Genomic DNA, 144,179 nt, shown 5'->3' on the forward strand with positions numbered 1-144,179 from the left:
ATCATGAACTTTTACTTTTCCTTGCGTTACCTTCTGCCTTCCAACAAATCAGCTGACCTATGTCCTACCTTCTTAACGTCTCTTGTATCCTTGCTCTCCTCCCCATACTTAATGTTGTTGTCCTTACTACTTTTTGCCAAAGGTTACATTCATCAGAAGCAAGCACTTTGGAGTTAGACACACCTGGGCTTGAATGCAGATCTTTGTCACTAATAACCTATGTGACCGTAAGCAACTATGATCAAGTTTTCTGTTAAATGGGAATGATCTCTTCAAGAATTATATCAGCTAACAAATGCAAAGTGCTTACTACATTGCCTGGCACATAGCAAAAGTTCAATGATGGCTATTATTAGCTCAGCTTGAGTCATATTACTAGTTCTGATGATTGGAAGCAAGCTTCCAATCTTGTTCCCCATCCTCATCATATTAATAGAATTCTCTCACTTATCCTTCCCTATTTCTTCAATAACTCTCCTTTGCTTATACAAAGCCAAATCCAATCTTTTAGTAAGTCATCTAACACTCTTTATTCTGATCCCCAGCCTCATTTCCCAGATTCTATTCACACTAGTTTACATGGTCCCTGAATACATGTTTCATGTATCTGTGCCTTTAGGTACATGCTACCTTCTGTCTGTCTAGGAAACTGGTTTTTCTCTTTCCAAACTCAAGTGAGCATTCTGTTAAACTTATCTTAGTCCATCCAAACAGAAATGTGTACCAACTCCTAGGAGGGTTATAAACCACTGCTGCACTCATTTCTTGATTTGTCTGTCTCCTTTACTAGCCCGTAAAAAATGTGATAGGCATTCATTAACTACCAGATGGATGGAAGGAAGGACACTGGGACTGGCCTAATATCACATCTCCTAAATAGCTTTAAACAGCAAGCATCAATCTGCCAACTTTGCTAACACTAGTAAAAGTCAAAATGATCATGGAGGATGGAGGTATTATAGGTGTTTTCTCTACTATGAGAAAAGGGAAAACAATGTAAAGTTCTCACAAGTGTAAAGTAAAATACTAGGGGAAAAAAAATTGAGCTGTTAGTACCTAGGAAAAGATGATCAACGATTTTCCTGTACTTTAGTCAACAAATAAGGATAACCAAGTTGAATATTGACAAACAGGAAAGAACATCCTTTTGCAAATGCTGGTATTTGTAATGATAATTTGTGGTAATCACTTTCTATACAGTATGTGCGTTACTTAATCCAACAACTATGAACTAAAAATTCTTATTAACTTTCCTCAGGCACCTGTCCTTGGGAAAAGCTTATGTTTTCAACTACATCACACTACTGTCGTTACCAAGCTACAATGGATTTATGCCAGAAATTTGGCACTTAGTCACAAGGGTCAGAGGAAAGTAACCATAAAGCATTAAGGCCAGGCTTCTGTGGAAAGAGGCTAAAACAATTTAGACTTCACAGTTTGCAAAGGTGAGGGAAGATCATCCATCTCTACGCAATCAAGAATGACAATGAACAGTATCAAAACAACCAGATTCATTTATCAAATCCTCTAACCAGCCAAGAACAAGCTAGACAGAACTGATGATTGTCTGTAAAACAATTCCTATTCTATTAAAGAAAAATACTGGATTAGAAAGATTTGGGATATCTACACAGATGTTATTTCAGATCTCACAGAGCAAGTTTTGGTTTTACACAGGATTGTGTAATATGTAAATCTCCTTTCCAGGTTCTACACTAACAGGCCAACATTTAGCTTTGAATTCTGTCTGTCCTAGAATCATGGCTCCTTTTACATCTGAGATATGTAATTCACTTGTTTATGTAAAATTAGGGAGAAAAAAAAAAACATATGTATTTGATTGCAGGGTAGGCATGTGTGGCTTTCCAGGGAGTAATACCTCGCACCCATTCTTATTTAAAACCCTGCCAAGTCCATGCTTTGCTTTGGTACTCATACACTCAAAAACTCAAGCATCTATCTATCCATGGCAATTATATTTTAAAAGTTGCTTCAGTGGAGACAAGTTACCATGACATCCAATAAAACCATGACTTTTTTCTCTTTGAATACCAGCATCTCAGGCAGTAGAACAGCAGCATGATTTAAGCAAAGAATGGACTTTGAAAACAATCAGAAAGCTCTGGACAGAAAGTTCAAGGAAGTTTTCTCCTTAATGTAAGATGGGGAAAAGTTCATCTTTTTGCACTTACATAGTTGCTTCCCTCTTCAATTTGAGGAAAAAACTCAACACTATAAAATGCTTTAAATTTCATCAAGGACAGTGGGCCTCAACTTTGGATGCACCTGGGGATGGGGGGTGGTCGGAAGAGAAGCCGACCAGACCATCAGCACCTGGCCCGACACCAGGTCATTCAAATCCGAATGGCCCCGCCATTGAGAAGGTTGTCTTTCAAATAGCTCTCCTGGGATTCTAATGAACAGGGTTAAATTTATGTCTTGAAAGGATTCCATTGCCTATCCTAAATAAAGATCAACTGTGGACCACAGCTGTTGGCTGTGAACACTGGCTGTAGGTCATGTGTCTAAAAATAATCATTGCAGATCCTAACCCAGTGTCTCCTTAGTTGTAAGGATTAAAAGTGGAGATACTAGGCTGTAGACAACAGAGCCTTGTAGGTAGGTGGTTGGTGTGTGTGTCATCTGTCTCCTCATACTATTTGAAAGATGAAAAGCAACTACTGAATGACAATCTCTGTAGTGACTTAATTCCACTGATGTGATGTTTAGGTGGGTGGCTGGTTGCTAAAGACACGAAGGATGTGAGTAGATTTACTCGCAACTTATGCAACCATGACCAGGCAACTGAAAAAGTTAGAGAATGGTCCCACTCATCTTGCTTCCTACAAGGCCAGTCACAACCATTCCACTGACAAACTATAGGAAAAAAGCAAAAATTAGATGTGAGAGATGTATTCAACCGAAGTAAAAACATAATGGATCTGTGGTATTTTGAGGAAATTCCTGAGACCAACAGAGAGGCACAGGGGGAAGGATGAATGAGAATACTCTTAAGTCACAGGTACGGGATAAAAAATTTGTGAGCCTTTGTAGGTGACCTGAAAGTTAACAGTACTTTATTGCTGTTTTCTACAATCTGTAGGGCAATATTAATATTCACAGCAAATTTAACAAGGATTTGAATACCTACTATGTACTGTCCTAGTTATTATACCCCCATACTAAAATGTACCCAGTGTAAATCCTTAAGATTTCATACATTAGAAATGGATTTACAGGAGTCTGAACAAAGCATTGGTCATTTAACTTCATACTGTATTTAGACATTTCTCTCAAGTAAAAAGCATCCTAGCAGGTGAATGAAAAATGCTAAGTGCAATGGAATGCTTGAAGTAACAAGCAGGCTCTTGAAATAAAACTTTTAAGTTCTAAACAAAAATCACAAATTAAACAGGTGGCTTCTGAGGTCCTCCTCAGTGAACATCTAAACAAATTATGCTAACAGTAAACAATGCTAGCTGAATACAGGTTTCTAAATACTTCTATTACTGTTATTAATATACAGTAAATTTTTTTATTAAGTTAATGAAAGGAAGAATTAGTATTTCACATTCCAGAGTTCAGAACTTAAAGGATCTGGGAGGTATTTACTATTTACTTCTTAAATGGCTCCATTCTCATTTTTAAAGATATCAACCAGCAGTCTGACTACTGGAAAACAAGTAGTTTGAAAGAAAGATGAAAAGTGGTGGCCAATTTATTCATCATTAACGAAGAAAACACCAATGTTTTGGAAGAGCACTTTAGAAAACCTAGTGCCTATCTCAAGTGTGATGAAGCATCAAGCACCGGTATATGGACCCGATAAACCTACAGATGAAAGTAAACAAGGGCAAGTTCATGATACCCCTTCAGGAAACTATAGTAGACTGGAAAGATATCACAGAACGGTATGGCGAAAGGCTTCTTGTTTGTTAAGACAACACACAAGTAACTAGATATAGAAGGGAAATGTAATTATCAGCTGAAAGCAAGCTATGGACCCAAATCATATTCCAGAAATCCCTTTGCTCCTATGTTGTTTCCAAACAAGAGGATCATTTGTACTTCTTGAGGCCAAGCTGATTTAGCAAAAGCAGAATCTTTACAGGAAACTTTTCATCACATATTCATCAAGGTCAATTATTTCAGTTAAGAACTGTACCACTTGTGTGAAATAATAGACTGTTAAAATATACACAAAGGTCTAATATAAAAGCTGTAACAACTACTTTCCAGTCTTGTCGGATTGCCAAGTATCAACTCCACTTTCACTAAAGCCACCTCGAAACCAAGTCTATACTGTTTTTGGCGTATAGAACTCTATAAAGAGCACTGAACATTTAAGATACTAAGCTTGTCTATAGTTGACAATTTCATACAAGTTCTAATTTAAACTACCATTTTTTTTCTTCTGGCTTCAATCCCAAGATGGTGTCCTTTCAAAGACAACTGGATAAACGGAGAGGCTGGAAACTTTAAGACCTGCTTTCCTACCGCATACTGCTCCCTTTCCTCCTGCCCATCTTTATGTTATCATAAAAGAAGCAGGTCTTGAGGGGAGGTAGCAATGTTACATCAGCTGTACAACCTACAGTACACGACAAATAATCTCCTCCTTTACTGAAATGTGAACATTTTCTCCAGAATCTCCTGCACGCTACCAATCCTTTTGACATCCACCCTGTAGGTTGCATACTAAAAGGTAAAAAAAAAAGTACACTTCAATAAATAACCTTTTGCAAAAATGTCTTATTGCTATAAATAGTGAGATTTCTAATCTTCCAAATTGGAACAAAACAAGGTTTCAGCTCCCTGTGGGGCAACACAGCCATTTCATGCGACTGTTTTTAATGTAGGTTTGGCAGTGGATTGAATGGCATCAAGAAACCTTGCCTGTAACTTAAAGGAGTGTAGCATGAGCTGAACAGGAAGCCTACCTTCCACTGGACAGGTTGGTCTTTCTTTCCATTCTCTTAGTAAGAGTTATTTCAAAATTTAAGGCTAGTAATTAGTAAGACGTGTGTGTGTGTGTGTGTGTGTGTGTGTGTGTGTGTGTGTCTTGTAGGAAAATTCAACACTTCACTTTTTTACCTGTCCCAAACAGATGCTACACATGGCAACTGAAATATTCCTACAAACTGTGCAGGACAGAGACTTCCCTGAATTTATTGTCACCTACCTGAAACTAGACCATGCTTGTCTGGCCTCTTACAATCATAGCCTTCGTCTCACAGCCCTAACAGCAGCACACCGTGGAGTACAAACACCCCTGAAAGACAAAGGCCTCATAAAACCCACAGAAAAGCTATTCACTAATACTGGGACTACTTTTAGCCATGCTAGTAGAGATCACGCTTTATTTTTGTGCATCGTAAATACAGAAAAATGTTGAAAACGTAGGACTCAACTATCTAATTAAAGCTGAGTAAACTAACCTGGTCAGATCTTAATTTTTAAATGAGAAATGACAAGAGTAGTAAATATAAAGAAAAACAAAAATAACTTTACTTTCCTATGTTAATACAGGTCAAGGGACCCTTTCTTCTGAAAAGGGTTGTTAACACCAGTTCTCAGCAATAAACATAAGGCACTTGTTTAGAATACAACATCACTGCATTTTTTTCCCACTTGTTTTTCTAACCCTGTTTCCCCCCACAGTATCATTTGGAATTAATAGAGTGAATGAGGCAAATGTGGGATGATCCAGTCGATACTACTCAGAGCAAGACAGTACAGTACAATGTTTCGGGGGTGCTGTCTGGACATAAAACGAACCCTGTCAAGGTCCTCTGACACCAGACAATGTATCCACTATCAAGTAAACCTGAAAGAAAATAAAATATTTATTCAATAGTTCCAGTAAAATTGGGTCGGAGTACAATATACATGTTAGGAATTTTAGCTCCTCACGGGTGGAATCTGCATCAAGAGTTCTGAGTATTTACGAATTTTCATTCTAAGACAGTCTACATCAGTTGAACATTGTCAAGACAAATATATGAACTTCATTTCAATATACAGTAGAGTTGAAACAGAATTCACACATAAACACCCCCTATCGTATGGCTGGTGCCTCCTCCCAACACCTCAGTAGTGGCAGAGGTAGCACTAGTGTTCTTTCCCAACAATGAGAACTTCGGTTGCCACTCATAGGAGAAGTTGAAAAAAAGTTTGTGGTGGTGGTGGGGTTTTTTTTGTTTGTTGTTTGCCATCTGTGAAGATGTTCCTGAGACAGGGCCAGTTAATAAAACGGAACAAAGCACTGGAGTTCGGCTTGTACTTCTCTTTACATCACTAAATCGTTAGACCGGGACGCAGAATGCAGGCCACGTACTATGAAAGGTTGAGTTTAGCACAACTGTTCAATCAGTAGAAGGATCAGGTCTCCTGAAAATTCCCTTTAGAATATATGCCCTAGAAACTAAAAGTACCACAAAAAGATCAATCATATATACAATTGATTCATTTTACTTAATCTTATTTGCTCAGATCTTGCAAACGCAACGAGGATATTGAGCCTGAGGCCAGTTCTCAGTATACAGGTTTATCATCGTAAGGCTCAGTCTCTCCATCAAAATCGCAGTTCTCAGTTTCCTTTCAAATTAGGAAATTAGGAATTACATTCATAGTACCTGCCACCATCCTCGCCCTCAAGGAAAGCTTCATGCAGGAGCAGCACTACACCTGCATTACGGAGTCCCCTGACACCGGCACTCAGCCCGCAGCAAACGCAACCATCTGCGCTCATTTTACAGCACGTTACATTGCCTCTGGCTTGCACCTCTGTTTCCACCTGTGTATTTTCGCAGAAGCCCAACACAGATTAGTTGAAATATTCACACAACTGTTTTTCAAAACAATTTATTGCATCATATTTGGTACCTTATGTTTGACAACAAAAAGGAAATTACATCTGTAACTGCAGGAAAAAGAAGCTGGTCTGTTATTGAAAAAAAAAAAATCTTGGGCCCTTTAAAAATTACAAAGTCTTGGGCTTGCCTGAAACAACTGAGCAAGAAATATATTCTTAGAAATGTAGGGCTTCAAGTATTACAAACCTGTGACACTGTGGAAAAATTCCAGAGGTATCTAAACTGCAGCACTTTTTTTCTGCATATCGTGAACAAGGCCTGCTGAGGTTTTTAACTATTAGTCTCTTGATCAGTCATAGAATGGTAGTCAGGAGTTCTGCTCTTTAACTTCAAGCCATGGTAGATTTTCTTTTTTCACTCTTGGGTGAAAAAATTCATGCGTGCTAATTAGTTGGTGCCACATCACAGTGCATTTGGTTCTTGCATTACAGTTTTAACAAGTTTGGCCAAAACAATGCTGAAAGGTTTGCATTGCTATTTTAGTTCTTCAAGTTTTAGTTAAAATTGAGATTGTTCCAACTGGTTCCTTCAGTTAAAAACTGTGGTACAAGAACACCAAACTGATCATGTACAGTGAATTTTGGAAACACAACAAGCATATTGAACACCCTCTAGGTTTCTTAGAAATTCTGCTTGGTATCTATATGTCCCAGCTTCTACAACATCAAGCATCTGTTGTAGGTTTCTCTGTAAATAGTGATTCACATTGCATACTTCCTATGGTCAGAATCAACCCCGTAACAAAATCAGTCAGATGCTAAAGCCCCAACAACTCTTTGTGCTCAGTGAAAGAATCCAGTGCTAAAACAGCATTTATGCTGTCTGAGATATAGTAAAATCTCACAAGACAAATTTTAAAGTAATATTTCTGCCACACACCTGCTTTGTTAGCTGTAACAGCCTCCAGATTTTATATAAATTAGTTAAAAAACATGGGTGGGTAGGTAGGAATAGAATAAGGTATCTTTTTTTTTAATCCCTCAATTTTAGCAGCTTTTAATTTTTTAAGAAACTGAACCTATATCCTGTAATACGTTAGATATTTTATATATACTTTTTCAGCAGGATAAAAAACGTAAAACACTATTTGAAGGCAAGAACATTTACTCTTCTCATTCTGTGTAAGTTAGAGCAATGCAGCAGGTGCGTGACAAAAATATTATACACTAGATATGGTCCAAAGTCATTCCATTTGCTTGTTTAATGATGTTCAGATTTCATTGGCCAGTTCTTCAGTTTCTGCAGAACTATCTCCATTAACTGTGATCTTCATATCCTCTTCATATCCAGGAGGCATGAAAGCCAAAGCATAAGGGAAAAGCTTATGACAATTTGCTCTATAAACTTCAGCAGCTTCTTTACAGTCTCCTAGGCTACCATCACACAAGGCTTCTAATACCTCCATACATGTCTAAAGAAAGAGAAAAGGTAATATTATAACTTGTCCAAAAACAAAGTTTTTTACTCTGAATTTATTAGACATTTCATTATCAACACATTTTCTAAGCAAAAGGCAAATGTACATATTGAAGACACAGAAAGCATTCTATCCCCGCATATTCAATCCCTAAGAAATAGTTTCTTCAGAATCGCAGGGCTTATACAAAGGACGAATTTATAAACAGGGCCAGGACTAATGTGGGGCAAGCAAGATATGCAGCGGCTACATTTAAAGACACACTCACTCTCAGCAAGTGCTTGACCCCAGGTGGCAACTATGCTTCAACCCAGGCAGGCTCTGTGTATAAATGTCAACTTTTCCACGCTAATGTCAGGTATTGAGCTTAAGCTCTTTAGTTTTTTTTTTTCTTTAAGAGGCTTAGAGACAGCTGGTGGTATCAAACATTGCTTTTCAGCTCTGTACTAATTAAAGGTTTGTCCACTGAGAGGAAAGGGAGGGTCTCAAACCAAATTTCTCTTGCACATATGCAAGAAAAATTTGTTCATGAAAATTGGTAACTGTTTGAACCAAACCCCTTGGGAGATATTCTTAGATTTTAAAATGATGCATGTTAACTTACATTCCTCATGTTTTCTTTATCTTTTCACTTGGAAAACATGTAGTTTGCAGATATATAGTATCCAACAAACTTTGCCAGTCTAGAAATGTTATAATCTAAATGATGTATTAATTAGCAATCAATAAGTCAAATGTTTCTTTCTTAAAAGTGTTCCTTCATTTGCTATTAAAGGACTATATCAAATGCTTTATCTGGCCAATTATCATAGGAAGTAGCGCTATGTCCTTTGTTTTTAGGCTAAACTAAAATCAGTATCTTGCAAAACATATCCATGTATCTTTTATATTTCAAGGTACATTACAAGTTATAAAATGAGTGTTTTGATTTGATCCCTGGTATGTACATCTTAAATATGTCAGAATGTTCACTGAGACTACTGCTTGGTCAGAAATGTAGAGACAGGAATGAACCAAAATCTAAAATTAACTATGGAATATATATATATATAATTTTACTAAAACAGATTCCTAGAAAAAGTATTTTAAATAAAGATGTGGAACTAGTTCTTGAAGGCCAAGTAGCCTACTGTGCATGTGCACACACAGACAATCCTAAATAAATTTAAGATAGGGTTAGTTTCTGATGTGGATTCATAATGGCTTGGTGAATAATATGCATAATTAACAAAAAAACAATTATTTGGTAAATGTATTCTCTTTGTGAAAAGAGAAACAGAAAGTAGTGAGGTATTCTTCAGAGAGATTATGAAAAACTTTACCTGGAGGTTTCTGTTAGTGAGGGATTCATCAAGTGTTGTTGCCAACTCTATAGCTCGCTTCTGACTAGAAGGATCTAAATAATATACCATTTTGGCAGCTAAATGAGAAGAAAAAAGAAAAATTTTTTTATTTTAAAGTACAACCAGCATCTTATCCTCTATTCATTCAAATATCAAATATAACATATATGCGCACACAGAGTGTGGCACTTTATTAGAAAAGTGGGAAAAGCCATTTGAAATAAACCAAAAAAATCATGAGAGGATAGATCAGAAATAGCTTAACCGTCTAAACTAGGAGAATGATTAAGGTAAAAAACTATGAAGAAATACAAATATTCTAATGATAGTTGTTTTTGTGTAGTGGGAACATGGATTTTTCTTCTTTCTAAACTGAACAGGGGTGCCTGGGTGGCTCAGTTGTTTGAGTGTCCCACTTTTTTTTTTTTTTTTGAGAGAGAGACAGAGAAATGTGGGAGAGGCAGAGAGATAGGGAGCCTGAAGCAGGTTCCAGGTTCTGAGCTGTCAGCACAGAGTCTGACATGGGGCTTAAACCCACGGACAGCGAGATCGTGACCTGAGCCAAAGCTGGACACTTAAGTGACTGAGCCACTCAGGTGCCCCAAGTGTCCCACTCTTATTTCGGCTCAGGTCATGATCCCAGAGTTGTGGGATTGAGCCTTGTGTCGGGCTCTGCACTAAGCCTGGAGACTCTCAGGATTCTCTCTCTTGCTCTCTCTCCCTCTGCCCCTCTCCTCACTTGCACTCTCTCGAAACAAACAAACAAACAAACAAACAAACAAACAAACAAACAAACCCCATAATTTGGGGCTGTAGGGAATACTCCATTTAATGTGTGTAGGAGTGGAGGGCCTGGGGGGTTGGGGTTGTGGAAACATGGGAGGAGAGAGATACTCAAACTTGATGGCATGAGCCAAAAATCTGAATTCAGAATTCTACAAAGGCATAGAAAGCTGCTGGCCTTCTTAGCCAGGTATTCTAAAAGCATCCTACTAAAGCACTACCCATACGATCCCATCAAGTCCAGATTTTGGACTGCTAGCACAGACCTTTGCCTATGAAATGATTTTAGGTGTTTTGCACTGTCCAATTTAATATCTTATAAGCATGAAAAATAGAAGCTGATGGTCACATCCAAGTGAATCTTAAGAGCATGTTGGAGGAGAAAGAAAAAACAAAGAAAGCCCCTCCTTCCTTATATGTAATATATAGTTAAATGAAGTTATATTGCTTCTTTGTAAAAAGCCTATGCTGAACCAGAAGAAACTACTGACCTTGATTCACAGTAATAATTTTAAGAAATTTAAAAATTTATAGGAAGCATATTTAAGCTGCCTGTGTTCTTACGATTAAAATGTGACATACACACAATGCCTCTTCCATGTGAGAAATGTGTAACCTTGTCATGAATCCATTAAAATAAAAACTAAAATTATTTTAGAAGGCTAAGATAAAAAGAAAATGAAGTGATTACCTGATAGTCTGTGTGGCAATGAATCAGAATTCCTTTTCAGAAAAGTTTCATTAAAATTCTTTGGATTTGTTGCTCCAAAAAGACGATTCATTTCTTGTTTTAATACTGTCCTAACTGTATCAGGTAAATCTTTACTTTCACACACTGCTGAACAAATTAAAAACAAAATTCTATTAGCAGTCAGATACTCTGATATGATTTGCAGAAGTAAAGAAATTACTTGATGAGGCCAATGAAACAAAGCAATTACATGTAAAGATTAAATGAACCTACTTATAATTCAACATGTAAAGAGCTTACCATATAAATGTAAAAAAAATGTGTATCAGGAAAATAATAATTTTTCTAACAGCATTCAAAGACATTTCACTGATAAATGATTCATTTCCAGAAAAACAAAACAAAACAAAACAAAATGCAAAACAAATAACAAAAGATGTAGTTCCATAGTCTTCTAAGCTCTTAGGGGCTGGCCCCCTCAACGTTAAAACAAATTTATAAAGTAGGGCTCTGATGGCACCCACCTGATAAATAATGTCACAGCAATTATGCAGTGCGGAAGACAAGAGGATTTTCTTCACCTTCTCCATATTCTATACCCAAGTAAGGCATTACAAAATTTATTAATTTTAAAAGAAAACATGACTGACTTCATTGACCTTTATTTGCAAGGGCTACATAAATTTAGTTATCACTATATAATAAACTCCAAAGGACCACCAAAGTATTTTCCTATAATGAATACACTCTGATAAGCATATTCCCAGGCCTTGGGATTCAGAGATGGAAAAGCTGAACCCCTAACCTCTCTGACTGAATGTTAGTATGCTTTTTTCATTACTATTTTGGTATAGACAGACAGTTTAAAGCTTTGAGCCAGAAAGACCTGGGTATGGATCTAGGCTTGAACAAGTCACAACCTCTCTGAACTTATTTCTTGAACCGTAAAACTGAGGAGCTATCTAACCTAAAAGGATCACAGTAAGGAAAAGTTACATTTTTAAAAAAAAATTGTTTTAACGTTTATTTATTATTGAGAGACAGACAGACACAGAGCGTGAGCAGGGGAGGGGCAGACACAGAATCTGAAGCAGGCTCCAGGCTCTCAGCTGTCATTACAGAGCACAACGCGGGGCTAGAACTCACAAATTGCAAGATGATGACCTGAGCCGAAGTCTGTCACCTAACCAACTGAGCCACCCAGGTGCCCCAGAAAAGTTACATTTTTTAAAGTTAATTATATAATAGCTAAATATATAATTCAATAAAGTACAGTTATTATTTTTGTTATAGATTGAAAATATATTTTCCTCATGGTTAGGAACTATGGTGGTCGCTTAAAATGTGGACAACAACCATTTGTACTGCTGAATATGTATCCTATATACATAAATTACTATGTGAAGCAAAAGTTTCATGGAATACTAACCTTAATTTTGTGCCATGCATTCTGGTATTTTCTACTCTATTCTTTTTTTTTTAAGAGTGAGAGAGTGAGAGAGCGTTGAGTGGGCGGGGGGGAAAGGGGCAGAAGGGGAGAGGGAGGGAGGGAGGGAGGGAAGGGGAGAGAGAGAAAGAAAGAGAGAAAGAGAGAGAGAGAGAGAGAGAGAGAGAGGGAGGGAGGGAGGGAGGGAGGGAGGGAGGGAGAATCTCAGGCAGGCTGCACCCTCAGTGCAGAACCCAACTGGGGGCTTGATCCCAAGACCCTGGGATCATGATCTGAGCTGAAATCAAAAGTCCAACACTCAACCAACTGAGCCACCCAGGTGCCCCTCTGCTCTATAGTATATTTCTATATTAGGCTTTCAAATGGTAGTAATGGCCCACTTATTGTCTAATGGATCACTACACCATGTTTAAACACACTGAATTCTTGAGTGGTTAACATCTCTGAAATAGTCTACACATAATTAGTAACTGAATAACTGATCGTTGTGTCCTTTGTTAGTTAAATAGCATTTCTTCTATCATTCTATTGAATTGGGTGGTTCGAATAAATGAGTTATTAAGGAATTTTGCTTAATCTCCATTATGGCTGTACTTGTAACTTGATTTTGGCAACTTATCAACAGATTTCAAGGAGCGCGCGAGTGCAAACAGAAAGAAAAGTTGGTAAAGCAGATTATAGCCAATCACAATGACTATTGTATCAAAAAAACACAGGTCTTCTAAAAAAAATGTTATATCCATGGGCCTTACTGGTTTGAATGAAGTGCTTTCGGGACACTATATGCAGATGGGAAAGTAACTGTATAGTTACATTATAGTTGGTTGTAAGTGGACGCTATGCTTTTCATGTTTTTTATTACCTTCATTAATTTGTTTTCCTCAGATTAAAATAATCCCCCAGAAAAATCGAAACTGCTTTAAGAAAAAAGAAAAAAGCCCACACAATTAAAAACAAATATATATATTCAGGATGTATAAAGAAGAAATATTTATATAACTCCGAACTTCCACTAATAGCTATTTCCAAAAACATTTCCTCCCCAAGTCACAAAATGTTTGAGGCTGATTGTTAGCTCCCCTACACTATGTAGATTGGCACTATAATTTCCAGGAAGATACTAATTTAAAAAAAAAAAAATTCAACTGCAGTAAGACTCAGAAAGTTGTATGAATTCTGTGTAATGCAATATTACCTATGTCTTTCAGGAAAGGGGCAACCTCACGCATCACAGGTCTACTACGTAAGCTTTTATTACTAAAGATTAGTAGGGGATGAACCAATCTAAAAGTCCTTTGAAAGTGACTAAAATGAACAAAAAAATATTGAGGTCTCAGGAAAATAAAACATCTGAGACTACTGAATTAGCTTCCTTGTTACCTTATGATACAATAGTAAGTCTTGTGAATCAAGGAAAAATAATAATTGAGGGAAGGGGAGTAAAACTTTTTATGAGAGGCTTCTGAATCCTCTGACATCCTAAAATTAAAATAATGTTTGGTTCATGCTCTGAGCTTATTAGCAGACTGGATTAATTTAGTAATTGTCAATGGTTAAAAGTCGCACTGAAAAAGGGGTAGATTCTTAGCCAAAAGAATTTCTCTGGGTTCCTAGGCTAGCTCCCTGTTTTGTTAATAATTTGGGTAGAAAATGCTCATATTCTGTGCAAGATAATGACTACTCACTACTAGGCTCTAAAGCACAACCTACTAAGTGATTACCATTCAAAAGGGTAAAATAGTTTAAATAAGAGGATCAACAAAGCTTTTAGGGGAGAAATACATAAGCACAGAAGAAAAATAATCTGCAGATAAATGGAAGAAATGGGTTTGTACAAATGAGAGAAGAAAAGATGTAAGATTCACTGTAGATCAAGGGGACCAAACAGTGATTTTTTTTAAAAGTATGTAAGGGAATAATAAACAACTGAATCCCTAAATGTACCAAGCAGAAATGTAGTACCAAGCAGAAATGTAGTTTAAATTGCTTTAAATCCTACAACTTTAAGAAAAAGTGAAAAACTTGAAAAGGGCACATACCAAATCATCCTCATAATTAAAAAGCAGAGAGGAAGATTGACGTATATGGTAAATTAGTTTAGGCAGCAGATACTAATTACACTGGTAGTATAACAACATTCTGAAGATTTGGAAGGGTATTCATAACCAGGCTAAAATGAATATTTACTTAGAGAAGTTTCTATAATAAAATAGGTGTCAAGGCACCGTTTTTTTCCCATATTCCCCAAGAAGAACTGTTGTAAGGGTTTCTTTGTAAAGAAGCAGTTAGTAAAATATAACTTGACATGACAAATGTGTTCTTGAAAAATTACTTCAAAGTTAAATCTTATTTTAAAACTACCAAAGCTATCAGTTTTATTAAAGGAAACTTGTGGGGTATATCAAAGATGCCCCTACTCTGGGTGTCTGTGGTTGCACAAATACTTTTACATACTACACAACTGTACCCAAATTCTTGAAGGCCTTTTAAAGACAGTGCATCTTTATCACTCCAAATTATCACTGCTTTAATGCCTAAATTTAGTCAAAATAAGGATTACTTTGTTACTCTTCCAGACAATGTCTGGAAGCTACGGATACAGCTCACAGCTAACTAAATAATTCTAACTCTTACATCAGGACCATTCTGCCTTTCTTTGTTCTTCTGAAGCATTTTTGTTCCTAATATAACTGTTCTAAGACAACAGTCATATGTTCATCAATCCACATACTTACTATAAGCAAATACATTTAAATATGCCACTTTTAATTCATATTTCAGAGGGAAGTCTCCAAATCCATAAGACTTCTATATATTATTTTACTACTACCTTTTAGGAAAGAGTTGATTATACAAGAACAAAGTGTTCATGTTAATTTTGAGAACAATTTAAGTGCACTCCATCCTAAGCAAGAATGGATTTAAGACCATTATTCCTGGCCTTAATTTTCGGACTCATGACTTCAAACAAATTTTAATATGAAAACACTAGAAAGAAATTTCTCTATTTTCTCTAAGAATAGCAATTCCTTCTTCTATTTTATGAGGTGGTTATGTTATTTTTTACTTTCAGAATTAAAAACACTAAAAAACAGTTCAGTGTCTATAACAGGAATCATTTTTTTTGACAGGCATAAATATACTTTAAATAAGGATTTACTTTTTCTTAGAAGTCAACACAAGGTTTGTTTGTGTTTTTCTTTTTTTAATGTTTATTAATTTTTGAGAGGGAGAGAGACAGAGAACGAGCAGAGGAGGGGCAGAGAAAGAGGGAGAGACAGACTCCGAAGCAGGCTCCAGGCTCTGAGCTGTCAGCAGAGTCTGACGTGTGGCTCAAACCCATGGACCACAAGATTATGACCTGAGCCAAAGTTGGACTCTTAACTGACTGAGCCACCCAGGCACCCCCAAAACAACTTTCTTCATCGGGAGGACAATTAAACATTTTTCAAAAGACTGACTGGGATGTCTGGTTTAATCTCATTATTTCCAGGTATGTATGGATTCATATGTGGCTGAGTATTTAGCAATGAGACAGGTAACTTAATAGTATTTGCAGACTGTTCTATTAAAAATTCAATTTCCCTTCTCTATTCACTTAAAACTCAAACCACCACCACCACTTGACTACAGGAGTACTTTACTCTAAATTTCAAGCTCTTGTGGTAGTAGAAAGAACAATATGAAAACCTGAGCTCTCATCCCTGCTTCATTACTAATTATTTATGTTACCTTGAATAAGTCATTTAATCTTTTAGGGTCCCATATTTCTCAACTATTATTAAAATGAAAAACAATTAGCATAACATTCTACCTTTTACTCTCTAAAATTCTATAGTTCTACTTTATGTTAGAAGTAATATTGGATCTTATTGTGAAAATATCTGAAAAGTACAATGATTGTCTTAAAGTTCTTTTAAACCTGTATTTATTAACAAAAATTTTATGACAAAGAATTCTGAAGACAGATAAATAAGGAGACAGCTAGTCAATTTCAAAGAGATTCTTCAATTTTAGAACAATTTACTAAAAGCTTTACATAACGAATATGATTCACAATTTCAACTTACGTGTTAACTTTTTAGAAACAGAAACAAAGGTGATTCTCAAATATCTGGACTAAACAATTCTATTATCAAAATCAAGTAACATTTCTAGCCTTAAAATAAATACCTTCATCACAAAGAAAAGAACCCTGCTTTTCCCCTTAGCTAATTTAATACCCAACAGCTTTAAAATGATTAAGTTTATGACAAGCTTATATAGATCACTTATACAGTCACTATCAACTACTATAACCAAATACTTAAGTAATGGAAAACAAAAACATACCAGTACTAAAGAGTCGAATCATACACTCATGAAGCCAGGGATGACTAGAATCAATAGCAAATGCCCTCTTTACTGATTGTAGCATCAAAAGAAATTTTTCTATAAAAAGAAAAAGTAAGATATATTTTGATCATTTGATAAAATAAGATGCCCTCCTTTGGAAGATTAAGATCTTACAAATAGAGAAACTAATTTAGAGTCAATCACATTTGAACTGCAACGTAAGTGAAGCAAATGATTTCCTCAGATTAGCAACATTAGCTAATGATTTCCACACAATATTCTTTTAAGAAAAAAGGTTTTATGAAGTACAAAAAAAATTAGATAGCATTCAATATTTGGACTAATGCCATAGGAACAAAATTTGAAGCCATCTCACTTCTTAACCTCCTTTAATCAGAATAAAGGGATCTTCTGCACTACTTATAAATCTTGATTGTTTATACTTGAATCTCCTTTCTTGGGTTTTGTGACATGTGAAATGGTTTCCCTCCTATCTGACTGTCCTCTCCTATCAATCCTTGGCTCCTGTTTCTCCTCAAAAAGTACAGTATTTACCAAGGTTATTATTTTCAGTGATTTCTAAGCTCTCTCTATACTATCCCCATACTCACACCCCCATGTTTCCCCAGCTTTAGTAGTGTTTCCACCTGTTCCATGGAAATTTCACCTGAATACTTACTGAACTTCCAAGTCTCATCTATAACTACCTCCTCTTTGTTACGACTTCCCTAATTTGGTACCGTTCTCCAAATAACAAAATTGAAACCTCCAGGCTCCTCTGACATTTTTCTCTTACCCAACACTCAAAAAGCTAAAAACACTGCCATACCCTTTACTACCCATTTCACACAACAATGAAATCCAACAGCTGAAGAGCCCTTCAGAGGTCTTTAGAACACAACCAAGAAGCCAACTGAATGGAATTTAGATTCCCCTTCCTCACTTCAAGCAGAACAACTTTTTTATACTTCGGTATTCCATTTAAGAATATTTGTTAAAAAGGAAGTTATAATTAACTGTTCTTTAAAAGTTTCTAAATTACTTGACTATTTACTAAAGTTTATTTTCTAAATTTTGGAAAACAGAATTATAACAAAACACTGTAATCACTCAATCCATCAAGAGACCTTCTGTTATTTTTTTTATCTATTTCTTCCTGGCCTTTTTTCTATAATACATATTCATGTAAATATCTTAATAAAAATTAAAATCAAACTATAGCTTTTTGTCCTATTTTCAAGCAATGCTATATGAGAACCTTTCCCCATTATTAATTACCTTTGATAAACATGATTTTTAAATGGAAACTCTATAGGGGCACCATTTTCCATCTCCTTAAGTAGAACGTAAGTTACACTGCTTGGAACAACAACCTTCTGTCAGAGCTTATTAACCAAGTTCTGTTCCCTTCCCTTAATGATATACTTAGTTTTTTTTCAATGAACCACTTGGATTACAGCAATTCAATTCCACAAAATCAGTATCTATATGTAGTTTAGGCATTCTAAACAAGACAACCAAGACCCTTCATTTATTTTCTATCTGGTTTGGGCAATACAGAAACCTCTACATTATTTACACATACTTGTGTTTTCTTAAAGCATCCTCTTCCTTTCTATCCAGCTCTTCTTTTAGAAATGATTCATCCTTCAAGATTACACCTTAAGCGCCACATCTTGTAACAATAGCTAATAAAAACCAACATTTATTCAATGCTTACTGTGTATCAGGCACTAATCTAAGCTTTATGTCATTAACTTTATTCACACAAGTACACGGCAATTACTACATATGACCTTAATCCTAGTTATGGATGTTCATCTATTGTTGATTTTAATGTCCTAGAAGAGATAATAGTATCATTATACCTCCCCACAACATCTTGCACATGTAGCACGCATTTCTGTGAGGAAGCTGCATTGGCAAAAAATCCTACACTGGTAAAGCTACTGGACTTGGGTGACTATATCTAAGAAATACAGTGATCAATTTTATCAGGGCCACTATCCCCTAATTGCCTACCTTTCCTAAAGTAAATCTCAAAGGCAAAAAGATGCGTTTCTATCTTGTTCTTCACCAAGTTCTTCAACGGTGTTAAAAATTTAATAGCTTCTTCCAATGGAGTTTCAACCTAACAAAAATAAAAGATATTATACAAATGGAAGCAAGATGGAGGGGTATGATGTTATTCTCTCCATTAAAAACACTTTCTGGTTTTTTATTGTTGTTGTTGTTTTGGTAAAAATCACTTACCCATTACCCAGAAATACTGTCATATTTTAACCCCCCACAGTCTAAAGGAAGGGGATTTTGAACTCTAGAACTCTTCGCTGGTTTTTAACCACAGATATTACATTATCTCTAAATAGAAACTATCCAACAAGTGAAGATGAAGATAAAACAGAACCAGGGAAAGAAAGACAGTGAGATAAACAGGTAAGATAATTGGGGTGGGGTTGGGGGGATGGGAACCGAGGAGAGATGTTAAATAGGATGAAGAGGGGTAAGAATGAGAGGTGGAGAATATTACAGGATGAGTCAACGTTCTTTTTAAACTCAAAGTGAAGTACAATCAAGCTATTAAAAAAAAAAAACATTCCATCTTGCATTGTTCTAATAATACAAATTCTATAGAATTCATATTTATTCTAATGCCATGCTAATGGTGTGATGGCATGTGAAAATATTTATACTTATAGAACTCTGTCTCTACCACCCTTTAGTAATTATATAAATGTCATATTAATTACATACTTGTAATCATTACTGGGCAGGTATAATGTTTACTACATAATTGTGCTATTGTTACACTTCTAGACTGAGTATTTAGACAAGATTCTTCTCTGTAGACTGAGGTGTGGGTGGGGAACAATACCATATTTATCAGAAAGGCACTGAATATCTGTGCCTGTTTGTCTTGTCTCATGACAGAGGCAGTGACAATTTATCCTTGATGGAATCTGGATTTGCTATACCTGTCTAACATGCCTCTTCTAATTTGGTAATTGTGTTTCACCAACACAGTTTCTGGCTAAGGAAACGATTTCACAGTATTAAAAAGGAAAAAAAAGTTGAACAAAAAATTGATGTCTATGAGATTTGCTGTATACTACTAGCATGTAAAGCAGCTGGCATTATTCTGAAAGATATGTGCTCTGAACAAGAAATCAATATATGGCACTGTCACTCTAATAGCTGTAGATACCAGGAGACAGAGGGGGAAAGAGGGGCCCTCAGAAGTATGTCTTTCTCACACATTTTTAATATTTTGCTTATCTTATTCCCATGATTCTATGTCCTATTGAGTTGGAATTTGTGATATACAGGGAAGAAATGTCTACCAAGGAAGGTAAAAAAACTGGAAACTGAAATTGTAATGGAGCTGTATCAAGCTTGAAATGAAGACTGCTGTACTGATCAGGGTAATTTATCACCAGGGAGATATGGCTGCTGTTAACAAAATGGATACAAGGAATATAGGGCAGCTGAGTCATACAAACATTATACTTACTGAAATCAAGTTTTTGAACTTGGAAAAATAAAAGGGAAATTCTGCCTGCATTTCTAGTAAGTGAGAATACATGCCTCCACAGGAGATCTGGATCTGAAATTTCTACATGTTTCCTTGTGCCTTACTTGCATAGGGAAGATTTTGTTAGGCTAAATCTGAGTGCTTAAACATATGTCCATAACCACAATAAAGCTAACTACATTCTACATTCATATATACAAAATGAAGTATAGGGTTATATACACAAAAGCCTATCAACAGGGATGAATTCTAAAATCAGTGCTTAAGATCAGGAGAAAAAAAAAAAAATCAACAGAACTACCCTTGAAAATTCCTAAAGTTGTAAAGACATATATATATATATATCATTAATTTGCATTATATGTATGAAAACCATATATTAGGTATCAAAATCCTAATCCCTGTAGCAAAATGTTCTCACTAGGAGAAGATGCACACAGAAACTGACAGGGACTAAACAAATGGTAGTTATACTTCTATCATACTTAGTTAGGGTTCTATGTTCACTGAGTGGAATACTGGATGAAACTGCTAGAATTATGCATACTCGTTTGTTTCTCCAAAAAAATTACATCCAGTACCTGCTCTGGCAGCACATATATTAAAAAAAACTACAACGAGTCATGAAGATTTGAATTTACTTAAGTTAAAGAAATGTACACTGGGATTGCATTGTGTTGATGGGCAATATAAGAGATCTGCAAGGGTGGTTTGATCACATGCAATTTTTAAATTTATAAACTGATGTGAAGTCTAATCCACGTTACACTATGTTATATAGGAGTACGTCTCCCTATGCTCCCAGCATAGCAACAAAAAGCTTGAAACTATTATACCTTATACAGCCAGAATATTAAGGACACACTGATAAAGAACATGTGTGTATACAGAAGGAAAAAATAGTCCAGCTGAGGTAAGTACTGACTGAAGGTGAGGAGGGACACAAGATGGGTGGCACATGAGGGAACTCAAAAATAACAATTTATTGCCTCATGATACACTGGAGAAACTTCAGGTTTATACTCAGTTAACTAAATATTAAACTCACTCACTAAACCTTTTCCTATTTTCCTTTTTTCCTTACCTGGAATTACCGCTAACTTAACGATGCTTCTACTTCATATTATATATATAAAATCCTGAATGACACTAAATATACCACTTATCACATGAAGAATGATAAAATATAGGATCACAAAAAATCACAATCTATAGACTGTAGATCCAAACTTGGCAGGCAGCATTTAAAAGAGCCTACAATGCCATACCTTATTATGATGGCTTGGTATAATCTGGTGCTGCCACCACACTGGGGATATACGTAAGTATGGATGCTATTAGAAGGGGGCATCCTGGCGGCAGTTATCCTAGGAAGAGAAGGGTGTTATGTGCCCAACAAGCAAGAGAAGTATATATTAAACAGCACCCCAGATCAGGGTGCCTTCCACTGGGCTCCTTGCAAATAAAGCACTTTCTGTAGGAATTATTTTCTTCTGAGACTCTACAACCCTATATAGGTATTAATAATTAGACTATAACTTGACATCTGGTCCAAAAGCAGCCATGATAAGCTAGACACAAGAAAAACTCAAGTCAAAAATAAAAGGAAAACCCAGTAAGGAGGCCTGGTATGCTAGCATAAGAATTCTGCTCTGTGGGATTACCCTTTATTAGACAAGGACTGAACAAGCCAGACAGATCCTCTCTTTAAAAAGTATAATGTGAGATATGAAGTGTTACAAAGAAAAAAGTCATTAAGGAAAAGTCAAGGGAAAGAATGGTGCTGGCAGACAAGTTAGTGGTGGTAGTAATAAAGACAGCTGAGGTATAAAGACGGAGGGCCCTTAAAATTGATATTATCCCTGAATAACTGAAATTCTCCATGAGGCCTAAAAGGTCCATTTTCTGTGCTTCCTCCCTATTCTGTATATTTTTCCAATAAGCACCCAACAATAAAATGTAGTATCTTTGTTCCTAAAACAGTTACACAATTATTTGTGAAAAGATGTCAATATATCCTTTGAAATCCAAGCCAGATTTCTCTATGGTTCTTAAATAGCAACACTGCTATGAGACATACTGTCCATCTGCTCTGGTATAATCCTAAAACTATTTTCCAACTCTATTTACTAAGTATTATAATTTTTCTTCATTATAGAGCAGTTGATTTTGGTTTTTTAGTTACTAGCGAGGCTAATACTGAACTCTAGGGCAATGTGCTCACTGCCTTATTATGCCTTATTATGTGCTTTAACATAATAAATTATGCAATTATTTTCACATGGAGTAGGTGAATGTCAAGAGCCAGGAGTACACAGGTACGTTACTAATCAAAATGGTTTGTGTGACAGTGAATACCTTGGTTTCAGCTTAATGATTAAAAATGGCACATGTGATTTTGGCCTGGGGGAAAATATTTAGGAACTTTAAAGACATTAGGTTCGAATAGCAAAATTAATAAATAAGGACTGTAAACCAACACATGGATGAGAAATATACATATACACTCACTTTTTAACAAGCTCAATTTGGTCTCTAGATATAAAAAGTTGCATGTTACCACTTGTAACAGATGCTACATTCTTTACACATATAGTTCCTTTCTTTAATCCTAACATCTCTGCCTAGTAGGGATTTTTACTAGTCCCATTTTATAGATGAGAAAATCATCAGAGAGGTTAGACAAAGTGTCCAAACACACAATGAAGTGTACATGCTGATATGTGGACCCAGATCAGAATGACTCAAAAGCCAAAACTTTCCACTATACCATACTGGATTACTCTGGATCATGATCATTACTACAAGTTTTAAATGGGAAGTATGATCAGAGACAGAGAGAGAGAGAGAGAGAGAGAGACAGACAGACAGACAGAGGAGACTAAAAATTAAAAATTTTCACTCAAATAATAATCAAATTGGTTGAATAAGACCATATTAAATGATAATAGCTGTCATGAAATTTCACTAAATTGTGCTAAACCCTTTATTAAGTACCTTGGCCAGTTTCTCAGGGATAAGTTCTTCTTTGGGACCTCCAATTTCTTCATCATCATCATCCTTTTTCTTTTTCTGATTTCTCTGCTGCTTTTCTTTTTCTGCATTTTTTTTCTCTTCTTCTATCTGGGCTTTCTTTTGAGCTCTTCTTTGTTTATTACGTAGCTTCTTTAGCTCTTTGTCAGACATGTTTGCTGTAGGCAATAAGTGTTAATTAATTAAAAGCATATAAATCAGGTTAGTAATGATCAATCACTAATTTAATATTCTCACTAAAACTCTCATAAAAAATATTACATGTTAGGGGGGCCTGGGTGGCTCAGTCGGTTAAGCCTCTGACTTCAGCTCAGGTCATGATCTCACGGATCATGAGTTCGAGCCCTGTATCAGGCTCTGTGCTGACAGCTCAGAGCCTGGAGCTTGCTTCAGATTCTGAGTCCCTCTCTCTTTGCCCCTCCCCCACTCTGTCTCGCTCTCAAAAATAAATATTAAAAATTTTTAAAAAATATTAAATGTTATATGTGTTCATATGCCTCTGTGTATCTAGGCCCTTTAACAGTTCCACACACGTAGAGAATACTGTAACCTCTTTAAAACTTTGTTTTGAAAACAGGTGGAGACCTGGTGCTGCAACCATGGCAAAACATAAAAAAGTATACAAGTTCATCCAACAATATTAAACTAGTTGCAATTCTAGAAATGTTCATATTTCTATGGCTTTGGACTATGCTTTTTCTTAGTTATGCCCCTCTAACCTTGTCAGTTATTCATTCTCTACTCTGTGCTGCCACTATGACATATATTTTGCTTGTAACAATACTTTGTTTATACAGGTGTTTCTCTTTTAGACTGTGAACTCCTTGGTGGAAGAGACTTTGTCTTCCTCATAATCTTTGTATTCTCAGGGCCTAGCAGAATATACAGAAAATACTCAAGTATTTGTTGACGGAACAATGAATAACTATAAGATAAATTAAAAATTTGACACTGAAAATTAACAATAGCTCTTGAGTATAAAATAAACAATAGCTCTTGTCTCAAAAGACAGCCTGGAAATCACTGATAAATATGTAATAATGAAGTAAAAACTCTATACTATTTAGTCTTCAAGCAGTAAATCTGAATGCTACATGTACAATTGGTATTTATTTGGTAATACTTGTTGATACCAAGAAATGAAAAAAGTCATTCTAAAATATACCACCACTGTGGTGACTTTAAAATATGCCCATAAATTGGAGCGCCTGGGTGGCTCAGTCGGTTAAGCGGCCGACTTCGGCTCAGGTCGTGATCTTGTGGTCCGTAAGTTCGAGCCCCGCCTCGGGCTCTGTGCTGACAGCTCAGAGCCTGGAGCCTGTTTTGGATTCTGTGTCTCCCTCTCTCTGACCCTCCCCCGTTCATGCTCTGTCTCTCTCTGTCTCAAAAATAAATAAATGTTAAAAAAAATTTTTTTTTAAATATGCCCATAAATTCTTTCCTTCAAAAGGCAGAACCTATTTCCCTGCTTCCCTTAATTGTGGGCTATACTTACTGACTCACTTCTAACACATGGAATGTGCTAGAAATCAAAGTATATGACATCCAAGATCAGAACATAAAAGCACTGTGGATTGCTCCTTGCTTTCTCTTGGACAACTCAGAAGAAACCAACTGCCATGTTGTGAAGATAGCCAAACAACTTTATGGAAAGACCCATGTGGCCAAAAAACGGCTTCTGGGTATGAGACGAAGCCATCTTGGAAGCAGATTCTCCAACTCAAGTCAACCTCTCAGATGCCCTGGCTGTCTTGACTTCAACCTCCTGAAAGACCCCTACATCTTTCAAAATCATACAGCTAAGTGACTTCTGAATTCCTGAGCCACAGTAACTCTGATATAATAAATGTTTGTTATTTGAAGCTATGTGTAAGCAATAGCAGCAACAGATAACCAAGACAGATTTTGGTACCTGGAAGCGGGATGCTGCTGCAATAAAAACCTAAAATGTAGAACTGGTTTTGGTTCCAGAGAGTGGCAAAAGGTGGAAAGACTTGGAGAAAAGCATTAATGGAAGCTCAAAGAACCCTACCTAGACTATTAACAGAGTCAATTTTGAAGAGACATGTTATAGTCATGTAGAGGCAGAAAGTTAAGTAACATTTATAAAATCTATCAAATGAACTGGGTGATCTAGTTAGGGGTATTTCCAGACCCCCCCCCCCAAAAAAAAAGGTAGTTAAGGGGGCATCTGATTCCTCTTTCAGCTTGTAATAAAAATGCAAGAAAAAGAAACAAATGGAAGAAGGATTTAACGGCTCTGAAAATTCTCAGCCTCTCCAGAAATGGCTGCTGAGCAAAGATCAAATTCAGAGAACTGCCAAGAAAGCATGTCAAGAAAGCATGTCAACAGGGAAAGTTGAGTTTGGCTTTAAAATCTTTTAAGACTCAGGGGTGCCTAGGTGGCTCAGTTGGTTAAGCATCCAACTATTAATCTTGGTTCAGGTCCTATGTTGGGCTCCATGCTGGGTATGGAGCCTACTAAAGACAAGGAAGGGAGGGAGATTCCTTTAGGCTTAGAACTCAGAAAGATGGTGCCTCAGTTACTAGTCACCCCAAAATTTTAAGGGTATGAGTCACAGATCCTCTCAAACAACAGAGCTTCTAAGAAACTTAAGGGTGGTGTCCTCTCAGTGCTCAAGGTAGACAAAGATATTTGTACATGTGGATTCTAATAAGACTCACAAAAGATCCCTAAAAGTTTTAAGAGAATTAGATGGGTAGAAACAGCAAATCTGGACTGAAAGGAATGGAGATAGTATAAAATGAAAAGACCTCCCAAATTTTGGAAGCAGACTGAAAAACTACTAAGGTGCAAACAAATGTTAACTATCAATTAATTAATTAATTTTTAAAAAGTAATCTATACACCCAACATGGGGCTTGAACCCATGACTCCAAGATCAAGAGTCACAAGCTTTTCCAACTGAGCCAACCAGGCATCCTGCAAATGCTATCTTTTAAGAACAAGAAAAGATGATACAGAAGGTGGAACCAAGAACCCAGAACATAGAACCAAGAGCCATAAGAGAATTATTCCTACACTGTGAGTCCTAATCCTGTACCCAACTGGACTTGAGAACTGCCATGAACCAGTCACTCTTGTGTACCTCTCATTCCTCCCTCATCACCCCTTTCTGAATAAGAATATCAACAGTGGGTACCCTATGCCTCTGCCATCAATTTATACTGAATATGTGGTTGATACAGGATTTCATATCAAGAACTATACTTGAAGAGCTATACTTTTTTTTTTTATTTTTATTTTTTAACGTTTATTTATTTTTGAGACAGAGCATGAACGGGGAGGGTCAGAGAGAGGGAGACACAGAATCCGAAGCAGGCTCCAGGCTCTGAGCTGTCAGCACAGAGCCTGACGCAGGGCTCGAACTCACGAACCGCGAGATCATGACCTGAGCCGAAGTCGGCCGCTTAACCGACTGAGCCACCCAGGCGCCCCTTGAAGAGCTATACTAACTATACTAAAGAACCATATTCAAGAACCCTTATCAGCACCTGCGCCTCATTTATATGTAACATTCTGGACTCTGAGCCAATGCTGTAATGGAATGAGACTTTTGAAGGCCTTGGGAGGGGCAAGTGTATTTTGCATTTAAGAATAATATAAATAATTTGTGTCCTGATTGTAGAACATGGCAGTTAAAAATATATCTACAAATTGTTTCATTCTTCTCCCACTCAAATATAGTTTATACTCGGTAATTCACTGCTACCAATTAGAATGTGAAGGAAGTAATGGAATGTTGTGTCAAGAGAACAGAACATTAAAAATGTTGTGGCTTCTTCCTTGCTCTCTCATGGCTAGCTTTATGAACTCAAGAAATCTAGAGAGACTAACATATTATGGCCACCTGCCAAAAGCCATGCAAGTGAGCCATCTAGGAAATGAATCTTCTAGTCTTAGTTAAGCTTTTGGATGACTGTAGCCCCAGCCAACATCTCAACTACAACTTTATAAGAGACCCTAAGCTGGGCCCACCTAGAGGCTACTACATTCCTAAACTATAGAAATAATTATTTTAAGCTGCTAAATTTCGGAATATTATGTGGCAATAGATAACCACCATCAGAACAAATACAGACTTGTTTCTCTTTTCCCTAGTAAAGAAGCCCTTACTACTGAAAAAGAAAATTTCAAACAAGGATGAAAACTTACATTCTGGAAACAAAAGACTATAAATGAGTAGCCACAAAAATGCTGACCTTTTAATGACTGTACAATAATTGCTACCACTTGCATCCTTACTACACACTAGATACCATCCCTACGTTATTTTGTTTAATGTCCTTAATAATCTCATGGATTAGAGTATATTATTTTATGTATGAGAAAACTGAGGTTTCAGAGGAAAAACAATCACTCAAGTAATAATAAAAGACACAGCAAGGATTTAAATCCACTTCACTCTCATTCCAAATTCTGGGCTGTTTCTTTCTATTATGCTATACTGGGGGTCAGCAATCATTTTCTATAATGAGCCAGATACTAAATATTTTCAGATCTCTGGTGCAACTAAACTCAGCTCTTGTAGCACAAAATTAGCCATAGATAATATATAAATGAACAGGCTCAGCTGTGTCCCAATAAAACTTCATTTACCAAATCAAACTGCAGTACGGATCTGCCCATTGGCTAGTTTGTGACCTTATTCTATATTATCTGCCACTGCCTTGAAAGGACCCATGTAGTTAATAATAATAGAGTTGCCATACAAAAATAGGAAAGGAATAACTACATAAGAAATTAATATAGAAATTAATTCAAATCCTATTTCACTTAATGTAGCACTAACTTATCTGGATAAGCACTGTCTAAATTTTGCAAGAATTACCTATGACTTATGTTAACATAAAAGAGGCTCAGAATTTCAGCTCAAGAGAAACCAGAGAAGAATTCTCCTGTGCTAGAATATTGCACTATCTCTTAAATAAAACTGTGTGTAGGGGCACCTCGGTGGCTCAGTGAGTTAAGCATCATGGTCTGTGAGTTCGAGCCCCATGTCGGGCTCTGTGCTGATAGCTCGGAGCCTGGAGCCAGCTTCAGATTCTATATTTCCCTTTCTCTTTGCCCCTCCCCTGCTCTCTGTCCCACTGCCTCTCTCTCTCTCAAAAATAAACATTAAAAAAAAAACTATTTAAAAAATTGTGTGCACGTATGTGTGTGCACACACACACATGAATGCATAGCAAATAACATCTGAACCTAGAGTATCCAGCCAAATCAACATTCACACAAGAAAGCAAAATAAAAGAAATCTGGCCACATAAAGACTGTAGGTTTACTGAAAAGATAAAACATAAAAAGTGAAAAATAACTTCTCAACCAAATAAAGGGTTACTACCACATATTTGTTACAAATAGCAAGCTTTACGGTGGATGGACCATGAGAAACATTATGTCTAAAGATAAGGAAGGCAGCAAGCACACTACTGTTTCTGTTAGCAGTTTCTGCCACCCTCACCAGCGCAGTAAAGCATGGAAAAGAGAGGAATAAATTCTGAAAGAAACCAAGCTACTAATGTTTACAGATTAACATAATAGCTTACATAGAAAATTTTTTTAAAACCAACTGAAAAAAACAACTAAACCTAATATCAGAGTTCAATAAGGATACCAACTTGACAAAAATTATAATAATATTCATTTAGAATACTGTTAAAAGATGGGGTGCCTGGGTGGCTCAGTTGGTTGAGCTTCCAACTTCGGCTCAGGTCATGATCTTGTGGTTCATGACTTCGAGCCCCACATTGGGTTCACTGTTCTCAGTGTGGAACCCGTTTCAGATCCTCTCTCCCCCTTTCTCTGCCCCTACCCTGCTTGTACTCTCAAAAATAAATAAACATTAAAAAAATTTTCAGAATACTGTAATGGAAAACAAGACATGTAGAGATAATGCTAGTAACAAATTCACCAAAGTCATCAGACAATAGAAGATACAATGCATTCTAGTATGCAAAGACTTAATAGTAATTGTTTAAGATATCCCCACTCCGAACAGTAATCTAGATCTTAAATGCAATTCAAATTAAAAATTCCAAAAGAAACTTTCTGGCATCAAGCTAATCATACAGTTCATATATAAGCAAAAATTTGCATGTAAAGGCAAGAAAATTCTAAAGACATAGTATTAGATTAAGAGACAGATAAGAACAGAAAACTGAATACTGATGTCAATATCATAATCTTAACATCTGTATAGTAAGTTTTGATGTTGTGTTAGAACCAGACAACATATCCACAATTCACTACATCACAGTTTAGTATTTTGTTTGTTTGTTTATTTATTTATTTATTTGAAGGAGAGGTTGGGGGTGGGGGGAAGAGGGAAAGAGGGGTAGGGAGGGAGGGAGGGAGAGAGAGACAATCTTAAGCAGGTTCCATGCTCAGCACAGAGACATCGCAGGTGGGCCTCGATCCCATGACTCTGATATCATGACCTGAGGTGAAATCAAGAGCCAGACGCTGAACTCACTGAGCCACCTATGCGCCACTTTATTTAGTTTCAAAGATTTTATTTTTAAGTAATCTCTACACCCAACGTGGGGCTCGAACTCACAACCCCAAGATCAAGAGTCGCATGCTCCACAAACTGAGCAGCCAGGGTCACCTAAAGATGGCATTTTAAATAAGCAGGGAATATGACAAGTTATCAATAAATATTGTTGAGGAATCAGCAGTCTACTTGCAGGTAATAAGCTACCTTCTACCTCACATCAGTATATAAAAATTAACTCCAGGTGATTAACAAATTGTAAACATAACAGAACAATTGTTATAAGGAAACACAGAAGATATTTATGAATATATTTTAAATTCTGAGGTATAAAAGCCTTTTTATGCAAGACCTAGAAGTCACAAAAGATTAAAGAAATCTTATCTCATAAAAACTAACACTTTTACATAATAAGATACCCACCATAAAGACCTAAATAAAACAGGAAGAAAATTTCTGCAATATATAAATAAGAATTAAAGTCCTGACTATGTAGAAAACTCCTATAAGCCAAGAAGTTGAAAACTAAAATGGGAAAAGATAATCCAAAAACCAAATAATCCAATGAAGAAATGGGCAAAAGACATGTATAGACACTTCTCCAAAGAAGACATCCAGATGACTAACAGACACATGAAAAAATGCTCAACATCACTCATCATCAGGGAAATACAAATCAAAACCACAATGAGATACCACCTCACACCAGTCAGAATGGCTAAAATTAACTCAGGCAACAACAGATGTTCGCAAGGATGCAGAGAAAGAGAATCTCTTTAGCACTGTTGGTAGGAATGCAAACTGGTGCAGTCACTCTGGAAAATAGTATGGAGGTTCCTCAAAAAACTAAAAAATAGAACTACCCTATGACCCAGCTATTGCACTACTAGGCATTTATCAATGGGATACAGCTGTGCTGTTTCGAAGAGACACATGCACCCCCATGTTTATAGCAGGACTATCAACAACAGCCAAAGTATGGAAAGAGCCCAAATGTCTATTGATGGATGAATGGATAAAGAAGAGGTGGTGTGTGTGTGTGTATGTGTGTGTATATATATATGTACATATATATGTACATATACACATATATATATACACACATACACACACAATGGAGTATTACTCAGTAATCAAAAAGAATGAAATCTTGCCATTTGCAACTACGTGGATGGAACTAGAGGGTATTATGCTAAGCAAAATTAGAGAAAGACATGTATCATATGACTTCACTCATATGAGGATTTTAAGATATAAAAACAGGGAGGGGGACAAAACATAAGAGACTCTTAAATATAGAGAACAGAGTGTTACTGGAGGGATTGTGTGGCAGGGGGGCGGCTAAATGGGTAAAGGGCATTAAAGAAGACACTTGTGATGAGCACTGGGTGTTATACATAGGGGATCAATCACTGAAATCACTGTTGCACTATATGCTAACTTGGATGTAAATTAAAAAATAAATTTAAAAAAAGGGAAAAAGATATGAACAGGCAATTCATACAAGAAACCCAAAGGCCACATGAAAACATAGACAGCTGTTCCTCTCTTAAAAATTTAGGAATTATAAAGCAGGTATTTTCCCAAAAATAACAAAACTGTAAAGAATGGATAATTTTCTGTGTTAGCAATAAAATAAAAGATAATCTCACAATACAGTGTTTATGGCAATAAAAACTGACGAACCTCTTAAGAAAGGCAATTTGACACTATTTCAAATTTTCATACTCTTTAACCGAGTAATTTCCACTTCTAACAATCCATGCTAAACAAACATGTGCAAAATGATGTACAAGGATTTACTATAGCACTGTAATAGTGGGGGGAAAAACACACAAAGGTTCCCACATAGCCCTTAAATGACTGATAATTGTAGTAAGTTTATGCCCAGACATGGAGCAACACTATGAAAAATAAAGTCTAAGTTGCAGAATACCAGGGATAATATGACTCATTTGTGAAGCTAATAAAACAAATGAAACCAAACAATCTCAAAGAACTGCTCTGAAACGTGTGTGTAGAGTTTACGTACACATAAATGTAATTGTGCACAAAGGAAACTGAATGTTTTATACGGATAATCTTTAAAAGAAGATGACCTACAGGTAAGAGAACAGTGAAAGGAAATTTTCGTATTTGTTAGTACATTTCTGAACTGTTTTAACTTTGTATAATTAGAGTTAATTGTATATTATTTGTATAATTTGAAGAGAAAGGCAGGAGGAGTGAACAGAAAGAAGTCAGTGAACAAAAGAAGTCAGAGGACAGTAACTCTCAGATTCAACAGTAAACTGTTCCATAGATTCTTACTGGCATTTTCTAGTTGAAGCAACAAGTAGAGAGAGAGTCAAGTGAAATCTGTACGAGGGTTTCAATGTGTGATTTTAGAAAGTTCTTAAGGGTTCCTAGGCAATAGGAAGTAAAATTTAACAACAAATTAACAAAATGATTCTCCTTAGCAGGAAGAAGGATACAGAAAACAACCAACCATAACTTCAGAAGAATAAACTCAGGACTGAATAATAACATGGTGACACACTTCTTACACCCCATCTCCTGTAACATTTTTGCCACAAATTAAGTCACAAAATATCTGGATGTACAATTAATTTATATCCTTTTACATGCCTCTTTCATTTTTATTGAAATTCTTCCCCAAATAATTATCTAAGGAATACTATACATCTGACATCATGGTAGAAAAATAGCACTTTAAAAACTGGCCAAATGATAAATCACTAGGCAATTTTACTAGTTTAATTCCAAGCTGGCTTTTAATATTGTTTTTGTTTGTTTGTTTGTTTGTTTGTTTGTTTGTTTGTTTGTTTTGAGAGACAGCAAGCAAGCATGCACATGCACTCACAAGTGCACAAGCGGGGAAGGGGGTAGAGAGGAAGAGAGAATCTTAAGCAGGCTCCAAGCCTGCACAGAGCCCAATGCAGGGCTCTATCCTATGACCATGAGATCATGACCCAAGCAGAAATCAAGGGATGCTTAACTGACTGAGCCACCTGGGTGCCCCATCCAAGCTGGCTTTTAATGTTCAAGCAATATTTGCCTCTCAGTAGGTTAATTATAAATAACTATTAAAAAGAAGAACTAGATATACTGACAGGCAACACTAATGATACAGTTAGCAATTTATAGTGTCATAGTTAGCAATTTACAGTACTGGCTAAACCAGTTATTAAATGTTAAACTCATGAGATTCAACTTCTTAAAAGCTAATGACCAGTTACAAATTAAATTCTTGCTTTTCAAAGTATAAACAGTATTTTTCTTTCGTTGCTTAGAGAAATTCACAAACATCCACCATCATTTTCTAAGCATGTATAACATCTTCCCACAGGTGCTTAATAAAAAGCTCAAGAAAAATCTAAACTACACAAAAATATAAATATACATACACATATCATAGCAAACAATAAGAAATCTTTGAATATTATACCTGTATCAGCTTCATGTTCTTTATTCTCATCTGTTAGGGGGTTGTCATGAAGCTTCAAATAGATCTCTATAGCAATTCTTGCTGCTTTGAAGTAAAATGGATGCTGTCGAAGTACATCTTCTAGTTTTAATAAGTCCACATATGATCTAAGGGTAATCTTCCTCATACAGTAAGTATGAAAGTCAAACTGGTCGTCAGTGATTTCTATAAAATGCTAACAAAATCATCTTTTTTATTATACTGAAGTATAACAATGTTAAAAAAGCTATAGAAATCAAACTTTTAGATTTACTGGTTTCCTATGCATGAAAAAATTAATAAATTAAAAAATATTACATATTACAATCATCCAGTATAAATACTTTCCATATCAAATAAGCAAATACAAGTGACCATCCCCTAGCACATTATATGGCAAACACCGGGCAATGAATTATTTAAATGAAAAGGAAGCACAATCATTTGAAACATATATACTTATTCCTTCTTTAACCATACTTAAATAAAGCTAGCATGACAAATCAAACATTATTAGTATACATAATGATACAATAGATTTACACACTAAACATTGTTTTTATATTCAGAATGATCTGCAAAGATTATAGTATACAGTATTTGGTAATTTTTCTGAAAATACAAATCTGAGTCCTACGCAATGTTATGTTGGTATGCGAGAGAGAAATCAATTAGTGAGGTAAGTCGAGCAACCACAACCTAGCTCATTTCAACTAAGTTCTGGGGTTCTCGACTTGGTAAGAGAAAAAGCATGAAATTATACAAATTATCTTTATCTGTGAAAAACAGAAAAAAGGAAAGCCAACCACTAGTGATACAAATGAATCAGAAGTGAAGAGGACTAAGAAAACAATGAATTTATCAAAAAAAATGAGGAATTACATAGGGTACAAAAATACCGTAAAAAGACTTCAAAACTTGTACGAGTATCAAGAGTATATTGCATCACCAATCAACCCCCAGTTTCTAGGATACCTTAATGAGCTTTGTATTACTGAAGATACAGCAGCAATTTGAAAGAAACATTCAAAAATCAATAAGAACATAACAAGATGCAAACTCTCCAAATTTTTTACATGAATTCTTGCAGGCAGAGTAGACAATGGGGAAGTCTGTTCATAATATAGTCAACAACATTTTTATTGAAAAACTGTGAACACTGATATTTAGAATTCACAAGCTGTGAATTATAAAGAGGAAGAAAAGAAAAAAGTTGCCCCAAACCTTCATCATATAACAGAATAAAATAAGAAACTCACATATAGAGGGTACTTACTCTTTCAATCTCATGACATTTCTTAAGTGCTTCACCAAATTTATTCATTGCCTTATAAGCCTGGGCACATTCTGTCTGGAACCACATGCACTGCATTTCATTCAAATTCTCTACTGCTGATGTTCCTTCCTATATAAAAATTATATGCATTCAAGACCATGTCTTACCAAATACAGTATTTCACCATAGAATTTAAGAAGGAAAGTATGGTCTATTGACTTTAATTCTTTCAAAATCACTTTCTATATTAACCATTTTCAGAATGAGGGAACACTTATTATAAGAAATTGAAATTATATTTCTAATCACTGGGGAAAAAATGTACCTTTGTAAATAATCAAAAGATCTACATAACTGGGGTTGGAGAGTAACATAAGATACAGAACACTAGTACACAGCAGGTATTCAACTAATATTAGTTCCTTTTACTCCTAAAAAATTTCATCTGAACACATCTCAATGTAAATCAGAGTTTAAAAACACACTGTACAATAAATAAATAAAAAATAAAAAAGCATTGCACAACCACCTAAAAAGAAAAATGTTTTATACTATTACTGATGTCAGTATTAGTATCAAAGGGAATTTAATTAAAATCCTATTTTGATATTAACAATATTAGAAAAAAATTTTGAAAAATAAGCAAGGTATACAAGTATAGACTGTTTATTCATAAGAACAGTAGCTGTACAAACCCTTGTAAACTTTGAGCACATTTCTTCAGCCTCTTTTATCAGATTGGCTTTTAGCATGTACTTTGCACACTTCGAATTGATAAATCTGTCTGCTGTGTCCAAGGCCTGGGCTTCATCCATCCACCTTGCAGCTTCTCTAATATTTCCAGCATGCTTATAGGGTAGAAAAGCAAAATAAACCAATCAGTATGCTAATTTTACTAGGCACGTAATTAGTTACCTATTGACAGGTAACTAAAACACAAGTGAAAAAAAAGGTATTCTTCTGACTGATCTTAGAACCTTAACCAATATACATGCATATATTTTGATACTTTTCTGGCTACACAGAATATAGGCTCCCTGCTAGTAAAAACTTGTTTTATTGTTTACTGTTATACCTCATTGCTTACAACAGTGCCTGGCACATAATGAATACTCAACAATGTTTAAATTTAAGAATAAATAATAGTCAAAATCTTTAAGTCAGAACAATATAAAGGTCAAAAAAGGCATCATGGTTGAGTATCAGAGAAATTCAGTTAACATACAAGAATACTTATTTAAAAAAATTATTCATCAACACTGAAAAGTAAAAGAAAAAAAAAAAAGAAGAAGAAAAAATAGGCAAAGGTGTGGCCAAATTTCTACCCTAAAGGAAACATGGACACATTACTGACTATTACTGGGCATTCCCAGATGCATTCTAATTCACGTAACTAGTCCATTTGTCAAAGACACAAAACTAAAGAGGATAATAACCTGGCTTTGAGAAGTGCTTTTAAAACATCACTTAATTTCATTATTTTTTGGTAAATAAATTGTGAGTTTATAATCTCTTCCCTAAGAGATTTTATTACTAATTTGTATTTGTATCAAGAAAGAGAAGAGCCAATTTTATTTTAAGATGATGCTAAAACAGAGGACCGGAGATTCTCAAGAAGGACCAAGAAGTTAAGAAAACATGTAAAACTATAAAATTTTCAGTTTCATTTCAGATACTGATCATGATCATACTCAAATGTTAATAGAAACAAACATTTCACAGCAAATTAATAACGTTTGAGTATCTATACTCTTACAACTTAAAACCAACAAAATAATTAGATATGCATATGTGTGAATACATGAAAATATATAATATGAATAACCACATATCTGAATAACCATATGCATGTATGTATATCTGTGTGTATATATAGACATAAATAAAGTAGCATGACCATGACAAATCTAAAAGTAATCAGACTGAGGAATGCACTATATTCATTCCAGGTTTTACAAGCCATCAAATATATCATTTTTGTTATATCTTTTAGAATTTACAAACTATAGAAAAAATTCTTTCTAAGACACATTACCTTATAAAAAAGGGGGGGGAGATTTTTACCTTATAGATTTTAGCTTTCACAAGAAAGAGTTCTATCAATGTAGGTGTACTTTCAATAGCGGTATTTATGTATTCCAAAGCAATCGATGGCTGACCAATTTTGTCATAATGTTGTGCCAAGTAGTACTGGACCCAAAGTAATGTAGTTGGTGGTTCCTCTTTTCCATCATCTTTAAAAAGTGGGGAAGTGGGTGGGAGAGGAAATAAACCAAGATTAGTCATTAACGTATAGTAAGCGAGTACCCACCTCCAAATGGCTTTATCTTTGTTAATAAGGAAAAATACCTTGAACCATTTAGTTACGTATCTAGCTATAAAACTATCCTTAAATTTGTAAGATCTTTGAAAGGGACCATGCTTTCTATTCTGTATCATTTCAGCCCCTAGCACAATGCCTTGAATTTAGTAAGAATTTTATATCATAAATATAGCAGATAAACAAGATCAAAGATACAAAAAAAGTTACCTAAAAAAAGAAACTAAAAGGAGTCAGGGGAGACAATCAGGGCTAGAACTATGAATGTGTATGGACCAGGAAGTTATTTATGAGAGATGGGAAAAAGGTATCAAAAGAAATTTTTCATTAATGTGAGGCTAAAAAAAAACGGGCCTGACTGCTTAGTATTTCTAGCTAATATACTAAACTCTACATAAGTATACCTATGATGTGGTTGAGTTTTGGTGATTATGATATTTTTAATATATGTTAATATTATGCTGATATGCAACGATGCATAATTTAGGTTGAATAAAAACTATACCCAAAAGATGAGGTAAGAAAAAATGCTTACTCTACATTTTAGTTCGTAATTCGACTTCTATATATTGACAAGAAAATGTGTAAGTTAAATATAAAACCCACACATTAAAAAATGCTTATTTCATACCAATATCTAAAATCTAAGAACTGTTATTTGCTTTCAAAGAAAGCAACAGATTGCTTATTTTTATCCTAGTAAAAGCAGGATGGCTCAGTGGACAAACAATAGGAGTGGAACTCACCAACTCCCGATCTGATAGATCTGCAACTAAAGTGCTGCATATTCTTGGGCATGTCATTGAACCTCTTCCACATTTGTAAAATATGTAGGAAAATGCTGATAATCAAAGGAACATCATGATGATTAACCAATGAAACCATGGTAACGCCTTTTAAAAAGTATTATTAAAATTAATCTGAGACCTAGAAACAATAATCAACCCAATAGCAACAAGCATCCCAGGTCCTATACTGGGCTTTCCCACTGTTAAGAACCAGGGTTCCTTTGGAAAAACTATTGATTCCAGGTCTGCTATGGACAGTGTGCCAGATGAACTGGAATATCTTGTCACACTAAACTGCAAAAAAGCTATCAACTACTACCATGGTATGTGAAGGCTGGAACCATTTGAAACTGCAATGACCTAAAACATCAAGTATATTTAAACCCATGAATTCATCATACTTTTAAAATGTGCACTGGCATCTTTGAAGGATGCTACTAAATGAATTCATTATTTTGAAAACTGGGAAACAATAACAAAAAGTAGGAGAGGTAGGGGGGAAAAGCAGAATTCATCTTGATTTTCCTACATAAACTCAAATACTAGATAAATAGGTAACAGATGAAGGGAAATTTCTCTTGTAAGATAATAGAAAATGAATGACAGAATATCACCAGTTTGTAATTCCTGACAATTGCTAACATACAAAATAAACACTAAATGCTTCCTGATGGAAGAACATTCCACCACCCATGAAATAATCTTGTTCACCCTTTAAATTTAAAAGGAAATAGGTGCCTGGGTGGCTCAGTCAGTTAAGTGTCTGGCTTTGGCTCAGGTCATGAGCTCATGGCTTCTGAGTTCAAGCCCCACTTGGGGCTCTCTGCTCTGTCAGCAGAGAGCCTGCTTTGAATCCTCTGTCCCCCTCTCTCTCTGCACCCCCCACCGTTCTCTCACGAGCATGCTCTCTCTCAAATAAACATTAAAAAAAAAAAAAAAAGAAACTTGGGGCGCCTGTGTGGCTCAGTTGGTTGAACGTCCAGCTCCGGCTCAGGTCACGATCTCACGGTTTGTGAGTTCGAGCCCCATGTTGGGTTCTGTGCTGACAGCTCAGAGCCTGGAGCCTGTTTCCGATTCTGTGTCTCCCTCTCTCTCTCAAAAATAAACAAACACTAAAAAAAATTTTTTTTTAAACTTAAATGAAAGGAAACAAAAAACAACGAACCAAAAAAATAAATAAATAAAAGAAAGAAAAACATGACACACACACACCCCCCAAAAACCTAAATCTCATTAAGCCTGTCTGTTAGAAGCTTCTGCAATGATGGAAATGTTCTGTATTTTCCCTGGGCAATATGGTAGTAGGCACTGGTTTTACATGGTACTGAGCAGCACCTGAAATGTGGCTAGTGCAACTAAGGAACTGAATTTTTAATTTTACTGAATTAAAAAAATTTTAATAGTCAAGAACTATCATACTAGACAGTACAGCTCTACATCCAACTACCAATTTACAACAAATTCAGAGGACAGAGGAATAACATATTAAGTAACACCATGGGAGTTCAGTCAGCAAAATATGGACTGTAGAAAAACTTGAGAAAATATCAAACTTGAAGTATAGATTTCATATGGATCCTCATTCAAACAAACTCCAAAACCAAAAAGGAAAAAAAAAATTTCTAAGATAACTAGAAATGTAAGCATGGACTTTTTTGGTATTAAAAAAGTATTAATGTTCAAGTGTGGTGACGATATTATGGTTATGATCATTAGAATGCTGAAATATTCATCCATAAAATGATGTGATGTTCGGGATTTGCTTCAGAATAATACAGGAATACAGAGAGGGAAGTAGGTTAAGAATATAGATGAAATATGTTTTCCCAGGAGTTAAAAGTTATTGAAACAGGATGGCTAATAAATGATGGAGGATCATTATATGACCAGGACTAGTTTTGTAGAAGTTTGAAATTTTACATTTTTTTCAGTAAGATAATTAACCAAATATTTTCACATAATGTGCAAATTAATGCATCTCTATCTTAAAAAGGAAAAAGTTTAAAATATTAAGATTACTGTCTAAATTATGAATACTGACCTTCTGATTAAGAATTTCACAATACCTTAAATTTTTTAAGATGTTTGTAAAATATAAAAGCTGAGCACTTACCATTAGGGTTAAATAACCGGCAGCTTTTTAAAGAGGTTTCATAACCTACTACTAATTCTTCTATGATCGCCACCTAGAGTACAAACACACAAGCACACTTTAATAAAATACCTAAGTGCAGTTACTATTCTTGTACAAAACACGTTATTTACTATTAAAGGGCTAAATCAACATTCCAAATTATGCACACACACCTATGTACACACCCTTTTACAAATCTCTTAACTTTTGGATAAAAATTTAAAAGCAAGTAAACTGTACATTTTTGAAGGTGTTATTTTTTTGAAGGTATTAAGATGTAACTTTCTAAAAACTTAATGGCAACTCCTTTCCCTGCTAGAAAATAATGCATCAAGCTGAGTTAGAAATCAAGAAAAGGTTGGACAAAAAGAGGTAATATTGTAGATGACTTATCTTGGTTCATTTTTATCTCAATTCACATAAGTAACACTCAAAATTAACATTTGCCCTTCAGGAATCAAGAATTAAAAACTACATGAAAAGAGAAATTCCAAAAGTTTATGATAGCATCAACTCTCAATTTTATAATCTAAGGGAAAGTATCAATAAAAGTGAAACATGGAACAATAGGTGAGATTCTGAAATCCAGGAGAATGAGTGGCTGTCCAGGTCTGGTTTCTCCTGAGTCATGACTATACCACTTGCTCCTGGCTTTGTAACAGATCTGTGAATACTTTTAATTTATTCATTCCCTCCTTCGCTTAATCCATCTATAATGGATTTCTGTTACTACAGAAGCTGTCCTAAGTGACCTCAATTTAACCGACTCAACAGATTAACACCAGCTCTCTCCATTACCTCAGAAAATTTTGAGGACTGAATGGTCACAGCTAGGTTATTCTGGCGTGCCTATGTTCTTCTGCTCCCACAAGGTGAGCTATATGCTAAGAGTTCTGTTCTCCCAAACCTGTTTGAATCAGTTTCATTTATTATCATTACAGAATTTAATTCAATATTATGTAAATTTAAGAAACAAGAACAAAAAAAAAAAACTGTTTCAAGCTGAATGGAAAGATTCAAGGATAAATTAGATACTTTTAACCAATTTAAAAGGTTTAAATGACGCAACCATAATGGGGAAAATCATCAAAATATATAGGTTTCTACAATTAAGACTGCTTCACAAGCATCAAGTTTTCACTCTAATGAAACTGAAGACAGCAGGCCACATGTTATTAATGTGATTTATGCCATTTTTTTTAAAAAGTGGAAGTCATCAAAAAAGCCCATACCTTGGGCCTCTCAATAAAAGACTGGAAAATACGGACACCTTCCATGCTTTAAGATTAAAGTGTTTAAAAAAAAAAAAAAATTTAAAGTGTTTAGCATGTTTAATTTGTCCCATCTTTCTGATTCTTCAACTGTAACTGATTTCTTTTTATCCAACCAACATGTCTTGATGCCACTGTACTTGCAAGCAATATAATCTAAATGAAGATTAAAACATCCTCTTAACAAGCAATTTGAATATTATTATACATAGCTAAAAAAGTAAGCTAACGTACTGGGACAGCAAACTCTCCTGACAGATTTTTCTACCAAATAAAAAAGGAGAAAGACTACGAAGCTAAACCCTAGTTTAAAAAACCATTTCTGACTTTTACCGTGAAGAGGGATTACAGAAAATACTGAAGAAATCACTACCTTACCAACTTTTCATACTTATGCTGACTCAAAGTATATAGCAGAAATAAAAGCCAAAATAAGCAAACAGTAAATCACTTGACTAAGAAAAGGATGAAAAGAGGCACAGCAGCATTTAAACTGGATAGGAAAACAGACACCAGATTAACAAAATGTGGACGATTGTCCACAGATAATCAAGAATCAACTATTCCAAATACTGAGCAAAGAAATGATAGTGAAAAGAAAATGGTATTTTGCTTTACCTTCTCTTTATCTTTGTATAATGACCTCAAAGTATTGAAGACTGGTGGACAACCCTTGCTGAAATTCATCCTTAGAAATTTATCCAAACATTCTTTAAACTTCTCACCTTGAAAGAAAAAAATTCTGTTGACTTGCATTTACCCAGACAACTCTAAAATGCATACTTTAATTTTAATATGCATACTCATGTATCTAAAACCAAAGAAATTGTAATTCCTAACATCGTTTTCATTCCTTTGCAATTATTCTCACCAGATAAAAAGTTTAATGGCAGTCTTCTTGGCACCAGTCCCCTAGGGTATTTAGTCCAGGCCTCCTCATAAATTTTTAGTCGTTCTAACATATTAGCTGCAAATTAAAAAAAAATTATTTTTATAGAAGATTTTAACTGGTTATATTTTTTCTAGTAAATTATAAATTTCTTAAAGTATAAATTCTTACTAAGCAGAAAATTTGAAGGTGAAAAGGAAATTATTTATAATCTAACCACCTAAATATACCGAAAATAATTTTAGAATATTTCTACTATTTTCATATTTTAAATCCCTATAATCATCTAAAACATAGTTTTCTTTATCCTGTTCTGCTTTAGGTACCTTTCAAAATCTGAGGACTTCTTTACTTTAGTTCTGAGAAAGGCTTCATTATTGTGTTTCCATGGCTTCTCCACTATTCTCTTCAGGTTCTCCTTTATTTTGGAACTTTGGGATCTATCCCCTAATCTTCCATTTCTCCATATTTCTTTTTTTTTGTTTTTAAGGTTTTTCTTTCTTTTTTTAAGTAGGCTCCATGCCCAAAGCGGGGCTTGAACTCACAACCCTGAGATGAAGAGTCAGATGCTCCACTGACAGTCAGCCAGGAGCCCCTCTATATTTCTTTCATTCTGAGAGTTCTCCTCTGTTCAAATCTTCCAGTTCACTAATTTCTCCTCAGCTGTGGCCTCTCTTCCATTCAATCTACTAAGATTTTTTATGTCAATTCCCTCTTTTCATCTTAGATTCTTCCATTACTACCTTTTGCTGGCACGAGTGATAACCATTCCTGTGATGGTTTTCCGGAGTAGTACAATATTCTTTGTTTTAAGGTTCCTTGCATATATCAATGTATCAGTAATGACTCACTACTGGTCTTAAGGGAAACGGCCTCAAATCAGATTATCTTGGCTAAAGACCCCATTTGTAGAGGACATGTTTCTAGGCTTATCGTCACAAGTGGGTCCCATTTGAGAGAGGCTGATGGGAGTGTTGTGGGGAGAGTCTCTGGATCCAAGTTCATTTTTAATGATGGAAATTTAGTCCCTCTTCCCACACAGGAAACAGTGCTGCTCTTTCAGCATGGCTACATTCATGTGCCCTTGGGAGGCCATGGTGCTGTGACCACAGAAGTTATGCATGCTTCTTCCCTTTAGGGTGACATCTCTAAGTAAGGAGATGTTTCTGTCAGTAGAAATTTCCCTTTCAATTTCTTGATGCTGCCATGCCATTTATGAATTTTTAAGTTGTTTCTGAATTTTTCTCAACTACTTCTATAAATCTGTAGAAGAGAGGTTTCAGAAAATGCTCAGTCTGCCATATTAAGTCAAAGTGTGCAACTGTAATTTTGTATTTAAATTCTGAATCAATTCATAACCACTATTTTTCTAGTTATGCTTTTCAATGAGTTAATATTTATCAACAAAGGAAGCAATTAAAACAAAAAGGAAGTTTTAGGGGCGCCTGAGTGGCTTAGTCGGTTGAGTGACTTTGGCTCGGGTCATGATCTCACGCTTCATGGGTTCCAGTCCCATGTTGAGCTTTGTGCTGACAGTGTGGAGGCTGCTTCAGATTCTCTGTCTCCCTCTCTCTCTCTGCTCTTTCCCTGCTTGTGCTCTCTCTCCCTCAAAAATAAATAAACGTCACAAAAAAAAATTTTTTTTAAAGAAAAATAAAAGGAAGCTTTTTTGAACAATAGTACCTGGTTTGAGTGCCTTTTCCAGGCCCTTGTAATAGGCCCAGTTTTCAGGATTTCTCTCCTGTAATCCTCTATAAACATCGGCTGCATCTTCCAAACGACCTAACTGCAACAGAAGTTCCCCTGATGAAAAACAAATTAAATTAACTAAATGTCTTCGGATTATAACTTTAATCTTCCCTTAAACTTTCTCTTAAAACCTCCTCAATGTTGGGAAATGGATTTGGTGTCCTAAGTTTCCAATTTCCTTCAACAAGACTACCATGTTATTTTGTCTCTTTTTCTGAAGTTCATACTTAGAAATGCCATCCTGTCCACATCCTCAATTTATTCAGGTATTCATCTAACTCCAAGCTACTTCCCCAAATTCACTGAACACAATCACCAAGACACCATCTACTACTTAATTATTCCTGACATTATACAGACAATTTCAACATCTGAACTCATTAGTTCAATCCAAAACTCTAACCTTATGCCCCCTAATCAATTATAAAAGGATTCTGCTCTATCAGCCCAGTCATGGCCACATTCAAAACCCACTTTTTTTTCATCTCCTCCAACTACCAGACAGGGTACCTATCCTGCTCTAAGCTGAACGGTCTTGTCGGGTTTAGTCTTGCCTCACTAATCCTAGCCTTCAATCTTAAAGAAAAGCCATTCCTTTTTCTTTAGACCTTTCAATGACTCATAGACACATTGCTTGTTTTCTCTGGGCTGCATAGCAATCTCATCCCTAAATGACACTAGCAGCCCCAAGTATCAAAATCAGTCTCAAAACTAAGGCTCCCTTATTTACCAATGAAGTCCTGGATCATCCCAAATGTTTGTTTGCTGCACACCTTCTCACAAAAGGAAGCAGGTCATTAGATGAAGGGACACAGCACTGGTTTCACTAGAAATCTATGAACCCTGAAATTCTTATCATTAATGGGCTTCCATCCACCAAAGGTTATTATTTTCAAATCACAACTTCACCCTTGCATTCTCTGCTCTCATCAGACAATAAAAATGAACACTTAGTGTTCACTGTGTGCCAGTGACTTAAATGTTTCACTCAATTGGATAATTCAATTCTCAAAACTCTATGAAATAGGTTAGTATTATTTTCACTATTTTAAAGCAGAAAGAAGTAAATTTGTTTATGGTCTTTCAGATAGTTAATTGTTGGAATCAGGATTTGAATCCAAGTAATTTGGCTAAAAGAGCCCATATTCTTTACATCTGTATCAGTGGCTCTCAGCCAAGGGCACTTTTGCCACCCAGAAGACATTTGGTAATATCTGTAGATATTTTTTGGTTACCACAATTAAGTGGTGCTACTGGTATTCTGGTAAGTAGAAGCTAGGGATGCTGCTAAACTTTCTGCAACATACAGGATGTCGGTCTCGCTATAGTGCCAAGGTTGACAACTGCTCTACACTAACCAAAAACCTACTTCACTAAGAACAACAACAAAAAATCCTGCAACTTTTCTTCCCTACACAATACCCATCCAACATTTCCTTTCCTTAATTTTCTCCCACTTTTTCTTTGCACAGGAACTGGTGGTGTAAGAATTAACAAGGAGACCTTCTGCATAACTATGCCCACTCATCCAATGCAGGAAGTTCCCAAATTATCCACACCACTAACACAATGTTTTTGTTACTGGAATTTCCAAAAATTAATGTTCTACTCTCGGTTCCTTTCTATTCTCTTTATATACCCTGTCCCCAACATTTGACTCACTGTAAGTATTCAATACATACTTTCCTGGAATGAAATAATGGCTGTTTCCTATTTCACTTAGGAAAATGGAAACAATTAGAGGAGAACTCCCAAATGTCCACTATATCTGTATACCTACTTCCCTATATACTCTGTCTTTTCTTGTTACTGTGAACTATTCATGTTGTTATCTAAAGCTAATCCTTCAGTTTACCCACTAGATCGCTCCTCTCTGCTGTATCAAATATTCTGCCTCTACTGGATTATTCTCCAGTGAGCACAAGCACATGCTATAAAAACAAACAAACAAACAAAAACTTCCTTTGATCCTGTATTCCATTTCATCTAGCACCACCCCACTTTTGTTTCCCTAGAAAACAAAACTCCTTTTATGAGTCATCAATGCATGCTATCTTTAATTTCTTGACTTTCCAATGTCATTTAATTCTACTTGATTTGTGTGGGGTTTTACCACTCTCCTTCCAAATGTTCAGAGAGTGCTTTTGTTAAGATCACCAATGACTTCCAAATTCCTAAAATCCATTGATCAATTCCGAGTCCTCATCTAACTTGATCTGTCAGTCATTCTTTCCCACTACCACAGTTATCAAAAGGATCAAAATTAAATAATGTACTTAAGAGTATTTTGAAAACTATCCTGTATTTCAATGATGAAACAAAGGGCCAAGCCTTGCACTTACTTGGTCATATAGCTAGTTAGAAGCCAACGAAGGAACCCAAACTAGTTTTTTCCAATCTTGTGATCTTTCCAGAAATCAGAAATCCCCTCTTTTTATAACTAATAGATGGCTAAGGGATGATCAACTCAAATGAAAGATGGCTGTCCTGGATCTGTAGTTCACAAATGAGCTCCAGCAACCTTAGACTTCCATTTTTTCTTGCCAATAGCATTATCCTCTGTTGAAAGTTCATCTGGCAAATAATGGTTATATCTACTATACACAAAAGTATCACTTTTTTAGTGTTCAACTTCAAAAGGAGCCAAAGGAATGTGAAAACAGCACACATCAAGGGCAAAGTGACATTTCAGATGGTAATTCTTAGAAAAGTACTTCTATTTTCAGTTACTTGTTATTCTTTCATTTTCCATAATCTTCCTCAACTTTTAAAACTCTGAGACTCCTTTTGCTCAGTCCTCTAATAAAAGGCAGCGTTGGAGATCTTTACTTGGGGATGCCCCCTCCAATCACAATCCAGACATATAAAGTTAAACCTCTGGTTTCAATTCATACTCTATGTCCAGAAAGACATTCAGATAAACCATGAAGACTCCGTGACTGCCCCATATGTACTTTAGTAAAGACTGACTTGCCAATAAATATTACAGTCAATAACACATTCAGTTTTGCTAATAAGCTGTTCCTAAGAAACTTATTTCTCTGTCTTACAAAATTAAGCAATTACCTGTGTTTTGAGCAAGACCTATTAATATTTTCAAGTAAAAAACATTTTATTTAAAGAAAAATATTGAGCCATTTCATGTAATCATTGTTTTTCACAATTATTTTTTCCAATATCAAGAATATCTACTGTTTAAATGTGTATTTTCCCACATTACAAATTACTCAAAGTTCTGAGTAAGACATAGATTTTCCATCAAAAAGTTGAATTATATGCAATTATCAGCAGCAACTAGATTTTTAGCCTTGCTCTTTGTTGTAATTAAATACTAGAATAAGTGTATTCTTTAAAAAAAAAAAAATACCTTTGGTTTCTTCTACAGCAAGTTTATCACAAATCTGCTTTTCATAGGTACAAAGATGTTCCAGGGCTTCTCTATATAGACCTGCTTCCCGAAGAACTTGGTTCTGATATAAAAGGAGTTCACTATATTCATAATCCACTTTATCAGGGGATGTCTATATATGGATATAAGCAATACTAACAGTAAGAATTTTGTTTGCATATTAGAAAATAGTTTATACACTCAAAATACATATAAGAAGTCAAAGGATAATATCTGATTGCTAAAATTCATTTTTTAAAAATCACTAAGTATCTGTCTAGAGAGCAACTAAGTAAATAATGAAATATTAACTTACAACCCACTGAATAAAGAATCCCTAAGTCCTTATGTATAATAAAAAACAAAAACAAAAACAGGGGAGACAGGAAGGCTCTTACTTAACAGTACAACGTCAACTATTTAATAAATCTAGAAAAAATAAGAGAATCACCACTTTGCAACTATCATAAAACAGTTGATTCAGGCAAGAATCAATGAATGTTATAACTACTGGTGAAAGTTTGATGAGGAACAGGCTATTTATAAAATCTCAAACTGTTTACTAAATACAAAGAGGAAAAAAAATAATTTTTTATAGGTGGCAGACACCATCTTAACAAAGTAATTAAATGGAACAACAGGGGCGCCTGGGTGGCTCTGGCGGTTAGGCATCCGACTTTGGCTCAGGTCATGATCTCGCGGTTTGTGGGTTCAAGCCCCGTGTTGAGCTCTGTGCTGACAGCTTAGAACGTGGAGCCTGCTTTGGATTCTGTGTCTCCCTCTCTGCCCCTCTGCCCCCACTCACATTCTGTCTCTCTCTCTTTCAAAAATAAATAAACATTAAAAAAAAATAAACATTAAAAAAATAATAATAAATAAATGGAACAAATAGACATTATGCGCCTCTCAATGTGATGAACTGAGAAGGGCTAAACATCACTTCTGTGGTTTCCTGCCAAAAATGCTTAAATATAAACTATAATGAGGAAACATCAAACAAATCCAAGTTGATAGACATTCTACAAAAGCACCTGCTCTACTTCTTCAAAAATATCAAGGTCATGAAATACAAAGAAAGTCTTCAAAACTTCCAGATTAAATCAGACTAAAGAGAAATGACAACTAAGTGATTCAAGTAATGGGGAGAGAAAATCTTAGGATCTAAAAAGGACAATTAATATATTTTGAATATGGGCTGTGGATTAGATAATAATAGTCTATGTTAAATTTCCTAATTTTTTGGAAATCTATATAGTAGTATGTATACAGTTGGTAACTACAGACTTATTCTTAGGAAATATCACAGTGACGGATTTATGAGTAAAGATCATGGTGTCTGCATTACTCTCAAATGTTTCAGGAAAAAAATTTAAATAGTTAAGTAAATATGGAGATTGTAAACGTGTCAAATATTAACAATCAGATAATGTGAGTGAACTCCCATATGGAGTTCTTTGTACTATTGTTGTAACTTTTCTGTAACTTTGAAACTATTTCAAAATAAAAAGTCAGCAAGTCTACGTACACTTCTTTTTATAATTAGAATCAGACCCAGTTTACTAGGTCTGGCTTCTGGTTGTTACCTGTTGAGTTTTCCTAAATTCTTCTAAAATCTTTGCTGCCATTTCATAATCTTCTAATAAATGGTAAGCAATAGCATAACCAATCCATGATGCTCTCTGTGCAGGACGCAGCTGAAGTAACTGATATCTCGTTTCCTTTAAGGGGGAAAAGAAACACCACTTTTTCTTAAGTTTACACTGAAAACAAATTCTTCTTAAAAGGTCATATTAATTTACCTGACAATGCAGAGCGATTTGCAACACAATACTGGAAATAATCATGGAAAATTGCTTTAGACATTCATATTGTGTAGCTTTATAGCTGTAAAAAAATATTTGGTAAGCGGTACAATGAAGCCTCCAAGACAATCTTGTAACTTTTAAAAGTCAAGACCAGATATGTTTTATTATTTCCTGAATTACTTTAAAAGAAAGGGACAGAATGGAAAAGCTAGTACAAAAGAAAAACTTTTTAAAAACTACAGGCCCCACCTACTGAGATCCACAGAAAACAACTGAGCAGGTACTACAAAGACTAAACAGATCTGAATTAATAGACTGATTTAAGGGTTAAAATATAGGTACAAAGACAGAATACTCCTCTCAATGGAGGTAGAAGAAACAAATAAATACACTTTCCAGACAAATGTGAGAACTAAAGGTTGTAGTTACATGTTAATAGGAGACAAAGGCATTGCCTACTTGAGGAACATCAATGTTAATTTTCACTGAATTAACTCCATTCTACACAGTAATCCAACTCTGCCTCAGAGTAAAATAATTTATTGTAAAAATCTGATTAGTCCAATCAGAACATACACACAATCACTACTGGGAGGAGATGGGTACGACTCAATTAAATTGTTTAAGAACAGAAAATTTTGTTTTCAGGGAAGTACTCAAAAGTTTTAAATATTTTTAACACCACTTTCCCTTTAAAAGAAAAAAAAATTCCTACTTTACTTACCCTGTAACCCTCAAGATCTCTCATTTGAATCTGTAGTAAAGAAAGGTCCCTTAAGATTTGAAGATTGTCTTTATCCCATTTTAATGCATTTCTGTAACACTTAATAGCTTCATCATATTTCTTGTCTGACCTCTGGAGAAGGCCATATACATGCCAACCTAAAGGATTTAGTTAAGGATACATCCCACAAGTCAAGAAGTAATATTAGTCCAATAATATTCCTCAAGAAACTCAGAAAACTATGGCTATTTATAAAATTACAAGCTTTAAAAACAGGAGAGAATATAAAGATAGTAGTTTAATAGAATGGAAAACAACATAGCTTTTTGAGCCAGAGAAAACATTGGCTGTGATCTTGAACAAGTTTAGTCTTGTTATGTTTCTTCAATTATAAAATGTAAATAGAAAGTCTATACAGCATAGTTTTGCAACTAAATGGAAAAGACTGGTACAAAATAAACGCTCAATATACGCTAGGGATTATCTTTATTTTTAAAAGAAAAAAGAGGAAATGGGTATACACATAATTATTTTACATCATGTATATTTTCTTTAGCTAACAAGATCCTTAGTACAGAATGCTTAGTGGAGTACAAAGTTCCTAAAAGTCAACACATAGAAGATAAAAGCCACATATAAGTTAAAATTCATTTAGCAAGTAATTATTAAAATATCTTAATAAGTAGGGTGTGGGTGACCAAAATAGACTGTCCCCTGCATTCAAAACATGTAAAGTCTAGGGGCGCCTGGGTGATTCAGTCAGTTAAGCATCTGACTCTTGATTTTTGCTCGGGTCACTATCTCACAGTTTGTGGGTTTGAGCCCTGCATCAGCCTCTGTGCGCAAACAGTGCAGAACCTGCTTCAGAGCTTCCATCCACCTCGCTCTCTGCCCCTTCCCCACTTGCTCTCACTTGCTCTCTCTCAAAATAAACAAACATTAAAAAAAAAAAAAAGAATAAATTTTAAAAATTTAAAGTCTAATAAGGGCACAGATAAGTAAACGGAGTTACAATAGGTTGTAAAAAAAATGCCATAGGGGCGCCTGGGTGGCGCAGTCGGTTAAGCGTCCGACTTCAGCCAGGTCACGATCTCGCGGTACGTGGGTTCGAGCCCCGCGTCAGGCTCTGGGCTGATGGCTCAGAGCCTGGAGCCTGTTTCCGATTCTGTGTCTCCCTCTCTCTCTGCCCCTCCCCCGTTCATGTTCTCTCTCTGTCCCAAAAATAAATAAACGTTGAAAAAAAAATTAAAAAAAAAAAAATGCCATAAAAGGGGGAAAATACATAAATAATTCCATTCCCCTCATACAGGTCTTTTTCACTTTAGATTTTGATTACTGCAGTCACCCATCCTACCTTCAGTCTCTCTGTTTTTATTCTCTATCAGAGTAACCTTTCTAAAAGCCATATAATCCAAAGAGAAGAATTCACTTCCCTTTCCAGAAACTTGTAATGTTTCCTTCCCAAATGAAATTCAAATTTTTCAATCGAACAACTTTAATGCCAGGGATCCTCAACAGAGTCAGTAAAATACATAATGTCTAGGATGGCACAAGTAACTGAAAATACATATTTAATATCATAAATTTTATTTGCAAAATCCTTGCTTTCATAATATAAATGACAAAGTAAAGCTTAACACAATCTTCTCAGTTGGTTGGAACATGTTTGTAAAAGCCTAAGACACACCCCTTCATAATCTGGCCCCTATTACCTATTATTTCAGGACTTGATCACCTCTCTTAAGCATTATAGCAATCTCTTAACTGCCTCTAAACCTCACCCCCTAAAAATTTATACCTAAGGAGTTTAATGTTATTAAAAATTTAAAGAAACGTATGGCTGTCAAGAGGAACACAAATAAGGGGCACCTGGGTGGCTCAGTTGGTTAAGCGTCCAACTCCTGATACTGGCTCAGGTAGTGATCTCATGGTAGGTAGTGAGATCAAGGCCTAGGTCGATGGAGCCTGCTTGGGATTCTCTCTCTCTCTCCCTTGCTCTCTGCCCCTCCTTTGCTTGCTTTCTCTCAAAATAAATAAACTTAAAAAAAAAAAAAGAGGAACACAAATAAATCATAAGTAAATACATACAGAACACTATGTAATCATTAAAAATGATGAAAAGAGATATATGACAGTTATTAACTAATCCTTTGATTACCCTTTAAGTTTCTGCTTACTCCTGCTTTACTCGATTACTGATAATTTTTGAACAAGCTGTAACGCTTTATGTAATACTCGAACATGTTTCTGTATATGCTGCTAATAAGTTCCTTTCTTCACTGGACTATAAATTCCTTGAGCAAAACCTCTATCTTTTCTTCATCTGTAGTATGCCAGAGGCCTAGTAACACTTGGGATTTTGTTAAGTGTCTCAGCACTTAAAATTATGTCAGCTTATAAAGAGATAAAGAAATATCTATTAAAAAACTATTTTAAAAAAGAGCAACCCACAGTTTTTTCTCTATCTTCTCTCAGACAATTGTACTTGCTCCTAACTTCACACTTCTCTTAAATTTATCTGGTATAGTATCTTAGCATTATCAGGGACTATGTTAAACATAGAATATATCTCATCATGAAATCTTTACAACACCACAATGAGGTAGGTATGGTTATCCTCATTTTACACAAGAGAAAACTAAGCCCTAAGATCACAGAAAGAAACTGAGGTGAAATTCAAATCCAAGAGAAGCATACTCCAAAGCCTGTGCTATTAATCAGTATACTACAGTGCCTCTATTTTCTCTTAATTTATAATGATGATGAAATCTGCAGGGTACTTCTTTATTTGTAGGTATGGGAAGAGCTTTCATAAAAACAGCCTCCCCTTATCTGTGGGGGATATGTTTTAAGAACCCCAGTAAATGCCTAAAACAAGATAGTACTGAAACCTATCTATACTATGTTTTTGCCTATACACAAATACCTACAATACAGCTTAATTTACAAATTAGGCATGGTAAGAGATTAACAAGAGTAACTAATAACAAAATAGAACAGAGCTAAAACAATATACCATAATAAAAGTTATGTGAGTGTGGTCTCTCTTGCAAATATTTTACTGTACCATACTTATCCTTTTTCTTGTGATGTAAGATGGTAAAATGCCTACATGAGATGAAGTGAGGTGAATGACGCAGGCATTGTGATGCCACTACTGACCTGATAGTGCATCAGAACGATAGTGTGCTTCCAGACCACAGCTGACCTCGGGTAACTGAAACTGCAGAAAGGAAAAATGACCATGGCGGGGGGCGGGGGGGGGGGGGGGCACTATAGTATTTTAAAAGGCAAGTCCAATCTACCTGAACAGAACTAATGTTAGAAAAAAGGTAGGTACATAAAAATGTTCCATGAAGACAACTGTGGTTATTCAATGTGAAAAAGAAATCATCTCCTCCGTAGTTACACAGTGAGAGGAATCTAAAATTTCTGATTCCCAAATTGCTATCTTAACTCATGATACCCCAATCCAATTCTTAAACTTATCTCAAAAAGGATACACACATGACTCCTCAAGTCATTTCTCAAACCTCTACGAACCAATTCATAAGCTTCTTCTTTTTTCCCCAAACAGTTCAATGTTAATCCTTTCATAGCCAGGGTTTCTATTGAAGGAAGGAAGGAGAAAAGAAAGAATAATTAAACACGAAGAATAATTAACAAAAAAAGTAATCATAATCTCAAAAACAAATGTTACATTACCCTGAGAATTTAAACCTTCAAGGAGATTGTTTACAAACTTTCCAGATTTGTACATAATTAAAATATTTAAAAAATTGACAAACCAAGTAAACACATTTCTATTGTCGAGGCATCCCTAGAATTTTTTTTAGACTAAAAGATACACAAATGCAGGAACATGTGGAAATTCGTGTGCTAACAAGATACCATGACTCTACTGTTCTTCAAGGGAATTCCATGGGGTCACCTCACATAATCATTCAAGCACAGAAAACTTTACCTTAAAACAGACTTTATTTCTGTGAACCCAAGTTACATTAAGATTAAATTCACTGTCCAATGATTAAAACATACACACAAACTGTCTACATTTCTCATTTTCATAAATTTATTTTTAATTGACTCTGGAACACATAAGAAAAATGTCAGACATCTGTCACTCACTATCAAAAAGATTAACAGAGAGTTGAGGGAAATAACTAAGTTTTCAGAAAAAGAAAAGAAAAAAAGATACCTAATTTTATAATGTCTGTGTCATGAAGCATACAGGAATAAAAAATATTCGTTATAATTTACCAAACATTTAGGACTGAAATTTGTAACTTACAGAAAAATTAATTAGAAATAAAATGTAAAAATTAAAAGTATTACCCCAAGAAAAAGTCAACATTTATAGAAAAATAAAGATAAAAAAATAGAAGAGGGGGGGAAACTATGTACAAATCATTATAAATCATGTATAACTTTCAAGGAAAAGGAAGCAAACAAAATATATTTGGCAAGTAGCCAATTAACAAGGTACTGCATAAGAAATTCTTTGTTGTCAAATATGTAAAGTCTGTTCATACAAGTTTACCAAACATCTTAAAGTGCCTTAATTAATGAAACTCTGGGCTGCCATTAAGTCTTAGACAAACCATCATTTTATGTACCGTTAAAACACTTTCAATTAAATTATGACACCTTATATGCTATCTGATTTCAGATTCATTAACATACAAGGGGAAACTGCATTTTAGAAACAATAAAATTTGGCATTCTCCTGTGTTGAAACTCTATCATGACTATAGTACTGAAAGTTACTTTACCAGTATGCATACTTTAGGAAGGTATATGAAACAATGTACTATCCATCTAACAAAAAAAACATTTATTTTTTAACAAGGACAAAGAGATATATTAGGTACTTTTATTTCTACTGCTTTCCACCTCCAAACAATTTTATTATAGTAAAAGTATGCAGGAGTAAAGAGAGCCAACTGTACAAATCTGGCCAATGAAAGCTTAGTTTTCTTTTGCATCTTCACAAGTTAAGCCATGTACTTTTCTCTTACCCTACAAACACCTCACTGTCCAATCTTCTATCCTCCCATAGGCAAAAGCTATGTAAATTTTCAGAACGTTCCAATATACAAATATGTCATAATACAAGACAGTTTTGAAAAATTAACATACAATGCTAAATAAAAAGATGCTGGCTCATGAGCAATGGACAAAATGGGCACTTTCTGAATAAGCTTACTGTAAGAAATCAAATTTTCCCAACTCAAAAGTTCTAAAGCAAATTTTTTCTTTTTTTTTTTTTTTAATTTTTTTTTTTTCAACGTTTATTTATTTTTGGGACAGAGAGAGACAGAGCATGAACGGGGGAGGGGCAGAGAGAGAGGGAGACACAGAATTGGAAACAGGCTCCAGGCTCCGAGCCATCAGCCCAGAGCCTGACGCGGGGCTCGAACTCACGGACCGCGAGATCGTGGCCTGGCTGAAGTCGGACGCTTAACCGACTGCGCCACCCAGGCGCCCCTAAAGCAAATTTTTTTTAATAACATTTTAAATAAACTTATTTATTAAACTTACGCATATTTTTCCTACTAATTTCCTCAGCCTTTTCTACAGCACTAATCTTCAAAACAGGAATAAACCAGAAATCAAGTAGACTATGTTAATTTTTATGACATTAAATTCAAACTATGGTATTAAACATCTGACAAAAGTCAAGGATAAGGTCCATTCTCTCCAAAAACTAGTTAAGGCAGCTGAGTAATAGAACCCAAAAACATGAAGCCACACAAGTTAGCAAAGCCCTATTTACTTACACTTACAAACACAGGGTATTTATACTTACCCCCATGCTCTGCAAATTTGGGATTAGAGAGGATTTGTTTACAGAACTTCAACCCATTTCGATACTGTTTATGTTCATAACATCTCTGTCAAAACAAAAAAGAAAAATTTGAATTTAGCAAGAAGTGCAAACAATTTTAAACTCAATCCTAAAATTCTGATTGCTAAATACAACAGAATCATCAAATGTTACTTCCATATTCTCCTAAATCCCACTAAAATGCCAGTTAAAACAAAAACAAAAAAAACCCTGAAGATTCAAATAAATAAAGTAAAACCAAGACAAGGAGACACCATATAGATTAGGAAAAATAAGAAATCATCAGCTCACAAAGGCACCTGGGTGGCTCAGCTGGCTAAGCATCTGACTCCTAATTTTGGTTCAGTCATGATTTCAGGGTTCATGGGATTGAGCCCCGTGTCAGTTCTGTGCTGGGTGTGAAGCCTGCTTAAGATTCTCTCTCTCCCTCTCTCTCTCTGTCCCTCCCCCCAAAATAAATAAACATTTTTTAAAAATTTATTAAAAAACCATCAACTCACTCTAAAAAGCCCAAATGTTACAGAAAATGAAAACTGAAAAAAAAAATAAAGGTATGGAAATTATATTTTAAGCAATATTTTCATTTTACTGAAGGAAAGAAGTTTCTCAAGCCACAAGGGATGAACAAATGCATGCAAAATATAAAGAAGACCTACACCATTATAATAAAATCATCATAATAAAATTTCAAAGCCTTGAAAACAAAGAGAAGGTCCTTAAAAACTTCCAGAGTGGGGAAAAAATATCACATAAAAGGATCTGTAATTAGAACGGCACTGAGCTTTTATTCCAAAATAATAATGGAATACTGCTAAAAGCTAGAAAACATCTATACAGTCTTCAAAATCCAGAGTGAAATCCAGTTCCAGTCTAGAATTCTATGCCCAACCAAATTATCAATCAAGTAAAATGACATTTAAAGGCTTCTCAGAAAACTAAAATTTTACCTCTACACACTCTTCCTTAGGAAGCCATTAAGAGGAATCAAAACAAACAAAAGACAACATGGTACTAGTAAATAAATCTAATGCGGGGGAAAAAAAAAAATTAGAGAACGACCACTCCAAAATAAAATAGGAAGCCAAAGTCCACCATGGACTAGGCTTCCAGTAAGGGCAAAAATGGAACCTGTATACTTCATAATATGGAAATTATGATTTATTAGCACATGACAAAAATTCAGGCACATTTGGGGAAAATGAGCAATACATCCACAGAAAACCAGGCAACTGAATAAATCAGACAGGTTTAATTCTAGGAGAAATAAAGGCTTGTCTAAAAGAGAAAGTATGATCTTATTGTAATATTTGGCTTAACAGTAAATAATACATACGTAATTATAAAAACATATTCAGTACTAGTTTATCAAAATACTATGATACAACTATGATGGGGTAATGAGAAAAAGTGGACAAATGTGTGAATGATGAAGTTCTAAGTCCTTCTTTCTATAACCAGAAGTCAACAAATGTCTAAAGGTCATGCAACTATAAACAGTGGTGTATTATAAAGCAACAAGAAAGCAAATATCAGAGAAAATGGCTAGGAGGGTGCTTGATTCAGAAGTGGGAAGGCGGGGTGGGGGGGGTGGGGAGAGGACATTTTTTTCACCATAAATGTTTTAGTATTTTAGTGTTATTTGACTTTCAGGTGTATCAATACGTGGTTTCACTAATAATTTTTTAAACCACTGTATTGCTGCAGGAAAAAAACTGCATGTAAAAGGTCAGGTAATATATGCCAGAATTCATGGTTATACATTTAAGCAAATTTTACTCACAACTTTTGAAACCGTATTTACAAAATATGGGAGAAAGACTTAATGCAAATGATGACAAAATCACAGCAGAAAAAATGTGTAAAAACAATGAAAATGTAAAACTTTACATTTGGCATCAAAGATATCAATTACTCACTTCTCCAAAGATGACATCCAGATGGCCAACCAACACATGAAAAAATGCTCAACATCACTCACCATCAGGGAAATATGAATCAAAACCACAATGAGATACCACCTCACACCTGTCAGAATGGCTAAAATTAACAACTCAGGCAACAACAGATGTTGGCGAGGATGCGGAGAAAGAGGATCTCCTTTGCATTGCTGGTGGGAATGCAAGCTGGTGCAGCCACTCTGAAAACAGTATGGAGGTTCCTCAAAAAATTAAAAATAGAACTACCCTACAACCCAGGAGTTGCACTACGAGGTATTTATCCAAGGGATACGGGTATGCTGTTTTGAAGGGGCACATGCACCCCCATGTTTAGGGCAGCACTATCCACAATAGCCAAAGTATGGCAAGAGCCCAAATGTCCATTGATGGATGAATGGATAAAGAAGATGTGGTGTATATATATACAATGGAGTATCACTCGGCAATCAAAAAGAATGAAATCTTGCCATTGGCAACTCGTGGATGGAACTAGAGGGTATTAATAGCTAAGCAAAATTAGTCAGAGAAAGACAATCATATGACTTCATTCATATGAGGAATTTAAGATACAAGACAGATGAACATAAGGGAAAGGAAGCAAAAATAATATAAAAACAGGGAGGGGGACAAAAACATAAGAGATTCTTAACTATGGAGAACAAACAAGAGTGCTGCTGGAGGGGTTGTGGGAGGGGGGATGGGCTAAATGGGCAAGGAAATTACTCCTGAAATCACTGTTACACTGTATACTAACTTGGATATATATTTTAAAAATTAATTAAGTAGGGGTGCCTGGGTGGCTTAGTCAGTTAAGCGTCCGACTTCAGCTCGGGTCATGATCTTGCAGCTCGTGAGTCCAAGCCCCACGTCCAGCTCTGTGCTAACAAGCTCAGAGCCTTCAGCCTCCTTCTGATTCTGTGTCTTTCTCTCTCTCTGCCCCTCCTCCACTCACACTGTCTCTGTCTCTCAAAAAATGAATGTCAAAAAAAATTTTTTTAAATAAAAAAATAAAAATTAAGAAAAAAACAATTAAGCTCGATTACAGAATTACTCTATAACTATGTATTCACCATCCCTGCTTTGCTGCTTTTCATCTCAAACCTAATCCATCCAAAACACAACTAAATTTTTCCCCCAGAATCAGTTCTGCATCAAGTCTTCATCATCTCAGTAGATGCTTTCCCCTCAACTCACCCAACCAGATATGAAGCAAAACAAAACAAAACAAAACCCTATTTATCTTTGGTGCTTTCTTTTTCTCATACCTCCAACCTGCAGTAGGTACCATTAGTTCCAATTTCTCTGCAATATCTTCCTAACTGTCTGGCCCTCCCCACAATCAACTATACACTCAGCAGACAGTGATCTGGGGGGATAAGAAGGAGAGGAAAGCAGAAGCAGTAACTTAAGGCTATCATTAACCTTAAGTAGTCAAAGAAACATAACTAAGAAAATAAATTTAGCGTTCCTATTTATCCTGCAGAAAGCCTAAAAGTAGTTTGGTTTTCTTACAATAATTACAGTTACAGTAAAAAGCTTTAAAGTAAGCTATGATATAAAGACTAGTTAAAAGGGACACTCCTGACTTGTCAACGTTTTCCAGGAACCACATACGTACAAAGAACAGTTTAAAGTGCATTGTTCTTAACCCTCAATTAGCTTTCTGAAAATTTATTTCTGTAAAAATACAGTAACTACTTTTGGCCATGATGGAATAAGTGAGGATGAACTTGCCCTTCTACTAAAAACAAGAAAAGTGGACAGAACATATGAAATAACTTGTCAGACACTGGACAACAGGCAGTGCAGCGTTGTGAACCACAAGAGGGGGGGAGAAAACATGACAAACGTAGAAACGCCACTGCTTTATAGATCACAGTACATGGAGAAACGATCCCAAGCAGAGCACAACAGTCCACACAGAGCTGAAGACAACGAATGAAATTCAATGAGGCCAAGCAGATAGTAAAGCAAACACTGATGGAACTATTCAGAGAAACAGATTAAAAACGTGCATGGGATCCCTATGCATTGGTTGCTGAAAATTATTAAGTGCTAAGTCTTGAATATGTAGAGTGAAACTTCATGAGGTAAATAATGACTAGGAAGTAGAAAGTTCAAGAATTTTCAGGCCTCACATGGTACTGAAAATTCCAAGTCACCAGAATGGAGTCTCCTTCAATGAACAAGCTGCACAATTCAGTAAACACTGCAAAAAATCTACTCAGCAGGAGACAAAAACTAGCCCTAGAGTAAGTGTTCTATAGACCCACCCAACAAAGCCCTAGACTTATATACAAGCACCTACACTGCCTGCTATTAACAAAGTCCTACACTCTGTAAAGACAATTAATTCCAATAAAACAATGTAAAATTCATAATACCCAACACCCAATAAAATATTATTAGATAAACTAAGAAGCAGGAAAACGTGACCTGTAACCTGGAGAAATAAAAGAGAGAAATGATGAAATTATGAGGTAAAGATATCAAGACAATGATCACAAATAGGATCAAGAATTTTTAAAAAATGTAAACATGTGAAAACAGAAACAACACATTAAAAAAAGAACCAAACAGCACTTCTAGATGTGAAAAATACATACAATGAACACTTACATTAAAGCAATTATGACAATGCAGAAGAAAATAATCAGTGAAATAGAAGACACAGCAATAGAACTACCTAAACTGAAGGATAAATAAGATTAAAAAATAAATTAGTAGAGCCGCCATGCATCTGTTCCTAAAAATTGTTGAGTACTAAGTCTTAAGTATGTAGGGTGAAACTTCATGAGGCCAATGACCCTTCTGTACAAAAGAAAAATAAACTGTGAAAACATCACAAATCTAAACGAAAAAGGTGTAACAATAAAACTTCTAAAAAAAAAATATTATATGTTCAGTTAGCAATCTCCCTTATTCCTCAAACAGGAAAGATTAAATGTTTGAAGCAGCATTAAAAAAACAGAAACAACAACAACAACAAAAAAAAAAACACAGGCCAAAGACATATGCAATGCACAGCAAAGATCTTACACTCAGAAAATATAAAGACTGTAACTCAGTATCAGTAAGAGATAGCTCATTAAAAAATTGGGCAAGGATCCTGAAGAAAATGCTCTCAAAAGAGGTCATCCTAACAGCCAATAAACACTTGAGATTCTTAATTACATCAAAAACATGTGCCATGCCTTTAAGTTAAATGTGATTAAAATGTTAGATGATATTAACTGATGAATGTAGGGAGCAACTGGAACTCTCATAGATTTCTGGTAAGAGAGAAAACTGATTAATTGGTTCAACTGTTTGGCAGAAGGAGTTTTATGGTATAAAAATTATATCTCAATAAAACCAGATTTTAAAAAACACTGGCAACATCTAATCATACAATCACACAACAATTCCAATTTGAGATTCATACTTAACAGAAATAAAAACATGATACTCACCAAAAGAGAGGAAAAATATGAACAGAACTTATTAGTAGCTGAGATTACAAAAATATATGTGAGAGCAACAAAAAATAATGACCTATCTGAAATAATGGCAAAAAAAATAATAGTCTCTTTTAATTTACTTTGTATTAAAAACTGCTTTTACACCTAAGGTTTATATGTACCAAAGCCAACTTAATAAATATGGTACAAAAAGAGGCTAGGTCTTCTCTGCTAAAGTAAACAAATCATAAAGTGTCACCGTGTCATAATCCTAGCATTATTTATATTCATAGGTAACTTTTACATACTAGTTACAATGTGAATGGAAAATTTTACATCAAGGAATTAGTCAAATAATGAAAAGAGCAGTCTTTGGAATCAAGTAGTTCTGGTTTTAAACACTGACTTCAGGGATGCCTGGGTGGTTTGGTCGCTTAAGAGTCTGACTCTTGATTTTGGCTCAGGTCATGGTCTCATAGTTTGTGAGTTCGAGTCTGAGTTGGGCTCTGAGCTGGCAGCAAGAAGCCTGCTTGGGATTCTCTCTCTCTCCCCCTCCCTCTTCTCTCTGCTCCTGCCACTTGAACATGTGTACTCTGTCTCAAAATAAACATTAAAAAAAATTAAAATATAATTAAAAAAATAAACACTGACTTCAGACAATAAAGCTACTTACTGCAATGAGTGCTTAAATCATGGAGATAACTTGTCAGAAAAAGACACATAAAACAAATAGTACTATAGCTAACATTTACTGAGCATTTGCTGTGTGCCAGGCACTGTGCTAAATGCTTTACAGGGAAAACTCATTTAATCTTAACAATGGTATGAAGTAGGTATTCTTTTTAACCTCATTTTAGATGAGATATCTGAGATCCAGAGAGATTACATAATTTGACTAAGGTCACACGACTACTAAGTGATGGAAAAAAAAGATTTAAACCCAGACAATCTGGATTCAGAGCCATTACACCTAGCCATTACAACTACTTTTCTAGGGGCACTTGGGTGGCTCAGTTGGTTAAGCATCTGACTTTGGCTTGGGTCATTATCTCACCATTCTTGAGTTCAAGGCCCATATTGGGATCCACACTGACAGTGTGGAGCCTGCTTGGGACTCTCTCTCTCTCCCTCTCTCTGCCTTATCCTCTCACTCTCTCAAAATAAATTTAAAAAAATAAAAATAAAAAAATATACATATATATATCTACCTTTCTACTACCCTTCAATAGTGTAGAACAGAAAAAAAAAAAAAAGAAGAAAAAAGAGGGGCACCTGGGTGGCTCAATCGGTTAAGCTTCGGCCTTCTGCTCAGGTCATGGTCTTGTGGTTTGTGGGTTTGAACCCTGCAAACCCCACGTCAGGCTCTGTGCTGACAGTGGAGAGCCTGGACCCTGCTTCAGATTCTGTGTCTCCCCCTCTCTCTGCCCCTCCCCCTGCTTGCACTCTATCTCTCTCTCAAAAAATAAACATTAAAAACAATTTAAAAAAAGAAAAGGTTTTTTTAAAAAGGAAACCACTAACACAAGTAATACAAAGCCATTATAGAGAGCAGTCAGAGGAGAGGAAAAAAAAGAAAAAATTAAGCTATATTTCCCATTACAGAGGAAATTGCTAGAAACATTCTGATTTTTTTTAAATGATTATTCTGGCACCTGGGTGGCTCAGTCAGTTAAGCGTCCGACTTTGGCTCAGGTCATGATCTCACTGCTCATGGGTGAGCCTACTTCAGATTCTGTGTCTCCCTCTCTCTCTGCCCCCTCCCCCACTTGCACTCTCTTTCTCTCAAAAATAAACAAACATTAATAACATTTTATTATTTTAATTTTTTTAACGTTTATTTATTTTTTTTTTTGAGACAGAGAGAGAGCATGAACGGGAGAGGGTCAGAGAGACAGAGAGACACAGAATCCAAAACAGGCTCCAGGCTCTGAGCTGCCGGCACAGAGCCCGATGTGGGGCTCAAACTCACTAACCATGAGATCATGACCTGAGCCAAAGTTGGACGCTCAACCGACGGAGCCACCGAGGCGCCCCAATAACATTTTAAATGATTATTTATTTTTGAGAAAGAGAGAGAGAGAGTGCATGAGGGGAGGGGCAGAGAGGAGGGAGAGAGAGAATCCCAAGTAGGCTCCCCCACATGGGGCCTGATCTCATGAACTGTGAGCTGAAATCAAGAGTCAGCTGCTTAACTGACTGAGCCACCTAGGTGCCCCAAAATTCTGATTTTTTAATGAGAAGTTTTAATCCAAAACTACAGAACATTCTACTATCCCACAGTATAAATGGGAAGTGTATAAACAATTCATAACAAGCATATAAAAATCACAGAAGTTTATATATATTCTTACTTGACATGTACAGTGTGACTTTTTTTTAAATTTTCTTAAAGTTTATTTATTTCGAGACAGACAGAGACAGTATGACGGGAGGGGCATAGAGAAAGAGGGGAGAGAATCCCAAACAGGCTCTGTGCTGTGCGCACAGAGCCTGATAAGTGGCTCAAACCCACGAAACCATGAGATCATGACCTGAGCCAAAACCAAGAGTTGGACGCTTAACCGAATGAGCCACCCAGGGGCCCCCAATGTGACTTTACTTTGTATAGCTGAACTTAAAATACTCAGAATTAGAGGTTTTTTCCCCTTGGTCTTACTGGAAATACCTTACATTGTTTACAGCACCACATTTTTCAAAGGGATTTCACACTAACGTATAATTTTCATGATACTCCTGCAAACTAAGCATAAAAGGTTCAATCCTTATTTTACAAGTAAGATTAAGAAAACAAGCAATTTCGAGGTGCCTGGGTAGCTCAGTCAGTTAAGTGTTTGACTCCTGATCTGGGCTCAGGTCATGATCTCACGGTTCATGAGTTTGAGCCCTGCATCAGGCTCCGTGCTGACAGCTGGGAGCCTACTTGAGATTCTCTCTCCTCTCTCTGCCCTTCCCTCACTCATGGAAGGAAACACACGCACATGCATGCTCCCTCTCAAATTAAATCAACTTTAAAAAGAGAACAAGCAATTTACCTAGTTAGTGGCAAAATTTAGACTACATCCTAGACCCTCTAAAGCTCTGAGAGCTCTTTCCATCATACACAGTAACTTTATTAAATTTTATTAACATAAATGTTATCAAAGCCTATATTTTTAATCTTTTACACATCTTTTTAATAAGTTCATTTATTTATTTTGAGAGAGACAGAGAGTGCATGCACATGCACAAGCAGGGGAGGGACAGAGAAAGGGAGAGAAAGAGAATCCCAATAAGGCTCTACACTGTCAGTGCAGGCAGGGCTCGGCTTGAACTCACAAACTGTGTGAGACAATAACCTGAGCTGAAATCAAGGGACACTCAACTGACTGTGCCAACCAGGCACCCCAAATCTTTTAACAGATCTTCTAATCAACAAATTCAAATGTTACCTCACCTTTTGTTTCTTTGCTTATTATTATAGTCAAATGGGCAATAAAAATGCCAAAAATAGGTAAGAAAAATGAATGCAACACAGAATAATTAACTAATTGGAGAATTCCCCCAAATAATGGAGTTTACCAATGAAAATTAAAAACCAAACTCCACGGGTGCCTGAGTGGTTCAGTAGGTTTAGCGTCCAACTTCAGTTCAGGTCATGACCTCGTGGTCTGTGAGTTCAAGCCCCAAGTCAGGTTCTGTGCTAACAGCTCAGACCCTGGAGCCTGCTTCTGATTCTGTGTCTCCCTCTCTCTGCCCCTCCCTCCCCAAATAAACAAACATTAGAAAGAAAGAAAAAAAACAATAACCAAACTCTACTTTCTTTACATGTGATAATACTATACTAGTTTTTTTTATTTTATCACATTTCAGGCCAGTAATTAAGTTTCAACTAATTCTCGATTAATGAAATTTGGCAGTCTTCCATCTTAAAATTATACTCAATGTCATTAAATCAATTTTCTCCTGTCAATGTGACCTGTAAAAATAATTAGAATGGCATACTCTTCCAAAAAACTAAGAATTCATTTCTTCCCACTCAAGAATCAGTGTGTGTTTAAGGAAATGGATCCCAAACTCTTTTTTTCCTAACAGCCCTACTTCTCCAACAGATCACTCATTACAAATGAGAACAGTATTCCTAGTCTAAGGGAAAAAGTAACAACAAATATTCAATTTAGTTTATACCATAAATTTTCTGCTCTTGCCCAAAGATAAACTGTAGTGACAAACAGTTTTAATAAGAAAAATAGGAAATAGTGTATATTTCATTGAACAATTTCCCTCCAAACATATAAGGCCAAATACATATATAACTCAGCTTTAACACACATTTTTGTCTAGTTAAGATGGGGGCACCTGGGTGGCTCAGTCAGTTAAACATCCGATTGCGGTTCAGGTCATGATCTTACGGTTCCTGAGTTTGAGCCCCACACTGGGCTCTCTGCTGTCAGCACACAGAGCCTGCTTCAGATCCTCTGTTCCCACCCCTCTCTCTTCCTCCCCCACTTGTTTTCTCTCTCTGTCTCAAAAATAAATTAACATTTAAAAAAATTCAGGGGCGCCTGGGTGGCTCAGATGGATAAGCATCCAACTTTGGCTCAAGTCATGATCTTGCGGTTTGTGGGTTCGAGCCCCCACACAGGGCTCTGGGCTGACAGCTCAGAGCCTGAAGCCTGCTTCGGATTCTGTGTCTCCTTCTTTCTCTGCCCTTACCCCGCTAGTGTTCTGTCTCTGTCTCTCAAAATTGAATAAAAATGTAAAAAAAAAAAAAATATATATATATATATATGAAAGATGATACTTCTGCCAAGCATAAAGCTAATAAGTAAATATGAAGTAACTATTTTCAGCTGTTGGATGAGAGCCAACAGAGGACTAAGATCTCAGAAGGGAAACAAGGTAAACCCCCCAAAAATCCTCTTCTCTGCCTAGAGGCATTTTCCAGACTGTAGAATAGGGAAGGGGAAGCCAAACAGAACATGGCAGTCTCACTGATTTAAGCAAAAATTTGAGTTAGAAACTGCTCAAACAGATGGAATTTATGGGGTTGAGTCCCACAGAGAACTGTACAAAGATGAAGCTTCAGAAATCTGCACAAATATCTTTAGTCAAATATTAAGCCCAATGAGTGGGCTCATTGCAAGATTCTACTGAAGTTAAGCAAAAGACAACTATCGAGTATCATGAGCTGAACAACTACTGGTACTCATACATGGGTGGGAGTAGGTATTAAAGCTCCTAACATCAATTTAGAAACTTTATTAAATACTCAAAGATTCAGTAGAGACCCAGAAAGACCACACCTTAGGAATAGGCTAATCTAGACCCACTTTTATCAAAGCCTCAAAACAAGCCCTGGAGAAAAGCTGATGCACAAGCAAATTAATGGTCTATCTAAACAAAACTCTTCAGAAGGACAATAGGATCCAGACATTTAATATCCTAGTGTCTATAATTTCCAGTATTATGAGAAACAAAAATTATTAGAAATGTAAAGCTGAAAATTATGATCCATGACCTATAGGAAATAAAAAATCAACAACTACTCAAAAATAATGACGATGTAGTAGCAAACACATTAAAACACTATTAGCTATTAGGTAATATTAAGGGATTGAAAGGAAAACATGGACACAATCAAAAAACAAAAACTGGAAAATGGAAACTTAAAGGAAGGCACATGGCTGGCTCAGCTAGTATACCATATGACTTTTTAAAAAAAATTTGTTAATGTTTATTTATTTATGAGAGAATGTGCATCTGAGCAGGGGGAGGGGCAGAGAGAGAGGGAGAGAGAGAGAATCCCAAGCAGGCTCTGCACTGTCAGCACAGAGCCTTACACTTAACCAACTGAACCACCCAGGCACCCCAAGCATGCAACTCATGATCTCAGGGCTGTGAGTTCAAACCCCACGGTGGGGGAAGAATTTACTTAAAAAAAAAAAAATGGGGTGTCTGGGTGGCTCAGTTTGGTAAGCATTCAACTCTTGATTTCAGCTCAGGTCATGCTGTCAGGATTCATGAAAACAAGCCCCAACCTGGGCTCTGCACTCAGTGTGGAGCCTGCTTGGGATTCTCTTTCCCTCTCTCTCTTCTCCTTCCCTCCCCTGCTCTTACTCATTCAAAATAAATTAACTTTTTAAAAAATTAAATAAAAAAGAAAGAAAGAAAAGAGAGGCATCTGGCTAGCACAGCTGGCAGAGCATGCAACTCGTGCTCTTGGGGTTGTGGGTTCAAGCCCTATGTTGGATATGGAGATTACGAAGATAAAAAAGCTAAAAATATACATATATTAAAAAAGAAAAGAAAAATGGACACTTAAAAAATATGGACATTGTATGGGCACTTGGGTGTCTCAGTTGGTTAAGCATCTAACCCGTGATTTCAGCTAGGGTCATGAGAGCTCAGGTTCATGAGAATGAGCCTTGTCTTGGGCTCTGTGCTGGGCATGCAGCCTACTCAAGATTCTCCTCCCTCTGCCTCACCTGCACAGGCACGAGTGCTCTCTCTCTTAAAAGGGGGAGGGGGAGCACTGTTGAATAAAAATACCAAAAAATTAAAAGTTAATCATATGAGCTTAAAATATTAGACAATACAGTGAATTTCAAAGCCAGTGCAGTGAACATAAAACCACTGAGAGAACTTAAAGTGACTGCAATGAACCTGAACATCTGTAACACAAATGGTCCAAAATGGAAAATGATGGGGTGGGGGGAGCAGGGAGAGAAAAAAGAGAAACTCAATGACCTGTAGTCTAATAGTCTAACACATACATGTAACAGGAGTTTCAAAAGGGGATAAAAAGAGTAAAGGGGGGAAAATATAAAAAACTACAAATTAGATGAAAACTCTAAATCCACAGATCCAAGAATCTCAACAAACCCAAGTAAGATAAGCTGAAAAAAAGATGGGAGGAGGGGAACAGAGAGGCATATCACCATCCAACTGCTGAGAAGTATCAACCAAAGAGAAAGTTATACAACTAGTTAGAAAAAAGTCTGCATTATAAAAGGTCTCCAATTATCTCAGCTTCTACCTTAAGAAATTAGAAAAATAAGAGCAAATTAAACTCAAAGTAAACAAAAAGGAAGTAAAAAAGGTTAAGAGAAGAATGAAACAGAAAAAACAAAAAATAGACAAAATAAGTGAGACCAAAAGCTAGTTCTTTGAGATCAATGAACTTGATAAAGCTCTAGCCAATCAAAGGCATAATCACAAAAGTGCATAGTACAATGAAACAACTAGAACCCCAGCTTTCTAGCCAGAAGGTGAAAAGGGGAGGCTCAGGGAAATAAAATATCAAGAATATCACAGAGGAGGAACTGGGAGAAGGCAACTCCATAAAGTTAGTTATGAACTCCATGGTTCATAACCCCTAAACTGCACATGCATGGGTCTGATCCTATTCACAATACCAATTCTGAGAACTGAATTAATAGATACACTGTCCAGGACCCAGACTAGTTACGGGGTGAAACATCAGCAAGACAGATCCAAAAATGACTACAAAGATTTTAAAATCTGAACTCATATTAGAACCCCAGCTGAAACAGTTGGGACTTGCAGCCTGAACCTAACCAGATTTGCTAAAATAAAATTAACATTCTCCATAGGATTTAAGCAAGACCCACAGCCTGACAAGCTGATATTCAAAACGTTGAGGATAAAATCCAAACTTATGTGGCATGTGAAGAAACAGGAAAAATCTCAACTTGCAAGGATAAAGACAATCTGCAGATACCAATGTAGAAAGGAGACATTTAAGATTTTAAATTAGCTACTATAAAAATACCAGAGGTAGGGCACCTGGGTGGCTCAGTAGGTTGAATGACCGACTTGATTTCAGCTCAGGTTTATCCCAGGGTCATGGGATCGAGCCCAGCACTGAGCTCCATGCTCAGCATGGAGCCTGCTAAGACTGTCTCTCTAAAAATAATAATAAAGAATAATAAATAAGTATACCAGAGGAAGCAATTACTGAACACCATACAACACATTTTTTGGTAGGAAGAAAAAAACTCATCATGGGAGCTCAATAACAGAATGGAGACAACAGGAAAGATTCAGTGTACTGGTAAACCAATCAATAAAATTTATCCCATCTCAAGAACAGAGAGAAGAAATTTAAAAAAAAACGAACACAGCCTTAGGCAACTGTGCCAGAGGAATCCCAGAAGTGGATCCTCTCTGGCCCAGCACAGTTGATCAGCACCATGCCTGAGGTGAGGCATATGGTACCATGACATCATAGAAATGAAACCGACAATGTTAAGAAACAGAACTTTTGTTCTAATACTGAAAATTATTCCATTACTCTGCCTAGAAAAATGATCTCTAACTTCACTGATAAGAATATGAAGGAGGTTAAGAAATCTCCGAAAGAGCTGGCTGTTTATATAACTATGTAAGGTTATCTACTGCAGAAAGAAACTTCATCTTTTTCCAAATCCTTGTTACAGAAAAAAACAGTTCCTTAGAAGTGGGAACTACAACAGAGCAAATTAAGAAACTAGGCAAATACTGTACATACAATTTAGATTTGGCATTAAGATTACATGATGTTCTGGGGCACCTGGGTGGCGCAGTCGGTTAAGCGTCCGACTTCAGCCAGGTCACGATCTCGCGGTCCGTGAGTTCGAGCCCCGCGTCGGGCTCTGGGCTGATGGCTCAGAGCCTGGAGCCTGTTTCTGATTCTGTGTCTCCCTCTCTCTCTGCCCCTCCCCCGTTCATGCTCTGTCTGTTTCTGTCCCAAAAATAAATAAACGTTGAAAAAAAAAAATTTAAAAAAAAAGATTACATGACGTTCTTTGGTACTCTCTCTCTCTCTCTCTCTCTATATCCTTCCATTACTTTCCTTCAGCTAATCCAAGAAACCTTTCATTCTTTGAAATTGATTAAAAAGAATGAATCCTCAAATTAAGCTAATTGATAAAAGCCAAATCTGGCTTTAAAAGTCAACCATGTTGAAATGATGCCTGGTATTTTTTCAGAATAATCCAGGGGATGGGGGTCACAGATGAAAAAGAATGAACCAAAAGTTGGTAACTGTCAAAATTAGGACATAGGTTATTATATTTTATTTTCGTATGTGTGAAATTTTTCACAATTAAAAAGTTAAAAAGAAAATGAGTCTTATGTATGCCAAAATCAAATCAAGAAGCATTTATTAACTTACCAGGAGGCTGACCAGCACTTAGTACCAGTGTACTGGAGCTACTTTAGAAGTTCGACTTCCGTCGAGCAGAAAGGTATAGAGAAAGAGCACATAAAGCCTTAAGAGTCAGAGGTTAAAGTTGTAGCCATTTAACCTTTCAGTTAATCAATACTAAATAAAAATTAAAATTCTTCAGTAAAGCTCCTCAGTCACAATATCAACACCTCAAGTGTTCCAACAGCCACATGTGAATAGTGGAACATCCTGGAAACTCAGATACAGAACATTTCCATCATCACCAAAAATTCTATTGGACAACACTGGTTTAGAGTTCAAATCTTAGCAACCACTTAATAAACAGCTTTGTATCACTGGCCTAACTATAGCCTCAATGAAATCATCAACCATCCTGCAGGGTGCAGGTGAGAGTTAAACGCAAACACATGGGGCAACTGTGTGGCTCAGTCAGTTAAGCCTCCGACTGCAGTTCAGGTCATGATCTCGTAGTCCATGGGCTCAAGCCCCACTTGGTGCTCTGTAATGACAGCTCAGAACCTGGAGCCTGCTTCAGATTCTACGTCTCCCTCGCTCTCTGCCCCTCCCCCACTCACACACTCTCTCTCAAAAATAAACATTAAAAAAAATTTTAATGCAAATATATATAAAGAACCTGAGTAAGCATTCAATAAAAATATTTAAAAAGGGGCACCTAGCTGGCTCAGTCAGTGGAGCATGTGACCCTTGTTCTTGGGGTTGTGGGTTCAAGCCCCATGGTGGGGGTAGAATTGACTTAAAAAAAAAAATTGGGGCTGGGAGCACCTGGGTGGCTCAGTAAGTTAAGCATCTGACTTGATTTCACCTCAGGTCACGATCTCATGGTTCCTGGGATCAAGCCCCTGCATCTGCTGTCAGCGCAGAGCCTGCCTGTGATCCACTCTCCCTCTCTCTCTCTGCCCCTCCTCCACTTGCTCGCATTCTCTCTCTCTCAAAACAAATAAACTTAAAAAACAGATTTTCTTTTAAAGTTAAATAAAGCACTATGATATCAGTTACAGCTTACAATATTTAGACCCAACCCAGCTTCACTGAATGCAGAGAAATATGAAAGCAGAAACTGAATTAAACTATTTAATCAAGGGGATCAAAGGGTCTTTCTGAGATGATGGAAATGTTCTACATCTTGAAAGGGGCTTGGGTTTCAAGGGTATATGCAGAAAAGTACCCTCAAGACACCTAAAAGAACAGTACACTCAAGACCTGGGCATTTTACTGCAAATTATATTTTAATTAAAAAAAAATTTTTTTAGGGGTGCCTGGTTCGTGAGTTCGAGCCCCACATTGGGCTCTATGCTGACAGCTCAGAGCCTGGAACCTGCTTCAGATTCTAGGTCTCCCTCTCTCTCTCTGCCCCTCCCCTGCTCACCATCTGTCTGTCTGTCTGTCTCTCTCTCTCTCAAAAATAAACATTAAAAAAATTAAAAAGAAAATATTTTTTAAAAAATTTTTAAAGGAAACACAGAATCTCTACTTTTATCCTCCATTTCCTAAAATTATTTTAGTTGGAACTTCAATTTGTAGACAATATGTCGTCCTTTATATATCATATAATTTCTGGACAACTACAACAACCATGAAAACAAATTCTAAGGATAACCTTTCTCCTCCTAGTTTTATACTGTTTTTTTAAAAATGTTTCTCTTACTTATACAAAAAAACAAAAACAAGATCCACTGAGATAAGACTCAACAAGTCAAGGCTATTTTATAGTCTCTTAGTTGGAAGAGACCTTAAACATCATCTGGTGTGAATGGTCACACAGCTCATGTCTACTACCAGCTCATTCTTTATTAAAATGTTTTTAGATATACCAAGGCAAACACTAGCTCCTTCTAACTTCTGTTTATTCATTTTAGGTCTGTAAGAATTCAGTTTTCCCTTTCAAGCTAAACATCTTTGTTCTTTTAGCTGTTCCTTACCTGAAAGTTTTAAGTACTTTAACAATCAGGGCCACTCTGTGAGGTTGATAAAATACCATTTCCATACTTATATATTTTTTCAAAACCAGCAAAATTTCAGAAACAAAAATTGGATAATTTAAATGAGGTTGCTAAATTTTATTTTTTCTCAGTAAACCATTTTTAAAAATCTGTCTCTAATATTTCACCAAACAAAAGGTATTTCAGTATTTTAAAAGTAACAAGTACATAGTCTCAAAATAAAACAAAGAAAGGTCTGTGGGAGTTTTATACCAATATTCTTATGGCATATCAACCTGAGGGAGTCACTGGTCCGTATCTTTTGGACCCAGAATTTAAATTAGATATGGTCTTACTAGCAGAATTCAATGTGACCATCACCATCTGCTTTCTGGACACTACACCACTGTTAATGCACTGTAAAATGTGTTTTTATCTTTTTTTTTTTTTTTTGAGCATTAAATAATGTCACTTGAGGAAAAAAAAAGTTGAAGGAAGACTAAGGATTCCTGCTTAATATGAGGACCTCTGATAAAGAAATGCTATAAGCTATGAACTCTAATGCTAAGGATAGAAAAAAATTTAATAAAACTTAAGATATACATGCACATATATATGATAATCTCTTGTAATTACTTCAATGATAAATACTCCCAGAAGAGTTTGAAAAAAACAATGGAGTGGCTATGAGAACACAGAAACAAATATAACCAATTATTCAATTATAAAACACAAGTTGCAAATTTTTTTAAAGCACCATTATCAAGCATAGCACGTAAAACCAAAAATTAACTCTTTATAGAATGTCTGCTCCCTAATTTCTAAACATTCCAAAAATCCTCATAAAAACCATACAGGCGAACAAACAGCAAACAAAATCACCCAAAGCCAGCACTATAAGATGAAACAACTAAAAAATTCCAATTTACATATAAGTGCATAAACATCCGATACAAGAAGTTCCAATGGGAACTGTCCAAAAGATTAATACCACAGGGTCTAAGTGGTGACTGAATATCTGTAATATTAACTAGGATTCACCCTCAGAAGGTGGCCCCATCCTGAAAGGAAGTATTTAGAGACATGATGAATGAAGAGCAATGGCTACTGGGAGTCAAAAGAAGAGACTTAAGAGAGTCTGTTAAGACCATCTCTTTGACTATGGTGTTGGGAAAAATGGAGAGCAACATGCAAAAGCTTCTGCACAGCAAAGGAAACTCAACAAAACTAAAAGGCAAACTACTGAGTGGGAGAAGATATTTGGAAATGACATAATCCGATAAAGGGTTAGTACTTATCTAAAGAACTTACAAAATATATAAAGAACTTACAAAACTCAACACCCAAAACACAAATAATCCAATTAAAAAATGGGCAGAAGACATGAACAGACATTTTTCCAAAGAAGATATACATATGGCCAGCAGACACATAAAAAGATGCTCATCATCACTTACCATCAGGGAAATGCAAATCAAAACTACAATGAGGTATCACCTTACAACAGTCAGATCAGCTAAAACCAACAACACAACACAAGAAACAACAGGTGTTGGCAAGGATGTGGAGAAAGGGAAACCCTTTTGCACTTACGGTAGGAATGCAAACTGGTACAGCCACTGTGGAACACAATCTGGAGCTTCCTCAAAAAGTTAAAAATAGGGGTGGCCTGGCTAGCTCAGTTGGTAAAGCATGCGACTCTTGATCTCAGGGTTGTGGGGTCGAGCCCCACACCGGGTATAAAATTATTTAAAAATAAAATCTTCAAAAAAAAAAAAGTTACAAATAGAATTACCTTACAACCCAGCAATTGCATGACTAGGTATTTATCCAAAGAATACAAAAATACTAATTCAAAGGGATACATGCACCCTGATGCAGTGTATCTATGATAGCCAAATTATGAAAACAGCCCAAGTGCCCATCAATTGATGAGTGGATAAAGGATATGTGATATATACACACAATGGGATATTGCTCAGCCATAAAAAAGAATCAATCTTGCCATTTGCAATGACATGGATGGAGCTAGAGAGGTTTTTTGTTTTTGTTTTGTTTTGTTTTTGAGAGAGAAGCAGGGGGCACAAGTAAGCAAGTGGCAGAGAGAGAGAAGGAGAATCCCACGGGGGGGGGTGGGGGGGTGGGCAGAGACAGAGAAGGAGGGCTCATACTAACGCAAAGCCGGGCACAAGCTCACCTGAAGCAGGGCTCGAACTCACAAACTGTGAGATCATGACCGGAGCCAAAGTCAGTCAGTGTACTGACTGAGCCATCCTGAGCCATCCAGGAGCCCCTGAGAGCTAGCTAGAGTATTATTATGCTAAGCAAAAAAAGTCAGTAAGAAAAAGACAAATACTATATGATTTCACTCATATGTGGACTTTAAGAAACAAAACAGAGGGGAAAAAGAGAAGAGAGAGGCAAACCAAGAAACAGAATCTTAACTATAGAGAACAAACTGATGGCTATCAGAAGGAAGGTGAGTAGGGAGATGGGATAAACAGCTGGTGAGGATTAAGGAGTGCACTTGCTGTGATGAGCACTGACTGGGTGATATATCCAAGTGTTTAATCATTATACTGTACAACCAAAACTAATTTACATTGTATTAAAAAAATTTTTTTGGGGGTGCCTGGGTGGCGCAGTCGTTTGAGCGTCCGACTTCAGCCAGGTCACGATCTCGCGGTCCCTGAGTTCGAGCCCCGCATCAGGCTCTGGGCTGATGGCTCAGAGCCTGGAGCCTGTTTCCGATTCTGTGTCTCCCTCTTTCTCAGCCCCTCCCCCGTTCATGCTCTGTCTCTCTCTGTCCCAAAAATAAATAAACGTTGAAAAAAAAAAATTAAAAAAAAAATTTTTTAATGTTTATTTAACGTTCAGAGACAGAGAGAGACAGAACATGAGTGGGAGAGGAGCAGAGAGAGAGGGACACACAGAATCCAAAGCAGGCTCCTGGCTCTGAGCTGTCAGCACAGAGCCCGACACGGTGCTCGAACCCACGAACCATGAGATCATGACCTGAGCCGAAGTCGGACACCTAACCAACTGAGCCACCCAGGCGCCTCTTACATTGTATTTTAACTAACAGGAATTTAAATAAAAACTTAAAAAACAAAAAAGACCAAAGTAGCAGTTTAAGCAAGGCATGGCTTTCAAGGAGAAGGAGCCACCTTAGAAGGAATTGACATTTGAAGGTCTGATAGAGAAAGAAGCCACTGAAGATGAGGACCCTACTAAAATATTGATAGAACAACTGGAAAGGGCAGGGGAGAGACATATTTATTTAAAAAACAATTCACTGTAGCAACAAGAGGGTGCTCTCTTGAACTAAGAGATTGACCTCACTCCAAAAGTAAAACTATGTATACTATTGGCCTAGTAAAATCCATCACAAATAACCTGAACAGAAAAAAGAACCCAGCACTTATACCAAGTTATGTATACAGAATAAAAAAAGTAAAAAACCCTGTGGCAGATGAAAACACACAAAAAGCCTAGTGATTAAAAAAAAGGAAACATGTAATATAAGATTCCATGGCAAATTAAAAATAAGTAATACTGTACATCTTACAGCATAATTAAATATGCCAGATGAAAATATAAAAGAACACCTCAAATCAGATGTTCAAATTTTTAAATAATGGACAAACAGGAAAATATAAAACAGGTACAGACTGATCTAAAGAAACAGGAAAAACACAACCACATCTCAGAAATGAAGACTAAACTTCAAGATATATGATCTAGGGGTACCTGGGTGGCTCAGTCGGTTAAGTGTCTGACTTTAGCTCAAGTCATGATCTCGCAGTTCTTGAGTTTGAACCCCACATCCGTCCCATTGCTGTCAGCCTGTCAGCACAGAACCTACTTCGAATCCTCTGGCCTTCTCTCTCTGCCCCTCTCTTGCTTGTGCTCTCCCAACCTGAAACCATGTACCAGGGAAAATATATCCAGAAGAGTCAACACAGGGACATAATCCAAGTAAAATGATTCAATTTTACAGATAAAGAAAAACCACTCAGGTCTCTAAAAAGAAAGGCTAAATCATCTACAAAGAAATTATGGTGGTACCAGCAACATACAAGTAAGATAAGAGCAGGGCGATATTTTCAAAAAACCAAAGATGATGTGTGCCAAAGAATTTAAATCCAGCCAAACTGCCCTTCAAATATCAAGGCTAGAGAAAAAGTTTAACCATGTAAGAACTTAAGAGATTTCCACAAGCACTGCTCAGGAATTTCTAGTGTATGTAAGCTTCATCCAATCAATAGATGATTGAGAAAACTTCAACTAAAGGTCTGCTGGTGAATATAAACTATATTTAATCATATAACTAAATCTAAAACAAAGGTATTGATGAGGGTGAAAGAACAGTACATAAAATGACATACTCTCACCAAGCAAAAATAACTTTAAAATGTCAAAGGAAAAAGAGACATGAAAAAAAAAACAGTAAAGTAGAATAAGCTCATTCACTGTCTCACACATAAGAAAATAAGACTCAACGGATACATTTTTTTTCAAGTCCTATTACTTTTTTTTTTTTAAGATTTTACTTTTAAGTCATCTCTACACCCAACGTGGGGCTTGAACTTACAACCCTGAGATCAAGAATCACACACTTTACTGAATTAGCCAGCTAGACTCCCCTCAATGGATTTAATTTAAAGCTAACAAAACAGGGGCTCCTGGGTGGCTCAGTGGGTTGAGCATCCAACTGGCTCAGGTCATGATCTCACAGTTTGAGAGTTTGAGCCCCACATCAGGCTTGCTGCTGTCAGTGTAGAGCCTGCTTTAAATCTCTCTGTCCCTCCCCTGCTCATGCTCGCTCTCTCAAAAATACATAAACGTTAAAAAAAAATAATGAAAATAAAAATAAAGCTAACAAATCAAATAGTAGAAGCCTAATAAGTAAGACAAAAAGAAAAAAGAGGACAAGGGGAATCTTCAAAGGTATAAATATAAAGTTAACTGACCAGAACAAAAATATAAAACTTCCTAAATACCAAAAAAATATACAAAATAAAAACATCAGTTTATAAGACACATGATAAGGACAACATAAAACAAAGATGAAATAAATGAAAAAACAGAAGTTCTTAGTAGACTAAACCTACAACAAAGCAAGAACTAATTCACATGCTTTACTGTCTGCCAGGTACTTTTATATGTATCTCACTACCTGACCAGTGAGGTATGTCAGAAAAGTACTGTTCTATCTTTTTACTCAGATTTGCAAACTGAGTCTTAAAAAGGGTAAGGGATAAAACAGAGCCAGGATTCAAACCCAGAATCTTTCTATTGTTTTTTCCACACCAGGCTCCCTCCACTGAATATCAAAATTGTTTCAAAACACAAGTTGAAGGGGCGCCTGGGTGGCTCAGTCTGTTGAGCATCCCACTTTGGCTCAGGTCACGGGTTCGAGCCCTGTGTTGGGCTCTGTGCTGACAGCTCAGAGCCTGGAGCCTGTTTCAGATTCTGTGTCTCCCTCTCTCTCTGCCCCTTCCTGCTCATGCTGTCCCCCTCTCTCTCAAAAATAAACATGTTTAAAAAATTTAAAAAACACACACAAATTGAAAAAATGTGTAATATTTTATTTCCTGTTTTTAAAATATTGGGATATTTAAAAATCCCTGGGTGCCTCGGTTGAGCTTCTGACTTCAGCTCAGGTCATGATTTTGCAGTTCCCAAGTTCAAGCCCCACACAGAGGTCTGCTGACATCTTCAGAGCCTGGAGCCTGCTTTGGATTCTGTCTCCCTCTCTACCTGCCCCTCCCTCGCTCAAGCTTTTTCTCTCTCTCTCAAAAATAAATAAACATAGGGGCGCCTGGGTGGCTCAGTCGGCTAAGCGTCCAACCTCAGCCCAGGTCACGATCTCACAGTTCCTGAGTTCAAGCCTCAAGTCAGGCTCTGTGCTGTCAGTTCGGAGCCTGGAGGCTGCTTCGGATTCTGTGTCTCCCTCTCTCTCTGCCCCTCCCCCCCTTAAAAAATGAACAAACTTTAAAAAATTTTTTGAATAAACATAAAAAAATTTTAATAAATAAAATATCATCTCCCCCCAAAAAACCTTGAAAATGAATTAGCCTGGGGTGCCTGGTTGGTTCAGTCAGTTAAGCATACGACTCTTGATTTCAACTCAGGTCACGATCTCACGGTTAGTGAGACGGAACCCCTCGTCCAGCTGGGCGCTGACAGCAGAACCTGCTTGGGATTCTCCCTCTCTCTTCCTCTGCCTCTCCCCCACTCATGCTTGCAAGCTCACTCTCTCCAATTAAATAAATACAGTAAAACCTTGGATTAAGAGTAACTTGTTCTGCGAGTGTTCTGCAAGACAAGCAAACATTTCTAATAAATTTTAACTTGATAAATGAGCGATGTCTTGCAATATGAGTACGGGATGCCAAATGTCACATGATCACAACTGAACCAACAGTCCCCTCCCTCCCTCTCCCTTTCATTGCAGGATTGTGGGTGATCGTCTCCCATGCTTGGATACTTGGTCTCAGGCCAAGATGTTCAGCAGAAATCAATGATTTTTCAGAATGTTGGAAGGTGCCCACAACAGGCACTAGTGTAGTTTTTGTCACTTCACCTACGGACAGTCCTTTGCTTTCCCATAAAAGAATAAGCTTGGGAGTGCTTTGCTTCATTCTAGGTCAGGCTGTCGGCAGATATAGACCCTTTCCTCTGGTGCCTTATTGCCAGTTACATTAAACACAGTATAACAGTATATGACGAGAGTTTATTAAAACTATACCATAGTCAACATGTGTGCAAGCATATACAATGGCCCCTATCAAAAAAGATTCCACTGACCCAAGAGATAGCAGTGATTCCATTAGTGATGGCAGTGAAAGTTGTTCTACACAACAGCCCTCCTGTTTCGTGTCTCCCTCACACTAGTTACATAGGTTTTCAAAGGTTAAGTGCAGGTTAATTTATTTTTCTTTGTATTTTGCGTTTTATTATTTTGTATTATATTACAGTATTGTAATAATTTTTATAGGAATATTTTGGGGTTGTGGAACAAATCATCTAAGTTTCCATTATTTCTTATGGGGAAATGCACTTTGATATGCAAGTGCTTTTGGATTACAAGCATGCTTCCGGAATAATTTATGCTTGCAAACCAAGGTTTTACTGTAAACACTTTTTAAAAATAAAATGAATTAGCCTGAAACTTTTGATAATCTGGAACAAAGCTTCTCCTTAACAAAGAAAATACTGAAGTAAGTTTGTCTTCTTAGTGGCAACTAAGATGGCAAAGAATGTGACACTAGCTCAGATACTAAATGTAAGAAGTTCTTGCTTATTAGTAAACAGTCACATGCCAGAGGGAAAGAAGTTACCCAAACTTAGGCTGTGTGATCACTGTAGCACTAGGTTAGACAATGTATACAGTCAGTTCTGCTATAATGCTTACTATGAAAATACATGTTTGTTACAACATGATTAACATATTAAGGAATATTTTGAACATACTACATTTCAAATTTCATGACTGTTTCGGTGGGATTTTGTCTACCAGGAGTACTAGGTGAACAAAGAAAACTGCACCCAGCTGAAATAAGCCACACAGGCATGTATAGGACAGACATACACCTTAAACATCTGCCAGCTACAACAGTTCTGGCTGTTATGCACACACATCCATATCTGGTATTACAACTTTCCCTCAGACTGCAGACAACTTTCCTTCCATTACTTCAAAATAATTCATAAGCTGCAATCCTTTTTAACATTTTTTTAAGTTTATTGATTTGAGAGCGAGTCGGGGGGGGGGGGGGGGGAGAGAGAAGGAGAAGAGAGAGAGAATCCCAAGCAGGCTATACACTCACAGTGCTGGCTTGAACTCATGAACCTCGACATCATGACCTGAGCCAAAACCAAAAGGAAGCTTAACTGACTGAGCTACCCAGGCACCTCTGCAATCCTGACACTTCCCAAAAAACAAATTTCTGGTCTTTTCCAAGACAAAGGGCAGCAATTACTCTATATTATTTATGTATTTGTTAACTATTTAACATACAAAAATTGTGCTATCATTTTAAATTCAGTTCTATTTGCTTTTTTCACTAATGAAAAAAACTTTTTAAGTTTATTATTCATTTTTGAGAGAGGAGGGGCAGAGAGAGAGAGAGGCAGAGCCTAACACGGAGCTCAATCTCACAGATCTCACAAACCGTGAGATCAAGACCTGAGCTGAAACCAAGAGTTGGACGCCCAACCAACTGAGCCCCCAGACACTCCTTCACTAATGAAATTTTCGACTGTTGTGCTAACCTCATTTCCCATAAGCCCTGTGGTTTTTATTGCATGATTTTGCATAGTGCAGTGACTTTTAGGAACCCATTTGTCCTGATACAGCACAAATAACTGTATATAAAGCAACTGAAATCTACTTTTAACAATGTAATTATAAGTATTGTCTATACTTAACTACAATTTCCTCAAAGGAGAGATGCAACATTTGTATCAACTAATGTGTAAGAAAAGCCTAGTATAAAATGTGGCTCAAAATAGATATTCAATAGGGGCCCCTGGGTAGTTCAGTTGGTTGAGTGTCCAACTTTTGATTTCAGCTCAGGTCATGGTCCCAGGGTCGTGGGATCAAGTCCACTGCAGTCTGTGCTGAGCATAAGGCCTGCTTGGGATTCTCTCTCTCCCTCTGCCTCTCTCCCCCCTGCTCATGCCTGTGCTTGCTCTTGCGGGCTCTCTCTCTAAAATTAAAAAAAATTCAATAATGCTAGTTTACTTCATTTCCCCTCTTGAAGATTCTGACTCTGTTCCAAAGCAGTGATAATCAAAGACAATCTTGTAATCTCCAATGAGATCTCTCTGAAAAATAGAGTACCATATTAAGTGGAAGCCATTATAATAAGGAAAAAAAAATTTTTTTTAACTGGAACAACCAACCTTAAAAGCTTTTTCCTAGGTCTATACTTTCAAAGCAAACTTTCATTTCTCCTTCTATATACAAGATCTAGATAAAACAACTCTTACAGATGACACACAAGAATGTCTAAATAATCTCCTACATGATGAAATCAAATGGAATCTTCTTCTTCTTTTTTTTTTTTTTAAGTTTATTTTGAGAGAGCAGGGAGGGACAAAGAGAGGGGGAGAGAGAGAATCCCAAGCAGGCTTCCACCAACAGCCTGCAGTCCTGCAGGGAGTCCTTCAGGGCCCCACGAACCGAACCGTGAGATTATGACTGGAGCCAAAGAATTGGATGCTCTACCTACCGAGCCACCCAGGCGCCCCTCAAATGGAATCTTTATAAATATCACTGGCTAGGGGCCCCTGGCTGGCTCAGTGGGTAGAGCATGTGACTCTTGATCTCAGGGTCGTTGAGTTCAAGCTCCAAGTTGGACCTAGAGCTTACTTTAAAAAAATAAAAAATCACTGGCTTGAAATAAAATTATGATGTTACAATTTCCCCAGTGGGCTTTGGTAGAAATTTCAAATTATCTCAAATGAAAATGTGTTCCTATTATATAAAGCAAGGAAATTTTCAGTGGAATACAGCATAACAGGTAACAAAAACATTAACCTCTCCATCACTTATTTCTACACTACAATTTTTATTTTACTTTAAATAGCCCAAAAAGATTGCCTTTATTAAATTAAAATCTTGAGGAATTATTTTAATTCCAAATTAAGTAGTAAACAGTGTAATTCCTATCTTACTAAGGGGAGAAAAACATATGCAACAAGTTAAACTAGTTTTTTGAAACCAGTTTTTTGAAAGTTACAACTTCAATAAAAGTTTGTACAGTATGCATTGTAAAACAGCTTAGGAGTTAGGTGTAAAGCTGACATTCCAGGGAAATTCTCAAAAGACTTCAATCACAACATAAAATTCCCTCCTCTCCAAACCCTAGTATTTATATTCAAAACATCACTCTTTTAAACCTCTTCAGTTGCTTTTCTTACCATCAGTGCTGGCAACTGACACTTTTTTCAGAACTATTTTTCACTAAGAATCTTAATTTTTCTCTCTATAAACAGACAACAAAGTTGTATTTACATGTGAATACTGATGGTTGCCTAGGCTCAATGATTACTTATGTGGCTTGCTCTGCCATACCAGCTTCCCAGCACACCTTTCCAATTCCAAAAATTCAACCTGATCTTTTACATTTTCTGAAAAACACAAAGCAACTCTAAAACTCTAAACTACAAAATTTTTCCTTCTAACATTTTATATCCCTGTTTTATAATATCATATGCACTGGTCCTCACCCCCAAATCTGTGTTGGGATCAGTTGTAGAGTTTTATGAAACTACAGATGACTGAGCCTTACTATCTGATTCAGCAGGCTCCTCACGACAAACATCCTCATTTAATCCAGATGCCATTTTTCCTCCAATGCTAAAGCAACCAAAAGAAAAACAATAAAATTTCCTCTTATTATGTTTCTGTGACTGGAGAAAGGACATGTAAACAAACTAATAGTATGATTCATTCGTAAATGAAACTTCTAAGGTCTTACCGGGTAATACAGGTTCTGCCTGATATCCTACCATTACCTCATGTAACAATGTATTCTACAATGCCAAGGCCCAGTAACTCCCTTTCTCAAAAATCTTTACGTAAGAACACAATCCAAAGAGGTTTCTCTCTTGTCACTGTTTTAACATTCATTTTGTGCAACAAATACTAATTCAATATCTACTTTGGTACATTACTCAAACAAATGGGGGTATGGTAATTAACAGAAAAAAGTCCCTATCAACATAGAACCTACATTTTAATTACAGAAGACATATGACAGGGGTACCTGGGTGGCTCAACTGGTTAAGTGTCTAACTCTTGATTTCGGCTCAGATAACGATCTCAGTTTGTGAGTTCAAGCCCTGCGTTGGGCTCTGCACTGACACGGTGAAGCCTGCTTGGGGTTTTCTCTCTCTACCCCTCCCCACTCTCTCAAAATACATAAATAAACATTAAAAAAAAAAAGACATGATAAAACAAATTACCTGCACGTATGCCATAGGTGAGAAAGTGATATAGACAGAAGTAAGGAAGAAAATAAGATTGAGTTGAGAAGGACTTCTGGGTAAGGAAGGCCTCTATACAACATTTAGAGAACATCTGAACAGAATTCTAAGAGAAGAATTGTGCCATGCAGGTATATAGGAAAGAAAATTCTGAACAAACAGTCCTTTGCATATGATCCCTTATATAACCTAGCTTTTTATGTCCAAAAACACTTTTATGAACAAAGAAGATATATTTGAATCAATGCTCTGTGAGAACTACATTGTCAGAAGCACAAGTATTAAAGGAAATAATGCACACTAAACAAAGAGATCCCTACAGCTAAAACAGGTTGGCCAGTAGTTCTCCAGTCCTCCAACCACACAGGGCACCATGTCTACCTCTGTGGAAACTGTCTTTTAACCAGTACTTCAAAGTAATAGCTGGCATAGCAATTCTACTATCATCAAATAACTCAGTTATTGTAATCCCCAGTAATGACCCAGGTCGGCAAGCCTTCAAAATACCTACAGAATCGAACATTCAATTCAGTTCCCTATTAAGCTTTTGTATGTTTTTCTGAACATGTAGATTTGTCTACTAGCATTAAAACTAAACTGGGGTCAATGCTTTTTTTTTTTTTCTTTAAGTATATTTCTTTATTTTGAAGGGGGAGGGGGCATGTGCAGGGGAGGGGCAGCGAGAGGGGGAGAGAATCCAAGCAGGCTCCACGCTGTCAGCAAAGAAGAGCCCAACTTAGGGCTTGACTTCAGGAACCTGAGCCACCAGAGGCACCCCAATCTTTTTTTGTTTCAAACCAGAGTACTCTATTCTCCAAGTACTACAAGCACTTTAACCCACTCTCTTAACCCCCCCAAAAAATCGCTTTGAGACATTTCAGGTTTCTCACGCAATAAACCATTTAAAAAAATATATGCTTTGTCAACTTAAATAAAAACATACCTTTATCTGTTTATTCATACTACATTCTATTCCAGAAAGGATTTAGGGCAGAAATATAAAGGAAAACAAAGCACTGAGTTTGCTACATTACCAAAGGTTTTTTCCTAAGATTTTTAGACTTTTTAAAAAGTATTTTGTGTATTTTATAAGAGCATAGTATATTTACATTATAGCAAAATTGCATTTCCTTTTCTAGTACACTTTCAAGGGGAAATTTATTCCAGCTTAAACATCTGATTACCTACTGTGTACAAAAGAAAAAGGACTTCTTAGCTGGTAAAACTTTATTTCCATTTCTTTGTTTTTTGTTTGTTACATTCTGAACACATGCAGTACAGGGAAAAGCATATTAAAACCAATTTCAAGTTGACTGTCCACATTCGGGTTGCAAAACTAGAACTGTTACGTAGAAAAATTAAGTCAACTGACCTTCCATGTACATATGGAAATTTACTTAACAATTCCTAATCTTAATTTTATCTGCAACTAAATCCAACCTAAGAGTCATTAAGTTATGTAAAAAGAGCACTTTTTTAAAGGCAATAAATCATATGAAATAATTTACCTACGATGTGTGGGTATCTACAATATATCTAGCCACTTACGACAATTATTACAAAACCTTTATTAACAAACTCTCTTTCCCTACACAACCCCACCCCCAACAAATAAACAATAGGCAGGTAGGTATGGGTATAAAAGCCCTAAGATAACAAACAGATTCTTGAATCTAACACTAAACTGTTAATCTCAGCCCGCTTCCTTAATAAAAACCAACCCACCTTGAGAAGTTTTGAGAATAAAGAAGGACCCACAGAGTGCACTATCCAAAATGGTAACCATATACCACCACATATGGCTATTTGAATTTTTTTTTTTCAACGTTTATTTATTTTTGGGACAGAGAGAGACAGAGCATGAACGGGGGAGGGGCAGAGAGAGAGGGAGACACAGAATCGGAAAGAGGCTCCAGGCTCTGAGCCATCAGCCCAGAGCCCGACGCGGGGCTCGAACTCCCGGACCGCGAGATCGTGACCTGGCTGAAGTCGGACGCTTAACCGACTGCGCCACCCAGGCGCCCCTACATATGGCTATTTGAACTTGAACTTAAGTTAATTACATTTAAAATTTCAGTTCCTCAATCGCACTAGCCATATTTCAAGTGTACAATAGCCACATGTGGCTAATGGCTATCATATTGGACACAGCAGATACAGAACATTTCCATCATCACAGAAAGTTCTATTGTGCAGTACAAATGGTAAGTTTTCAGTAAATCACAAATAATATCACCATGCTATACTGACTTCTCTTACCACTTTTCTAGGGAAGAAAAATTCTTTCTCTAGACTTTTACCTAACAACATAAATCATTCAGGCAAAATCCAAAAATAGATTAAGGATGTACAATATTTTAAGTACCCCAAACTTAGGTTTTTTGCCCTTACAGCTCACATTAACATCTGAAGAGAGGAAAGCAGCAGCAACAGTCACCAACCTGGCCCACACTTGACTGCAAGGTATTAGGGTATATTCAATTTGTCCAAACAGGCTAAAATCCAAAAAGGTGTAGGGGCACCCGGATGGCTCAGTCAGTTGAGCCTCGGACTTCAGCTCAGATGGTGATCTCATGGTTTGTGAGTTGGAGCCCTACATCAGGCTCACTCCTGTCAGGCTGTCAGCACAGAGCCCACTTCAGATCCTGTCTCCCTCTCTCTGCCCCTCCCCACTTGCGCTAACCTAAAAATAAATATTTAAAATAATAAAATAAAAATAAAAACGTGTGAATTTCATCCCACCCTGGCAACCTCATTTTTCCTACTCTTAACCTAGATCCTACAAGAGTGGTGTAAAGATCTGGTAACACCCCCAAACTATTTAGATAAACAGCATCAAGAGGGGGCAAAGTCACAATTTTCTAACGACTTTCAAGTTTTCCAGATTGTTAATACAGTGTAGAATTACAACAACAAAAAATTCACACACACACAAATACAAACACAGAAACACCAGTTTTTTCTGGTAAACACAAAAAACTCTTCTTTAAACTAACCTCTTACAGGGGCACCTGGGTGGCTCAGTCGGCTGAGCATCTGACTCTTGGTTTCAGCTCAGGTCATGATCTCAGGGTTCATGAGATCAAGCTCTTGAGTCTGAGTCAGGCTCCACGGTGAGCACCAAGCCTGCCTGGGATTCTCTTTCTTGCTTACTCTTCCCCCCCACCCACCCCCCTTTCTGTGTATACTCTCTAAATAAATAAATAAATTTCAAAAAAAATAAACCAAACTCCAACATAATATAGATCCCATTAAATTCACTCCCTGACCTTTCTCCAAATTATAGACAAGACACATTTGCAGACATTGACCAACTTATGACAATTCTTTAGCAGAAAACAGTTAAGTAATATATGAAAAAAAGGGGCCAAATATGCAACAAAACTGAATTTTAGAGATCAACTAAACTAGAACAAGCCAGGCAAATCTATTACAGAAACTTTTTGCAAACTGATGTGTATAAGAAGTTTCCTTTGAAAAATTGAGGCAAAAACATACTTCATTATTTTGAAATTGAGTTTTCAAATATTTAAAAACTAACTTCATTTTCTACACAAATTTACTATGAGCAAGTATGGTACAACTAACAAAGCAGCAGCTCAAAAACTGAATACTGGTGGAATGATTTAACAATTACCAACCTAGCAACACTTATTGCAGGCATTAGAGTATGCCCAACTTTTCAGATGGGGGTGGGGGGGAGAGAGGAGCTTAAAATCAAAAGAGCTAACACACCATAAAAACCGAGGAAGCAAAAGCAGTTTTGAAAGAGCGAATACTAACTATACTTTTGTTTAGTAATGTTTTCTTCATTCCTAATGTAATAGAATAAGGACATTATATACCCTTTTCTTTAGTAATTTTCACATTTCTTCTGCATATACCTTATCACAATAGATCCTTTAGCACTTTGATTTTAGCAATGAACTTAAAGGTTTTGCCCAACTATCCCACCAGAAAAAAACTGTAAAATGCTTAATCAAAAATTGCTATTCTATGAATGGTTAAACTGTGGTACATCTATATCACAGAATTCTACTCAACGAAAAGGAACAGACTAGTATGGATACATCCAACAACTTGGATGAACCTCAAGGGAATTATGTTGCATTAGAAAAAAAGCTAATCCTAAAAAGTTATATATTGTATGATTCTTTTCAGTAAGTGTTCTTCAAATGACTCAACTATAGAAATAGAGAATAGAATAGTAGTGGTTGCCAGAGTCTGGGGGTAGAGGGGATGGGAAGGAGGTGGAGGATGTGGTTCTAAAAGGGCAACAAGGATCCTTGTGCAGATGAACTGTTGTTCTGCATATTGACTGTAGTGGTGGTTATGTAATTACACTGTGATAACATTGCACGTAACTAAATACAACACACAAATTAGTACTAGTAAACTGGAGAAATCTGAATAAGACTGGTAGAGTGTATCAATGTTACCATATTGAACTACAATTTTGTAAGACATTAGCACTGGGGAAACTGGGGAAAGGGTACAAGGGATCTTTGTGTTATTCCTTTGACTACATGTGAATCTAGTTATATCAAAATTAAAAGTTTGCTTTTTTAAAAACTGCTACCCTAACAGCTAGGATAATCTGAATATGAACTGTACATTCCACAGTATTAGGGAATGGTTGTTAACAGTATTATGGTTATTCAGGGCAATGTCCTTATTCTCAAAAAAATCTTGCTGGACATTTAGGGATGAAATATGTCTGCAACTTACTTTGGGAAGAGAGAAAAAGCACATCTGGCAAAATGTTACACATTAAGTTTAAGTAAAGAGTTTATGACTGTTCCTTGTATTCTCTAAACTTTTCTTCTTGAGTTGTTTTTTTTTTTCAAAAACAGGTTTGAGGAGAAAGATTTGAGACAAATTTTTATCCTAAAACTGTTACAGTCGAACCTACACACCAGTTAGTCTTTTAAAAAATGTAAAAGTAAATAGTTTTGTTAAAACTATGTTATAGTCCCATCTACACTCATTATTCGTAAAACAAAAAAAAAATGGCAATAAGGATTTCGAGGTAAAAGTTATGTGGTATTGGATATAACCTTCTGATAAATGTTTCAACAAAAATTGACTAACTCCATAAGGTATATGCATATTTTTTAAAATCTAAAGTTAGTTCAGGACGCCTGGGTGGCTCAGTCGGTTAAACATCCAACTTCAGCTCAGGTCATGATCTCACAGTTTGTGAGTTCAAGCCCCATATCGGGCTCTGTGATGACAGCTCAGAGCCTGGAGCCTGCTTTGGATTCTATGTCTCCCTCTCTCACTGCCCTGCCCCTCCCCCGCTCACGCTGTGTGTGTGTGTGTGTGTGTGTGTGTCTCAAAAAAAAAATCATTAAAAAAAATAAAATAAAAAATCAAAGTTAGTTCAACATGGATTACTCCTATTTCTAGAAAACTAGATCCCCAGAGTTCTGTTTTTCAAACAAGTGATGTAAACTGAAATTGCAGGAAAAAAAAAAAGCTAACACTTTCATGCACACTGTTTTAAATTTTGCAAACAGTTAATCCTTTCACAAACAAAAGTCTGCATGAAGGGGCAACCCACACACTACATGCCAAACAAAAAATGTGCCACAATGTATTAATTATAGCGCCAAGACTACAAGATATATTTTACAATGTAAACAGTCCTTCCAAACATAACTGCATTTTAAAGGTATCAAAAAAAGAAACTGCACACATTTGAAATATAGGGAATAAGTGAATTCGAACTACCGTCAAAAAGATCCATCTCAAAAGCTCTTATGTTGTCTTTGCTAAAATTTTGCATCAGTGTTAATACACTTCAGTCCCTTAAAAAAGCCGCGTCTAGAACATCTGAACTAAAAAGTGCATAAACTTTTCACTTCCAGCTGGACCGCCCCCTCGCAATGGGCCCCACCTCCCGAGTAGGGTACGGGGTGGGGCTGTTTCCCGCTCGGAAACTAAGAAATAAATGCCCCTTCCCAGCTCCATCCAGAAAGGAGGGAAAAAGAGAGGCCGAGAATCTGCAAACTCAAGTATGAAACTGACTACAAGAAAGGAGTCGTTTAGAAAGCTTCCTTTCCTTTGCTGAACCTCTTCCTTCCCACCTTCCAGGTCATTCAGTGACCCGGGCCGGGCGGGGACAGGTGAATATCAAGAGAGGAAGAGGGAGGGACGGACGATGGAGAGAGAGCCGCGCTTGGGCAATGAATGAGCTGTGCCGCATCCGCACCACCTGTTCCTTCCAAGGGAGCCACCCTGATCTGCCGGCAGCGTTCCCGCACCACCACCCCCCCCCCCCCGCCCCGGCCGCGACTCCTGCCTGTGTTGCCCGCTTTCCTGCTAAAGCCCGGGCCTGTCCTCCCTTCACTTGGGGCGGGTGAAAACCTGCAGTCTAGAAGCTAGGAGAACAGGGCCTAGTCCGGAACCACAGCCTCCGAAGCATGGAAACAGGAGGAGGAAGCCCGTGGCCGGGGGCGCGCGGGGTGAAGTGGGAACCACAGGGAAGGGACGAGGGGGTGCATTCGGCTTGACTACGAGTACGAAGGCGGGGTTCCTGGCGGAGGTGGCTCGGTGCCCGCCGGGCCGAGGTTAGGGGTGACAGGCCCGTGTACCGGCTAAATTCTTCCCACTGCTTGCCCAGAGTCCCACACTTACCAAAATCCGCTTGAAGAGCGCGTTCTCCTTGGGCGGGAGGCTCACGGCCGGCATCGTTCCGGCTCCTCCCGCTGCTCCCGCCACCGCCCGGCTCGGTCAGTCTGTTTGTCCGACCGCCGCCGCCGCCGCCGTCCCTTGGCTGCTTCAGCCTTAACTGCCCTGATCCACCGCCGCCACCAGGCCTCGAATGTCACCGCGTCGCCCAACCCGACACCCCCTTCCCCTTGTTGTCTTTTTTTCCTTTCTCACTTAATGCTGCCGCCGCCTGCCCCCCCCCCCCACGGGTCTCCGTCGGCGGTTCACGTGGTAACTGAACAGACCGACAGAGGTAGCCAAAATGGCGGACGCGGAGGGCTTTCCCACCCGGGTCACATCTCCTAGCACGCAGGCGCGATGACCTCCTTTCCCCACCTCCTCTGTCCTAGAGATTGCTGGGAAACCTGGAGGCCGGTCGGTGGGCGGAGGCCGCGAGGGTCGCGGCAGGTCCCGCCCATCCCTTCTCTCAGAATGTCTTGGAGGTGCAGAGGGCAGGTTGGCTACGTTTTACGGCCGCTTCCAACTCAGAAATAGCCTTTCTGTTCTTTCTTGCTAGAGTGGTCCTTCATTCACTGGGTAGATTTTCCCAGCCTGTATGATCACATTTTGAGCATGAAGTGCTAAAATGCAGGCGTTCAAGAAGTTCTGCGTTTGATCGTGAAGTGCCTATTTAAGAAGCAGAGGCGGAAAGGAAAGAAGGCTTCACCCCAGGGGGACTTAGAAACAGATATGGAAAGGAGGGGCTTAATGGTGTGTGAAAACCGTGAGAGAGCTTTACCAATGAAATGGGCATGGCTGGAGTATCGGTGATTTAGTTTATTACTTAAGGTGAGCCTGGAAAGATAGCTATATCCGAAGCGCCATATTTGTACTGCCAAAGAAGCATCTGAAAGTTAAAGTGTTTTATTTAGTTGGTGAATCCATACAGTAAAGAGTTAATGACTGGGTCTCCTTGGGGTAGGGAGAGTTCAGGGACATTGACTCCACTGGAGCTGGCTTAAAGCTAGTGCTTAATACTGTGTTCAATTCCCCATCACCAGAAATCTTCAAATCTTGAAAACCGGAATATCAGGCAAGGATACTAGAGAACTGCTGCAGTAGGCAAGATCGGACTAGACACCGAACGTGGCCTGTTCCGCTTAAGTGTATATAAGTGAGGAGGAGGAGGAGGAGGAGGATGGTTAGTTCGTTCATCTTACCTTAAGTATTTGCATATCGCTATTGCCAAAGTGCCTCCTCACAAAAAAATTAGCCATAAATAAATAAATAGCCTCCCAGTTTTAAAACTACGAAAGGGATATGTAGAGTGAAAATTCTCCCACTTCGTATACTTAAGATGTTCTCTATTGACACTTGTATGTCTTAATTATTAAGTGTTTGAAATTTATAGAAATACAACATTGGGGTGCCTGGGTGGCTCAGTCAGTTAAGCGTCCGACTTCAGCTCAGGTCATGATCTCACAGTTTGTGAGTTCAAACCCCGCGTCAGGCTCTGTGCTGACAGCTCAGAGCCTGGAGCCCGCTTCGGATTCTGTGTCTCCCTCTCTCTGCCCCTCCCCTGCTCATGCTCTGTCTGTCTCTGTCTCAAAATAAATAAAAAGCATTTAAAAAAAGTAAAAAAATACATTTAAAAAGTCTATATATTTGTCACTCAGATTTAACAAATGTTAACATTTTGTCATTGCTTCGGATTGTTTTTTAAATAAAAATTCACAGGTACATCAGGAACCACATCCCTCTCCAGATCCTAAATTTGTTGTATAATATTCTCACGCATGGGGGCGCCTAGGTGGCTCAGTTGGTTAAGCATCCAACTCTTGGTTTTGGTTCAGGTCATGATCTCACAGTTCCTGAGTTGGAGCCCCAATCAGGCTCCGTGCTGACAGTGCAGAGCCTGCTTGGGATTCTCTCTGCCCCTCCCCTGCCAAAAGTAAACAAAAAAATGTTCTCATGCATCATAAATCAATAAACATATATGTAGTGATCTTCTATTTTATATTGTTTTCAACTTCTGCTCTTCTTTAACCCTCCTTGGGAACAAGAAGTGTGAGTCGAGTAAGATGTTGTCCAGAGGAAAAATCTGGGACTAGAACATTGTTTTTCTAGCTGCTAACTCAAATCCTGTCACCTTTTTCCTGGGTCATAAATAAGGTTTTAGCATTCGAGTTCCGGAAATTCTTACATGGATTTCACGTAGCAGCTTCTACCAAAATATCATAGCTACTAGCTCCTGGCTGGAATTGCTTCATCAGGATTTTTCTCAAGATGGAGTTTCACCTACCGCTGCCTACTCCAAGTGTAGGGTTCCATCAGCTCTAACATGCTGAGAGGAATGTGCTTATACTTCATCACTTTCCCAAAATATACACTAGTAAAAGGATACAGGGACTAAAAGAACAAAACGGCCTTTTTCCAACAGCAGTACTGAAATTAGTAATTTGCTTACTGGGTTCTGTATGCTCTGACTAAACATAACTTCTGTTTCAACTTGTTGGATACTAGCAAAACCTGTGTCCGGACAAGCTTCCAAGGGATGATGTAGAAAGAATACCACTGTCAGGTTGCTGAGTGGACAACAAGGTGAGAACCAACAACTGACTCAGCATATTAGTTGGGTGGTTTGCTTACTTGAGCATGAGTCCAGGAGGCTCAAACTAGGTTACAAACTATAATGTGACTCACAGATTAGCAATCTAGTTAGCCATCAGTTACATGTAAAAAAGAACCTAAAAGCATAGTACAATTATTTTGCTCTTTGGTCAATAATTTTTGGTTAAATGTTCCCCCCAATAACATCGCTAAAGAAAATATACAGAGGTGGGGCACCTGGCTGGGTCAGTCAATAACCAGCATGTAGTTAGTAAATAAGAGCATGTGGCTCTTGATCTCAGGGTGGTGATTTCAAGCCCCACGTTGGGCATAGAGCTTACTTTAAAAAAGGGAGGAAAGAAAGAAAAAGAGATTTGCTGACATTCATTGTGCTTTTAGATGGCCTTAAGTTTAAAGGATTAAAGTGTTAAAATTTATTATTTCTTTTACCTACATACATATTTTTCACAGTCTTTTAGACATCAGATTGAATTGACAATTGAATGCACAAAATCTGGCTCAATCGTGAAAGATATTTGTTGTCAATACAATGTCTTTGGTAGCCAAAAACAAGTTGTTTACAACTACCAAACACTTTCTAAGCTTCTCAAGGACCCTATAGGTTTTATGTTATAGCTGTAAAACTCAGGCATGCAGATATTAAGTAATTTGCCTAAAAATCAACAGCTACAATATGGTCTACAGGAATGGCAACTTGAACTTGACACTATGAACACTGTTCTACAGCTCATGGCCCCAGGAGACTATCCAAGCCTGTTAAGGTGGGCTAAGGAGGCTCACTAGATCTGGGGTCTGAAGACCTTAATGTGAATCCCAACCTCCTCTGGCGGTGGGATCCTGAGCCTGAGCCAATCAGGGCACTTCCAAAATAGGAAGGTTCTCCCCACAGCGTTGTGAAGCTTTACTACGACAGTGTGTGTGAACAGACTTTTAGGAACTGTTGAGAGGTCTTTTCAAATATATTTCACCTTGGATGAGTAGCTTGCCTTCCTCGAGCTTCATCTGTAAACTGCGGATAATAAGGCATATCAAGTGGTCATTGAGAACATGAAATGAGACAATGCATGTAAACCATATGATGCATAATGCAGTGTCTGGAACACAGAATTCAATCAAAGTGCTAGTTATTACTCAACATGACACTTCATTTTCAGTTTTCTGGCTCATGTAGCAAGATTTTAGTAAATCTCTTGAGTATCCCTGGGACAGGGGCCTGAAATAAACTCTCAAAAGACAGAGAAGTGGATAAATTTCCCTTTCCCCCCTTTTCATCATTTCTTCTCTAACCTCATTTTACAGACAGAAGGCTGAGACCAGGAGTGCTAGAGTACTTGGCTACCCCCGCGGTTCTCCAGAGTCAACACCTCGACGCAGCCTTACGGCGCGGCGAGTCCCGCACTTTGTTCCGCCAGGGGGCGCTCGGCCAGGCGCCGACTCCGGGGGAGACGGTACGCGGGGAAGGCGGAGCCCGGCCCGGCAAGATGGCGCCGCCCGCGTTGTTGCGCCCGTTTTCCAAGCTGCTGGCTCCGGCCAGGATCCCAAGTGGCTGTGAGTGTCCATCCTCGCTCAGGCCGACCCGACCCCCCCCCCTCCCGCCCCCGTCTGCCACTCCCAGAGTGAACCCAGCCCGCAGGAGCAGGGGGCGGCTGCGGTCTGGACTCGTCCCGCAGTGACCTTCGCCGGCCTGCGTCCTGGATCTCAGCCCTGACTGAGGCTCCCCATCACCCGCCGCCGACCCTCCTCTTAATGCCACTCGACAACTCTGAACCTATTTCCTGGGCTGTTCAAGCGGGGGAAGGTAGTAGTGAAGGGAGAATTAAAAGCAATAAAACGTAAATGTTAGGGTTTTTACTACAAGGCAATACGTTATAGATTTACAGACTCTGACCCCTTTCAGCTTCAGCGCGATCAAAATTCTACGTGCGGGAGCCGGCACATGACGGACCTGACTGGCTGAAAGTTGGACTGACCTTGGGCACCTCCGTCTTCTTGTGGATCTATGTGAGTTTTTACTCCCTTAATGTCACGAGACCCCAACGCAGTGGGGAGGAGAAATGTCACTGTGAGATTGTTGCCGAGCAAATCTCCCATCCAGTAGGATGTTTATATAATTGCTAATTACATATTTCTTCATAAGGGAAGTCCCAGAGACTTAAAAGAAATATTAAAGATTTCAGCGGTATTGGGAAAATATGATGAAGCCGAAACTTCTGTCATGCATCCTTAAGTAGCATGATTTTGTGATGAATGATAGTTTTACTAAATATTAATTGCACTTTATTTCCTAACGAGGATGGAGGCTGGTTGGGTTTTATGAAGGCACTTTTTTTCAGATGCCATAGGGACAAATCATCAATGAATAAGCTATACAAATTAAATCCCACTAGACTTCCCAAACATAAGATTTTAATCGATATTTGCATAAGTACATTGTTGGAAATTGTATTTAGTGTGTTGCAGCTCCCCCCCCCCCCCATGCCTTTACATGTAAAAACTCATTTAATCTTTACAGCAACACTACGTGGTAGGTAGTTTGCTGAACCCTGGTTCTCCCTGACTTAAGAGTCACACTATAGACCAAGGTGAAATACTGCCTCTGTAATTTTTTTAAAGTTGACTCAAAGTATCTGTGCTACATCAGTATTTAAAATGTTTTATTTTGTAGCTAATGAGTTTCTGGCTTCTTCCACTGCTTTCCACCTCCAACTCTTAGGTCTCTTAATTTGGGTTTTCTCATTAAAATGGCTTGTTAAGGGTCGCCTGGGTGTCTCACTCAGTTAAGCATCCGACTCTTGATATCAGCTTAGGTCTCGATCTCAGAGTCGTGCGTTCAAGCCCTGCATTGGGCTCTGGAGCCAACTTTAAAAAAAAAAAAAAAAATATGTATATATATATATATATATATATATATATATATATATATAAAATGGTTTGTTGACACGGGAAGGAGTAAGAGATGTTGAAAGTAATTTACAACTTAACAACGACAGTAACTAATCCTTTTTACAATAATATTTGTTACAATGGAATTTTAAAGTTTTCCCCAAAAAGCTTGATTGCTGCTGAGAACTCTGATTGAAATTGGATCTTTGACTGCAACAAATGTCACCCTGTATCAACCATTGTTTTGATATTATGTCACATTCTGTTAGTGGTTTTAAGAAAGTGTCTATCTCCTGTGACATCTAATTAATACACATATAGTTGAGGGATGGAGTTGATCATTCACTGAAGTATCAAACTTCTACGGTTAGAAGTATAACACACCCACCAACCAACCTGGACCTCATTTAAGAACTCAGTTCTGGTTGGTTGTGTTGGTTTAGCTCCTCTATGGTAAGTTATTTATTATGTTAATTACCCCCTGAATGAAATAACTTATTTGGCAGAAGTTGAATTTAAGCTTGTAAGGGCTGCTGTCTTCAAATTTAGCATGCTAGATTGAAGTCAACAAGTATATGCCATTCATAGTTTTTGGGCTTTTGTATCTCTTAGTCTTTCATTTTTAACTAGAATAATTGTAATTCTTTTTTGCTTTTCCAACCTGTGTAGAAAAACAAATCCAGGCCCCAGTGCCCCATGCCTTCCCCAAACCCTAGAATAGTTGTAAATTCTTTTAACCTATTCTTATTTCTCTTGTATACCTCTTATATACCAAATATAAGTATCATTAATTAGCCTCTTCTTTTAAGTTGCCAAGAAGATTACATTTCTAATTTTAATTGTTACCTACTCTAGCTCATCAAACAACATAATGAAGATGTTTTAGAGTATAAAAGAAGAAATGGGTTGGAATAAACTATTGAAATACTAATACAGTAAGTATGCAATTTTATAGGATTAATAAATTATGCAAGTTAATTTGGCCTCTTTTTAAATAGTGTATTTTGGTTGTTTTTTAATTGGGTTGATACATTTTTTTAAGTATTTAAGATTTTTTTTAATGTTTGTTTTGAGAGAGAGAGTGTGCACACGCACGAGAGAGCAAGGGAGAGAGAGAATCCCAAGTAAGCTCTATGCTGTCAACACAGAACCCGATGCAGAGCTGTCTCACAAACTGTGAGATCATGACCTGAGCCAAAATCAAGAGTCAGGTACTTGACCAACTGAGCCACCCAGGTGCCCCTATTCTTTTTTGTTTATTTTATTTTAGCAATCTCTACACCCAAGGTGAGGCTCGAACTCACAACCCCAAGATCAAGGGTCAGATCCTCCTTTAACTGGGCCAGCCAGGTGTCCCTGTTGGGTTTGCATTTTTTAGCACCTATATTCCTGTCTGTGACAAATTTTTGAATTTTAATACCTTACCTCAAGTGTCTCTCAGCATAATCATTTTTAATCATTATGCTTTGACTATGTTCAAAGAACATTGTGTTAGAGAATGAAACCAAAATCATATTTTTTATTACATCATAGTCCTGAAGACACAAGTTACCACTATTCTTGTATATATTTCTTTTTTTTTTTTTAATTTTTATTTATTTTGAGAGAGAACAGGCATGCAAGTAGGGGAGGGACAGAGAGAGGGGGGAGAGAGAGAATCCCAAGGAGGCTCTGCATTGTCAGTGCAGAGCCTGATGCGGGGCTTGATCTCATGAACCGTGAGATCATGATGTGAGCCCTAATCAAGACTCTGACACTTAACTAACTGAGCCACCCAGGTGCCCCTTGTGTACATCTTATCTATTTATCATATACAACACTTGAGTGTAAATTCCATGAGAACGGAAACCTTGTCTATTTTATTAATCATGATGTACTCAGCAAATTGCCCAGTGCCTGGGCCTACTGGGAATTTATTATTTGTAGAATGGATGAATATATATGGGCAGTAGACTGGTGAATCTTTTACCATATGACCATTTCATTATGATTGTCATTACAACTAACACCCAATTGGACAGTTCCTGATAAAATCTGTCTATGAACAAGATACTATACTCTGCATGCTCTGTGATTTAAAAAAAAAAGGGGGGTGAGTTTATTTTATATGTCAATATATCTGTGTATATACATAGTATATTTCTGAAAATCCTTTTAAAGAAATTCTGTATTAATCCTTTTATAAAATGAAAACACAAATCTCAACTTTCATGGATTAGGTTGATCAAAGTAAGTAACATATTCACTTGATAAGAAAATAGTAAATACTAGCAAACACTTTTAAAAAATATTTAACAACTCTCAAACTCAGCTGTTTAGGGTTTGATAATCCAAAATTTTCACTTTTTTTCCTATTGGTATCACCTTGCTGTCACTACTTTAGTCAGCCAATCAAGAGATAAGAATAAAATAGATATTTAAATCAAGATGCTTTTGCTACTTTCTTATAGGTCACATAAAATATTTTTTGCTAGGGGCGCCTGGGTGGCTCAGTCAGTTAAGCATCTGACTTTGGCTCAGGTCATGATATCATGGTTCGTGAGTTTGAGCCCCTCATTGGGCTCTGTGTTGACAGCTCGGAGCCTGGAGCCTGCTTCTGATTCTGTGTCTCCCTCTCTCTCTGGCCCTTCCCCTCTCGAGCTCTGTCTCTCTCTCAAAAATAAATAAACGTTAAAAATATATATATATTTTGCTAAAACTTAAGTAAAATGAAGGGTTGATACTCTTTGTGGATTTATTTTCTAGACTTTCCAAGATGCTCTAAGGTGAATTATTCAGAATGGTCTAATTTTAATATTATTTCTGCTGGTTAATGCTATAGTTTTCATTTTTTTCTCTTCATTATAGGTATGCTTCATACAGTGATTATACCAGTTCCTTTGGATTCACCAATCTGTTGAGTTGTAAACGTGAGAGAAAAAGTTATATGTGAATGTATGTCAAATCAGCATTTGTTTGCATCATTAAATGAAAAAAATAAAAAAACTTCTGTGTTCTTCAGATTATATATGTTGTAACAATATGTCGAGAATGTCAGTTCTAGGGTATGTTATTAGAAATATTTTTATGTGGAAAGTACCATCTGATAACAGGGCCAGTGGTAATTAAGAACACATTGGTAAGAAAACTTACTTATTAAGGAGATAGATTAAAAAATCACTGAAGGATTTATTCCTTATATCAACTTTTTAAAAAATAATCTGTATTTATTTTTGAGAGGGAGAGAGAGACAGACAGAGAATCTGAAGTAGGCTCCAGGCTCCGAGCTGTCAGCACAGAGCCCAATGTGGGGCTTGAATCCCCGAACTGTGAGATCATGACCTGAACTGAAGTCTGGCACTTAACCGACTGAGCCACCCAGGCACCCTTCCTTGTATCAACTTTTAATTTCAAAAATTCTTAAGTGTCAGGGTGATAGAACTACTTTATTACTCAATACAGAAGAGCCCAAATACTGTTTTCTTCTGGAAGAGCCATTCTGGTAGGGTTTGTTCTGACTCTCTTTCCTTAAATTTGAATGATTGTCATTTGGGTGACTTCTGTACTCTCCAGTTATGACAATGCAGTTTGTTGTCCCTTTTTATAATATGACTTAGCAAACTCCTGACTGTTTAAGCAAAGGAGGAAGGGGAGGGAGATTTATTAGGCACAAAATAAGATACATTTCATTTATCTTACATCAAAACCCTTTCTTGTGGGAAAAACAAAAACAAAAAACACCTTTCTTGTGTATCAGTTAATGATTTATCAGTTGAAATTTATATATATGCCACTTCATTAACTTGTGATTTAAACAGTGTACCATACATTTAAAAATTCATTTTTCATGTCTCTATATTGATGTTAAATGGAGAGACTTACTGTGTTATAATTACTTTTGTGTATGTTTTGGGCTGTTGCCAACATTTATTCTTGGGAATTCATGGCCTAATATCTTTGGAAATCACTTCTGAACATAAATTCAGAGTTAACATTATTTCAGATTAGTTACTTGATGCAATCAGTAGAAGACCAGATACAATAGTTACTATCAACTTTTGGTAGTTTGGAGTCCTAGCTGATAGAGCTGGAAAGGACCTTTAGGGGTTATATAGACAAATCTCGTAATTTTACAGATGCAGACACCAGAGGTGAAGAGAGATATATTCAGTGGCACTGTAGCAGATAGAATAATGGATCCCCAAAGATGACTATTGCCTACTCTTTGGAATCTGTATTAATGTGATATTATATGGCAAAGAGGAATTAAGATTACAGATGGAATTAAGTTTGCTAATCAGCTGACACTTAGGGAAATTATCCTGGATTAGTTGGTTGGGCCCAATAAAATCACAAGGTTCCTTATAAGCGGGGCAGGGGCAGGGGGGCGTGTAATTGATGTGATATGAGAAAGACTCAGCTGACCATTCCTAGCTTTGAGGGTGAAAGTCCTAGACTTTGGGTCTAAGAGCCAAAGAATGGAAAAGTCAAACAAATTCACCCCTGAAGCCTCCAGAAAGGAACACAGTCCTGCTGACACCATGATTTTTAGCCCAGTGAGAGCTGTGTTGGGTTTCTCACCTGAAAAAACTATAAGATAATAAATTTGTGTTGTTTTAAAACACTTCGTTATAGCAGCAGTAGAGAACTAACATTGTCACATGGTAATAGAAACCACGGTCAGGTATCAGGGAACGTTCCACTAAAAGAAATGCTTAAAAATTCACCTCCCAAAAGGGAATAGAAGACTTTAAGACACTTGGAATTCCAGAAACTGATGACCTTAGTTGGAAATAATAAACAATATCAACCATATGTCAGGCCTTGCAAATCTGGCTACTTTGTGTGGACTTTCACCTTGACTATGCCTGTATGACTCCAGGGGGAGCCATTCCTGAAGACCAGGGCTATCCCAGAGAATTTTTCTGTATTGATGGAAATGTTCTGTCTGCTATCCAATATAGTAGCCACTAGTCCCATGTGACTATTGAGCATCTGGAATGCAATTAATGTGACTGAATTTTAAATATTTAATTTTCATTAATTTAAATAGCCGCATGAGGCTGGTGGCTGCTTTATTGGATAGCACAGATGTAAATTATTCTTTGGCTAACCTAGAGTTGTGCACATAGTGATACTGGTGAAAATGCTTTCTAAGTTAAATATTGAAACCTAACTCAAACTATGTTAAACTAAAAAAAGGTTATGAAGATACAGAGTGACTCAGACACCAAGAACAGGAATGCACCTGGGCCAGGAATAATGGATCTGGAACTCAGATGTTATCAAGACTCTTGTTCTTAGCCCTGCTGTCTGTGTGTCTGTTTTCTTTGCACAATTTTGTTTTCTAACTCAATCCACATTGTAAGGGGCCATAGTCAATAGTTCTTAGATTTACATCTTAGTTCAAGAGTGTAGCTGGATTGAACAAGAATAAATCTGATTCTAAATTCCTAAGAGGATCTTTGGTCAAATGATGGTTTCTTTAGTAATGATGTAAGAGATCCATTAAAAAAAAAACAAAAAGGGGCGCCTGGGTGGCCCAGTCGGTTAAGCGTCCGACTTCAGCCAGGTCACGATCTCGCGGTCTGTGAGTTCGAGCCCCGCGTCAGGCTCTGGGCTGATGGCTCAGAGCCTGGAGCCTGTTTCCGATTCTGTGTCTCCCTCTCTCTCTGCCCCTCCCCCGTTCATGCTCTGTCTCTCTCTGTCCCAAAAATTAAAAAAAAAAAAAAAAAAACGTTGAAAAAAAAACAAAAAAAAAAAGATGCAGGGGTGCCTGGGTAGCTCAGTCAGTTAAGCATCTGACTCTTGATTTCAGATCAGGTAAGGATCTCACAGTTCATGAGATTGAACCTACCTCAGGCTCCAGGCACTGTGCAGTGATAGTGTGGAACCTGTTTGGGATTCTCTCTCCTCCTCTCTCCCTGCCCCTCCCCTGTTTGGCTCCCTCTCTCAAAAACAAAACAAAACAAAACAAAACAAAACAAACAAACAAAAAAACCAGACAAAATCCTTTGTCAAATTTCAAGTTTTTTATTAGGTCAATATCAGGTAGACATTTTCTCAGATTTAGTATCTGTGGGGTAGTTATTCACTTATTCATTTATTATTATTTTTTTTAGTTTTTTTTAATGTTTATTTATTTTGAGAGAGAGAGAGGAGAGGGAGAGCATGAGCAGAGGAGGGGCAGAGGGAGAGAGAGAATCCCAAGTAGACTCTGTGTGTCAGTGCAGAGCCTGATGTGGGGCTTGAATTCACAAGCCATGAGATCACGACCTGAGCCAAAATCAAGAGTTGGACGTTCAACCTACTGAGCCACCCAGGTGATCCGCATTCATTTATTTTTAAGTAAGCTCTACACCCAATGTGGGGCTCGAACTCACAACCCCAAGATCAAGAGTTGCATGCTCTTCTAACTGAGCCAGCAGGTGCACCTAAATTCTTTGTTTAAGTTGCCATGGAAAGAACAGGCTATATAAATTTAGTTGCAAGTATAGGAAATTATAGGTTAAATTGTGTCCCCCTAAAAGATATGTTGTAGTCCTAACCCTCAGTGTATCAGAATGTGACCTTATTTGGAAATAAGGTGGTTGCAGCTGTAATTAGTTATGATCTTCATACAGGAGTGGACCCTTAATCCAATATGACTGCTATATCTATGAAAAGAGACACAGACACCGGGGTGCCTGGCCGGCTCAGATGGAAGAGCATATGACTCTTGATCTCAGGGTTGTGAGTTCAAGCCCCACATTGGATGTAGAGATTACTTAAAAATAAAATCTTAAAAAAAAAAAAAAAAAGGAAGAAGAGACACAGATACACAGGGAAAAAACAGCCATGTAATGATGGAGGCAGAGATTAGAATCATGCATCTATAAGCCAAGGATTATCAGCAAACTCAGAAGCTAGAAAAGGCAAGGAAGTCTTCTCCCCTACAGGTTTCAGAGGGTGTGTGACCCTACTGACACCTTGATTTCAGACTTGGAGTGCACCAAACTGTGAAAGAATCTATTTTTGTTGATTTAAGCCATCCAAATTTGTAGTAACCTGTTTCAGTAACCTAAAGAAAATTACACAGAAGTGTGAGGGAATCTCATGTTTATTTTACCACGATGAGAGAGTGAGTAGACAGGGAGTGTACTGAGTGACCTCCAAGAATAATTTAAGTATTTACTACCTTGATTACCTTTCCCTTTCATTTCATCTAAATGTTTCAGGCCATCAGAAGGGTGTTTATCTGCCAATTTGTCTCCCTAGATATTCTTATAAATTGTTTCACTTTATATTGATCTGTTGAAAGTACAGATTATAGCCTAAGAATTTGGTGTTCAGAAAAGCAAAGGTGTGGGGTGCCTGGGTTGCTCAGTGAGTTATGCGTCCACTTGATTTCCACTCAGATCATGATCTCAGGTGCGTGGGATCGAGCCCCTCCAGCTGTTTCTAACTTTTGGTGGAGCCCAGGAAATCACTCAGTCTTTGAAGATTGCTTTTTAATTTATAACACTTAGGCCTTGAATAAGTATGATTCATATTCCAGTAGACGACCCTTAACAGAATGTTTTCAAGACTAGTATCTTCTTTGTCAACAGTCACAATTAGATGGAGTCCATATAATTACAATTAATTATAGGAAGTCATGGAGTCTCACAATTGGACTCCATCTAATTGTGATTAGATAGTAAGCCAAATTATCCCTGACCCTTGATTCTTGTTTTCCCAGCCAGACCAAGAAAAATGTCAAGGATGTGCTCAAGGCCAGCATTATAAACAGTGTGACTTAACAGCTGGGAAATTATTGTCTGAGCATTTCAGAGTGTTCTATAGTGAAGACCTGTGTTAAAATTCTCTTGCATTTGGGAGTAACAGCTTGCCACAGAATAAATTTGACAACCCATGCACATGTCCTCTCCAGGGAAATGTTTCATCATGACGTGAAAAGAGTTTGCCACCAAAATGGAAAGCCACGTATTCTGCAGGAGCAGTAGAGTGAGTAGAAAATTCCCTTCGATCCAAGAGGCATTGAGCTTGGGGCACCTGTTTGGTTTAGTCAGTGGAGTATGCTGCTTTTAATCTCGGGGTTGTGAGTTTGAGCCCCACTTCAGGGCACAGTGCTTACTTGAAAAAAAAAAAAAAGAGGAAACAAGAGGCACTGAGCTTTTAGCTAAGATGGATAAGGATCTGGAGAGTGGCATGGTTTATCTACAGCTCTTGCCTTTCCCAGCTGGGATGGCCACATCCAACCTAAAGAACACGATAATCTCCCCACTAGATCTTGCCAAATAATAAGAGAGTGGTATACAATAGATCCTGTCGTGTGTGCATTGAAAGACAGCAGAATATGGTAAAGGTAAAGGAAGCCTTGAGCTCTAACTTGGGCTAGAACTTAGAATCTACCACTGCTCCTCCCAAGTAGCTGAGTATGTTTCATACCTAATGTGCATTAGAGCTCACATCAACCCTATGAATAAAGGAAATGTCCACATTTTACTCAAATCAGGAAAACACCAGGTATCTGGCTCCCAAACTCATGCTCTTTTTTTTTTTTTAATTTAATTTTTTATTTTTTTAAATTTACATCCAAATTAGTTAGCATATAGTGCAACAATGATTTCAGGAATAGATTCCTTAGTGCCCCTTACCCACTTAGCCCATCCCCCCTCCACAATCCCTCTAGTAACCCTGTTTGTTCTCCATATTTATGAATCTCTTCTGTTTTGTCCCCTCCCTGTTTTTATATTATTTTTGTTTCCCTTCCCTCATGTTCATCTGTTTTGTCTCTTAAAGTCCTCATATGAATGAAGTCATATGATTTTTGTCTTTTCTCTAATTTCACTAAGCATAATACCCTACAGTTCCATCCACGTAGTTGCAAATGGCAAGATTTCATTCTTTTTGATTGCCGAGAAATACGCCATTGTATGTATGTATATATACCACATTTTCTGTATCCATTCATCCATCGATGGACATTTGGGCTCTTTCCATACTTTGGCTATTGTTGATAGTCCTGCTATAAACATGGGGGTGCATGTGTCCCTTCGAAACAGCACACCTGTATCCCATGGATAAATGCCTAGTAGTGCAATTGCTGGGTCGTAGGGTAGTTCTATTTTTAGTTTTTTGAGGAACCTCCATACTGTTTTCCAGAGTGGCTGCACCAGCTTGCATTCCCACCAAACTCATGCTCTTAACCACAGTATTATACTACCTCAGTTTTTTCTCACAGGTGATAAAAGGATAATCAACATTATCCCAATATCCTTTGGGACTGTTAGGATGAACTACAAAAGTAGATGTGACAATACTCTGGGAAAAGCTTCAAAAGTCCTATATATGTGTGTTATTCTTGCATTGTTTAAACCAGTTGGTTTGCAGTGTTAAAACTAGTTTGGTTTTAACAAACCCCTTAATTACATTTATTATTAATATCTGATCAGAGATTTCTGTGCCATCATTGGCCCCATTGATAGTGGACTTGGTAGCTACATCTAAGAAAAGATGCTGGTTCTGTGTCTCATTTATCTGCAACTAAAACATCTATGTGACAGCAGAAATTTTATCTTATTCATTGGATAATGCCTTGGAACAGTGCCTTGTGAAATAAATTATAACCAATCTCCAGCATCTAGCATAGTCCCTAGGATCTTGTAAGCACTTTGACAGACACTTACAGTTTGACTGAGATTGGATGGATACTATGCAACCTGGGGTGATGCAGAAGACCTCAGACTATACCCAGACTCTGAGTATACAACTGGATTCTGAAGAGGAGCCTGGAACAGTGTCCTGAGAACCACCGTCATTTATAGTTGATGAAAGAATCCTTTTTCAGGGGAGCCTCCAACACATTAAATGACAGTACAATGCATGCATTAATTCATTTAGATAGCTAACCCCTAGTTGCCAGAGAATGTGTACTTGATGCTGGTCAAGGTAGTAAGTGCACTTACCTGCATTTTGCTACTTTCAGGACTACCAATTTTTTGGTGGAGTCCTAGCCCCTTCTTGTGCTGCTTGGAAATCTAAATTTGATCTCTCAACTACAAGTTACCTAATTGCTCTTATTAAGTGTTTAATCACTAGGGATAGCTAGCTGCTCTGAGTATCAAAAACCCAGTTCTGACTTTGTATTCTTCAAGTGAGAGTATGTTAAATATTACTAGAGTTGGGTGCAGAAGTAGAGTCTCTGAGGAGTGTTTATTCAAATAGCAAATGAGCAAATGTGCCTGTAACATGCAGAAGAACTTGAAACTAGAAGAACTACGATCATGTCCTTTATTTTTTAATTCATGACCATCAGTCCCTGGACATTCCTCCCTACCACCAAGCCATTTGCTAAAGGTAATAATTACCATCTTCCTCAGAGGGTTGAAATGAGAATTAAAGGAGATAGTATATGTGCAAGTGCTTTATAAACTATCAAGTGCCAAACATATATTAGGGAACATTATAAATATCTTTTTTAAATGTTTATTTATTTATTTTTAAGAGAGAGCGAGCAAGAGCAAGGGAGGGGCAGAGGGATAGGGAGAGAGAGAATCCCAAGCAGGTTCTGTGCTGTCAGCAAGGAGGCCATTGTGGGGCTGGATTTCATAAACCTGGAGATCCTGACCTGAGCTGAAATCAAGAGCTGAATGGATGCTTAACCGACTGAGCCACCCAGTGATCCAATGAGGGATTATTATAGTAGGAAACATGTCTTCACAAAATTAATCATTTAGAAAATTCTATAAGCATAAATTACTGGTTTCCATATTCAAATCATGACAAATTCTTGTAGCCACAATGAGGCAAGAAATTGAAATCTGGGGCAAGAAACTAATAGTTCAGCGTTTTTGGTTCATATGGAAATACCAATTTCACATCCAAGAGAGGAATATACAGCATTTTTGGACTTTGTATTTAAGGTCTCTGTAACAGTGAATTGCCTGGAGATTCAACTATTGCCTGGGAATTTTCTTGGGATTCTGAACATCACCCACTGCACTGATGGAAGGCTGAGGCTACTCCTCGCTCCGTCTCCAGGAAACTTCCCGCTAGCCTTTCCACTCCTGGGGAAAGCTAACGGACTGTGTGACTTCAAATGGGCTCAGATATCACCCCGCATGATAAACCAGATCCATCTTACGACGCGAATCCCTAAACATTTCCAGCCTGTTCTGTGGAGTTCCACTCATTGGAACAATACGGGGTAGGCAGGTGATGGTGACTTCCCGGTTTCCGATCCCTTGTCTAAGAAGGCGCGACCAGCTAGCTTCCGAGACCCGGGAGAAAGCAACAGTCTGGAGGCTGGGTTGGGGGAGGAAAAGCGCCCGACCAGCCGCTCCCCAGCTCCCCGGGCCCGCGCGGAGGCGCTGGGAGGGGGTCTGCGCTCCTCCCCGGGGCGGAGCTCGCCGGGGCTCCCGCGCCTGGCACCGCGCGCTAGGGTGCAGAGTCTGCAGCGCGGCGGGCAGTGGGCGCGATGTATCTCCGCAGGGCGGTCTCCAAGACCCTGGCGCTGCCTCTGAGGGCGCCCCCCGGCCCCGCGCCGCTCCGGAAGGACGGTGAGTGCCGCGCCGGCCCGGGCGTCCAAGCCTGCAGAGGACAGGCGCCTCGCGCGCGGATTTTGAGGCGCCCGCGTACCCGCCGGCACCCAGTGGGCCCAAAGAGGCTCGAGCTGCAGAAGCCAGGGGTTGAGGAAAGGGGGGAGGAATTGAGGAAAGGCGCGGGGAAGACGCCCCGAAGCTCTTGAAGACTTTGGGAGTAGGGGGCCTTCCCAGAGCGGCTTCTGAATGCGGAGTAGGCTTCCTGGGTTCGAAATCTTGATCTTGGGCAAGTGATTTAATCTCACTTTCCTCATCTCTAAAATGGGGACAATAATGGTTGTGAGTTTTAATGAGTTAGTATGTGGTTAAAAGCGCTTCGAGAAGTGCCTGGCTGACGTACGCATAGCTTGCTCTTTTTGTTAGAATAGGGACCAGTGCGCTCTTCACCTACGTGAGGAAGCGGAGGAACGGTAGGGTAGATGGACGCTCATCTGCGAGCCCCGCAGGGCGGGGCGGGGCGGGGGTTGGGGAGTGCGGGCGCAGTAAATGTTGGGTAAATGCTCCTGAGTAAGTAAACTAAAGGCTTGTCCGGGGCTCGGCAGCCTGAACCCCGAGAGCCTTCGAAGCGCTTTCCTTCGGGGCGGCACGGACACCTGGAGCTATCCAGCTGCTCGGCTCTGTCGCTGCAGTGTCCGTCACCTTTAGATCTGGGGACGCTGGGGAAGAGGGAGCGTCTTCAGAAATTTCCTAAAGGGGACGTTTAGGCGTGAGCTGGAAGCTTCTTAACTAAAACTTGACCTACACGAGAGCGCCTATTCTAGTGCCTGGAACGTTGTAGGTGCTTACTGAGTGTGAGCATGCGTGTTTTCCCTCCTGCAGCCCGCGGCCCCCGGCCCGGCTTTGCGCTCCGGCGCAGCTCAGCGCCCGCGGCTCTTCCCGCACCCCCTCCGTCTCCCGTCTCCTTCCCGTCCGGCTTAGCCCGGCGGCTTTTAGATAACCTCTTGGGAAGTTCTTACTTCCCCCTGCACTTCGCCTCACTTCCTGAGGCTTGTCAGGTAGTTTTAGCCCAGAGCGCGCATTGGTGCCCGAGAAAGAGAGAAACACTCCCGCGGAAAATTCCATGGGCCGATTCCCCTCCCTCCCCTGGTTAGGCCCGAGGTGGTGATGGTGGTCGTGGGAAGGGAGGAAGGTCTGTCCAGCTAGCTTTATTTTTCTCTTAAAATACTGGTGGGAAGAAGCTGCATCACAAGTCACAGAAATAAGGCATCTTCGTTTTCCTTGAACTTTATACCAAAATACAGCAATTTTTTGTCACTGACGAAATAGAATCCATTAATTTTAAGCTTCTGAAGATAAGGAGGCCGTTGTGACCGGGAGGTGGGGTGGGGTGGGGAGAGAGAGGAGTCCCCTGACCGTGGCCTTCTTCGGCGTTATCTCCCGCACCCACCACCGTCATCAGGCACAAACATACGCACCTCTTTTGTTAGTTGCGCGTTTCAAATAATTTCCGCCTCAACTTGGGGTAAGGGAAAAAGGTTAAAAATTCTAAATCGGCAGTTAGCAATACTGGTTGTAGCAGCACTGATCTTATTCTAATTTTCATCTCATTCCTTTTTGTGTAGCACTGATTTGTTTATGTATTTTAAGAAATATTGACTGGAAATTTGGCTTTAGTCACGGACATTAACCTTTTATTGGTACTTTCTGTTTTGTTGAAAAATAAAACTTTCAGTTTTATCGAAGGGTCGAATTTTAGCGTGCCTCATCAAATTTTGTTGTCTGGCTTTTGCTTTTAAAACATGTAACTCTTAATGAATAAATAATTTGGGTTTGTAAAAGATCATTGGAAGGAACACAGAAAGGCAAAAGAGAAGTCATCCGTAATCCAACCACTCAGTGAATACCACCATTTAAGTTTTAGTATATATAATGCTCCAGACTTTTCTTCCTCTTACATTTTTTTTTTCTTACCCACATTGCTTCTAGGAACTGAGATATATACGAACTATATAGATTATTCTGTTATAACTTTTCATTTCATATATTGTAAATATTTTCTCATGTAAGTAAATATTCTTCTGCAAAACTTCTAATATCTTTCACATTGTATGGATATTCTCAAATTTAATCTTTATTAAATATTTATTTCATATTTCGTTGCTCTTTTATTATTTTTTAAATTTATTTTGAGAGAGAGAGCAAGCAGGTGAGGGGCAAAGAGGAGAGACAGAATCCCAAGCAGGCTCCACACCATCAGCATGGAGCCTGATGCAGGGCTCGAACTCACAAACCGTGAGTTCATGACCTGAGCTGAAATCAAGAGTTGGATGCTTAGCAGACTGAGCCACCCAGGAGCCCCATTCCTCTTTTAAAGAGCTGTCATAATTGTATTTGTGTTTAAGTCTTTTCTCAAATCTCTGATTTTCTTTTTGCTTCATGTTTAAAATGATTTTTTGATATATTTTCCAATTACTTATTTTTATTTATGTAATCTCTACACCCAACGTAGGGCTCAGATTCACCACCCGGAGATCAAGAGTTGCATGCTCTTCCAACTGAACCAACCAGGCGTCCCTAATCTTCTTAATATGTCGTCTGTCTGGTTGTCAGCTATGGAAGCTACATATTCCCTACTTAATAACAGATGTATGTTTAAACCAACAAAAGCCCCACTACAAGTCAAAGCCATAATCTCTTATGATAACCTCCTTGGGTACATTTTTGTGGAAAAAATATTTTTTCCAGGAGAAGGTCATTTATATCTAAACTAAAAATACACATACGAAATCTTTCCAATACTGCTACTACAAAAGTTGATAATCAGTGCAAATGTCTTAAGACTTGCCCTCTGCAAATCAAAACTTCTTACTAGTCCTCATACTCTATGTCAGGCCACTTCCAGTTACTTTGCACTTTCCCAGTCATACAACTCTCCTGCTTTTGCACGCCGTGCCGTGCCTTCTGCGTCCAGTGCAGTTTTCTCTTCCCTTATTTATCTGACCATCTCCTCTACTTTCCTTCAAAGTCCAGGTCATCTCTTTTCAACTGTGACAGCTACCTTGAGCCACCTAGCTGAGGTTTTTCACTGAGTTTTCATGCTGTGGTTGCAACTTCTACTTACATCTGTTCTAGCAGTTGTCATATTGCATCGCAATTATTTGTCTGTACATTTGTTCCCTCCGTGTACACTGTGAGCTACTTGAGGCTAGGGACCTTGTAGATCTTGTTCACAGTTATATCCTTAATGACGCTAACAATGCCAAAGACATAGGAGGTGCTCAGCTGTATTTGTTGAATGAATACATGTCTCTACTTTTTTATCTTTAAGGAATTTGAGCTATATGAACCTTAAGCTCTTTCTAGCTTTGAGTCTATTATAAACATTTTAATTCCAGAGCATATGGCATATACAAGTTTTAGCACTACAGAGTAAGTATTTTTAAACATAATAATACAGGAACTTTATCTATTTCTATTAGTTTGTACAGAATTGTAGTTTCATTTCAAACATGACCTTTTTGCAACATTTGTCTTAAAAAAGCTTATATCTGCCCATCTTTAAAGGCTTTACGTTGGAAAAATTAAGATTTTTTTCCTACCTATACATTTGTATTACAGATTTATAGAAATGTGTTGGATTTCAACATGTTTTATTTAGCATGTAAATTTTAAGTACAAATATATTTAATTCATTTTTTTGGAAGAATGATCTTTTCCAGTGAATCCTGTGGTGGAGTACATACAGCAAATGAATTTCTCTTGCATCTTGTTTGTTAAAATTGGTCAGTGCTTTTGTCACTTCTCCTTACCCACGCCTGCACTCCTTCCAAGAAAAGCATGATGCTAAGCATAAAGCTGACAGGTTTCATAAGTACTTAATCAAATTAGATTGGGAAAATGTCAAATGGAATTACTACCCTGCCTTGTAATACTGTATTCCCTTAAGCTAAAATCACTTGATGTTAGTAGATTCTAAGTTCACTGAAGGGGAAAAATTTTTTTAAGATATAATTATTTTAAATAGTTTTGCGTAACTGGTGGAGCTAACTGTGTTTAAACTTGTTTTCCTAGCATCTCTTCGCTTGATGTCGTCTAACAAATTGCCTGGATCATCTGGATCAAATATGATCTATTATCTGGTTGTAGGTGTCACAGTCAGTGCTGGTGGATATTATGTAAGTGTTTAAATAAACAAAATATTCAGGAATTCATATATTTTACAACCTGTGGTAAAACTCAAAGCATTGTCAAGGTCAGGGCACGGGATTAATTAAATATATAAGATTATGAAGATTTTTTTAAGTATGAAATCACCATTTCTTAATACTGCCAAGTATAGGTGACTGTCTGTAAAAATGATGTTATAAATACTAATAAGGGGCGCCTGGGTGGCTCAGTAGGTTAGGTGTCCGACTTTGGCTCAGGTCATGATCGCACAGTTTGTGAGTTCGAGCCCCACGTCATGCTCTGTGCTGACAACTCAGAGCCTGGAGCTTCCTTCAGATTCTGTGTCTCCCTCTCTCTCTGACCCTCCCCCACTCACATTCCATGTCTCTCTCTCTCTCTCTCTCTGTCAAAAATAAACATTAAAAAATTTATAAATACTAATAATAAATGATATTTGAGTGTTTATCATATGACAGACTCAAGGCCCATTTAGTAATTAGTGATTCTATAAGGTAGGTACTACTGTTACATTTAACAAGAACTATTTTGAAAGATTAACTTAAAACAAATAGACTATTTTTTAGAGCATTTTAGGTTCACAGGAAAATGAACAGAAAGTACAGAGTTCTCATACCTCCGCCCAGCCCTCCTCCCATCAACAATCTCACATTAGTGTGGTACATTCGTTACAACTGCTGAGTCAGTATCAAAACATTACTATTAACTAAAGTGTTTTGTGTACATTAGGGTTCACTCTTGGTATTGTACATTCTTTGAGCTTGGACAAATGTATCATGATATATATCCACCATTAATGGTATCATACAGAGTAGTTTCACTGCCCTAAACATCCCCTGTGTTCACCTATTCATCCTTTCCTCCCCCAATCTTTTTTACTGTCGCCATAGTTTTTATTAATTTTATATATCTTTATACATTTTCATTATTTTTAAAAAAATATTTATTCATACATTTTTATTAACATTTTTTTACATTTATTTATTTTTGTGAGACAAAGAAAGAGTGTGAGTGGGGGGGGGGGCAGAGAGAGAAGGAGACACAGAATCTGAAGCAGGTTCCAGGCTCAGCTGTGAGCACAGACCCCAACGTGGGGGCTCGAACCCAGGAACTGTAAGATCGTGACCTGAGCTGAGGTCAGACATTCAACCAACGGAGCCACCCAAGCACCCCATATTCATACATTTTTTTTAAGATTCCAAATAGGGGTACCTGGGTGGCTCAGTCGGTTAAGCATCCGACTCTCGATTTTAGCTCAGGTCACCATCTCATGGTCTGTGAGCTTCAGGCCCATGTTGGGCTCCGCACTGACATTGTGGAGTCTGCTTGGGATTCTCTTTCTCTCTGTCTCTCTGTCTCTCAATCTCTGTGCCCCTTCTCTGCTGCTGCACGCTATCTCTCTCAATAAATAAATTAAATAAATAAATAAATAAATATTTAAAATAGACAATGTAAAATTAAAAAAAAAAAATGTTTTCCTCCCAGGGAACCACTGTGAAACAAAGCTTTTAATAGTGTGACTTTGGAGCTAAAATGATGGAATGATTGTGCATTAAATAAGATAAATCTGTATGAATCATTTTGCCATAAATTTTCTAAATCAAAATTTAATCTTCATTTTGAATAAAAGTAAAATAAATATAAATTCTTCAGAAATTCTAAGAGTACACAATCACTACATTTTACAGAAATGTAAATGTAAATGTAAATGACCCTACAGAAATATGTATAAAGGGATTTTTAGTCATAACTAGGAGCAGTTTGAAGGATTATGTAAACGGCCAAACCAAAATACTTCCTCTAATCTTCAGAATTTTGACAGCCTCGAGAAACCAGGAAACTTCAAACATGCACTTATATTATTGTCCTCCACTGATCTATCAGCTTTCACTCATACCCAGATTCCTTTCCTTCCACTATCTTTCTACTGCTTAATGTTGAATTCACTGCCCAGGGCTACTATCATTGGATGTAGGCCACTGGAGAAACAGAGATTGGACTAGGCCATGTGATTATGTGAGGAGCTGGAAGACGGAATTTCATCTGGAGCTCACTCTACCCATGACTATATTTATTAGTGCCAGACATGAACCTCTCCAGTCCATCAAATCTTTCTTTGCAAAAGCAGCCTTACACTGGAGGGTTGTAAGCAGGCTGCACCTGCGAGCCCTCTCTGGCCATGTTCTCTCACGATGGGAGTGGAAGTTGGACAAGGTGATGATCTCCAACTCTCTTTCCACCTCTAAGAATATGTGTTTATTTTTTAAATAAATAAAAAAAGTTTTTATATTTATTTATTTTTGGGAGAGCGCAAGTTGGGGAGGTGCAGAGAGAGGGGGCAGAGGATCCAAAGTGAGCTCCACACTGACAGACTGACAGCATGTGGGGCTCAAACTCAGGAACCAGGAGATCATGACCTGAGCCAAAGTCGGACGCACAACTGACTGAGCCACCCAGGTGCCCCTTTTTTAAATAATTTTTAAATGTTTTTTTTTTAACTCTATTTATTTATTTTGAGAGAGAGTGTGAGCATGAGTGGGGGGGAGGGGCAGAGAGACTCCCAAGCAGGCTCCACACTGTCAGGACAGAGTTCGAGGCATGCTCAAACTCATGAACTGTTAGATCGTGACCTGAACCGAAGTCGAGAGTTGGACATTTAACTGACTGAGCCACCCAGGCCCCCCAAGAATATGTGGTGTTACTCTGGAATGTTGGAAGAGTTAACTCCCAAGAACCTTAGGCTATTGTCAGGAGGAAATACAGAATGTGAGGCCCTTGAACACCTGTATTGAAGTCCCCCTTCCCTTCTTTGTCCTGTACTAAAACAAATTCTGTATTAGATTGATCTGAATTGAATCCAGAGTTGCTCCGTAGCCAGTTTTTTATTTCCAAGTAAAATCTTCTATTACGAGGGCCTCTTGGAATCTGAGAGAGGCCCAGGTCGCTTCCATTTTTTCAGGGTCTGAGATATTTGTGGGATATTTTAAATGCTTATATTTAATATATAATATCACTTGGAAATAACTTCGAAAGTCTAGATTTGAGGCTTTCCAAAGGCCTCTTCCGATAGGCCTTTCTTCTACTCTGTGTTTCACCGTGTTAGATTTGGAAAAGCTAGATTCTCTTGGCCACACGTGAGTATGAATCATTCTAATACCATGGTCTCTTTGATTCTGCCTACACTAGTCTTTTTTCTCACCTTGTATTATAGGCTAATGTTCCCTGGGATGTTGCTGCTGGGATGGTCATTTCAGGGACGAACTGTGAACTTCCGCACAGGCTCAGCTTTAGGGTAGTGAGAACTGAGGGCGGAGGGTGCTGACTCAGCACAGTGGTATTATAGCTTTCAGGAGCTTCCACCCTACTAGGAAAGTATTCCCTGCTTTTATTTGGAAATGGTGGTGGGCATTCCTGCTGGCCCTGTTTGCTCTGTATGTTTCAAACCCAGATGAAGTCTGAACTCACCAAACTCGAAGGGGTTTGTTAGGGCCGCTTTGGTATCATTTCCACCCTCGAGGTCATAGATTTTCCATTTTTAGAGCCTAATTTTAAAATCTTATAAAATGGCCTGTAATTTGCAAAGTAAAATTCTTAAAGAAAAAATTTTTAATGTTTATTTATTTTTGAGAGAGAGAGAGAGAGACAGAGCATGAGCAGGGGAAGGGCAGAGAGAGAGGGAGACACAGAATCCAAAGCAGGCTCCAGGCTCTGAGCTGTCGGCACAGAGCCTGACATGGGGCTCGAACCCACGAACTGTTGAGATCATGACCTGAGCCAAAGTCAGGCGCTCAACCAACTGAGCTACCCAGGCGCCCCGCAAAGTACAATTTTTAATAATATGCTTGGTTTATGACTATTAAAATTTTGGGAATACTATATATAAATATACAAATCTAAAAAAATCTGTAATCCTACCATTAAGCGATAAAACACTACCTACACCTTTTAAAATGTGAGATAATATAAACAATATTATCTAACTAGTGAGATTTTCATCTTTAGAATTTCATTGGCTAATATGAGTACAGGTCAGAGATGACTCTACTTGAATGAAAGGAAGCCTGCACGTTGTATCTATGATTAAGATAACCTTTGTTCCTAATTCTGTTTCTCACATAACCCATAGTCAGGTCATAGAGCTGCTTATAAGGAATAACCCTAGCTTATTTAAGAAAGATTCATTAGGGTCTACAAAAATGCCATTTTGGAAGATTTTTTAAAAACTTTTTATTTGGAGATGATTGCGTTTCACGTGTAGTTATAAGAGCTAATATCAAGAGATATAATATGGTCTTTGCCTCATTTCCCCCTGTGATCAATATCTTTTCATAGCTATAATTCAATATCACAACCAGGAAGTGGACATTGATAATATCCATTGACCTTATTCAGATTCACCACTTTCACATGCACGTGTGTCTGTGTGTGTATTTACTTCTGGGCAGTTCTGTCACATGCATAGATTCATATATTCACCACCACCGTCAAGATACAGGATCCCTTGTGTAGCCCTTTTATAGTTGAACTCACTTTCTTTTGCCCTCCCATTCCTTCTTCCTGTCCCTGGCAACCACTAATCTCTTCTCTGTTTCTAGAACTTTTCTTTTTTATTTTATTTTATTTTTTTAATGTTTATTCACTTCTGAGAGACAGAGAGAGACAGAGCATGAGCAGGGGTGGGAGGTAGAGAGAGAGACACGCACACACACAGAATCTGAAACAGGCTCCAGGCTCTGAGCTGTCAGCACAGAGCCTGACGCGGGGCTCAAATTCATGAACCGCGAGATCATGACCTGAGCTGAAGTTGGACGCCCAACCGACTGAGCCACCCAGGCTCCCCATGTTTCTATAACTTCTCATTTCAAGAATGTTACATGAATAGAATCATAAGCTATATAACCTTTTGAGACTGGCTTTTTTTTCCACTCAGCATAATTACCTGGAGATTCATCCAAGTTGTTACACCTGTATGTACAGTTCATTCATCTTTGTTGCTGAGTAGTGTTCCATGCTATGAATGTACCACAGCTTGTTTAGCCATTCAACTGTTGTAGGGCATCCAGACTGATTACAACTTTTGGCTATTACAGATAAAGCAACCGTGAACATTTGCATGCAGGTTTTTGTGTGCACATAAGTTTCCATTTCCCTGGAATAAATACTAGAGAATATTTATAAATGCCTGTCAGAATGTTTGATTCTAACATAATTTATTTTTTCCTCTTTGTCTTCATCTTTCTATCTACTGTGTGTTTTCTGTTATCTTTGACTCCTGTTAGAGCATTTGTTTTTTTCCTGTTTAAAGTATTCTACTTAATAACAAAAGTTTCCAAAGGAGAAACAAAATAGTAGATGGTGACATTGGTTTCTCATCTTTGAATTGTATATACTTTTGGGGGCACCTGGGTGGCTCAGTCGGTTAAGTGTCTGACTCTTTTTTTTTTTTTTTTTTTTAGCATTTATTTATTTCTGAGAGAGAGACAGACCGGGGAGGATCAGATAGAGAGGGAGACATAGAACCTGAAGCAGGCTCCAGGCTCTGAGCTGTCAGCACAGAGCCTGACGCGGGGCTCAAATTCATGAACCGCGAAATCATGACCTGAGCTGAAGTTGGACGCACCTGTTTGACTCTTGATTTTGACTCAGGTCATGATCTCACGGTTTGTGAGATCGAGCCCTGTGTCACGATCTGCGTTGACAGCTCGGAAACTGCTTGGGACTCAATCTCTCTCTCCATCCCTTCACTGCTCGTTTTTTTTTTTCCTTTCTCTCTCAAAATAAGTAAATATTTGAATTGTATATACCTTTGAACTTGGCATGATGAATCTTAGAGCTCAAGAAATAAACTTCAGCACACATTTACTTTCAGACTTACAAGACAGTCACATCAGAGCAAGCCAAACACACGGAACATGTAACAAATTTGAAAGAAAAAACCAGAGCAGAGTTACATCCACTCCAAGGTAAAGTGAACTTATTTTTTTTTTTCCCCTGAGGCACTGATTTCCATTATCTTAGTCTAGCAATGAACACTATTTGCTTGTGGCTTCTTTCCTAACCTGACAGAATGGCTCTGGGCAGGAGTTCACTCGGAAAGGGAAAGCCCAACCAAAACCTAAAGAATATTGTTACACGTTTTGAATGAGTGCATTAGATAAATGAAAACGTTTTACATTTGTACTGCTGACCAGTGGCTTTGAATTCTTTGTGTGGTAATATTACTTTCCCCCTACTCAGGCTTCCATTCATGCAGGCATAATTTTAGTATCTGTCTCTGTCAGCAACTTAACCTTTCAATTTCCCTTATTATTATTTTTAAACCCTGAAACTAACTTTTGTTTCAGTTTTGTCTAAGATCACCCTTGTGTCTTTGCCTACAGTCCACTTGACATTAGTACAGTCAGTCATGTCTCTGACGTCCCTCAGTTGATCTGATTGAGAAAATGGGAGCTACTAGAGCAGAAGCTTTACATTTTCACTCTAATGTATATTTCTTGCCTTAAACTGCTTGCTTTAAATGCTTTTTTCCATCTCAGTTATAATGCCATTATTATCAATTACTATGATCACTATTTAGGGACAGAGATAATAGCTGCTGATGAACCAATGTTAACCTTTTAGTCATGACAACAGTAAGCAATGGAATATCATCAATAAACATTATTGACTATAATCATGAGAAGGCTGATGGTAATAATAATAAAATACAGCATTTCCATAGCACTTTTGGTTTTAAACCCCTCTTCGTGCACATTATTTTAATCAAACCTTACAATAGCTCTGTGAGGTAGGTATTATCGTTACCCCATTTTACAGGTGATAAAACTGAGGTTCAGAGAGGATTAGTGATTGCTCAGTCATCAACCAGTAAGTTGGCTGCTTTCCCATGCTATTTCTTTTTTTTTTTTTTAATTTTTTTTTTTTTTCAACGTTTATTTATTTTTGGGACAGAGAGAGACAGAGCATGAACGGGGGAGGGGCAGAGAGAGAGGGAGACACAGAATCGGAAACAGGCTCCAGGCTCTGAGCCATCAGCCCAGAGCCCGACGCGGGGCTCGAACTCACAGACCGCGAGATCGTGACCTGGCTGAAGTCGGACGCTTAACCGACTGCGCCACCCAGGCGCCCCTTTCCCATGCTATTTCACATGACATGTTGGCTGTTTATTTTCATGTTCTTTGTATATAAATAAATAATATATGTAAATTATTTTTTTTAAGTTCAACAGATTCAAAAGGGGTTATGAAAAAGCAGATCCACATTATCCCTTCCCAGAGGCAACCAATAGTTCCGGTTTCTTTGTATCCTCCTAGAGAGAGTCTTTGCAAATAAAAACTATCTAGGTGTATCTTACCCTCCTTTTGTCCTAAGATAAATAGTCCCCTATGGTCTACATTGCTCTTTTCCTTGCTTTTTTCACATAACAGTCTACCTTAAGGACCACTTCTATCAGTATATACAGATTTGTCTCATTTTTAAACATGGCTGCACACTGTTCTACTGTATTCTCGTGCTCTTTAAATTAATACTTTGCTTCATGGGCTACATCTTAAAGGTGAAAAAGAGAACTGTGTGGAAGCTGAGAAAGCAAGTTCAGAAGTCCCTGAAGCGTCTTTAGTGGAAGTACAGGAGGCAGATGCAGAAGATACCCCAGATGCTACAGGTGCAGCCACGAGAGAGGCTTCAGCCCGCCCAGGTGATTTGGAGGACGCTCTGGTGGAGACAGACACGGTCGGTGCTGAAGCTGGGGCAGAGGTTACAAATGCAGCACCCAGCACAGTGGCAGAAATCAGCACTGAAATGCCCTCAGAGGTTCAGAATGCAGCTTTGGATGAAGCTGTTGCCATCAGTAATGATAAAGGGACAACAGAGAAGGAACACTCTGGTGAAACTGCTGAACTGGAAGAAGAGAGTCCTCCAGCTGGGTCAGAATCCTCCGCTGGGGATGATTTACAGGAGGAAGCCAGTGTTGGTTCTGAGGCAGCCTCTGCTCAAGGCTGATATCATGCTGAGTGACACCTCAGTGAAAAAGGCCATAGAGTATCTGATAGGTGCTTTTGTAGTTTCAGTAATCTTAGTTTTAAAATAGGCTTCTTTTCTAGAAACCTTTAATGTGCCTTGAAGATTTTTGGCATCTACTGATAGATTTCAGGATTGAGAGATTTGAGACTTTACATGTCTGAATAGTTTCCTGCTCTCTGAGTTCAGAACATGACATTGCAGTAAACAGCTTAAAGAGTTCCAACTCTGAATTTAAGTTTTACATCATAGCAGTAGAGCTACCTGCATTCACTTTAATTTTGCTAGACCTGTACCTTATTTTAATGTTTGTGATTCTAGATTCTTGAGTTTTGATTTGAACTCATTTAAATAAAATTGGAAAATCTTCAGTGCTTCTATTTTTATTTGCTAATATTTATATGTATAAATAATGTATAATATATAATATCAAAGAACTATGTGTAATATAGCATCACATGAACAATCGAAGAAAACATATAATCTATGGAGAACTCTACATATAACAATATATATATCCATTCTCCCATCTATATTACATGGGGGATTGTGCCAAGGTTTTCATTTCAGTTTATTTCAGTTCAAACAATGGCTTTTTTATAGTTTTTTTATAAGTTTATTTATTTATTCTGAGAGAGGGAGAGAGAGAGCATGCACAGGGTAGGGGCAGAGAGAGAGAGAGAGAGAGGGAAAGAATCCCAAGTAGGCTCTGTGCTGTCAGCACAAAGCCCAATTTGGGCTTGATCTCACGTACCATGAGATAGTGACCGGAGCTGAAATCAAGAGTCAGATGCTTAACTGACAAAGTTACCCAGGTACCCCAGTTCAGACAATGTTTATTTGCCAGGAATCATTCATTAACTCATGTATTTATTCATTCATGTGTTCAACAAATACTAAGTAAGCACCTATAACCTACCAGGCACTGTTTTAAATGTTGAAGTTAATATATATATATACAAGCTGGGAAGGGTACAAATGTACCCTTCCCAGCTTGTATTCTAGAATATGATCAAATAATAAAACACATAAGAAAACTATACCATATGTTAGATACTGGCAAGTGTTTAAAAAGAAAGGTAGTGAAAGTGAAGGGATTGTAAGTGTTTAGGAGTGGAAGTTGTAATTTTACTTTATTTATTTATTTATGTTTATTTTTAAGAGAGTGGGCGGGGGAGGGACAGAGAGAGAGGGAGAGAGAGAGAATCCCAAGGAAGCCCTGCACTGTCAGCACGGAGCTTAATGTGGGGCTCAAATTCATGAACTGTGAGATCATGGCCTGAGCTGAGATCAAGAGTCAGACACTCAACCAACTACACCGCCCAGGCACCCCAGAAGTTGTAATTTTAGATGGGATGGCCAGAGACAAACTTACTAAGAAGCTGTCTAGTGAGTAAAAACCTAAAGGATGTACAAGGGACTTAGTCATGAGGACATGGGGGGATAGGGGAAGAAGAGTCATTCCAGATGAGGGAACTGAGAAGTATAAAGGATCTGAAGCATGAACATGCTAGAGAATTTGAGGAATTCTAAGGTGGCCAAGTGGCTAAAGTGGAGTGAAAGGGAGGGAGAGTAGTTGGAGATGATTTCAGAAATAGGACAAGGGTTATGCAGGGATGAGCCACATCATGCCGGGTCTTGTAGGGTTTGAGGTATTACTTGGAGTAAGTTGGGGTGTTGTGGATGTTGCTGATGCTCTGCCTAGATCCCCTCACCTGGGCCAGTACATTTACTCCCAGCTTCTGTGAGTGTGACACACACATGCCCCACCCTCACCCCAGGCAGCTCACAACCAATGACTGACTGCCATAGTGGTACAAAAGGTGGGCCGACTCTGTGGGACAGGTCATGCTCCCAAGCTCCCTGGGGGGCTGAGGTCGAAGCTCGTTTTCAGTCTAGATTACATCTTTGTATAGCTTTTCTCTCCTAGTCTCTCCTGCTTCCCTCCCTACTACTCTCCAACAGCACTTCCTCAGTAGGTCAATTGCCCCCAAATTCCTGCTCTGTTTTAAGCTTTGTTTCTAGGGAACATCACCTCAGATAATTGGTACTGGATGTGGTCCTTGGAAGCAGACCCCAAAAATCAGATTCTGTAACTGTCACACTTCTGCTAGATGGCAACAAGGACCTCAATTGTGGTAAGTGGAAGACTGCTAGTTCCTGGCATTCTATAGCAACATAATTGCGGAGATTTTCACCTATGGTAAAATAAAGCAAGTCAATCCAATAAAGCAAGTCAAATGGATTTTTTGGTCTCCCAGTGCATATATATATATATATATATAAATTATGTTTATTAAGTCTATTAAATGTACAATAGCATCATGTCTATAAAAAAAACAACATACATACCTAATTTAAAAATGTTTTTTGGGGCACCATCTGGCTCAGTTGGTAGAGCACCTGACTCTTGATCTCGGGGTTGTGAGTTCAAGCCCCATGTTGGGAGTGGAGCCTACTTAAAAAAAAATACTTTTTGGGGCGCCTGGGTGGCGCAGTCGGTTAAGCGTCCGGCTTCAGCCAGGTCACGATCTCGCGGTCCGTGAGTTCGAGCCCCGCGTCGGGCTCTGGGCTGATGGCTCAGAGCCTGGAGCCTGTTTCCGATTCTGTGTCTCCCTCTCTCTCTGCCCCTCCCCCGTTCATGCTCTGTCTCTCTCTATCCCAAAAATAAATAAACGTTGAAAAAATACTTTTTGCTTAAAAAATGCTAATCATCACCTGAGCTTTCAGTAAGTAGTAATCACTGATCACAGATCACCGTAACAAATATAGTAATAGTAAAAAAGTTTGCAATATTGTGAGAATTACCAGTGTGTGATACAGACTCACAAAAATGAGCAATGCTGTTAAAAAAAAAATGGCCACAAAAGACTTGCTCCATGCAGGGTTGCCACAAACCTTCAATTTGTAAAAAGCGTGATATCCATGAAGCACAACAAAATGAGGTATGCCTTTAGGTAGAAGGTGATCTACCGCTGGCTTAACACCTCTGGAATTTGAGAAGTACAAAGAAACAGTAGCTATAAGGACTTCATCATTGCTATGTGATGTTTAAGTCTCAGATAAGGATGGTACCTTGGGTTTGTTTTGAATTTGTCAACTCTGCATTAGCCTCATAAGCCTGAGGACTACGGCACAATTGAGGGATGCTGTTCTACTAAACATTTTATAAGATAAAGCAGAAACTCTACCCAGTGCCACACTTATGACTTCAAAATATGCACAAAAATGCATTCTTCTCTGCTGTTTTGCTTAGGATGATTTCTGCTGCAAATAACAGAAACCAACTCAAAATGGGTTAAACAACAAAGATAGGTTTTTTTGTGTGTGGGGGTGGGGGTGGGGGTAGGTGGGTAGGTTGTTGTTTTTTATTTATTTATTTATTTTTTATTTTTTTATTAAAAAACATTTTTTTTAACGTTTATTTATTTTTGTGACAGAGAGAGACAGAGCATGAACAGGGGAGGAGCAGAGAGAGAGGGAGACACAGAATCTGAAACAGGCTCCAGGCTCTGAGCTGTCAGCACAGAGCCCGACGCGGGGCTCGAACTTACGGACCGCGAGATCATGACCTGAGCTGAAGTCGGACGCTTAACCGAGCCACCCAGGCGCCCCTGTTGTTGTTTTTTAAGTAGGCTTCACATCCAGTGTTGGAGCCCAATGCCCTGAGATCAAGACCTGAGCTGAGATCAAGAGTCAAATGCTTAACTGGCTAAGCCACCCAGGCACCCCAAACATGGTTTTTATCTAACTAGATACTGGGGGGTTGAGCTGCTCCAAGGTTGGTTTATTTCATGGCTCAGTCGTCAAGTACCAGGTTGTTTCTATTTTTCCACTCTACTATCAAGAATGTTTTGGCTTTATCCTTGGTAGGCTTTTCTCATATTCACAGGATGAATCACCACAATTCAGACACAGTAATGGCCACCAGAAGTCTTTCAAAAAGAATTTCCTCATCTTAAAAAAAAATAATTTAAATGTATATATATTTTTTCTTTTTAACATTTTCTTGTGGAAAATTGCAAACAAAAGTAGTGAGAACAGTATAAGGGAATCTTCATGTGCCCCACATCCCAATTACCAATTATTTACTGTCTGCAAATCCTGTATTTATAGTCCTACCCACTTATCTTCCACCGCTGCCACTGCCTATATGTAAAATAATAATGATGATAACAATAACAATTCTTTGGTATTACTAATTATCTTAGTCAGTGACCAGATTGCTTCAACTACCTCAAAAGGGTTTTCCCCCCTTCAGTTTGTTCTTTGAATTAGAATCCAATTAAAGTCCACAAATTGCAGTTGGTCAATATATGCTTAAGTTCCTTCTACTCTAGGTTCCTCCTCCATCTGTCTTTTGTTTTTCTTTGCTTTTCTTTGAAATTTTTTTTAAGTTTATTGTTTTTTAGTAATCTCTACACCCATTGTGTGGCTCAAACTCACCACCCCAGGATCAAAAGTCTCACACTGTTCCGACTGAGCCAGCCAGACGCCCCATGACTGATTGTTTTTGTGATGTTAGAAGTCACTGATTCATTATTTCATTAGGAGTTGTAAAACAGTGATATAATTTTATCATTGTTTATTAGCGGGACTGTTTTTATAAAGGGGAAATTCTTTCACCAACTATTTGATTACACTGAGATACAGTTCATATAGGAAAGATAGAATAAGTAATTGGATCTTTCTTTGTATTTCTAGCTTTCAAAACAATTAGATGGCTTGCTAGCATCCTCCATAAGGGACTAATAAACTGTTTTAGTATTGTTATGAACTCAGCAATTTAAACATAATTTATGTACTTCAATCAATTGCAGTTATTCTTATTAATGCTTAAATTTCCAGTCATTGACATATGGGAGATTCTTCAAGTGGGCTTCTGAGTTCTTTTGACTCAACCCTAATAGTCTTGGGAAGCTTCCTTGCTTTCTGGTGTGATAAGAGGTAAATATCCTACCACAGACCTGGATTCAGCTATTTCTTTAAGGAGCCTTGCTTCTATTTAATGTGATTGTCTATTTAAGGATTTAAGTAGTCAACTGCAGTCTCTTTCATTGCCACTGGGTTGGTCATCGAATCTAGGCCTTTATACAGAGCTAAGAAGTACTTTTTTTTTTTTTTTTTTTAAATAAAATACATGGCGAATTCATACTGATACTTCCAATTCAAAGTTAGGATCACAGGGTTTTTATTTAATCTGATTGATCTTCTATTCCACTCCAAAAATTTCCATCTCAAAAACACCAACATAATTACTCAAGTGATTTATCCCACAACACACAAACTGCCGTCTGAAAATAACAAATACTGTCATTAACAATGTAATTCATAAAAACACCTCAGGATTTATTTTTGGAGTACTTATATATATGTATGTATGTATGTCTATACATATATATACACAGTTGAATTACTGTGATTTAAAGTCACTTGGAATTGTTCCTCTCTGTGCAATTATACCACAACTCAAATCACTTTCCTATTATTTTTGAAAGATTGCCTTTTTAAACTATTTCAAATTTCTTTTTTTTTATTTTTTTTAACATTTACTTATTTTTTGAGAGAGAGAGAGAGTGAGCATGAGGGGGGAGAGGCAGAGAGAGGCAGACAGGGGATCCGAAGCAGGCTCAGTGCTGTAAGCACAGAGCCCAAGGCCAGGCTGGAACTCACCGCCTGTGAGATCATGACCTGAGCTGAGAACAAGAGTCGACCACTTAATCGACTGAGCCACCCAGGCACCCCTAAAATTTAGTAGTTATTTAAACCAACCTTTTCAAGCAGCAACTATCAAGTCTAAAAGTCTAAAACTTGTATTTTTTTATTAACATTTCTTAGACTTTAGCAACCACTGTAATGAAAGTTTAATAATGTATTTCATAAACAGTATTTTTATTATTAGACCATTTGCTGATTTTAATAAAACTAAAAATATGCCTTAAAAAAGTCAAAGTGGGATAGGGTGTGGGGCTTAGAATGTGAAACCGATTGCAAAAGGTAAAAAATGACAGCAGAATTAGATAACTAAATTTTCTTTGATGAAGACAGGAATATAAATGAGGACCAAGGGGCTCCTGCGTGGCTCAGGTGTCTGACTCTTGATTTTGGCTCAGGTCTTAATCTCATGGTTCGTGAGTTTGAGCCCCACATCAGGCTCCACACTAACAGTGTGGAGGCTGGGTGGAATTCTCTCTCTCTCTCTGCCCCTCCCCTGATCGCACTTTCTTTCTCTCTCTCTCTCAAAATAAATAAACTTAAAAAAAAAAAAAAAAGATGAGGACTAAATTTAGAAAAACACAACACATGTTTTAGTCAATGACAGGCCCTTGAAATTTAAATATTACTTTCACTTTTGAAAGTAATGTATGGAGCAGTCTTGAACAATGGATCTGAGATAACTACTCTGTTCATTTTTTTTTTTTAATGTGAATTTTCTAATACAGTGTAATCCACAGCCAGCTTTTGAGTCGAAGCTGGATTCAGGGCAGATTAGTTTCTGAATGTGTTAGTAATTTCTGTGCCAAGTATTCGTCCTGTCAGATAACATCTGTTGACCAGAAGCAACACTGTCCATTATAATAAAGCACAATATACAATGTTTTTCCTCAGTGAAAAATCTCTCTAAAGAAATTTCTAGAAATAAATTTATTTTACTTAACTTTTAGGTAATTTTTTAGTGGATAAATGGGAGGAATTTAACCAGTTAAATGTTATTTGAATTTTTCACATGGATATTTAATTTTAAATAATCATTGCCCAAATTAATGATTAAACTAATATAAAAACTTACCTTTTGTTTTCTGAGATTATTTCTTATGATTACTGATTTCTGGGGGAGGGGAAGAAAATGAAGAGAATTACCTTTTTCCTTTATCAAGTGATGTGACAATGAAAACACTGTGGGCATTATTACTCCCCTTTAAGGATGGTGATCCCTTCTCCCATATCAGAAATGCTTTCCTTCGGGGGGCACCTGGGTAGCTCAGTGGGTTAAAAGTGTCTGACTTCAGCTCAGGTCATGATCTCATAGTTTGTGAGTTCGAGCCCTGTATCCGGCTCTATGCTGACAACTTAGAGCCTGGAGCCTGTTTCGAATTCTGTGTCTTCCTCTCTCTCTCCTCCTCCCCATGCTCTCTCTCTCTCTCTCTCTCTCCTTCAAAAATAAATAAAAACATTAAAAAAAAGAAATGCTTTCCTTCAGAACTGGGGAAAGAACTTCCTTTGGAGTGAAAGATCTGTAGACTGTGGTTATACTGATTATGTTTCAAGCAGAAACCAAATAGAATGACCAATTAAACTGATTTTTAAAATTCATTTTTAGATTAGATGATGATTGAATTAATCATGTAGTGATTTTATTCTATTTTTAAGATATTTAGGGGGCATCTGGGTGGCTCAATCAGCTATGTGTTCGACTCCTGATTTTAGCTCAGGTCATGATCTCACAGTAGTGAGTTTGAGCCCTGCATTGGGCTCCATGCTGGTAGCACAGAGCCTGCTTGGGATTCTCTCGCTCTCGCTCTCTCTGCCCCTTCCCTGCTCATGCACGCTCTCGCTCTCTCTCTGCCTCTCTGTCTCTCTCTCAAAATAAATCAATAAGCTTAAAAAAAGATATTTAGAACTGCAGATTTTACAAAGGCACCACCCAGTTATTTTACTCATATAAAACTTTCAATAAGGAAAATGTAACATTTTTTAAAAGAATTCAAATAGTAGAAAGTATTCTGGAACTAAGCTCTTTTGAATTCACCACCGTGGTCCCTCTTACTTCTCTCCATCCCCAGACCGTCTCCAATCTGTTACTGTACCTCAGTTCCTCACACTGTGGCCGTCTAGGGAGTCTCCCTACCATTCAATTTACAGAGTTATTCTTCTAAAATGGTAAGTTGAGCATGTTACCTCTCAGTTTGAAACCACTAGCCCACCATTATCCAACTGACATTTAAAATTGTTATGACTTTACAGTCAAAATTCTTACTCTATAGTATAACATCTGAGGCCCTCCACAGACCACACCTGTTCCACCTCTCTCCATTCTTATTTTCTGTTCTTACTCCTATTTTCCTGCGGTCTCCAGCCACCTTCCCTCACCCATGATCCAAACAGCCTACATGATTTAACAGCATCCTTACTTGAACTTGCCATCCTGTTTATGCCTCACAGATTTGTACATATAGTTCACCCCATGTGGAAGGGCACTCCCAATCCCTCAACTGGCTCAACTGCTCTCTAATCACCCAGCTCCAACTTCATCTGCTTTGCAACGCCTTTCCTCACTGGACTGAGCTGAATCTTTCACATCTTTCTTTGGTCATTCTGTACCTTCTCTATTATTGGATTTATTCTGTTTTTCAATCATTTGTTTACATTTTAGAATCTCCAAGCAAAATGGAAGTTGTCTGAGAAGAAACACCATATTAGGGCCCTCAATAAATGTTTGTTGAATGAAATTATGAGGTTCAGAGAGTTATGGTCCTGTGTATAGTATCGACCTCTATGAACTGCTGCTCTTTGGCCATTTTGACCTACAATAATGGCGATTTCATAAATATATTCCAAGAGGTAAACCCTGAGAAAAATTCAGATTGTTAATTTCCCTAAAATAGTAATAGCTTATAATGTAAACACAGAATTTTCTCAGGTTGTATGGAAACCCAAGTGAAGATATTCCCACATATAAATGTGTTTTTTCCCATAAAGATATCAGCCCATATACTTCTCCTCATAGTACAAAGCCTGCTTGTTATTCTGGATGGAATTTTCATTCCATTTGTATTTTTCCCCCCTCAAGAATTACATACATACACATCTTGCTCAGGTCTCTATGTAGACCGTTTCCCATCATATCTTTGTTAATAGTTTAGAGAGAAGAATGTAGCATTTTGGTTCAACAGTGCTCTGGGAAGCCTTTTCAGCTTCAGAACAAGCATCACCACATTAATCAATTTACATGAGAACTGTAGCTGCAGGCAGATTCCAGTGCAATTACTTGTGCCACCTCACATTATTTTAGCTTCACTGTTCCTGAAGAGATTGCTTCCCAAGTATTTAAACATGACTCTTCATGACAGTGACTGGCTTTCTCCTAGGCCTAGCGCTGAACGGAAATATCCAGTGTCTTCCTTAAAATATAGTATTCCTTAAAAATCATTCAAAAATCGGGGCGCCTGGGTGGCTCAGTCGGTTGAGCGGCCGACTTCGGCTCAGGTCACGATCTCGCGGTCTGTGAGTTCGAGCCCCGTGTCGGGCTCCATGCTGACAGCTCGGAGCCTGGGGCCTGTTTCCGATTCTGTGTCTCCCTCTCTCTGACCCTCCCCTGTTCATGCTCTGTCTCTCTCTGTCTCAAAAATAAATAGACGTTAAAAAAAAAATTTTTTTTTAAAAATCATTCAAAAATCAAGTTAACATAATGAAACTGACACGAGAGCTTATATAAATTCTTGCACAGACATTTCTTGTCCAATGATAACTCACTTCAAAAGATTTATCCATGAATACAGCAGCAATGAAGCAGGGTTCCCAGCACCATCTTAACTCTTTTTTACCTATTGGCTATTTTGGTTACAGTAATATTTTCTGCTTCTCCCTAAAAGTCAATTTCCTGTTTCCTCATAGCTCAGTATTGAAATTGGAAGCAAAATTTCTCATATTCCCGTCTGTGCACACAGTTGGCCATCATCTGGACTGTGTGGAATATCGTCTTGGGGATGAGTCAAATCCCCATTGTTTGCAGTCTAATATAAAAAAATGGCTTGGGGCGCCTGGGGGGCTCAGTCGGTTAAGCGTCTGTCTTCGACTCAGGTCAGGATCTCACGATCTGTGAGTTCAGGCCCCGTGTCAGGCTCTGTGCTGACAGTTCAGAGCCTGGAGCCTGCTTCAGATTCTGTGTCTCCTTCTCTCTCTGCCCTTCCCCCACTTGTGCTCTGTCTCTCTCTCTCTCTCCCTCAAAAATAAATAAAGTGTAAAACAAAAAAAATGGCTAAAAATATATGGTTAAAACATGAAGAAAGTTGTGGTGGAACTTACTCTACTAGATATAAAGACCTATAAAGCTATAGCGAGTAAAATGGTTAGGTGAATGGATGAACAAATGGCTATTGAAAGAGAAGAGGGAGCTGAGAAACAAGTCTACATACACATGGAAAGAAAAATTACTACTGATTAGAAATCATTGAGGAAATGATGACTTCTTTAGTAAGTGGTGTAGGGATTATTGAGTATCCAAATGGAAAAACAACATCAGCCCATTACCTCACAATATACAACCCCAAATTTCCAAATGGATTAACAATTTTAAAGCGAAAAGAAAACACTTTAAAATTGTGGAAGAAAGTATTTTTTTGACTTTAGAATGGGGAAGGGTACCTCAGACACAAAATTATAAAACAGAATAAAAAGATTAGTTGTTTAATTTGATTACATTAATATGAAAACTTCTAAACAACAAAAGTGACTATGATGGAAATGAAAAGATAAACTACAAAATATAAAGCCAACAAAGTATAAGAATCTAGAATATTTGAAGAATTTCTACCTATGAATAAAAAACAGAGAAACATCTTAAGCAGAAATTCACAAAGGGCAAGAAGTCATAGAAGAGTGGCACCTGTCTGGCTCATTCGGTACAGCATGTCACTCTTGATCATGAGTTCAACCCCCGCGTTGGACTTAAAAAAAAAAAAAAAAGTGCCTTAGTGCCTTCATTTAAGAAAAAGAATTCATTGAAGAAAGATGAATAGCTAATAAATATGTGAAAAGATACTCACCTTCACTGGTAACCAATGAAATGCAAACAAAAACAACAATATGCAAAGCATTTATACCTATCAGACTTGAAACAAATTAAAAAATCTAATACCAAGCCATGTGCTTGTGTATATTCAAAGCTTATTGGTAGATTGTTTGGAAAATAATTTGACAGTATTTAGTAAAGATGAAGATCCTCATACTCTATGACCCAACAATCCCATTTCTAAGTGTATATCCTGTGGAAACTCCCACATGTGCTCAAGCTAATATGTACCAGGATGACCATAGAAACACTGTAATAGTGAAAAAATTGGAAATAGCCTAAATGAATATCAGTAAAAAATGAAAAAAGAGGGGTGCCTGGCTAGCTCAGTCAGTGGAGCATGCGATTCTTGATTTCAGGGTTGTGAGTTTAGGCCCCATGTTGGGCCTAGAGCTTACTTTAAAAAATAAAACATAGGGGTCCCTGGGTGGCTCAGTTGGTTAAGCATCTGACTTTGCCCCAGGTCATGATCTCACTGTTTGTGGGTTTGAGGCCCACGTCAGGCTCTGTGTTGACAGCTTAGAGCCTGCTTCAGATTCTGTGTCTCCCTCTCTCTCTGCTCCTCCCCCACTTGTGCTCTGTCTCTCTCTCTCTCTCTCTCTCTCAAAAATAAATAAAAACATTTTTAAAAATTAAAACATAAAAAAGTAAAAATACATTAAAAAAGAAAATGAAAAAATATTTTATGCTTTGTTGATACAATTTTATTCTGAAAAATTGAGATTCTGTGTAGATATTAAAATTAATCTGAGTCCCTTATTTACTTTTCTAGGAAAGCAACTTGTTTATAAAGGGGAATACTGCTACCTATTATATACATTATATATCAATTATATAGTCAGATTAACAAGAAAAAATTTGTTTCACATTATCAATCAGGTGATAGTTCATTAAATATAACAAAGCTACTGAGCAAAATCAGCCCCCTCTGCAAACATAATTTATAATTTAAAGTGAACAAACAGTTTTCTACAGCACACATTGTAACAAAATAATTACCTATTAAAATAAAACTTTAAATGTTATAGGAAAGATGGGGTTTTTTTTGCCATTGTTTCAGTATACAAACTTAGAGAAGCAATTTTCTGTTGACAAGATAGAAAAAATACATAGATTTCTTTAATTTTTTGGTAACTGATATGCAAATATAATATTCACCCTTACATTTCTTTCTAAAAACAAGATAATTGTGCTTTTAGGAAGGAACTAGAGCTACATATATCAACATGGATCTCAAAGATATAATGTTGAGTAGAAAATGCAAGTGACATGTAGTGTATGATACCATATGCTTAAAAAGAAGAAAAACCTTGTTATTCATAGACAGCCGTGTATAAAAGTATAAATATATGCAGGGACATGATGCATACAATTTTAGAAGAGTGGTTATCTCTGAAGAAGGAGAGGAATGAAATAGGGGAAAGACACATAGGAGAATTTTATATTTTTATTGCTTTATTTCTTTTTTTTTTTTAATTGTTTTTTCAACGTTTATTTATTTTTGGGACAGAGAGAGACAGAGCATGAACGGGGGAGGGGCAGAGAGAGGGGGAGACACAGAATCAGAAACAGGCTCCAGGCTCTGAGCCATCAGCCCAGAGCCCGACGCGGGGCTCGAACTCACGGACTGCGAGATCGTGACCTGGCTGAAGTCAGACACTTAACCAACTGCGCCACCCAGGCGCCCCTAGTTTATTTTTTAAGTAAGCTCCATGCCCAATGTGGGGCTTGAACTCACAACCCTGAAGTCAAGAGTCACATGCTCTACTGACTGAGCCAGCCAGGCATCCCTGCTTTACTTCTTTAAAAAGATGTAAAATAAAAATGGCCAAATGTTCTACTTCAAAGCAGGATTGTGGGTAGATGTGTATTCATTATACCATTCTCTATCCTTTTTTGTATGTTTGAAATATTTTGAAATTAAAGTGTTAGATAAAAGTGAGAAAACCTCACTCTTTTATGTTCATGTACTTTATCCTCCTTTTCAAAAGCTGGAATATTAGCTAACTGGCCCTTCTGCAGCATACATCTGGCATTCAACACTACCATGAACTTGGAAGGCTAGGTTTTAATCTTCTTCAGGACCAAACTGTGTGGCCTTGAACAAATCATACATTCTCCCTGGACCTTGGTTTCCTACCTTGTTAAATGAGAAGATTGAACTAGAATGTCTTCTAACTTTCCTCTGACTCCCAAGAGTTGAGATCACCTTACCTGTGAGAATGGACGGAAGAAAGAATCCTTAATGTCATGAGGGATGTATTCTGAAGCTATATGGCTGCCAGGTGGCTAAAAACTCATAGGCAGGTCCTGTCTTAAAGGCAGACGCTGCATCTGATCCAAGAACTCTGTAATGCTACGGGTCCATGAGTCCTACTGAAAAGGAAGTGCATCATGGACTAAATGTCTGAGGAATTTTGACCATTCCTTGCCCCTCGCCTTACAGTTAATAATTACTGTGTTTTCCTCTGGACTTGTCACAGCTCTTCTTCCATAAACGGTCAGCACAGAGCCCAACACAGGGCTCGAGCCTACAAACCGCGAGATCCTGACCTGAGACAAAGTCAGATGCTTAACCAGCTGAGCCACCCAGGCACCCCTAACTTCTTCTAGTACTTTAAACCTTCCTCAAAGCTAACCACTCACTACACTCACTTCAGTTGTAATTTTAGTTTTAAAGGAGCATGGATATATCTAACATAGAAAAGAAATACAGCAATGAGAATTCATTCAGTTACCATGAGAATGAGATTCACTACCTCTGGAAATCTTAGGACTTAGTGAAAGTCATAGAATTCTTTTCCGCCTCCAGAAAAGAAATACACAGGCTGCGCAAATAAATGGCATTTTCAGGAAGGTGTTTCTGGTTCCCTACTGCATCCTCCACACTTGACAAAGGTGAAACCAGCTACCATCTCCCTCAGTCACTACAGACTTGGAAGCAGAGCAGCAGGTAACAGCCAAAGTGTCCTCCATGGCCAGAAAATGCAGAACAGAAGTTGCCCTTTCACCTCCTATAGACTGATGGGACATAAGAGGTCAGAGAGGGTCCCAGTGCGTTCCCAGATACAAGTGATGAATCATGTCTAATTATGATGGATAGGTAGAAGAGTGATAGTCTCCCCCCACGCACCTGCTTTGGGATATTAAAAATTAGACATTGCTTGCTTTTTCTTCCCCCTTTGGCAAGTTTTGATTAAAAATTCCTTTCCTCTGAATGGTTTGAAAATACTTGATTTTCTGCCAGGGATTTTCTTAAAGTAATATCCTGCTTTAGTTTCAGAAATGTAAAATGTGGGTTAGGGATTAAGAAAGATCTCCCTGACTTTAGAACAAATAATACTTATAAAAGGCCCTGTCTAAAGTAGTCCAAGAAAAGTACAGGCTGTCTTTTATGATTGGTCAAAAAGATTGGACGGAAAACTAAAAATCTGTTGCTTGATTGGATGGTAAAAGCTTCCAGCTCCGTTTTGAGGTTGCTCAGCCTGTAGGGCCAAATACCGTCCTATGATTCCCTTCTGGGATCTTGTTCCAGGTTCTATGAGTAGCTGAGTGATCAAAGACCAGTGATCAAAGACTGCATCTGCATTTCTCTGCCAAATGGAAATTTAAGAACAAACCTTCTCATTAGCCATAGGTGTTGCAGATTTGAGGCTAGAGTCTTATTTCTTGTGGTCAAGAGGGAATTGAGAATGTGCCATCCTGAACCTGGAAGAGAAGGAAAGGCCCAGACTCTGCAGAGCAGTACCCGGTTATGAATTCCTGCCCGTCATTTCCCTGTCACACAGCAAGAGCCGTTGCTGAATAGAGAGAGAGAGGCAATTATCCTCAATTTTAGATTTTTCTGAGTAGAAGAAGAAAGCCATAGTGCGTTCTTACTGTACTTTTGGAGAGACGAAATGGCAAGAAAACCGAACAGCACTTAATTTTTACCTCTTTTCATGACCACTGGAAAGCTTTACAGCGTCAAAGCTTATTGTCGATACAACCTCTCTAAGCAGCAACTACTTTTATTTGGTGAAATCAATTCACTACTTTTGAAGACTCTGAATAACATTTATTAATGGACATGTATGGAACTGCCTACTATGGTACCGGCATTGTATGAGGTGCCTGGACAGACGGAAAAGCTCACATTCTAGTCGGAGAGAAAGACCAACAAGAGGTGCTATCAAATTGTTAGGACACAGAAATGTGAAAGCAGCCGCGGAAGCCTGGAAAAGTAGGAAAGGGAACCGTGGCCACAGAGGGCTCCCGGCAAAGACAGTTCGCTCACCTGAGTTTTGACGGATGAGTAGCATTGGCCAGAGGAAGAAGTGGGGACTTGGGTCAGTGGGCATTCCAGGTGAAGGGAGAAGTCGAGGTGACCATTCAGAGTCTAAGATGTTTGGGGCCTGTAGGTAATTCCTGTCGACACTGCTACTGTTCATTAGAGTGCATGCCAGAGCACCTGCTGAATGAATTTCAGTGCTTACCTGGAGCTCTGACATCTTGGAATCGAATCATAACAATCACAGGGTAGGGGCATTTTCAGACAGGACCATTGCCTTTCTGGTCCTTTTGCACAGTTACTACTAGATTCATGGCTAAAGCAGTTCCATGCTTTTTACATGAGCTAAACTTTTTTTTTTTTTAATGTGGATGTTATGCAATCGGAACACCAATACCTACGGGCGACTCTGATTGCCATTAGTCTGATTGCCATTTTATTGACTTCTGTCTCAGTGAAGCCATCTGGATTGCATTGTACTGCTTTTCAGTCAGAAATAGTTTCCTTTCTTTCTAAAGCAATAAAACATTGTGACAGTTATGACATTCTTGGGCATTTTCTTGACTCAAAAGAGACAAATATATAATAAGGCATTTTGTTAGACTTTTTGAATTCAAATCTTCATTTTTTCAGGAAGAATCATACATATATCTATAGCCTAACCATTAAATTCTAAATGTGACCCACTTAAGAAGTAATTCTTAAAAAAATCATTATTTAAAGCATGTTTCCTGGGGTGCCTGGGTGGCTCAGTCGGTTAAGCATCTGACTTCTGCTCAGATCATTATTTCATGGTTCGGGAGTTCAAGCCCCGCGTCAGGCTCTGTGCTGACAGCTCAGAGCCTGGAGCCTGTTTCAGATTCTGTGTCTCCCTCTCTCTGACCCTCCCCCATTCATGCTCTGTCTCTCTCTGTGTCAAAAATAAGTAAACGTAAAAAAAAAAGAAATTAAAAAAAAAAAGCATGTTTCCTGACATTTTTTCCACCTTCTCTTCCCTTCCGACCGCCGCCCCCCCCCCCCCGCCCCTGCAGAAAATCCCCCTAAACTCTAAGCAAGGTTACAACTGTGTTTCTGGACCACACAAAGTTATCACCTCTGTTTCAGAAACCTGGCATATGCTGTGTCTAGAACCATCTCTGTCTAATGCTGCAAGGGCGCTCTCATGGACGGGAGTCATAGCTCCAGGAGGCACACGCGAGCAGGGAGGGTCAGTTAGATCTCTGAGGGATGACAGAGCACTCTCACTTTTGACTTTCTAAAATGAGCGAGTGACATGGTTTCCTTTTACGTGTAAATCGTGTGCAGCACATTCATCACTGACTTCCAGACCTTGCCTGCCCTTGCCATTCGCCTCTGGGGCCTTTGCCTTCCTGCCAGGACAGCTGTTGTGGGCTGAAACCATGATAGCACCACAGGCCAAAAGTCTGTCTACGCTCCCACTCATATGTTCATTCTTTCGTTCACTCATCATCCGTAAGTAGTTACGGCATATCCACTACATGTCAGGCACTGCTCTAAGCAGACACTAGGACAGACAAAAAGCTATATCTTCAAGAGGCTTATGTCCTTTTTTTTTTGTTTTAGGTTTATTTATTTAAGTTTGAGAGAGAGAGACAGAGACAGCACACATGCTCTAACGAGCAGCAGAGGGATAGAGAGAGAGGGAGAGACAGAATCCCAAGCAGGCTCTGCGCTGTCAGCACAGAGCCTGACTCAGGGTTCGATCCCACAAACCGTGAGATCCTGACCTGAGCCCAAATCAAGAGACGCTTAACTGACTGAGCCACCCAGGCGCCCCAAGAGGCTTATTATATTCTAAGATATATTTCTGTTAACCCTGGTGCCCTGCTCAGTTTCTGTGACTACTGATATGGGTCCCTGTGGATGTGGCTGGGGTTCAGTATTTCTTCCAGGCACTTTGCTCCAGCGTCCCTCTTAGAAGTGGCCTCCTCAGCACAGTTCTTCCAATTCGTCACAAGCTGACATTTGCTGCGAGGCATTTGAACAGTATCTAGGGAGGGAGAAATTCCAGCCTGAACTACACTGGACCCCAAGTGAACATCTGCCTCCAAAGATTCAGGTCCTGCAGAAAGGTCTGCATCTTCAGTCCAGACTGTCCCTCCCATCTAGTAAATTTCCTCTCAAGGATTTTCCTCTCCCATTTTAACGATCTGATAGTCATTTTAACTATCTGATTCCTATCAGGCTCCTCACAGCCCTCTTTGCCATCAAGCATGTACTAATACGTGATCTAATATAGATCCTTAAAAGAAAGGATCTATATCCCAATTTCTAATCTCACGAAAGTTTTTTCCTACCATCCCTATAGAAATTTGTAGATGCAAATAAAAATGAGAAGGGAATACCGTTCAGCTTCATTAGATTGGGTCCAAGCTCAAACGCCAGTGGATGTTACTTCTTTTTATCTAAATGGCTAAGCCCCAGGTCTTTGTTGAGCTAAAAAAAAAAAAAAAAAAAATGCTCTGTTATATATGAAATACAGTAAATACTGTGCTTAAGTTAACTTTAAAAAAGCTATCTGAGGGGTGCCTGGGTGGCTCAATCGGTTAAGCATCTGATTTTGGCTCAGGTCATGATCTCACACATGGTTCATGGGTTTGAGTCCCACATCCAGCTCTGTGCTGACAGCTCAGAGCCTGGAGCCCTGCTTCGGATTCTGTGTCTCCCTCTCTCTCCTACCTCCACCGCTCACACTATGTGTCTCTCTCTCTCTCAAGAATACATAAACATTAAAAAAATTTTTTTAAGTTATCTGAGTATTTTCTGGCTTTTTAAGTTAAGCTTTTCCCAGTTTTTATTATAAAAGTAATATATAATCACTTTTAAAAAATAAACATAAAAATATAAGCCATATTCTACTACCCTAAAGGTCATGATTAATCATTATATATACCATTAGATATATTATATAACTATAATTTCATTGCATTTCATGCATTTTAACTTCCTATCTCTTAAAAATTAGTTGTCAGTTAAATTTTTAATTATTGCTCCAAAATCATAAGACAGAGTATAAAAACAGTCCCCAGTTTTCCCCTACAATAGCATTTCTGAGATTTAATCACTGCTAATAGTGACTCTAGACATTTCTCTGCATACATAAGCTTATATTTTTAATCTTTTTGACTCTATGGGGTTTTCTGTTGTTTGATTCATAAAATTGTACACTTCTTTCTTCCCAACAATTTTTGAGGCGTATTTTACATATCGTGTAATTCATTCCTTTCAAGTGTACAATTCAATGACTTTTTGTACATTTATTTTACTATTTTACATATGTGACCATTACCATATATCAGTTTAGAACGTTTTTGCCACTTGGTAAGATCCCTCATGCATGTTCATTGTCAACCCCCATTCCCCTGAGTTCCACCTGGGCAACTACTAATCTACGTTCTGTCCTTAGAGCTTTGCCTTCTCTGGACATTTCATATAAGTGGAATCATGCACTGTGTGGTCTCTTCTATTTGCTTTCACTCACTATATATATACATATATATGTTTTAGAAAGTGGAGAAAAAACACTTATGGATTCTTTAATGAGTTTTATCTGAAAATGCTCTCTCATAACTAAAAAATACAAAAGAAGTTTGATATACTGCTAATGTTAGGGCAAGAACTAACACCAATTATCGGCCATCGGGAATCCATGAAGATACCTAATTTTTTGACATTCTACTCTTCCCCCTAGTGGCCAAGATGAAAAAAGGATATTGTGTTAGTCGGAACACATCCTAGATTCTTCAGATGCTCCTAAGTGAGAGGCATTACATTTGGGGATTTCATGTAAGAAATATTATTTTTTTGTTTATTGGAGGTCTTTTATAAAGCAAATTTCTTAGGAGACATAATTTTTCATTCTCTGCAGCTTTTCCCACCATCAGGTCTACCAGCTTCCCTATGTGGAGGGATTTACTATTGCTATTAAGAGCTCAAAGTGTGGAGCCCAATAGCACAAGCTCAAATCTCAGCCCTTCCACTTGGTAGTCATGGGATCTGGGGGCAAGTTACCCACTCAGTGGCTGAGTTTCTTCTTCTGTAAGATGAGGATGATAATAATATTTGTCTCAGTAGTTGTAAGGATTAAGTGAATTAAGATCATGGAACTCCTTTAAACAGTCCTGGGATATAGTAGGAGTTGAATACATCTTGAGTATCTCCTTTCCAATATTTTCTGCCTTCTTTCCTACTAAAATAAGTACCCACACCAGCCCTCCCCATGTTCTGCTGTTATCCCCACCTTTCTTCCCAAAGATTCTGCCTTGTTAATTTCTTCATCTTTCACCTCTGGTAGCTTTCTCTTCTTTACCATCATCCTACTTCCTTTCATCTCCATGATTGCCTCTCTAGTTAAAGACACCATGGTGCACTGGTCCTGAGGGAGACTTGTGCTGCAGCTTTCTGATCAGCCGCCCCACTTCTCCCTCTGCAGCGTACTGTCATCACTCAGCAACCAGAATTTATTTATTTAATGTTTTGTGGGAGTGGGCAATCTGAATGCTGTATGCGATGGGTGCTGAAAGACTTTCTACTCAAAAATAGCTCTCCTGCAGGCAACTACTGATGCTCCATAGTCCTTGCTTTTCCAGATTCAACCCTATAACCACGGACTTCCCAGTTTTGGAGATAGTTTTGACCAAGGCAGGCAATATATCTAGAGCTCCTTTTCACCTACAGGTGGTCTGGGCTTAATTCTGTTATCAGCCCTACGCTTCTGCCACTTCCACACTTCTGGGTGAATTCTAGTGCTCTACTATCTACATTCTAAGCTGCCCCTTTCCCAATCACTCGCTGTGCCTGCCTAGGATACATGTGCCTAATCTTCTGCTACAGTATCTGCTTTAGACACTGAGATCCTCTGTCAGAAGTGGAATTTTTCCTCAATACTAACCGACTGGATTGGGACACTACTTTGCTTGGGTCTTGCCATTTTTCTTTTCAAGGGGTTGGGCTGGACCTCTGTTCCCTATAGCTTATCTCGGGTCCTGCTGGAGTCTAGATGGACCACCAACACTACCACTCACCTCACTGAATAACAGCTCCCCACCAAGAGACTCCTGCCCCAGACATGCCCCGCCTGCCAGGATAGAATTCCTTTGATATTGGGGCGGGGGGGGGTTGGTTAAGTCCCCTCAATTCTGCTGTGTATGATTGGCCAAGTTCCAGTAGCAGATTTTGTTTCTTTTGCCACAAAAGCAAGGAGTAAGTCTGTTCTCTCAGAGCTGTCAGTCCAAAAGCACCCCTTGTGATAAACTGACAGAGACAGGCTTCATCCCTCCATAACTTACCCCAACAGAGCTAGAGGTTTCCTAGGCCATCATGGAAGTAGGGAAGGAATGCAAACGAAGGCCCACGTGCCATATGTTGACATATGTATAGGTTATAAATCCAGCAGAAAAACTGTTTAATAAAATCTATTTTATCCTCCTGCCTTGAAAAATATCCTTTCAGAGTGAGTGATAAAATAGGTGTAAAACTACGTTGTTGTTTTTTTTTTAAGATTTTTTTTTTTTAAATCATCTCTACACCCAGTGTGGGGCTTGAACTCATAATCCCGAGGTCAAGAGTTGCATGTTCTACCCACCGAGCCAGCCAGGTGGCCCTGTGATTTTTAATATGGCTAAAATTAGACAAAATATTATAAAGGCGAGTGAATTTAATTATTATTGCACATCTGGGTGCTTTTTTTTTTTCCTCTTTGGACTTTCTTTTATTATGCTAAAACAGTGGTGCTTTTGGATTTACATTATTGTACTCTCCAATACAGTAAGTACGGGGCACGTTAAAGTATGCAGTATACCATGCATCTTCATACATGTACAGCATTTTATACTGTGAGTATAAAATAAAGGCAATCGTAATTCATACATTTTTATATATTTATTTCTCTGCTCTTCATTTCAGCACATCACTAATTAGTACTGTTGTAATCAAGATTTTCACAAAATTTGTGATACTAATAGCTCTGATCTAAAAGACTAAAAAATGAAATGTAACTGCATTCACAATATACAAAATTTGAGTGTTTTAATAAAAAATTGTGAAGTAGAACAAATGCAAAAATAAAATTTAATTATTTGTTTATATAGTCCCCCAAAATGTTTTTTCTTGTAAAATATCTTAAATTATCTATTAAGGCAGGAAAACAGAATACAAATTATAATGAATGAATATTACATTTTAAAATTTAAATCATTTTATAAGCTAAAGTGTTTATTTTACCTAAAAAAATTAAGTGGTATTAAATATTTCTTTTTTTTTTAATTTTGTTTAACGTTTTTATTTATTTTTGAGACAGAGAGAGACAGAGCATGAACGGGGGAGGGGCAGAGAGAGAGGGAGACACAGAATCGGAAGCAGGCTCCAGGCTCTGAGCCATCAGCCCAGAGCCCAACGCGGGGCTTGAACTCACGGACCGCGAGATCGTGACCTGAGCTGAAGTCGGACGCTTAACCGACTGAGCCACCCAGGCGCCCAGGTATTAAATATTTCTAAAAATAAAACAATAGTAGTCCCCTCTTACCCATGGGGGATATGTTCCAAGACCCCCAAGCGGATGTCTGAAACCACGGGTAGTCCCAAACCCTATTTATACTATGTTTTTTCCTTTATATACATACTTATGATAAAGTTTAATTTATAAATTAAGCACAGTAAGAGATCAACAACAATAAGAATAAAACTGAACAATGATAACAACATGCTGTAATAAAAGTTATGAGAATGTGGTCTCTCTCTCAAAATATTTAATTGTACTGCACTCACCCTTCTTGTGATGACGTTAGACGATTAAATGCCTACATGATGAGATGAAGTGAGGTACACAACAGGGACACTGTGACGTAGCATTGGGCAACTATTGGCCTTCTGAGGATATATCGGGAGGATCTTCTACTTCCAGACCATAGTTAACCGCAGGTAACAAATCAGGGAAAGTGAAATAGTGAGTAATGGAGGGCTACTGTATTCATATTTTTTAAAAAGTTTATTTATTTTGAGCGACAGAGCACGCCAGAGGGGAAAGAGAGAATCCCAGGCAGGCTCTGTGCTGTCAGCGCAGAGCCTGATGCAGGGCTTAGTCTCAAGAACCATGAGATGATGACCTGAACCGAAATTGAGAGTCAGATGTTGAACCGACTGAGCCACCCAGGTTCCCCTTACGGTTAAACATCTATCTCTCCATATAAAAAATTGGTGTCATGCTTGACATATGTATCTAAACCTATGAAGTAGTCAGGCTGTAAGATAGCCTCCGGGCTGTAAGATAGCCTCATCTCCCGGCATTCATACCATTTTGCAGTCTATTTCCGCATTGAATAAGGGTTCGTCTATATGACCAATAGAATGTGATTGAAAAGATGTTGCATCTGTTCACACAATCTGCTTTGCTTTTCCGTGTAAAAGTTGTCCAGCACTGCCTGTGATGAGATAGGTAAGTTCAATTCCAGGATGACATATTAGGTAACTCCTTGGCTGACACGCCTCAGCCATTTCTTTCAAATGCTTTTAATGGCAATAAAGGTGATATTTTTGCTCTCCTTCTGCTTTACTCTTTCATCTCTCTCCCAGTGGCCTCCACATTTGGGCAGGGAACAGAGGTATCATTCATTGGGCCCTCTAAATTCTGACATGCGGGGTGGATGAGGTTCACACAGGAGTACAGTCTGGGAATTGTGTTCCTCTACGTAGCGTTTGCCCAAATGTAGGCACAACTTTCATCTAATTCTTCACAGCACAACTTAAGCTTTTACTGGAGGCACCTGGAGGGAGTGCAACACAGAAAATAACTCAGAATTACAGCTCGGTCCCAGATCTGCCCTGGGGTCCCTGGCTACATTAGCTCTCTGTTTGGTTCCCACACTATTGTAATTAATCTGGGATAGCTTGCTCTGTCCTCACCAAACCTGCTTAAACCACTGTGATCTCCACATCTCAGCCTCAGAATCCAGGCCCAACAATCCCCACCCCCTGCTAAGTCCCAAAGAGAAGAGGAAGACCTTCTCTCCTCTGAGCCACGGCCCATCTCTCTAAATCCTCACCTTTTTTTCTGTCCCTGAACCAACTTTTTCCCAAGCTTAGTGACAGCACGAGCAGAGTTTTCTTTCAGAGAAAAATTCATCCCCTGTAGAGGTGTGAATTCTGACCTTTGGTTTTTACAGTGCAGCACAAAAGTACATTCTCTCAAAATCTGCCTTATAATAATCTTATGGGTGGTAAACCAATTGATCACACAGTTCACAGTTCGCTGTATCAAGCCTAGGCTACTTCTTTCCGCAGCCTTTCCTTCTGCCTGAAGAGAAGACCTGACTATCTTTTCTGCACTCGTCCGCCTCTGAACTCTGCATCTCCCAGCAGCTACTCCAAAACAACACGCAGGACTCCTCGGAAGCACGGGAGAATTCGGTTGCTGAATCTTCTGAGAAAATTTAGCAGACAATTAGTGAATTGTGGCCTAATGCCATTATTTTGCAGATGTGAGTAGGGTCCCCTGGGAAGCAGATAATGAGACTGAGATCTATTGGTGAGTAAAGATAAAGGGGGGAGGATGCAGGATAGGCGGAGAGAGCCTTAGGCCTAAGAAGATCTGATCAAGTCTCAGCCAACCCTCCCAGAGCCAACCGCTTGTGAGGAGTCCAGCTTTGGGCAGAAATGATCAGTCCTAGTGACATTGCCATATGCACCCATTGGCTGGGGCTGCCTAGGAAGCGTGTGGCTAGGCGAAAAATTCCCTGAGGCTGAACATCAAGTTCTTCTTGAAAGGAGATCCAAGCATGGAGCCTCTTTGGCTTCTACAGCAGGGAATCTTCTATTTGTCAAGTGATTTTCCATCCCAGTACAGGACCAAGTGAACCCTTGAAAATGTTTTTGCTTATCACTTTAGCAAGATCATTATCTAACTATTCTCTTTCTCTTTTACTTCTTTCCATCACTCCTGCCAGCACCCCATCCCAAGCCGTTGTTTCTTGCTAGGACTATTACAATCTCTACTGGTCTGCCCATATTTCCATACCCACTCCTGTGCCTTCCAGACTGCTCTTCCCAAAGCAGTCAGAGTCGTTTTTCAAATGCAAGTCTAATTAAACGCCAACTAGCTTAGCATTACTTTTTTTTTTTTTTTTTTGCACAAGTGACAACCTGGACTTTTTAAAAGTTTATTTATTTTGAGAGAGAGAGAGAGAGAGAGAGAGAATGTGCGAATGGGGGAGGGGGCAAAGAGACGAAGACAGAGAGAATCTCAAGCAGACTCTGAACTATCAAAGTGGAGCTCAACGGCGGGCAGAGGTGGGGGGGGGTCAAACCCGCAAACCGTGAGGTCATGACCTGAGCCAAAATCAAGAGTCAAACTCTCAACAGACTGAGCCACCCAGGCACCCCTAGCTTAGCATTTACTCTTAAATGCCATCTTCAAGTTCCTGAGGGTGACCCCATCTATCTCTTCAGCCTAACTTTATACCTTTTGTTCACTGTGCTTTCTATTCCTAGAAGGGGTGCCTGTGTGGCTCAGTTGGTTATTAAGCATCTGACTTTGGCTCAGGTCATGATCTCATGGTTTGTGAGTTTGAGCCTCACATCAGGGTCTGCACTGAGAGTGCAGTGCCTGCTTGGGATTCTCTCTCTCTCCCTCTCTCTCTATGCCCTTTCCCTACTGGCAATTTTTCTCTCTCTCTCCCAAAATAAATACATAAACTTAAACAAAAATGTGTCTTGCTTTTTTTCTTTCACAAGGCTTTTGTCTGTGCAAGTCCCTCTGCCTGGGATGCATCTTTTTTTTTTTTTTTATGTCAGAAATACAGCATGATGCAGTTTGGTGTTTATTTTTTTCCCGATTCAACATACTCTAAATGTCTTTACTTCATTTTATTTAAAAAAATTTTTTTAATGTTTATTCATTTTTGAGAGAGACAAAGTGTGAGTGGGGAAGGGGCAGAGAGAGGGAGGCACAGAATCAGAAGCAGGCTCCAGGCTCTGAGCTGTCAGCACAGAGTCCAACGTGGGGCTCGAACTCACAAATTGTGAGACCATGACCTGAGCCAAAGCCAGATGCTCAACTGACTGAGCCATTCAGGTGCCCCTAAATGTCTTTTTTTTTTTTTTAACTGAGCA

General features: G+C 38.0%; 3 protein-coding genes and 1 non-coding gene across 6 annotated transcripts; 2 read left to right on the top strand and 2 right to left on the bottom strand.

The window, feature by feature from the left end:
• Nucleotides 1-5,486: 5,486 nt before the first annotated feature.
• On the bottom strand, nucleotides 5,487-90,152 carry NAA15 (N-alpha-acetyltransferase 15, NatA auxiliary subunit). Of its 3 annotated transcripts, none has more exons than XM_043603984.1 (20): nucleotides 89,756-90,152; nucleotides 55,591-55,675; nucleotides 53,285-53,389; nucleotides 49,782-49,939; nucleotides 48,836-48,970; nucleotides 47,232-47,385; nucleotides 43,799-43,918; nucleotides 42,098-42,193; nucleotides 41,845-41,951; nucleotides 39,935-40,007; nucleotides 36,778-36,947; nucleotides 35,409-35,561; nucleotides 34,714-34,842; nucleotides 33,420-33,633; nucleotides 23,421-23,614; nucleotides 18,914-19,022; nucleotides 16,889-16,987; nucleotides 11,110-11,253; nucleotides 9,615-9,712; nucleotides 5,487-8,286 (listed from the first exon to the last, which is right to left on the bottom strand). In XM_043603984.1, exons 1-20 carry the CDS (start codon nucleotides 89,807-89,809, stop codon nucleotides 8,086-8,088), a joined length of 2,598 nt encoding a protein of 865 aa, XP_043459919.1. In that variant the 5' UTR covers nucleotides 89,810-90,152; the 3' UTR covers nucleotides 5,487-8,085. The 3 variants fall into 3 exon arrangements, 2 of the variants coding, with proteins under 2 accessions (XP_043459919.1, XP_043459913.1); XM_043603978.1 differs by having other exon boundaries at nucleotides 11,110-11,256; XR_006301042.1 differs by lacking the exons at nucleotides 5,487-8,286; nucleotides 9,615-9,712; nucleotides 11,110-11,253; ... (3 more) ...; nucleotides 33,420-33,633; nucleotides 34,714-34,842 and adding an exon at nucleotides 37,780-37,874 and having other exon boundaries at nucleotides 35,454-35,561; nucleotides 89,756-90,125.
• A 3,662-nt stretch (nucleotides 90,153-93,814) lies between these two features.
• Nucleotides 93,815-98,289, top strand: NDUFC1 (NADH:ubiquinone oxidoreductase subunit C1). Its single transcript, XM_043604010.1, has 4 exons — nucleotides 93,815-93,949; nucleotides 94,299-94,402; nucleotides 96,140-96,219; nucleotides 98,132-98,289. The coding sequence occupies exons 1-3, from the start codon at nucleotides 93,883-93,885 to the stop codon at nucleotides 96,197-96,199; spliced, it is 231 nt and encodes a 76-aa protein (XP_043459945.1). The 5' UTR covers nucleotides 93,815-93,882; the 3' UTR covers nucleotides 96,200-96,219; nucleotides 98,132-98,289.
• An 8,381-nt stretch (nucleotides 98,290-106,670) lies between these two features.
• On the top strand, nucleotides 106,671-119,363 carry LOC122497183 (mitochondria localized glutamic acid rich protein). The gene is made up of 4 exons (XM_043604002.1): nucleotides 106,671-106,806; nucleotides 110,860-110,963; nucleotides 116,843-116,936; nucleotides 118,529-119,363. Exons 1-4 carry the CDS (start codon nucleotides 106,725-106,727, stop codon nucleotides 118,972-118,974), a joined length of 726 nt encoding a protein of 241 aa, XP_043459937.1. The 5' UTR covers nucleotides 106,671-106,724; the 3' UTR covers nucleotides 118,975-119,363.
• Nucleotides 114,699-114,784, bottom strand: TRNAQ-UUG. The gene has a single exon. It is a non-coding gene; the product is annotated as a tRNA-Gln (tRNA).
• Nucleotides 119,364-144,179: the final 24,816 nt, after the last annotated feature.

This window comes from Prionailurus bengalensis, chromosome B1 (genome assembly GCF_016509475.1).
Source record: "Prionailurus bengalensis isolate Pbe53 chromosome B1, Fcat_Pben_1.1_paternal_pri, whole genome shotgun sequence".
Classification (NCBI taxonomy): domain Eukaryota; kingdom Metazoa; phylum Chordata; class Mammalia; order Carnivora; family Felidae; genus Prionailurus; species Prionailurus bengalensis.

What these genes read in the sequence shown, in the direction of transcription:
- NAA15 (XM_043603978.1), bottom strand. Translation starts at nt 89,809, where the DNA reads ATGCCGGCCGTGAGCCTCCCGCCCAAGGAGAACGCGCTCTTCAAGCGG. An exon ending in CCGGTTATTTAACCCTAATG is followed by an intron (nt 36,948 to 39,934) that starts GTAAGTGCTCAG and finishes CACTTTTTAAAG; the next exon opens with ATGATGGAAAAGAGGAACCA. An exon ending in TGTGCTCAAAGTTTACAAGG is followed by an intron (nt 34,843 to 35,408) that starts GTTTGTACAGCT and finishes ATTTTTATATAG; the next exon opens with GAAGGAACATCAGCAGTAGA.
- NDUFC1 (XM_043604010.1), top strand. Translation starts at nt 93,883, where the DNA reads ATGGCGCCGCCCGCGTTGTTGCGCCCGTTTTCCAAGCTGCTGGCTCCG. An exon ending in GGCCAGGATCCCAAGTGGCT is followed by an intron (nt 93,950 to 94,298) that starts GTGAGTGTCCAT and finishes GACCCCTTTCAG; the next exon opens with CTTCAGCGCGATCAAAATTC. An exon ending in CCGTCTTCTTGTGGATCTAT is followed by an intron (nt 94,403 to 96,139) that starts GTGAGTTTTTAC and finishes TACCTACTCTAG; the next exon opens with CTCATCAAACAACATAATGA.
- LOC122497183 (XM_043604002.1), top strand. Translation starts at nt 106,725, where the DNA reads ATGTATCTCCGCAGGGCGGTCTCCAAGACCCTGGCGCTGCCTCTGAGG. An exon ending in CGCGCCGCTCCGGAAGGACG is followed by an intron (nt 106,807 to 110,859) that starts GTGAGTGCCGCG and finishes TTGTTTTCCTAG; the next exon opens with CATCTCTTCGCTTGATGTCG. An exon ending in TCAGTGCTGGTGGATATTAT is followed by an intron (nt 110,964 to 116,842) that starts GTAAGTGTTTAA and finishes ATTTACTTTCAG; the next exon opens with ACTTACAAGACAGTCACATC.